This window comes from Colias croceus, chromosome 19 (genome assembly GCF_905220415.1).
Source record: "Colias croceus chromosome 19, ilColCroc2.1".
NCBI lineage: Eukaryota > Metazoa > Arthropoda > Insecta > Lepidoptera > Pieridae > Colias > Colias croceus.
The window spans coordinates 57070-187374 of record NC_059555.1 but is presented as its reverse complement, the minus strand read 5'-3'; the positions used below and the strand labels follow the sequence as shown (position 1 = coordinate 187374).

At 37.3% G+C, this 130305-nt stretch overlaps 6 protein-coding genes across 6 annotated transcripts; 2 read left to right on the top strand and 4 right to left on the bottom strand.

Annotated features, from left to right (window-relative positions):
- Positions 1–3096: 3096 nt before the first annotated feature.
- Positions 3097–7267, bottom strand: LOC123700379. Its single transcript, XM_045647580.1, has 9 exons — positions 7051–7267; positions 6546–6736; positions 5737–5887; positions 5496–5642; positions 5315–5413; positions 4964–5140; positions 4256–4404; positions 3313–3468; positions 3097–3165 (listed from the first exon to the last, which is right to left on the bottom strand). The coding sequence occupies exons 1-9, from the start codon at positions 7208–7210 to the stop codon at positions 3097–3099; spliced, it is 1299 nt and encodes a 432-aa protein (XP_045503536.1). The 5' UTR covers positions 7211–7267.
- A 1426-nt stretch (positions 7268–8693) lies between these two features.
- Positions 8694–19828, bottom strand: LOC123700039 (BRCA1-associated protein). Its single transcript, XM_045647145.1, has 11 exons — positions 19546–19828; positions 19225–19462; positions 18902–19066; positions 18559–18734; positions 18234–18404; positions 17767–17893; positions 17540–17631; positions 17051–17222; positions 10255–10404; positions 9737–9842; positions 8694–9577 (listed from the first exon to the last, which is right to left on the bottom strand). The coding sequence occupies exons 1-11, from the start codon at positions 19622–19624 to the stop codon at positions 9401–9403; spliced, it is 1653 nt and encodes a 550-aa protein (XP_045503101.1). The 5' UTR covers positions 19625–19828; the 3' UTR covers positions 8694–9400.
- A 292-nt stretch (positions 19829–20120) lies between these two features.
- Positions 20121–51514, top strand: LOC123700040 (ubiquitin carboxyl-terminal hydrolase 32). Its single transcript, XM_045647146.1, has 24 exons — positions 20121–20307; positions 20397–20631; positions 20760–21078; positions 22342–22570; positions 34031–34308; positions 36255–36444; positions 37465–37650; positions 37910–38067; positions 38144–38284; positions 39277–39371; positions 39572–39895; positions 41535–41646; positions 42077–42202; positions 42438–42849; positions 42978–43092; positions 43271–43449; positions 43889–43974; positions 45406–45707; positions 45988–46179; positions 46488–46648; positions 47903–48024; positions 48257–48595; positions 48772–49164; positions 49531–51514. Exons 1-24 carry the CDS (start codon positions 20250–20252, stop codon positions 49777–49779), a joined length of 5001 nt encoding a protein of 1666 aa, XP_045503102.1. The 5' UTR covers positions 20121–20249; the 3' UTR covers positions 49780–51514.
- An 11976-nt stretch (positions 51515–63490) lies between these two features.
- Positions 63491–79443, top strand: LOC123700095 (14-3-3 protein epsilon). The gene is made up of 5 exons (XM_045647218.1): positions 63491–63688; positions 64687–64850; positions 69088–69243; positions 77886–78044; positions 78436–79443. The coding sequence occupies exons 1-5, from the start codon at positions 63625–63627 to the stop codon at positions 78676–78678; spliced, it is 786 nt and encodes a 261-aa protein (XP_045503174.1). The 5' UTR covers positions 63491–63624; the 3' UTR covers positions 78679–79443.
- A 12578-nt stretch (positions 79444–92021) lies between these two features.
- LOC123700378 lies at positions 92022–97267 on the bottom strand. Its single transcript, XM_045647579.1, has 9 exons — positions 97120–97267; positions 96839–96999; positions 96484–96598; positions 95746–95880; positions 95530–95652; positions 94796–94981; positions 94450–94562; positions 92848–92991; positions 92022–92042 (listed from the first exon to the last, which is right to left on the bottom strand). Exons 1-9 carry the CDS (start codon positions 97265–97267, stop codon positions 92022–92024), a joined length of 1146 nt encoding a protein of 381 aa, XP_045503535.1.
- Positions 97268–98263: 996 nt separating this feature from the next.
- LOC123700377 lies at positions 98264–99904 on the bottom strand. Its single transcript, XM_045647578.1, has 5 exons — positions 99796–99904; positions 99353–99538; positions 99124–99230; positions 98498–98659; positions 98264–98410 (listed from the first exon to the last, which is right to left on the bottom strand). The coding sequence occupies exons 1-5, from the start codon at positions 99902–99904 to the stop codon at positions 98345–98347; spliced, it is 630 nt and encodes a 209-aa protein (XP_045503534.1). The 3' UTR covers positions 98264–98344.
- Between the last annotated feature and the right edge of the window lie 30401 nt (positions 99905–130305).

The window sequence follows — 130305 nt, the reverse complement described above, 5'->3', positions numbered from 1 at the left end:
ATTTTGATGCGATTTTTTTTAATAACTAGATAGAGTGATTCAAGAGGAAGGTTTATAATATGTATAAAAACATCCGTTAAATAGTGGATAAGTACTGTTATTTTTGAGGTTTCCAATGTGATGTCGTAAATAATTACATTTTTTCTGCTTACATTGTAAACGCAGGCTGACAATACCCGCGGCCCCATCATTAAAGCGGCTCGACGGAACACAGTGGGGTTTTAGTCGGTAGGAATCCGACATAACCCACGGCTCCTTCCCCGGGGGCAGTGGGTATCTTTGGAAGATTTCCCCACTATAAAAAAAAAGGCTGAACCCTACGAGTTTTATCAAAATAATGTACTAAGTATTGTACACATTGAAAAGGTCTACAGAAAAGTCCGGGATGGTATATGTCTATCTCTTATGGATAACCCACAATAACTTTTTTTTTCATTTACTTTTTACGACAAATAATGGCTAATTTCCGAAGCGATTTTAACCAATACAGCATTAATCCTTAACCAATTAAATACCTACCTTGAATACATTGTTCATTTAATATAGATCTATATGGCGTTTTACACCGTATGATTTAAGTGAATATTTTCGAAGATATTACAGATTTAAAAATTGCGTTTGCGGCGGTACCGGCCGGCCACCATCGCACCCGTGCGAAGCCGGGGCGGGTCGCTAGTTAAAATTAATATAAAGAGCGTGTGTGTCGACTGCCGAGCATACTTGACAGAAGTGAAACTTCTTTGGCAAGATTCAAAGATAGGTAGATACCAAAATCGTCATATTACTCCATGACGTGATGGTATTTCCATGACACGGCCTTGAAATTTTACTCTAAACGCTTGAAAAAAAGTTTCACTTCAAAAATTAACTTAACGGTAGGTATGAAGATTTCAAAACTAAGTATGTAGTGTAGTAGTTAGTTACTTTATTTCATAATTATTTCATCAACTCACTCAAAACATGTGTCCTATGCCTAGAGCCAGACCAAATTCATCAAAATCGGTCCAGCTAAGGTCCAGCGGCTTAGGCTTCGCCTTACAAGTTAGGCATTAATAATTAAAAGGCGAAGCCTAGGCCGCTGGACCTTGTTAGAAACAAGAAAAAAGGTGTAAGTAATTATAAAAGATCAAAATATTGAAGAAAATTGTTAATTGAATATTTCGCTCATGAAGATTTTCTTTTATATTTAATCATCGCTTATACCTATTGAAACAAAGAATATTGAAAGGGGTCGTCCATAAATTACGTAAGGTGTTTTTTTATGGATTGCCCCCTAACAACTTCAGAAATAGAATAATTAATGTTCAATAAATATAACCAAAATAATATTATTCAACATGGTGGGATTATGTACTTTATTTTATTAAATTCACGTAGACTAAAATTACGAGTGTTACTTATAATACTATATAATCTATACTATTAATCTATACATATAGATAATAAATCTGTAGAAGGGTCAATTCTGTACATTGAAAATATTGAAAAAATAAATACCAGGGGGTGTTACTGGATCGATACCAAACCCAAATATGTGTTTAAAAAAATTTTTGTCTGTCTGTCTGTCTGTATGTTCAGGCATCACATGAAAACTAACGGTTCGATTTCGATGAAACTTGGTATAATTATACCTTATTATCCTGGGCGTAAAATAGGATACTTTTTATCCTGGAAAAATACGTAGAAAAAAATTAATCTTTATTTTTCAGTTTTATCCATAGACGTTGTTCTGTAGAACCGCGAACACACGCAATACACACATAATACATAATACGCAATTATTATAGGCCTAGCCGTATTTGGGTCCAATATACATATATTTATAAGATATAATTGTCAGTGTTACTCAAAATGAAGAAATAAACCATCCACGCGAAGACCGACATCCGCGCGGACGGAGTCGCGGGCGGAAGCTAGTATTACCTATAAATGTGAAAGTAACTCTGTCTGTCTGTCTATTTACTCAATCACGCCTTAACTACTGAACCAATTGGCATGAAATTTGGTATAGAGATATTTTGATACCCGATAAAGGACATAGGATAAGTTTTATTCTGGAAATCCCACGGGAACGGGAACTATGCGGGTTCTTATTTGAGTGCGCGGGCGATGCCGTGGGTAGCTAGTATATTTATATTTTTCGTTTCATCTCGCATGAGTGTCGTGTTTCTGTCAAAAATTCATTTTTACCAGAAGAGGCATTACGAAAATTTACCAGACAATTTAAGACTCCATGAGATCTTCAATAAAATTAACAAAAGCAAATAAATATTCTTTCAACATTTACTTATGTTTTTGTACAGTTTTTGGCATCCGCCGGGTAATTTACATAACAAAATATTTTTCAGAAATACTTTTCTAGAAAAGATAAGGGTTACGGGCCGCTCTTTTTTCAGTTAGGTACTATCAGTAATTAGTAATTACCTCTTGTATTTAAAGTAAACTCAGCCGCTCTCAGCGCATTCAGCGAGTCGCAATATTTCTGGCAAAATGTCTTGTAAGTTCTTAGTATCCTTCCTGTTTATTGCAACATTGAATTTTATGCTTGTTGCCAGTAGAGGTATGTTTTTATTCATTTATGATATTTTTCGTTATATTTTCATTTACAAACCCTTTATAGTGAATAAAAATTTCAAGGTTTTCGAATCCTAGACATATTTTTTAAACATTCAGAATATGGTAAGAACTCAATTATTAAGTCTGATTATTACAAAATCGTAAAAACAAATACAGTTTCTTGCTATTGAATGTTAAAAATGTGGTCGTTCTGTTTTCAGCTCTGCAACGTTCGTCATCTGCAGCTGCAGATGATTCGGACGTGGACGATTCCGCCGAAAACGCTTTCAATGAAGTATTGGCCAACGGTTCTCAATACCTGAGTAGCTTGTTAAACAATGGGGGCGGTCTGGGCGGTATAAGCACGATGTAAGCTCGATAAAAATCAACTGAGCTCTATCATACAATAGATACAATAGTGATTATTGCTCTCGAAGAGTCGAATTTAGAAATTGTATGAGAGAAGTTTTGTTATCTTATTACGGTTGCATAAAAAAATTAAATAAAACTTAGAATACATGTTATATCCTTTTATTTTGTCTACAAAAGTTCATCGCTAGCTTTAAATTGTAAAATGATAACGAGATAAGTGGTAACCGCTCCCAGCATCTGAAAACATGGAAAAATCTCGTTACTTATACATCTCCACCTTTTCGAATGACGAATATTGTTTAATTAACATTGTATAATTTATAAAGGGAATAAAAAACTATTATAATAAAAAAGCGTTTTATTTGATGTGTGCGTAAACCGTACCGAGACGACGAGTGGGCGGCCGAGCACGCACAAGCCGAGCGGCGCGACGGCGGGCCGGTTGAGCGCCAGCACGCGGTAGAACACGCGCAGCCCGCCCGCCAGCGCCGCGTCCGCGCGCCGCACCAACCGGCTCACTAGCTCGCGCGTTGTGTCCATCTGGAGACCCAAATTCATGTATCCCACCTTCTATGCCCTCACTATTTTCAATAATACCTATACATATCAAATACATTACTCAGAATTTATTTGTTGTATCGCTGAATGTATTGTACTTTAATATTATAAGAAAGCTCTACTAATTTCTACGCATTATCCGAAAAATTATTTCATTGAGTCAAGTTCAATTATTACTACTAGGGATGTAACGATACCGATACCGATACCGATACATCGGCCGATATAATCGGCAAGCCGATATATCGGTATCGCCGATATTAAAACAACCGATACCGATATCAAACAATTCAAAAAACCGCGCCCACTGAACGATGCGGGAGGACGCCCGCGCGTGCGCACTTTGTTTTCTGAAAAAATCTACCAATAGTAAACTTTTATTAGGAACTGATTGTATGCGTATTACTTAAAGTTTTTGACTTTGTAAAATAATAATACTAAAATAAATGGTTTTGTTGTTTTTTAATTTGGCATTTTTATTTAAAAGAATACGATTAACAGTTGAGTCTCTGTTAAATGTTGGTAACTGTTTATGAATAATTCACTATTTATTTTTCTACCAAGCCATGGATATCGGTATCGGTAACGGTATCGCCGATACATTACTACAAATATCGGTATCGGTATCGTATCGGCAAAATCATGTATCGTTACATCCCTAATTACTACATTTATAAAACATGAATTTTAACTTGACTGAAGAAAAAGGTACTTAGGTAGTATGCTATACAACTACTAGGTAGAATAGATATTAAATTATTATATGTACTTCAATATGGCTACAGCCTACAACGCACTGCATCGGTACCTCCACCTGCATGCGATGACAGGGCTCCACGATGAGCACCACGTTGCAGGCGTGCAGACTGAACCACCCCACCTGGATCGCTGCGAACCAGATGCTGCCCGTTTCAGCATCTGGAAAACTTATTCGTATTACGTACATAATATACCTACTGCACTTCTATTTTTATGTTGTTTTTAATGAAAAAGCTCTTCCGATCTAAATTCGGCATTGACAATCACGATTGATGATTGACGATTAAAAAAAGTTGTTAGGATATGGTATTCTTTGTCTAAATAAAATATAATAATTCTCCTAAGTAATTCTGAATTTTATAACACATTAAGTCTCCTTCGTTTGCTTAAAACCCATCACGGATTATACTTTCATATTTTTATTAATCCATACTAAATACTATTATTATAAATGTGAAAGTAACTCTGTCTGTCTGTCTGTTACTCAATCACGCCTTAACTACTGAACCAATTTGCATGATATTTGGTATAGAGATATTTTGATACCCGAGAAAGGACATAGGCTACTTTTTACCCCGGGAAATAGAATAGGTTTTATCCCGGTAATCCCACGGGAACGGGAACTATGCGGGTTTTTCTTTGGCTGCGCGGGCGAAGCTGCGGGTGGAAAGCTAGTTATTTATAATTACAATACTTAAGTTTTTGACAGCAAACTGACATATTGTAATCAAGTTGTAGGGCGTTATGATGGAGTGTAGAAAGAAGGACTGCAGCAGCACGAGCAGCACTGTGCCGTGGCTCTGTTCCAGTTTGCGCAGTAACTCACAAATCGACTCGTAAGCGAAGATCAGGACACGAATCGTTCTGGAAGCTTCTACACGAAAAATATCTGGTTCTGAAAATAAATATAAGTGTTCAAAATTGATAGAGAATTATATCTACTCCGTATACTAGATACATTTACCCCGTGCCCGGTAAGCTGTGGGCGTCAAAATTTTTTGTAATTTTTACATTATTCAAATATAACCTTTGCCTCAAGAATGTTTGTTACAAAACAGTGTATTTTTACCACATTCCACATGTAAAGGAATCATGTAATTAAAAGGTTTTGCTCGAGGGGACATGAAATTGTCGACTATAACACTTCTATCTTTATTATTTTGTTTATCTGAAAATAAAATCATCGCATTATATAAGTACAATTACTTTTTTAGTAGATTTATAAAATTGAATAATTGTTAATACGTTACCCAAAGCTTGCAGTAGATCTTTAAGTTTACAGTTAAGGTCAGCCAAACCTAATCGCACATGAAACATAATCAGTAAAAACTGAAACCCCAATAGGATTTCAATGTAGTACTCAATGTAGAAGAATGAGAATAAATATAATTTGTACACTAAAATGAAAAAAAAAAGAAAAAATAATATCAGGTAGTTAGTCAATATTAATGTTATCAATTTTATTTAATATAAATTAATTAAAGAACCTACGCTCTTTATTAACTTGTAAAGCGCTGTATGTGTAAAATGCGATATCAGTTAAACTTAGTATGCCCAGGCAGATCACAAACAACCAAAAGATAATTAAATAAAACGATCTTTCTGCTGACTTCTCCTCGGCGTATCCGAAATGGTTTCTGATCTGAAAGCAATATAACAGTTTTTAGTTTAATGACAGAAACCATTTTAATAAAATATATTTTTATCATTAAATTAGTTATGACGCAAAAGAAAAGTCGGATAAATTTAACCAGACTCTGTTGCTATGCTATCGTTTATTTGGGAGATACATATCTCCCAAGTAGACTATTTGAACTCAAACTTTTCTAATTCCTTTATAAATATTTTATGTTAAAAAAATTAAGGCTAGGTTTCGTATAAGCATTCACTAGTGTTTATACGAAACCTAGCCTTATTTTTTTTAATCTATAAGTAATATTAATATAAAACTGAAGAGTTTGTTTTTTGTTTGTTTGTTTGAATGCGATAATCTCAACTACTAACTACACTACGGAACTACTGGTTCGATTTGAAAAATTCTTTCAAATTCATTCAAATTATAGTTGTATACTTATATAAAGAATATATTATATCGAAAAATTCTTTCGGTAATAAAATATATTATCTTATACCGAAAGAATTTTGAGGAAGGTTATAGGCGGAGCAATTCGGGTAAAATCGCAGGGCACAGCTAGGTACATAATATTACTCAATAAAATGACAATCATAATGCAGATGGCATCTTCTGTATTACATTAGCAGCCTTAGTTACTTCTAGTAGGAATATTATGAAAGCCAACCTTATGAATCCCACTCAAGACATCAATGAAGCAAGCACACCGCTTGGGCGCGCCGACGCAGCCGACGAGCGCCAGCGCGGTCACCACGCACAGGTTGGACACCCAGCACACTGTCTCTGTCAGAGTGTTGGCGCGCAGCGACTTGTGCGGCTCAGAGATGTCCAGCAAGAACCCCGTCAGGATTATCACGTCTACGGCAGAACAGATGGAGCAATTACAATATTGAACGCTTTCAAAAGATAGATCTTTTAAAATGTCCAAAGTGTAACTTGACCGAAGTTCGAGCTATAATTATACGATCAACAACATTCATTTATTCAAGTAGAATTTTTTTAAGAAGCCTTATGCGATAACATTTTATGCAGTTCCATTCATTATTCTAAAACCTAAGGAGTGATGTTCTTAGTTCATTTTACAATATTATATCTAATAGACATAATATCTCTACGATCGGTCATAATCTGTCCTTATTGTCGAAGAATAGTAAGTAAGAAATTTCACTTACTCATGACGAAGATAAATATCAAGCTATAAATATACATGGGTTTGGAGACGTTCAAGCCGTGGGGACCGAAGCTGATCGGAGCCACGCCGGCTGCGCGAGACATCCTCAACACGAGCAGGAGCGTGCCACCACAAACACTATGCTTATTTTTTTCTCTCATAATTTTATTCAAACAAAATTAGCCAGGCTCTGATTCGTATAGAAATTGAAATCTAGTGTGATTGGTAATCATGCACGTATGTGTATCAAAGCGAGTACCTAAGTGATAATTTTCCAGCATTAGTTAAAGAAAACATTTACATAACGTTTATGTTAGCTTTATAATGGTTGGGGTATTTATGTTTATATAAAGGCGTGCTCAGATATTACCATTTACTCATAGTTTTATAGTACGAATCAAGAAATTAGTGATAACATTATGATATTTTATAGTTTTTTTTTATATTAATACCTACTTTTCATCAATTAGTTTTTCTAGGCCATTTCACACAAATACTTTTTTTCAATTTAAAATCATAATATGTTTCAGTAAATATAATATACATAAATGAATTTAAAGTCTAAGTTACGCATTAAGATAAGTTATTTATAGTTTAAAAGTAACGGAATCGAAACCTTCAAATTAAGGTTTTAAAGTGGTTTTAAAAATTTAAGTTTTACCGCATCGATGAAAAGAGACCACTAAAATCATAATATTATTGCGTGCTATCATTTGTGTTGTTTGTAAATACATGGATTTATTAATCAAAGACTTGCTGACACGTCAACGTGATTTCTATCGGCACCTAAATAAACATCTTCAAAAATAGTGTTTTATTTACTTTGGTAAATATTTGCTGTCCAAAATTTATTGAAATGAAATTTGTACTAAATAAGTCTTATTACAAGTGTGGAACAGTGATGGCGAGGGATGACCTTTGAAGCGCTTTTATTTTCACATAAGTATTATTACATTGAAAATATGTGATACTGCTTATATTGTATGGGAGGTTCTATATAGTCCATAATCGACTTAGAGAATTAATCGATGATGTTTTTGTGAAGTTAGCCACGCCTGTATACATTCTTGCAATAAAAAGTAATTAGTTCGATTACACATTACTTTTCTTTTGTATTTTTTTTACGAAATTTTATGTTCATACATCGAATAAAGTTAAATACTCCATTTTAGTTACATATTAAATTTAATAATGAACAGAAAATTCTTGGCGTGTGCGATAACAGCCACGACAGTTTAACATTTTAAAAGCTTCATTATTTTTTCATTTATTAACACAAATTCCTTTCTCATAGCAAAAATTACCCTTGTTAAGGAATTCTACATTCCAATTTCCATTTCTTAGAACGAATGTTATCAGAAATTTCCGGCAAGTGATAATACGTCACTTAGGTTATACCACAGACTAATAATAATATACTACGTATACAGTGTATACAAGTTATACCCATTATTATAATTTAAAAATTTTGTCCATTTGGTTACTATGCTGTATTATTTATACCAAAAAGCATATAAAAAAAACTTCATAGCTTATTCTTCGATTTTTTTTATTTGGCATTTTAATAAATAGTAAAGACAATCATGTACATTCATAGGGTTCATGATAAATAATTTCCATTTTTTTAAGAAATAAAAGAAAACATTTTCGCTCACAACATTTATTCCTAATAATCGTAGTACAATACAATACAAATATCTTATTTAATTTATCACAGAAAAGTGTTTACTCGTTCCTTATTACTAATATTGAAACTTGTAATATAGTACAGAGTTTAAAAGAACAGTGCGTGATTATTAAGATTAAATAAGTAAAATCATGAAAAATATTTAAAGTCTGTATTTCACAAGTTTGTAATAAAACAATAAATTTACAAAACTACCCACTAAAATCTTATAAATTTCCATTTCTATATTTTTTCTTCAATTTGGTCACAGTATCTTATCCTATTACTACTGTAAACACAACAATTTGTTATGAAAAATGGATGGATGAAATTTAGCACAGAGAGGGATCATAGTGTGACATTTATCCGGGTACAATATAGGATAAGGTAAGTTAATTTATGTTGTCGTTTAGACAAAGCCGCGGGAGGAAAGCTAGTTTATTTACAATCGACTCCGTTTAAAGCAACACAAAAAGGAGAAAGTCAATATGATGCTTTCTGTATGGCTGATTAAGCTGCGCGAGCGGCAAGGGGAGGGGAATCTAGTGGGGGGAGGGGAGTTGCGGGGGAGGTGAGGCGCGGGGGGAGGAGAGTTGCGGGGGGGGAGGTGAGGCGCGGGGGGAGGAGAGGTGCTGGGGAGGACGAGGAGAGGCGTGGGGGGGAGAGGTGCGGGGGGATTGGCGGTCTAGCGTCGCTTTCTACGCGATTTGCCCCGCTGAGTATCGGCTGCGGGTGGTGGGGGGGGCAGCGCGACGGTGGCGGCCTGCAGCTCCAGCGGCGACGCGGCCGAGCTGCTCTGCAGCGTGCTGCGCGCCTCCACGAAGAACATCACGTCGCGCAGCTGCTCCTTCAGCTCCGTCACCTGCACAATAGGGCTCCGTTATATTCGAGATGTCAACGTATTGTGCGTTTTTGAGATGGGGGGTGACAAAAAAATCTTTATTTTAATTACGAAATCGCCACAAATACACTGTTGTGTATAGTGCCGCTAGCTTGGTAATACATAGAAATTCGCGCTCACCTCGCTACGAAAAGATTTCTCCTGCGCCTGCCACTGCGCCTGCCGCTCGGCCAGCGCCGCCGTCAGCGACCGCTCCTCCGACAGATCGTTCTGCAGCTTTGATACTCTGCAATCATTTAAATTTTATCAACACCCACAAATGACAAATACATATTTAATTAATTTTTAAAAATTCTGAAATATTTCACATCAACAAAGTCTAGAAGAAGTGTTTGTTGTGACATATCTTAAGCATGTTTGACAGAACGAGACAAGTGAGTGTGCAATTCAATTTTCAATTTAAAAAAATTATGAAATGTTTTTATTTTTTTATTAAAGACCCTAAAATGAGCTATAATTCTTCTATTTACAATATCACAAAATTCTTCATAGATTTTAGGACATTTGATGCAATGCCAAATATCCCTACACTTTGTAGATGTATGTATTTCGAAAGATTATAGGATGCACAAAAGACAATGAGAAAACTTCGGAGTCCAATAGAAGTACATTAAGTATATCAGCGGTGTTGGTGTCACCTGTTAGTGAGCGCGGCCAGCTTGCCGGCGAGCGCCTTGCCGTCTGCGCGCGCGGCGGCGAGCTGGCGCCGCAGCCCCGCCGCCGCCCCCTCCGCGGCCGCAGCTCGCGCCCGCAGCGCCTCCGCCTCGCCCGCCCGCTCCTGCTCCAGCCTGCGCGATACACACGTTATTCATTTACTATTTAACTTCATATGGCCCGTACTTTTAAGATATTTCATTATTTTATTTTTGTTTACCTTTCATTTCTACAATTTATTTATAGATTTCCCGAGGAGGCTAATTTAAAATAGAAAGGGATAAATGTAACGGGACGAGTTAACTGGATGTCGACAGCATTAAGCAGTCTTACGAAGGCCACCGATACAACAGACCTTCGGCAGTTCCAAGATTTAAAATAATTGCATATTTTCCGTTTGTATTTTGTAAATATATATATTTTATACTATTCTATTACGTTTTTTATTTAATAATAATAATATGGAAAGACGTACTTACGTAAGAAAAGAAAAAAAAACACGAAAAAATTTAAATAAATACACAACAATAATTGCCAAAAATTATTCTTAAAATTATCTTCGTTTAGTCATTTGTGTCGCAAGTTGTAAAAAATGCGTTCTCACTCAACATAAAACCGCGGCACACGACCCCGGCCTTGGTCTTCCGTGGGCCCTCCAGAGTTTGACACGGGCGAGACGAGCCTATCAGTATTAAATCAACAACTACATATTTTCTATTTGTGAATTATCGATAACAAGGCTGATACGGAACATCACTTAGGGCACAGCATCAGATTAATGTCATTAATGTAGAGTGACACAAATTTCAACCTTATTTCTATGTATTGAGGTTCAAAGTTATATCTATCGAAAATTATTAACGCCCTCCGTTGTTGAATAGCCGAATTTTTTACAATTTGGAATTTCTGAGCAAAAAGAAACAAAACAGCTCATATACGGATGTTATACCACACCCCGGACACTCCATACAAAATTTTCGTTTTAACAGTCACACTGTAGAGACTGCAAATGTGTGTGTTAACGCTTTATGGTTGGCACATTTTTGACTAGCGTAAAAAAAAATTCGCGTTTTTCTGATGAAGTACATCCGTAAACAGCACAATATCTAACCATTTTCTACGAAAAACGATAATCACAAATCCAAAATAATAAAATTACTTTAAGTCAATTTGATTAATGTTGTCAATCTTCGATGCGTATCGTTCCTGTAGAAAAATATGGACCATTTTATGTCTGATCGTGCGGGGTGAGGTAAGTGTTTAATTTTGGCGGGAGGCGGAGAGTGTCCGTTCTGTAGCGTTTAGCTACTATTATGTATTCTGTGGTTATACTAAAATAAACCGTTAAATCGTGCGTTAGGGTACATATTGAAATGCTGAATTTATTACCTATACAGTATAGGTACTCGGATTTTTAATTATAGTCCGTTCGCGTTAAGAAAATAGTGAGTCATCAGTGCAACTACAGGATGAGGGTGTATTCACAGTGGAGAAAAAGTACAAACATTTTTTTAAACATTAAATTATTATTAATGGAAAAAAAATGTCTTAAAATTACTTAAATCACTATTCAGTATCGCTAGATTCTTCAGTTACATTTATTATTAAAGAATTTTTTACCGCATGCACTTGCTGTTTTTATGACTATGCTCTCCACAGTTGCATTTAAATCACACAATTTAAAGAGTACTTTATTATGATTTACATAATTTACAATGTTTATAAGTATATAAACATTGTAAATTATGCGTCTCTCTCCGCTATGGATTATTGATCCACTTTTATTCTTTCGAATTGGTGAAGTATTCATTTTCAAAATTTATTGTTGATCGAGTCATGCAAAATACACAGCCGTTTTGCTCGAAGGTCAGATTTCAACTTGTCACTGTGAACTCGACTTTCTAATTTGGGGCGTGGCCAGGCCGGCGGACAACGATGACTCACTATTTTCTTAACGCGAACGGACTATAGACAAAGTAAACTGACAGCAGCTAGTGTCAATTTGTAAAATAATGTTGCCATATTTAAAGTAATAGTGAGGAATTCAGTTCTCATTCAATCAGATGAATGAACAATGAGTGTGAATAGTTCATCATTTCAAACTATAAATTAACATTATTTCTAATTATAATACATATATAAATATTACATATATATAAAGCTACACTACCACTCACTCACTCACTGACTGACTGACATCGCTTTTCTCGGAAACTACGTGGAAAGTGGGGGGGATAATGACGTGATCGTGTAGAGGTGCGCCGAGTGACCAGAGGAAAAATATAGCGATCTCGATCATCTTCGAAAACCAAGTGGACCCCTGGAGGTGCGCAAAAACGGTGCCACCTGGAGGGGGGGTGTCTGAACAAAAAATGCTCAGAACTGGTGGCGATTACCAGGGGAGGTGGAAAAATGGGGATTTTCGCGAAAACAAGATGGCCGCCGTACTTTGCCAAAATCGCCGTTTATGAATCCTTACGTCTCAAATTTGGCTCACGTGCTCTGTTCGAGCCGGTGAATCGATCGGTGCCCCGTTCGAGTGGCTCCGGGCCCCAGTTTCCGACTTTCATACATTGGAAAATCCAACGGCCCGCGGAAACGGTGCGAGTTGGGTGGGGGGTCCCGGAACTAAAAATGATCACCACCCTGGGACGCTACCAGGGAGCCATAGTGGGACGCTCGATTTTGGAATTTTTCCATTTTTGGCGCAAACATAAAAACGTAAATTTAGACGAGGTGGTGCAATGGAGAAATACACCAATGACGCATTCGTACTCGCCCAGCTCCCAGGATATCCAGAAAAATCCGAAATCTTAAACTTTCCCTCATCTCTCGAAGACGGTCAACGGCCCGCGCAAACGGTAGCAGCTACATCTGGGGTGCTCAAACTAAACTTGTAGTAGACCTCGAGCAATTACCACAGATAGTGAAAAAAATTCAAAATGGCGGAAAAAATTGCCACCGCCATACAAATTCTAAAATGGCCATCTCTGGTCCGATCGCGCTGAAACTTGGCACAGGGGCTTTAGTCGAGCCGCACATTGAGATGGCATACTCATAATCGAGTTTCCATCGCTGGTTTCCGAGTTTCATACAACGCAAAATTCGACGGCTCTCTGAAACGGCACTAGATAGCCGGGGGGTGTAGAACTAAAAATTGATCAGGAAGATGGGGCGCTCCCAGGGCAATCGAGAAATTTCAAATTGGACGCCATTTTTTTTCAAAAAATGGCCAATTTTTCAAAGCAAGATGGTGGCGCCGTTTCCGTCACGATCAGTCTGAAAATTGACTTCTGTGCTCTGATTGGTCAGATTTACAAAACTGCATACTCAGAATTTCTCTCCGACCCCCGGTTTCCATTTTCCATACATCAGGAAATTCAACGGCTCTCTGAACTGGTGGCACTTAGGTTGGGGTCACCAAGGTAAAAAATGTTTAAAAACTTGGTCCGCTTCCAGGCACATAAAAATTTTTGCTAAAAAGCGAAATTTTTTTTTTTCGAAAATTTTGTATGGAAATTTCCATAGTAGGATTGGTAATTGAATAGCATCGGCAAAAGACGGCACCGCGGGCTGCTTGCTGCCCGCGCACCGCGCAACTTCGAGGGTTGACAGCCTCCCGGAGAAGAAAATATTTATTAACTTTTGAACTACCGCACGAGCCAAGCGAGCGAAGCGAGCGAGTCACGGCAGCAGCCAGCGTAAATATTCAAATAGGTAGCGAGGAGCGAAGCGACGAGCGTGTTAGGTTAACTTTTGAACTACTTACCGCACGAGCCAAGCGAGCGAAGCGAGCGAGTCGCGTCAACAGCCGGCCTAAATATTCAAATAGGTAGCGAGGAGCGAAGCGACGAGCGTGTTAGGTTAACTCTTGAACAGTTTATTATGAAAAGTCACTGCCCGCTATCGATAAGACGTTTCAAAAATTTTACCAATATTTGAATAAGTAATATATAAGCAGTTTAGGTAGCGAGCAGCGAAGCGACGAGCGTGTAAGGTTAACTTTTGAACTACCACACGAGCCATGCGAGCGAAGCGAGCGAGTCACGACAGCGGCCGGCCTAAATATTCAAATAGGTAGCGAGGAGCGAAGCGACGAGCGTGTTAGGTTAACTTTTGAACTACCTATCGCACGAGCCAAGCGAGCGAAGCGAGCGAGTCGCGGCAGCGGCCGGCCTAAATATTCAAATAGGTAGCGAGGAGCGAAGCGACGAGCGTGTTAGGTTAACTTTTGAACTACCTATCGCACGAGCCAAGCGAGCGAAGCGAGCGAGTCGCGGCAGCGGCCGGCCTAAATATTCAAATAGGTAGCGAGGAGCGAAGCGACGAGCGTGTTAAGTAAACTCTTGAACAGAAGCGTTTTTAGGGCGATTCCCACTCAAACAAAAAAACTACGTAGGTTAAAAACTATTAAAACTACGTTGAAAAAACCGACTTCAAAAACGGAAAAGTAGGTTCTTATTTTTAGTGCCGAAAGCATAATGAATTTGATTTTAAACGAAGCTACTAAAAAGACTGAAGTTTTCAATACGTAATAATATATACATCTTCACACATTTATTGAGTGAATGAGCCAATCGTTTACGCTTTATAAGCGTAGGACTTACACCAAGAGTAGTGTAGTTTTTGTATCGAAAATAGCCAATTTTTTGTTTTGCGAATAATGTAATTGAATTGCAAGTAGGTAGTTCTTGTATCGAAATAATCGTAGTTCTTGTATCAAAAAATAGCGTACTTTAATAAGTGCTTAGTGCTTGGCACCGACTTCAAACCTATATAGTGAATAACATAACTAAATAATATGTAGTAATTAATTATTTTTTACTTTTCCGTTTTTATGAAGTCGGTTTTTTTAAAGTAGTTATTTTTATAGTGTAACGATATCTTATTCGATACACCCTTTGACTGTAGTCCTATGGCTTTCACTTAGATATTTTTAGTGCCGAAAGCATAATGAATTTGATTTTAAACGACGCTACTAAAAAGACTTCAAGTTTTCATTATGTTTTATACATCTTCACACATTTATTGTCTTGAACAGTTTATTATGAAAAGTCACCGCTATTGATTAGACACATAAAATAAATGAAATTCGGGATCACGTTTCAAAAATTTAACCAATATTTAATAAGTAATTTATAAGCAGTTTCGACTGACTGTAGAATCGCTGTTAGCAGATGTAACAAATGGACAGGAAATTCGAATGCATTTTCAAATGACTGAAGATTTCTGCCCTGGGATGAGCCGCGAGCTGCTTGCAGCTCGCGCACCATGCACCCACGAAGGTGAACCGCCCCCCGGAATAGAAAATATTTGAATTTGAAATTTATAAGCACTTCCGATTGACTGTGGAATCGCTGTTGCTGGAATTTTAATGCATTTTCAAATGACTGAAGATTTCTGCCCTGGGATGCTTCGCGGGGTGCTTGCAGCCCGCGCACTACGCTCTCTCGAAGGTGGACAGCCTCCCGGAGTGGAAAATACTTGAATGGGGAATTTATAAGCATTACCGACTGACTGTGGAATCGCTGTTAGCAGAAAATTACAAATGGACTGGGAATTCTAACACATTTTCTAATGACTGCCCTATTGATTCAACCCAGGGGCAAAAGGGGCTCGCGGGCTGCTTGCAGCCCGCGCACAACGCACCAGCTAGTATAATTATATAAAGCTATATAAGATATAAGTTACAAGTAGAATGTAATTATAATCATTTTTTTATTTTTATTTTTACGATGTTTACGTTACTGATTTTGTAATTTTTTCGTTAATTGTAACTAATTACATTGTGTTTGTTGTCATTGTTTTGTATATTTGGTGTTATATTGTTACACACTAAATATTCATTAGAAGATCGATTCAATTTCATTCATTCCCGATTTTCTATCATTCACTTTGTGAAAATGCTATTTTTATTTCATCAAAAACTGACAACACTGTAAACGTCAGTTTATATTGTCTAATTAAAAATCCGAGTATAAGTCTGTATTTTACTCAAGTTAAGCTGTTCAATAAAAGACATAATTTACCTGTAGTGTACTGTTTAGCTATCGGTTTAAATGCGTGGGTTTGGCCGTTGGCGACAGTGGTTTTCATACTAAATATGACATTATAGCGCTTCTATTTGTTTTTACTGTTCTGTGGTCTAACTTCAATAAATATACAGGAGACATTACATGCGTATCTATCTACGGCTGAATGAAAGCATAAATTTACTCTCCTAAAAAGTTCGCTTCTAACACGATACAAGACCGTAATATCCACCCGGCACAAAATTAATATGCTTATGAAACTGCAACAAATGCAGCCGTTCATCTGTTCGAAGGGCTTGGAAGTTGGTATGAAAGTTTGTGTAAATTTGTATTTCGAGACACAGTCCGTAACGATATATTGTGTTGTGTCATGTAGCGTGGTGCGGTGTGATGTGTTGTGTCGTGTCGTGTATATATTGTGTGGTGTCGTGTCGTGTTATGTAGCGTGGTTCTGTGTAATATATTGTGTTGTGTCGTGTCGTGTTATGTACCGTGGTTTGTGTAATATATTGTGTTGTGTCGTGTCGTGTTATGTAGCGTGGTTTGTGTAATATATTGTGTTGTGTCGTGTCGTGTCATGTGACGTGGTTCTGTGTAATATATTGTGTTGTGTCGTGTCGTGTCATGTGACGTGGTTCTGTGTAATATATTGTGTTGTGTCGTGTCGTGTTATGTAGCGTGGTTCTGTGTAATATATTGTGTTGTGTCGTGTCGTGTCATGTGACGTGGTGTAGCGTGTAGCGCTCACTTGGCCAGGCGCTCCTCGTAGTGGCGGCGCTGCGTGTCGAGGTGGTGGGTGAGCAGGTAGGTGAGCTCGAGCTTGTCGCTGCAGGCGGGCTCGGGGTCGGCGGCCGCGCCCTCCGCCGCCACCAGCTTGCCGTCCGCCTTGTTCTGCACCAAGCGGTGCACGAAGTTGTCGCCTGCCAACAACAATACTGTGATGTAGCCTGTAGGCGGACACTAAGAAGATTTTGATAAATTCTATCTTGGGGGTGATACCAATCGAATTGAATTGTGAAATAATAGCTTTAAAATATTCTCTTTTACACTTGAGTACATTGTTAACTTTAGATTAAAGAATGTGCTGGAAGTTGATGTAATAAAAATCACTTTTTCAGAGCAAAATAATTCTATTGTTTTTCTGTTCACCAATACTTAATTATACAAAAAGAACATTATAAATATATAAAGAGCTAAATAAATATAAATAAATTTTAGAAAGAAGCAGGAAAGATACCTGCATAATCCCAAACTCGATTTGAGCCCAACTGCAGCGCGTAAGTGTGATTGGACTGCATAAAATGTTTAGCGGCGTGACCTTTTTCATATCTGAAATAATTTATCAAATACATTATGTAAGAAATAGAAGATTTAGTGATGTTAATATAATAGATAGAGCAAAGAAAGAGATAGTTGATAATAATGTTAACATCTCGAATTGGAATATGGACACATGTGTCTCACCGGCCGCAGCCGACGTGCCCGCAGATGAGGCAGATCCACAGCGTGCCGGCCTCCGCCTCCAGCAGCCCCTCCGCCACGCCGCACGCGCTGTCCCGCGGCGCCTCCGCCTCGCCCGCACCGCTCGTCTCTAAGCACACGTCACTTTCATCAACCAACACAATTATCACCGTGACATCAGCTATTCTATACATATAATTTAACTTGTAGGAAAGTCAAAACTGTACATTGAATATTTTTTTTAAAGAATACTTGGGGCATGATCTACAATAGATAGGTACCGAAGGCAAAAACTTAGTATGAGAATTTTTGTCCGTTTGTCGCTTAGTCTGTATGTATGTCCGGGCTAATCTCAAGAAGTACTGCATGGATTTACTTCAAATTTGGTACAGAGGTAGTTTGAGACCTGAGGATTGAGGAAGGATAGGGAAGGGAACACGAAGGAAGGAAGGGAAGGACCCCCCACTCACCGAGCGGTCGCACGTCGCACTGCAGGCAGCGCGCCGAGTCGCGCGGCTCGGGGGTCTGCGCGCAGCGGCACACGGGGCAGCGCGCGTCCCGCCAGCCCATCAGGCACTCCGCGTGGAACGAGTGCGCGCACTGCACGCTCAGCACGCCCGCCACGCTCTCGTCCATACGCTCTGCCAACACCAAACGAAATTATTTATAGCAGATATCACACATGACAACACAAAATAAAATTCATAAAACTGAACAAACATGACATTTCACACACAACACTACAGACACACGACACTACATTAGAGTCAAGTTAAAAATATTCAATGATCATACCCAAACACACAGGACAGGTGGGCAGCTCAGTGTGCGAGGGAGGCGCGGCACCGTCCCGCGCGTACTCGACGCGCGACACCCACGCCGTATGACACAGCGCCGCTGGCTCCAGGCTGCTGTACGGCACTCCATCAAATGCAGAATGAAATTCACGGGCTGCTGCACTTGTACGGAAACTGAAATATTCATTTCATACAATCAAGGGCACAAGTTTAACAAAAAAATTTGAAATAAAAAACTTATGCTAATAAAAATTATAACAATAATATCTAAGTTAAATTATTACCCCACCTAATTTTTCCAAATGTCTGTGGTTTACATAATTACATACTTATATACTTACGTGAGTAATGCCATGTAGTGATCTGGCGAGCCATCACGCAGGACCCTCACATGTGCTATATCCTGCTGGCACGCAGCTGCAAAGGCCAATAGATCAGGGGCTCCCAGAGCACCAGGTACTGATAACAAACATAGTGTCTTTGCTTCTTCTGCCTCCTTCAGCTCACTGTAAGAATTCACACTCAATTATACCATTATTAATTATGCACTTTTTTATGACACTCAACCATTTAGTATAATAGTATTATGCATATATATAAGCAAATGCATATTCTTATAATAATAATATCCTAATAAGAAGGCTGGCATCAGAATTTATCTTACTTTTCTTTGTACAAATGAAGGACACCTTTGGTGACCTCTATCAAAGGATTGCCACAAAAGAAGCTAATGGTGTCATCGTCATCTGATGTGCTTCCTTCCGGTGGCGAGCGCCGCGAGCTGGTCGGCAATATCCCCGACACTGCGTTGGGACCGTTGAGAACACTCGCATATGTCTCCACTGTTATTGTTTTTGACTCGCGTGCACCTCGATCCTTCTTTTTTTGCTCAGTTGCAGTTTCTGTAATTGTAATTCACGATATTATTTTATATATTCAAACCAATTTACTTACGAGTTTTGTGTTCAATCGATACAATAATTACCTTTTTCAGTAGGATTTCCATCCATTTCAGGAAGATCTTCGTCTATTTCGATCCGCAATACGCACAAAGACACAGACATTTACAAATCTTACTTTATGTTTACATTAATACCATATTAGAATAGAAAATTCACAAATCTTTAACTGTTTTAAAACTTTGTATCCGATGTACCTATCCGATATTTTTCCATACGGAATTTACCTTTATTTATTTTAGGAAATTTATTGGTAGATAAGTAGGTAGTATGAATAGTTTACTAACACAAAAGATGACACGGCAATTGACATATTTGACAGATCAAAGAATGAAAAATCACAGGCATAAAATGTCACTTGCCTTCAACACAGTGCCATTAAATATAACATTTTCAATTTCTATGGGTAAAAATTCAAAATTTTCACTTCAAGAATTAATCAAATGAATCAATTGTATGAAATTTAATAAAAATTATATTTACTCCTTACGTTTCGAATAATTAGAAAATATTATGTGTATTAATAATACACTACTATCCCGCATATACTATTTGTGGTCATCAAGTGAAACACTCTCCAGACGATGTTCCAAAAAAAAAGGAAAAATATTCAATATGGCTACATGTACGACGTGAGCTGTCAGCTGTACTGTGGTGTCTGGTGTAGTTTTTGTTTCCTTGTATTTTTTGTTTTTAAAGGAATAATGTGATTTTAAATACTTACGTGAATATGGGTGCTAAAGACTCTAAACCTAGTTTTATATCTTACGAAGACGCGGTAAAAAGAGGTACCTACAAGAAAGATTACTAATCCGTCATTATTATGTGAATAATATAAATACGTAAATTATTGTGATGTCGTTGTGTTAAATTGCAGTGTCTGATAGTGAATTGAGGCGTTTACGAGAAGCTTTCAAGAGATGTGCTGGTGTGAACGGTACGGTGCTGAGCTTGGACGCATTCGTCCACGAAGTCCTCTGCGACGGAGTTCCGTACGAAGTAGCAGAGTGGCTGTATCAGGCTTGCGGGGGAACCAAACGAGGGATTGCATTCAAGGAATTGCTTTGCGGTATCGTCGTCCTCACTAAAGGAAACTTAGAAGAAAAAATCAAGTAAGAATTGTTATTGAAATTTTTTATACATTAATGGTAACACAATATTACAATATTAATTTGAAGCTTTTCCAGAAGTTATTCAATTTATTGAGTAACATCTATTTGAAATTTACTTCTTTCTCTAGGTTCTTATGGACTCTATATGTGAATAATCAAAGTGACAATGGTACATACATATATAAGAAAGATTTTGCAAGAGCATTGAATTTAGAAAATACATCACTGCCTGTAACTGAAACACCGAGGACTGGGGAAATATTAACAAGTCTATTTGGTGCCGGGGAGAGGGTCACATTTGAACAGTTCCGCTCCTGGCTGCTCATTCACAAAGATGCCACAATTCTATCCAAGTGGTTGCTGTACAATAGAAAGAGCCATGCTCATGACTTGGAGACTCCAACTTTTTACCAAAGTTTAGCTGGTGTCACACATTTAGAGGAAAGAGTGAGTAGTGTTTGTTTAACTATATTTGTACTTGTTTAGTTAAATTATGTTTATATTTTATCTTATCTTTAGGCTCAGAAGTTACTTCACATAAAAGAAATAACATTGCGATTTTCTTTTAAAGTTATCTTATTAAATTAACATTTAAAAATTTTATAAATGCATAGGTACATTATGCCAATGTTAACAGCCATTATAGATAAAGTGCACATACAACAATATATATGCAGAATTGTTATTACATCGTCATGGATATGATTATTGTGTACATTCTCATTTTAATATCAAGAGTATAAATTATCTTGGTGCATTGTTATTTTTATGTGCCTCTATTTATAGATTGATTTGATAATAATTTCATAAAAAAAAAACTTGTGAGTTATGGAAAGATAATTTGTTTTCTATTTTTTGTTGTACTTACACACACGGGCTATGTTTGGAATATAATTGTATTTATTTTATGTTTTGCTAAATACTTTGAAGTATGTACAATGTACATTGTATAGCAATAAGCAATATAAGTGTGGAAATTTGACAATATTTTTAATATTATTCGCTCAAAGGTATATGATTACAAACATTGTAATCATAATGTGCAATAAATTAAATACCTTGTTTTCAAAGTTAATTTTCTGGGAAATCTTTTGCCAAATAATAATCTAATTGGCTCAGTTAGTTTCTAGTTTTATTTTATAAAAACAACAAGCTATTTTCATATCAATGTATTAATAATAATAAATTGGACTATTACATGTTTTCTAATCTTATCTTTTTCCAAGTGAAAAGGTACTTACCAAATATTCATTCTTGTTGTTTTTTTAATATAATGTGAAAATGGCTTAATTCTCACAATCAGTAACAAACAATTTAGTTTGTAGTAATATTATTTATAATCCAATAAGAATGGCTACGAATAACTGCTTGCAATTTATGTGGAACTTAAGAAATGTCTGTCAACAAGATAAAAATATTTAAGTAGTTTGAGTTATCATTTTATTTTTATATTAACTATTCTATCATTCTCTATCATTCACTCCCATTTTTTTTACTGAATTTAAATACAAATTGAATTTTAAAGGTAAATTTATTTAGTTATGGTTATAATTATAACAACATAATATATAAATTACGAGAAATTTGTAAATTTTAATGTGTCAGCAGTGTTTAGCGAACAAACATCCATCCATCCTAACAAAATGATGTTCATAGCATTGGTAAAATTTCGTTGATTCCAGTATGTTAACACGTAATATTCCATTGTAGGATATAATAGAGCTAGAGAAATGTTTCTGGTCGCTGCGCAACGGCACGCCAACGGGCGAGTTGGACGCGTGCAGCGTGCGCTCTCTGCTCGCGCCGCCGCTACCGCGCGCGGCCGTCGCCGGCGTGTTCCTGGCATTCGATGAGAACAGAGACGGACACATTGACTTCAAGGAGCTGTGCTGTGGGCTCAGCGCCGCGTGCAGGGGCCCGCGCACCGAGCGGCTCAAATGTGAGTAACACAAGAATATACAGGGTCGAAATTGCCAGAATTATTTCGAGAAAAGGATGGTATTGCTTTTTTCTCGACTTGGCGGGCGGACTGTCGTATTCCCAGAAATGGAACACACATATTCAATAAACTTATACATGAATATGTGTGTTCCATTTCTGACTTACTTTCTTTCTGAGTATACACAGATTGTGTATAAATTGATTATTAAGAGTATTTAAATTATATACTATTAATTTTATAAAATTAAGCACATTTGAAAATTATCAGTAAATATATACGAGTCTAATAAGTCACTTAGAAGGTTATATTGAACAAAAAATATTCCACGATCATAATGCAAATAATATGTAGTTTTTTTCTTCGCATGACAATAATATTGTTTAATAGTGTAATAAACATGTTTATGAGTACACAGTCATGACCTGCTAACTTAACTTGCAACTTGTTTAAGTTAGTACATCGTAATTATACGTTAATGTTGTGAGTGGTTATAGACATTTGCATTAATATAACCAAGTGCTAAGTATTTTGCTGATATGAATCAATTCATAGGTAATTAAAGTCGCCATAGATAAGCTCATTAAATTCTTAGGACCGACGATAGTTAAGAGCACTGAGCAATAGTCCGCTATGATTATAAGGTCACGTCTTGACGAGTTCTAAATTTTGAGCTACATAAAATATGTAATATAATAAGTAAACCTACTTATAGAAACGTAGGTTAATATATTCATTATCTTAAACAATGCTCGTCTGAAATAAAAAAGTACAACATCACTACAACACATAAAACACTTTTTCTGTCCCTATGTACCTTTGTATGTTTAAATATTAAAAACAACGCAACGGATTTTGATGCGGTTTTTTTAATAGATAGAGCGATTCAAGAGGAAGGTTTTTGTATATAATTTATTAGGTTTTAGACAAAGCGGGCCATGCCGCGGGCGGTAAACTAGTTAATAATATACGCGAGATTCGCATTTTTGTACTTAATTTTATGAAAACACAAGTGGTGGTCCGATTGCTTGACTGTACCTTGTTATCAATAAAAAGAGACCATATATTATTACAAAATTTATTATAGTTATCTGTCGGTGTGTGGGAAAATCGAACTCACCTTGACCATGTGACCGTCCCCAAATGTAACCGAAATCGATTCTCTATTATGTACAATTTACTATACCCGGCGCGGCCTAAGATGATCCCTATGACACTGACAGTTATTCTCAAGAGACAAACTTGTAATGGCGTCACCATTAAATTAGAAACGTATTGGAGGCATCTAAAAATGGCATTTATTAATTTTTACGTAGCTTTATGCTATTACAATGATATTCCGTTGGCATTATAACAATTCTTAACATTTACGAGAAATTATATCAATCTGACTTTACGTTTACGTCCTTCAAAACTTACATCGTTGGCATTTATCGACTAGTGCGGAAAGTATCGATAAACAAATTTCGATAATGGAAACGAGTTCACATTTTTTCCATGCTTAAGCTGTAGTTCATTCACTATTGAATGGAACAGAAGATCGCAGCATAATTAATTAATTAATTTCCGTTCGCGTTAATTTACTTACCTATGATAATATAAGTTTTAGAAAAATTAAATGGGGGATTCCATTTTCATGATAAAATAATATACACTGTGTTAAACGGGTTAAAAATTACGAGAAAATGATAAGGTGCATTTTTATGTTTTGGAAAACTTTCGTTTTACTTACCGTTTCGTTTACATAATAGACGTTAAAAATTCATTTTATAATATTTGTAAAAACATGTTTACCGACGTGGCTGAATGCAAACCACGCCTTTGCCTATAAAATAGTAAAGTATCGACACGATCCATCATACGAGCAATCACTAAGACGAACTGTCATAGGGATCATCTTAGGCCGTGCCGGGTATATGAGTCGATTTGAATAGGCCGATATACGATAACCACTGTTATATTGTAGTACCTACTTATGCTGTGAATTAAAATAAATACTATAAATCCCTACTATATATATTAATATTATAAATGCGAAAGTAACCCTGTCTGTCTGTTACGCTTTTCCGCTTAAACCTCTCAACCGATTTTGATGAAATTTGGCACAGACAATCTTTAGACCCTGAGAATGAACACAATACCTTTTATTGCGAAATATGTACCACGGGCGAAGCCGGGGCGGACCGCTAGTAACAAATAAAAGCAGAAGCAAGGATATAGGATGATTAATAAACATATTATCATTTCTAAAACTATTACGACATTGGGATAATGTCTGTTTTGTGACTGGTTTAATAAAAATTTTCATCTTTGTCCCTTTATCCGTTTATCTATATTTTTTTAATTAGGGATTTTTGTCCTAAAGGACGATGCCAATCCCATCGTACCTTGTACACATATTTAACACTTACCAAACTATATTAACTATATTTTAAATTTAAAGATGAATAGCATTCTAGCTGCATCCGAGTGTGGTGCAGCTAGAATGCTATGATAAGCACCGACATTCATAAGATTTATTTTAAATTTTTTAACCAAGTAAAACTGTATAAAACTCCCAAGTGCTTGAAAATAACTCGAGGTAAATTTCCATTTAGTTATAACGTATATACATTATTGTTCTTTTGCTATTTAATGCACATAACTTGCCATAAACCTGTTTGCTTGTAAACTTTTTACTCTAACTGCTGTAATATTACGCTGTAAATTTAATTTTCTCAATGTCTTGGAATGTCTTTCTAGAGGTTTTTAACCTCTGTTATCTCTGTGGGTGCAGTTGCAATGATTTGCGAATTTCATACGAGCAGGTAATGCGCGTTAGAAATACTGTTTGGTCGGAAATTTCTCGCAGCTTCAGATATACAGGGTGTCCCACTATTGGTATACTAAGCGCGAAGGGACTTGTAGTTTTGCATACCTACACTGATCACGTTTTTGCTTAATTTTTCCTTAAAATCCATGTTTTCTTCTCTAACTTCGCGCAGCTGGCATATACCGCTTCGCTAATGTGAGCATTTTATCAATGAAAACATAATCTTAAAAGATATCTACCTCATGTGCGGATGGCAAAGTTGGGCGGGTTGCTTGTTATGGGTCTAGACATAGTTTTAAGAATTCATCTATTTGAAAAAAAAATGCGGCTGGAATTTTATAAGTATTTTTTACGTACTCAGCGTATGCAAAACTATAACCTCCTTTGAGCTTAGTATCACCAACAGTGGGACACTCTGTATATTCTGAATGAGTACATATATATAGCTGAAGCTTAAGGTAATAATTAATATTTTAAATGTGTAAGTAATTGCTTCAATAAATATGAATTCCACTGTCGGTATTCGTTGCTCGCGTGTGAGCCAGCTATATATGTACAACATTCAACTTTATCGTGACACTATTAACTTAGTAATATTTTATTAATGAATCGCCGTGTTATTAATGCATAATATCCTCCTATAGATTTTATTTTTGAGTAATATTCAAATACCATAAAATCAATCATTCCCCAATGGAAATGATTGATTTTATGGTATACAAACACCGACATATTTATGTAAAAATACACAAAAATAAACGGAAATAATGTATTTCGATAAATATTCAAGTTTCTTATACAGAAGAATGTATGTTAATTCCTATTCCTAGAAACGCTAAGTAAATGCATAACATAATAATTTGTATGTCTTCTTTTAAAAGTTCAGTAAAAACTGACAAAGATCATCCATTGCTTCTGAATTCCACACTATATTCGTCGCAAAAAACTTATTTTCCAGAAAATCATCGTTGATATAATATTTTTATAATCATGGTATATAGTCTTATTGCCTTGTATTATGGGCACTTACAATAGTATATTATATTTTACAAATAATCGAAAGTTTGAATCAAACAGTAATGCACAAAAACCTTTGCGCATCATCGTCGGCCGCTAATTATCCTCGCTAATGCACTCAATGGAAGGAAACCGTCACGAACGTAAACTAATTAGTAATTACTTATTGTGTAATTGTATGTAGACAATCCTTATTTATTACCTACCTAATGAGTGAAGCGATTTTTTAAAGCGACGATTATCTAAGGGCGGCGGTACACGGACCGCTTCAAGCAGTTGAGACCGACCGCTTGAAGCCGCGACCGCGCGGTGAACTATAGGCATTCATTCACCGCCGTACACGTGACGGCTCGAGCCGCGAGCGGTCGACAACCGACGGCTCGAGCAGTTGACGCCGACCGCTCGAGCCGTCCGTGTACGTCGCTCAGCCGTTAACTGCTCGAGCGGTCCGTGTACGGCCGCCCTAATTCGCAAAAAAAACTTATAAGCGAATTTATAGTTTCTTTGTATTTGGATTTTTATGTACGTAGATGATGTAGAGATATGGTCCTCTGCATCAAAGCATCATCTTAGTTTACGTACCGTTGATATACCTTTGATACAAAAACTTTACGATGTGCTTTGCGATCCTTTGTCATAGATCAGAATTCAGAACTAATAGTGGTCTAAGATCCCACCGCAGGATTAGTGCGTTTATAGTTTTTTTGATGAACTCAAAATTTTATGTAAATTATGTAAATATATTATTATAATTGAATATATTATTAAGCTATTGCATAGCTTCTATCGCGGGCCTTGAGCGCAGGGACCGAATTGAGAAATTCCGTAACGAAAAACCCTCACGCTCGCCACTCCGTCGGGCTCGGAGGTGTGGCTTGAAGGCATGCTATTTACCGCGGCAGTCCCCGAATGCCACACGTCTTTTTTTATAATTGAAAGAATGTATATCGACTAGAATTCCAGTCAAAATTTGGCCTATAGGTATATATTCTCCTAATTATAAAATTACATAAAATTTTGGTTTCATCAAAAAAAGTATATGAACGCAATAATATTGCGGTGGGATTTAGTACTATAGGTACATTTCAATACACCCATTGTATCATTGCGGATTTCACTAATGTCAATAGTATGTGATAGATTATTAATATTGTAATAATAACGACAAGGTTAATTGTGGATCCAAATTATCTGCAACGTAGGTAATTGTATTTCGCATAATCCAACACGTGATAAAGGACGGCACATATTGATTGCAATTATTTTTGTAAAGGTCGAAAGAGCGGACAGGATGGAAAAAGGAAGATTGGTTTGTTCGCTGGAAGTTCTGGCGGCAAATATTTGTTCGCTTTTTAATCATGTCCTAAAGCGCAATGTCACGTGCCAATGATCATGTACCTAAATAATGTATAGCTTATCTAATAAATTATCTTAATGCTTTCGTCGTCCTTTACAAAGTTATTTCTAGAATATCTAATTGTTCAATGAACTTGTTATCGTATCGTGTCTTCTGTATAGCCATTGATTTCCTTATCAATTTCATCGAATAAATTTAATGCATGCAATATAAATAAACGTCGTACTGTGACGTCATATGTAACACAGCAAAAGAACCGGGGACATGATTTATTCAATATTATGCGTTTAATATTCTGTATTCGTAACATTGAGATAATATTAATATGGAGCAGACACCACGAACAAAATCTGTGCGCCAAGCGAGGCGGCGCGGGGCGCGCGAATGACGGCTAGACAGTCATAGATTATGCGATGTCTTTGTACTTACTTAATATTTATTTTAGGTATAAACTGACTTTACTACGCGGGGCTAACAATATCTGGCATATAATATAGGATGATGTAAATAGTGACCTCATATGGAATAATTTAATTTTTTTCGTGTTTTAGGTTCAGTCAGGGCTATGGGAAGTTTTATTCCTTACAAATTGAGCCTTTTTTAGAAAAAAAAAATAATTTTTCCCTTTCTTCACGGCCCAGACATGGAAACCTTGAATAGAAAAAATATTAATTACTTATCTCTGAACTAGCGGTCCGCCCCGGCTTCGCCCGTGGCACATATTTCGCAATAAAAAGTAGCCTATGTTCTTTCTCAGGGTCTTAAGATTGTCTGTGCCAAAGGAGAATGCCCATGAAAGTATGGACCACAGTACAGTGTTGCGTCAATGCCAGAGTGGTTTTGGAGGGTTCTTCGATATTCAAAAGATTTTTACCAATTGATTTTTTTGTGATAAAAACAGGGGTTTTCAAGATATTGAGAAAAATGTGAAATAACCTCAAAACTTAATAACCCCGATTTAGTTAGGTTTATGTGTGATTTAGGTAACATTTTATCGTCCAAAGGTTATTTTTCGATTAACATATTTAATCTATGCGTAGAGCTTATGCTTTCAGACAAAGTCTATCTGTTCATCGGCTAGTGTAGGTAGGCACCAGAAATCTTCCGGGACGGATTTCAAGAAAACCTAAATATATACTTAAAAAATGCCAATTGAGTTTTTATTCGGTTTACATGTTGTTGTTGCTGTTGTTGTTTGAATCATTTTTTCACTACATATTCGAAGAAAGAAACAAATAAGAAATAACTGGTTACCTACCAAGCTATGTCATAATAATATTTTTTTTATATATACATATTTATATTATTTTACTTCACTATCTTTGTTAAAACAACCTACAGTGTATAAACAATACCTTAAAGAGTGATTTTATGTTAATTGATTTTTTTTGTAATTCAATGAAAACAATAATCGATATTAATACATTTAGCTATTTACCATAGTAAATGTAATAAGTTACCGCTTGGTTACCGTGGTAACCGGTAATGGACACTAAATCTATAATAACGGATCTAAACAATTACATGTCTTATTAGATTTTACAAAACATTCCCTGTTCAAAATATATTTTCCGATGGTAAGAAGGCCTCTAAATTGCCGAGATTTTTTTTAATAGTATTGCTGTCTTGATGCATGAGAAAAACCAGTACCAAAAATGGGCATTCTCCTTTCATCAAAATCGGTCCAGCAGTTTATGAGCCTATTAATTACAATCAAACAAACAAACAAAGTTTTCCTCTTTATAATATTAGTGCAGATAAATAAATAATAATTCAATTATACGTTCAAGTCAGTAGCTTATACAATATCAATTAAAAACTTGATTAAAATCAATTAACAAAAAAAAATTGGTGATTGAGTAATTGATTTTCATATTTCATGATTTCACCTTTTTTCATTTAACAACCAGTCTATGCTTTTCTAAATATGTAAAATTATTATTTTATACTATAAAAATATACGCCAGCAAATATTACTAACAACACTTATTTCATGCCCAATGTCATATCTTAAATTTTTAATCTATGACAAAATGTCGCCCGCCAAAAATTTTGCTCTAACTAAGTTTTAAAAATTATTATCTAGTTACTTACTGATGAAAAGTTATTCCTTTGCACTTTTCCGTATTCTTTGTATTATTTGTGCAATATCGTAACACACACGTAGGCATATTTGATGCGTTTCACTTTAAAACAAATAAAAAATGAGCGTGACGTTCGCGCCAATGAGCGAGCAAGCGACTGAGTGCAGTTACGCCACATGACGTATGTTGAGTGGAACATAAGTGATGTAGGCGGTATCGTCTCCATATTAATATTATCTCAATGATTCGTAAATGAAATCTCTAAGAGTAAGTTGATAAAGGAGACTAGTAGTTATTAAGGCGCTCTTATTTATGTAATGCAACAGTACCTACTGACTTTGGTAAAACCAACGCGCAGATCTGGATCGACACTACTTCACCTGAAACGAGGAAACTGTTATGAATTAAATCTTAGTGAGTCAGCATGCCAAGGCTGAACACATTTACGACATGAACGTTCGTAAATTTGTGCTACTTGAGCTGGTCTCGTGTTATTTATCATCTATTTCCTATAATTAATTGCACAAGCGTGAAATTACCGTCTGTATATCTTAGCCCACTACGTTACAACACTACTTTATTTTAAACTATGAGATAATTTTTTACATTGTATTTATTTTGTGTTATCTGTATAGTTATGTAAAACAGATAGTATTTAATTCATTCACCTTGTGTTTATTGATAAAAGCAATGTTTGTGTAGAGAAAATAATTATATTTGTTTTGCATTGGGAAAATTTATCCCTTACCTGATGTATTTGTCTATATTCAAGTCAGCACAATCATAGTAAATACAATAAGAGTTTTCTATTTTTAGAAAGGATTCAAGGTCTTTCGCATAACTGTTTAATGTGTAGCGACTTATATATAATATAATTGTTAGTTAATACAACAAGTGATATGGACGAACAGTAAATCTCTACAAATATTGCGGGCAGATCGCACCGCGATAGTACAGAAGCTAGATGCGTATCGTGGTGACGACACGACTCCATTGGCTTGCGATATCGCCTGTGGTGTAGATTTGCGATTTGCGATGTTGAGGTCTTATCTTGTGTTGACGCAGGTCCCGCGATACGCATCTGCTGTAAGATACTTCGGGAAATATGGACAAATGATAACATACAATAATCAAATTCGCGAAAGAAAGTGCCTTCCCAAGCGAATCTAATCGAAAAAGAAACACTAGAGGTTTAAAATATGTAGTTCTTTGAAATTTCAGAATCAAACTTTATGTTTGTCGTCTCCTAGTCTTTATAATATATCCACGTCTGAATTATTATTTCATTACATTCCATTATGTAGAACTCCGCTGTCCGCCGACGAATATGTAATGAAGATGGACAATAATATTAAATCGATACGAAATTTCAGGGACATTGATGGTTTTTGTTTTGTTTATAGAAACCATGACAAACAAACTTGTATACCTAACAAAGTACCAATGGACAAATAATCAATGGACAAGTCATTAAACAATGTCCCTTCACAAAATATGTTAAGGAAAAATGTTAAATGAGTTGAGCATTTGCGGCTTATTATAAGTAGATTGACCTATAATGAAGTAAATTTTCCGCATTATCCGACTAAACTCAATATTCAATGCACGGATTAAAGAACTACCTATGCCTATAAAAGCATGTAAAACGCTTTCCTTAATATTCAAAAATAATGATTCCTGTCCTGTATATCCTTCCTAATTTAGTATTGAATCCTTAGATATTAATATTTTGAGATACCGTTGCGTATAGATAAAAATTATGTTTGATATTGAAGAATAAGAAAATTTCCTATCTGTAACTGGATAAATCAGGACCATTTCTAAACTTTAAGATTCACGAAAATAAGAATGAATAACTATGCATAAATGATTGTCGATTGGGACATTGTTCTGACCTATCTCATTTCCAACTTCCTTACAAAGGTAAATAAACAGTTGCATAAGGCAAATAATAAGGCCAGGAGTATATAGGCCAAGGCGCAGTCTCTCGCAGTGACAATTGTTTTATCTGCACTTATCATGTTAATTACTTGTCATTGCTGCCGATAGCTGATGAATATATCGCTATCTTCTATTGCATAATGCAGAATGGTTGTTGGACGCTTTGCAATTTTTTTGTTAGACTATTAGAAGCCTAAACTGCCGTGAAGCACAAAAATGTTTTAGAACCCTTGAAAATAGAAAAACAAGTTGTGGTTTTAGGCTATCACTTAGCCTTTTTTTTAATTTTTTGATTATAGTGTTAAATGGCTAAAAGCAGATTTAATAATATTGAATATAATATGTTAATATCACCCTTACATATCAATCTTAATCAATTCGATCAAGTGAATGATCAAAACTGTGATAATACTTAAATAAGTTTACAAGTTAAATAATATAAGAGTGTGTGAAATCACTAAACATTAACTTCAGTAAAAAAAAATGCTGTTTATACTAAAACTGATGAATTGTTTACTTGGCATTGACTGACGTTAGATTTCTAACCGGCGTAATTGTATCCTGCGAAACTATCGTAGTATCAAAACCATGCTGATTTCTATCAGGTACATTTTCCTGTATTATTTTGTTTCAAGTTAAAATATAAATGAGGTGAAAATCATTCATATTACAGGAAGTCATGTGCAATGACAGTTGAACTGTTTATTACTACTTGTGTTGTATTAATAATTGATAACCTCACATTCATTTTATGAAAATTTTAATCATTGTCATAGGCAGTTTAATTTATCAGGGTTCTCCCGTCTCCAACACGTATTTTCTAGTTTTTTTTCTTTATAATAATGACTGTGTTGCTTAATCCGATTGTGTATTACTCAGTCCACCATGCGGAAAAGACCAACAAATATTCTAGCAAATATTTATTGTTCTTAAAATGGTTAATGAATGTCCCCTTTTTAATCATATCACAAATAAAATCAGTTACAGTTTTTAAGGCAAAATTTTTTTATATAGTAGCTTTTTACGAAAGAAAAGGTAGAGATACCTACTAAAGAATAGATAATATGTAATCTATCCATTTCTATTTTTTTGTTTTTTCAATTAAGTATACTAGTTTTCAGTATTGTTGATCAGTACTTTCGGTAGCAAGGCGTTTATATTCATGGGACCTCACTTATACTCCATAATGAACAAAAAACTAAATATCTTTCCTATGACCAAGTTCCGCTGTAAAAAATGTGTTACAAATTGGCTATTAAATCTAGACTACTTAGAAACTGAAAATCTCGTTACAATAATATCTTGATTAAAATATAAATTTAAACATTTACTGACTATTAAAATAATCACTCATACAACATCTACACATACACACACACACACACACACACATATACACGCACGCATACACACACGCACACATGCACACTTAATATTTAAATGGCAATTAAACTTGGAAATATTTTTTATGTACCTAATACGGCGAAAGAGATTGAGCCCCACAACACAGGGGATCCTAGTGTGGGGTTCAATGCAGCACATGTAACTATATTATGTAACATTTCTTGTAATTAATAAAGAAATTTTTCATTTTCATTTTCATTTGATGAGATAAACCGTCTTGATAATTATGGCTATTTTGGAATGATTGACCTTTCTTTGTTGTTAAACGGAAAATCGTTTGGCCACTGCATTGTTAATTACAATGATTGTTTGATAAAAATGTCTGCAATTTAATTGTTTACATTAATCTGCTGATACAAGTTTTGGTATCGTGATTTACAATTGTACCCCAAATCCCAATTTCGTAAACTATTCTGATTTCCTATGATTTTTATATTTTATTGTCTTGTCGTCGTATTGAAGTTGAAGTTATTTTAAACTATTTATAAAAATATTTTTTTATTTTATCTAGGTATTGTTAAGAAATCATGAATTAATAATTATTATAATTGTAGCTTTACATCCGCATCTGGACAAATAATTAATTTACATATTGAATGAAATTTAGGCGATATTATTTTTTATTATTAAGTCACGATAAAAATATTTATTAACTAAAATTTATTATATCGGTAACAATTTTTCATATAAGTATTCCAACATATTTGAAAGGGGTTCTTAGCAATATTGATTCAGCAGCTTTTGCTGCCTAAGACAAAGTTGTATTTTTAATAATGTTGATACTGAAACCGCTCAAAACAAAAACAATCCGAACAACATGTTCCATTAAAATATATCTATTTCAGTTTGCTTCAAAGTGTTCGATCTGGACAGAGATGGGATGCTAAACAAGAAGGAGCTGGTGGACATGGTGGGCATCCTGTGCACGGTCGCCAACGAGGCGCTCAAGAACCAGGGCTCGCGGGCCTCCACGCCCTCCGATGAGTACGACCCGGACAAGAGCTTCGACCCTGAGGTCATTCTGCTCAATCTGCGGGACAAGCTGGTCACTATACCCAAGAATGACAAGCCAGTGTTCCAGCTCGGGCCCATGAATGAAGAGAATATCATCTCGTTGGATCAGGTGAGTTTTGCGGCTATCGTGTGGGGAGTTCAGCAAGTTCACTTTTAAATTATGTGAAAATGGCGAGCGTTTGTAGCACCTCATTACGCTAACCAGCTTCTTTTATTAGGAACTAATCGAATACTTGTACAATAAGTTTCTTTTCTTCAGCAAATTAAATTATGTGCATAAAACAGCGTATCTGAGTTGTATTATATTATTGTTATTCTTTAATATTATTTAAATTAATTGAAGTAATTAATAAATGGACCGGTCAGCAGATTAAATAAGAAAAAACGTCAATAATGCCTACAAAATTTACATGATAAATTGGAAACGGGCTATATCGGTCACTAAAATATTTGATGAATTATTGTGATATTTGATAAGATTGCTTAGAAACGTGAATGTAACAGAGATATAATTTATATGCTATTGTTCCATTTCTAATAAACATTGGAAGGCAATCTATAATATTTTAGGACGCTAATTATTTCCTTTGTCAAATTGACCTGAACTTAATAACAATATATGATAATTGAATTTATTTTAAAGTAGGGCACAAATACCAAAATTTATCACCACATTTAAAGGACCTAAAGTTAAGTTCGCTCTGCTAAAGTACTAATGATAATAGTACGAGATCCGGCTGCAGGATTAGTGCGTTCATCGGTTTTTTGCTGAAAACCGAATTTTTATGTATATTTATAATTAGGAGAATATATATCGACTAGGTTGCCAGTCAAAATTTGGCCGCAAGCATGTTTAATTAAAATTTTTCTAATCGATTTTTGGGAAAAAAATTCGTTCACTTGTTTTTTGAATAAAATGTAGACTACATCACGGCAAATGATATAAAGATTCAAAAAAATCACGGTTGCCGCTTTTCACCTGGCCGCAACATCTTGGCAGCCTGGTGCAAACAGGTATGATTTCGATTCATTTTTACGTTCATAACGTACATTTATGAATCATATATCAAATTAAAGCTAATTTTTTTCTATTTATTATCATATATGGTTGCCTAATTAAATCCGGCCGCAAATAAGGGTTTCCGGCTGTTAAAAATTATAAATATTTACGCCTATTAGTACACCGACGCATTCGCGTGCGGCAGCGAAACAACGAGAAAAAGAGAGGATCGGCTGTTAATTATATTAAATCAATATTACTTTTTAAATTTGTCATTTTGAAAAGGACGACATATTTTCTTTCACTCAACCTTAAATATTCAACATCTTTAACAGCCGGCAACCCTTATTTGCGGCCGGATTTAATTAGGCAACCATATATGATAATAAATAGAAAAAAATTAGCTTTAATTTGATATATGATTCATAAATGTACGTTATGAACGTAAAAATGAATCGAAATTATACCTGTTTGCACCAGGCTGCCAAGATGTTGCGGCCAGGGGAAAAGCGGCAACCGTGATTTTTAGAATCTTTATATCATTTGCCGTGATGTAGACTACATTTTATTCAAAAAACAAGTGAACGAATTTTTTTCCCAAAAATCGATTAGAAAAATTTTAATTAAACATGCTTGCGGCCAAATTTTGACTGGCAACCTAGTCGATATATATTCTCCTAATTATAAATATACATAAAAATTCGGTTTTCAGCAAAAAACCGATGAGCGCACTAATCCTGCAGCCGGATCTTAGACTATAATGTCGATCTATCATATTAAAAATAGAATTTACTCCTGTCACGTGTCTAGCCCATATTTGTTCCCATGTTGAATTAGCAACACACGCAGCTTTACACTCCTGTAAAGCATCAATATCCAACACCTTGATCATGTAGTTTGGTAAAGATTACAAACTTTTTGGTTCTCTACTTTTTCGTATCCTCTACATTTCCTTTAAAAATTATTCTAGAATTGATGTGGATAAGCTCCAGACAAATTGAATTTAACTTTGCGCATTCGTACTCGTTAGTGATGTAATGCTGTAATGTGACCAGGAGACGGAAGAAGAGCAGGTGGAATGCGAGAGCATCGGCGCGGACGCGGCGCTGGCGGCGGAGGAGTTCCTGATGTGGAGCGTGGAGAGCGCGGCGGCGCTGGTGACGCCGTTCCTGGAGCTGCTGTTCGACGTGTGCCACGTGGTGCTGGGGCTGCGGCCCGCCTGCAAGCACCACGAGCGGGACATCGGTACGTAGCCACCCAGGGGTACAACTCTCACGTGCATCTTCTTCATACAGGCCCAAGTCAAAAGTGCCTATTTAATTTGAAAAAGCACTAGTGTTACAATTTTTAATGGGCAGTGGTGACCATTTAACATCAGCTTCCGTTTAAACTTTTAATCTCGGATTGGAAATATTTCCCAAATGACCTGACATCTTTGAAAATAGGTTAAAATGAAATATTGTGTTTGTGCAGTAAAGCAAATAATTAATCTGGTAATGGTAAAATATTGTTTATTATTCATTCTAATATGATTATTTAACAATTTAGGATTAAATATTTAGGATTATATTGAGGTAGCTATTATCATATTATATAAGCGTCTATTTTTGCTTGTAAAACACTTGTTAGGACGAAACTAGACGCGGTCTACCAGATATAAGTACTTCACATGAAGTATGAACAATCGAAACATCGTCTAACAATTATATTTTATCAGTGATAATCAAGTGCAGTTGTGTTATAATTCAACAGTTACAGTTATGTGATAATATTTGTCGTCGAAGAGATTATAATAATATACGAATTATCTGTTGAAAAACTTTCTGTTACTGAACATATTATTCATATAAAAGTTGTTTTTGCTATTGTTTTTATTTTACCTAAGTCCGTTTAATATTATTCAGATAAGTTATTTTTCACCGATTTTAGGAAAGGTCCTTCGAGTTGGATCTTGTAAATTTCATTTCAATCCATTTGAATTTATATGTTATTTTGAAGTGAAAACTTCTTTAGCGGCGTTGGGTATAAAATCTTAAACTCGCGTCAGGACACGTGACCTGATCGAAAAAGCGTAAGACGGATTTTTTTTTAGCCCTTATATTCCATGCGTAAGACGGATACCATTCCAAAATATCAAACATGCTGAACGTTAATAATCAAGTTTTCACTTCTGCCGGCACTCCCGGAGTGCAACCCGTCTTTTTCTTTTCTAACGTTTTGATTGTTGACTGTTACTTGTGGTGTAAAGTATAAGTGGTTGCGCAGTGCTGGGGTGGCTGCGGCGCGAGACGTGCCGCGGGCTGGCGGTGGGGCAGTTCTGGTACCTGGTGGCGGCGCAGTGGTGGGGCGCCTGGCTGCAGCACGCCGCCGCGCCGCACGCCTGCTGCCGCGCCGCCCGCCCGCTCGACGACGCCATCGTGTGCGACGACAGCTTCACCACCAACTCCACCGGTCAGTGTACACACCGCTTCGATGCATAGAATAAAATAAAGTTGCAGTTGTTATGTGTATGTGTAGGTGTGCTTTAAACTTTAAAATTACGTAAATTAAGTTTCTTTTAATAAATTGAGTTGTTCTTTAGGAAAGTTTTAGTACAAAATTTAATTAATTTTCTACGAATAGGTCAAACAGGCGCGTGAAAAGTTAGTACGATATAAAAGAGTATTTTTTTTTTAAAGGAATATTCATTTATTAGAATGTTTGGTTGCAGAGTCGATGGGCTCGCTGATGTGGCGCGCGGAGACCGCGTCGGTGTGCAGCGCGGGCAGCAGCAGCGGCGTGAGCAGCGCGCCGCCCCCCGCGCCCCGCGCGCCCCCGCACCCCGGCCCCATCGACAACTCGCGCCTGCGCGCGCCCGACGCGCTGCAGGTGCGGCCCTGTGCAGTCCCCCCCTCCCCCCACACACACGTGCCGCAGACTGTAACCCCCCCGTGTCTGTGCGCAGGTGCGGTCGCTGACGGGCGAGGGCGGGCACCTGCGGCGCGACGTGACGCTGGCGCAGCACCGCGACTTCGAGCTGCTGCCCGACGCGCTGTGGCGGGCCCTCGCGCTGTGGTACGGCGGGCCCGACCCGCTGCCCCGACAGGTACACCGCGCACACTGTACACCGCACACTGTACACCGCACACACTGTACACCGCACACACTGTACACCGCGCACACTGTACACCGCACACTGTACACCGCACACACTGTACACCGCACACACTGTACACCGCACACACTGTACACCGCACACACTGTACACCGCACACACTGTACACCGCACACACTGTACACCGCACACACTGTACACCGCACACACTGTACACCGCACACACTGTACACCGCACGCTGTACACACTGTACACCGCACACGAGACACTACACATTGCGCTTTGTGCTCACAGCGGGCGCCCCACTTCACACGTACATGTACTTTATACGTTGCATTCTGTATACAGGGTGTAATCGTTAAGTGTGCACAGGCGATTATTCCGTAACTATTGCAGATATCAAAGAACTTTAAACTGATATCGAAAGTACTTAACGTAATGAGTAAAATGACCATAATTATTTTTTAAAAATAAAACGAGAAATATCTAAAAAAATTAACTTGAAACCCTCCCATACATTTAGTATGAGATATGACTATCCCATTTACATTTAATATGAAAGATTTTAGCTTTTTCTTTTCGAAACTGTAAATAGAGCTCCTCATTGTACTGCACAATGAGGACGTCACTTCGAAAATCTGCTATGAATACAAAATGTATTGGAAATAAAATGTATGGGGGCGTTTAATGTAACATTTTTGGATATTTCTCGTTTTATTTTTAAAAAATAATTATGGTCATTTTACTCATTACGTTAAGTACTTTCTATATCAGTTTAAAGTTCTTTGATATCTGCAATAGTTACGGAATAATCGAGTGTGCACACTTAACGATTACACCCTGCAAAGTGCACAAAATATATGATTTATTTAAGTCAAATTTTTTCATTAATTTGTACATTTTCGATAATCCGTGAATTTTGAAATCTATTAAATAAAATATATTTTATAGAGATGTTTGAAACTATAGTAACAATTTCCAGGTGATACGACCGCCAAATTCAGAAGTGGAGCTGGAGCTGTACCCGCTGCAGCTGAAAATATATCGACACGTGCCTAACGCGCAGCGTGAGTATCGGTTATATATCGCATGTGACATACTTCTCCGATTAGCGTTAGACAAATTGGAGAGATGTTTGTTTTTTACGCAGGATAACTGTTAAATATTAAAAAAAATAAGGAAAAATAACCAGATGTAGATTTCTGATGATAATAGTCCCGCTAAATAATGTTTATATGTAATGTAGGTGCGAGCATAATGGGCGCGAGCGCGCTGAGCGCGGGCGCAGCGGGCGCGGCGTACAGCGCGGGGGCGGGGGCGGGTGGGGCTCCCGCGCGGCGGCTCGCGCACACGGCCGCCTTCTCGCGCCTGGCCACGGTGCGCCAGGTGCTGGACTTCCTGTGCGGCGCGCTGGGGCTGGCGCGCGACGCGGCGCGGCTGTGGGCGCTGGGCGGGGCTGTGGGCGGGGCGGGGGGCGGGGCGCTGCTGCTGGACGACGAGCGGCCCACGCTGGCCGCGCTGCAGCTGCCCGACGGCGCGCCGCTGCTGCTCGAGACGCGCAACGCCGACCTCACCTGGCCCGAGGAGATCGGCGCGCTCGGGTAACTAGCCACACTAGCCATACACTTTTTTGTGTTCGTGGAACATAGTAAAACGTTGCAAAATCCTGATCCATTTTTTATGATGAATAATTTTACAATTATTTGCGCAGAAATAAATATTTTTTTTCCGTCGTTAACATTTACAGTAATCCAAAAGTAATAATGCGCATAGAAATCTTCGTCACTGTTCGGCAACTGTCATATTCTCGGAGAGTCCGAAGATGATATCTATATAGAGCGGTTAAATGCATTTTCTTCATGCATAATTTAGTCAAATTATATGTTTTGTGCTAAAAGAGATTAATATGTATTTGTAGGTAAGTAACGATTTTGTTTCGATAATTCCTTGTAAGTAAATAGCGAGTATAACCCCACGATTGCGAATATATTATCTTTGTTGGATTGATTTACTTGGAAAATTTATAGTACTTTTAAAGTGTCTTACTGAAGCTGGTGTAATGATGGAAGAAAAGAAGGTTAAAATAATACAAAATTTATATTGTACTAGCTTTCCGCCTGCGGCTTCGCCCGCGTTTTCAAAGAAAAACCCGCATAGTTCCCGTTCCCGTGGGATTTCCGGGATAAAACCTAGCCTATGTTACTCGTGGATAATGTAGCTTTCGAATGGTGAAAGAATTTTTAAAATCAGTCCAGTAGTTTATGAGCCTATTCATCACAATCAAACAAACAAACAAAGTTTTCCTCTTTATAATATTAGTGTAGATAAAGTATGGTTTTCAAACACAGGTTTATATTTAAACCATATATGTAAATCTTATCATTAAAATCTCAGTTCAAAAGTATTTACAGTACTGATCATTCTTCAATATTATGACAATTACAAAAAAAATAAAAACAATCAAAATCAGGGATTATCTTTATTTCTGACATTTTAGATACATCGGAACTCTTCTTCATTTTCACTTTCCCTACTGCCATCACCTGTGTAAATCATTTCATCGATTAATTCAATTCACCTTTAAAAACAAAACCAAGAAGGGTACGTAATAGCAGCTCTATATAATTCCACACAGAGAGAACACGTGCAGTCACCACCAATATTTAAAGACAACTGACGATTTTTTGAGTTTTTTGACTGACAGGCTACCGTCACCTACCGCCCGATTTGTTTTTGATTGTGTATGACCATGAATTGACTTCTATTTCTTTTGAACAAGGTGTAAAATGCAAGTTCGTTGTTTAGGGCTCTTACGATTCAATGATTCGAGTGTCTTCGGAAATACGACAATTAGCGAAGATTTGCATGTGCATTATTAATTTTGGATTACTGTACAGCAGTACAATAAATGTTATAATACGATATTCACGAATTTTAGACAACAAATCTAAATTCGAGTATGTATAACTTTTTTTTCATTATAAATACAAATGTTCATCCACTTTCTTAGTTTGTTTGCAAAAGCGTTTTACATAAAAATTATACTGATTAGAATAATGTTTGACGTGATTAGAAGCTATAATTTGATACAACTCAAAATGCATGTTGTATTTACCTGTAATTGGATCTACATCTTGCTATGCATGCTAATTTATGTCACATATTCAAAATATATTATAAATATAAGATGTAAATCTGTTAGCAAATGAAATAAATAAACAAATGTTGATGTCTACTCAGCTCGTGCCGCGTGTCGGAGCGGCGCGAGACGCTGACGGCGCCGGAGCTGGCGGGCGCCACCGGCCTGCACAACCTCGGCAACACCTGCTTCATGAACGCCGCGCTGCAGGCCGTGAGTCGCACACGCACACGCACACGTACACACACGTACACGTACACGCACGCACACGCACACGTACACGCACGCACACAGATACGCACATGCACGCACACAGATACGCACACGCACGCACACAGATACATACGTAGTTTATACGTTTTCTCGAATTATATTACATTGATATAAATTGAAACGTATTATTGACAATGTTTTTTTTTTTTAATTTATGCAATACTTAAGTGTAATTTTTTAATAATTATGATAGTTTTTTATATTACTACTCACTAAGATAAAGTTTTATTAAATTATTATTTTGTCTATTCTAAACCATGTTTGTCAATGTTGTTTAATAACTCAGCCCCCGGAATCACAGTGGTCAGATCGGGCCGCTCGGGGCTCAATAGGTTAAGATAGAATTATGTACAATGTTGCGTGACGTCAGGTGTGGAACACGAGTGCGCTGCGCGAGTACTTCAACTCGGGGCTGCACCTGCACGAGGTGAACAGCGCCAACCCGCTCGGCACCGGCGGCGCGCTCGCCGTGCGCTACGGGGAGCTCTGCAAGGAGGTCAGTCGACGTACTATAACCATTTATACATACATTTCGCTTAATAATATGTGCATATAAATCAGCAAATATTCAAATATCATTAGCAAATAATGATTTTTTTTCTGTATCTTAACGATTAAAAACCGCTTCTATTCGATGTCTAGTTGAATAAATAAATGTTTGAGTATTAATTAACATTTAAATGCCATTTTATGTGTATCCACTTGTATAACGTGCATGTGTGCGTGTGCAGGTGTGGACGAGCGGCGCGCGGTCGGTGGCGCCGCTGCGCGTGCGCTGGTGCGTGTCGCGCTGGGCGCGCGCGCTGGCGGGCGGCGGCCAGCACGACGCGCAGGAGCTGCTGGCCTGGCTGCTGGACGCGCTGCACGAGGACCTGAACCGCGCCGCGCCCCCCGCGCCCGCCCCCGCGCCCCAGCCGCCCGACGAGGGCTCGGGGGCGCGGCGCCCCGACCCGGCGCTGGCGGCGGAGGCGTGGGCGCAGTACGCGGCGCGCAACGCCTCCATCATGACGGACCTGTTCTGCGGCCAGCTCAAGTCGCGCGTGCGCTGCTCCGTGTGCGGCCACGAGTCGCTGCGCTTCGATACCTTCAACATGCTCAGCCTGCCGCTGCCCATGGAGGCCTACGTGCGCGCTGAGGTCAAAGGTACTATATATTACACATAATAATATGGGAAAGATTTAAATTGTAAAAAATAAGTACTTAATACAAAAAATCACTATTAAATAATGATTGATGAATAATGAAAAATTTACATGATATTTTTTTTACAGTTATTCTCTTGGACGGATCAGTGCCAGTGAAGTACGGAGTACGAGTTAACTCCGAAGGCACGTATTACGACTTGAAGAAATCTCTATCTGAACTATGTGGACTTTCACCTGATGCGTAAGTATTCAATCAAATTAGGCATTTAGATGTTACCCATATTTATATTGTTTATAATTATTATTCTATCAAGGTATTTCAATAAATTCAATTTTGCTGCTCTTTTATAACATAAAAGCTTATATTACTACTTTATTCTTCAATTGTAAAATGGAGCTGATATGAACACAATGTGCAGCATGCTACTGGCGCTGGTGTCGAACAGCCGCGTGTCCGCGCTGCTGGAGGACGGCGCCAAGGTGAGCGGCAGCACCGCGTGCGAGCTGCTCGCCTACCAGGTGCCGCTGACCGCCCGCCGGCACACGCCGCACCTGCCGCACCTGCCGCACATGCAGCACACGCCGCACGCCGCAGACGGTCAGTATGCGTGTAATGTGCGAGTGATTAGCGCCCACTTCAGTTCGGTCGTTTAGTTTGGAGATGTCTGTAATTACATCATCCCATATCACGTCGCTTCACCACACATCACAGAACATCACGTCATGATACATCAAATAACGTTACGACACATCGTGTTACATCACATCACATCGCATCATATCACGAAATGACACATCACATCACGTCACGACACGCCACTACACATCACGACACGTCACGTCACATTCAGAAACAAGACATCACTGATAGAAGGTTATTTTTTTACACCAATAAAACTATATCACATCATTGGATATTCAACATCAAAACTTGTGGAGCCAAACGATAGACAAACGGCATATTTATTCATTTTTTGATATAATATTAATTACTTCATGTGAATTATTGTGAGTAAAAGTTCTATGTTGTTGTGCAGAGCGCGGCGGGCGGTCGGAGAGCGCGGAGGTGAGTGTGGGCGCGCCGCCCTCCAGTCTCTGCATGCCCGCACTCTTCTGCTTTAAGGTTAGCCCCCACCACACCCCACACACCCCACACACCCCCTCGCACCCCCACAACCCATAACCTATAGAGTATTAGTTTAGACCTATAGAGATTTTTAAAATGGAAAGGGACAAAAAAAATAATTCGATTTTATTAAGCTTTGATTTTATTAAGCTTTGACGTTAAAAGAGATTTTTTTTACGACAACAAAGGTATCTGTGAACTGTGAACGTAAATTTATATTTTATGCATTTGGTCCTTCGAAGCGGGCATATGTTTTGTTGTATATGTTAAGATGAGCTTTTGCTCAGTTATATTAAATAAATAACGGTTATTTAAAAATGAGAGCTATATGAATATCTGCAGCAAAAATGAATTAATTCGACGAACGTGATATTTTTCAGAATAATATTTGTATATCACGATTTATAACAAACAACGAGTCAATACATCGGTACTGGTAATACGACATTTTGTAGTTTGCACGCGTTTGAGGCTAGAGGAGAATTTGTACATATTATGTAGTAGATTATTGCAAGAAAAGGAATAATGTAAATTTACGTGTGTATCTGAATAAATATTATATTCCAATAAAGAAAAATAAAAATAAAAATAAATAAAAAGATACACATTATTTTGAATAAAGTGTGTTTTTGGAGACATGTCAGTTTACATTTTTCTGATATTAAATGACTTTTTTTTCGAAAGAAAATTACAGTAGAGCCCGATGTAAATACACAACCCCACAAAATGTAAATATAAACACAAAGTAGAGAGGTAAAGACAAAGACTTGGGCGGCTCCGCTTTTAAATTATATTCGTAGATTAGTAGTATTTGTACAGTTATATAATCTTAGAATTATACATATTTACGCGCTGTGGTTTTGATCTATAACAAATGAATATGTTACTCAATAATAGTGCTTACAAAATAAAGTTTACAAAACTTTTGCACCTAAATTTATTTCTGAATCTATATTCGAAGCCACTACGCGTTGTTTTATAGTGATATTGTTATTTTTTTCGAAACATTTACTTGGCGTTTCTATGTACAAATATCTTTGGTGTATTTGCACTGTTCTTTTATTCGTGTGTTTGTTTGCACTTTGGGTTGATTAACTGCGCCGAGTTTATGTATCGATATTGATTCGGTTAAGCTAATATTTATTCGTAGTGTGAAATATTATAATACCGATGCAATTTGTCTTTGCATTCCCACGTAGACGTGTCTCTATTAATACACCGGTGATAGCTCGCTAAATAACACCATTTTTATTTGTGCCTTTTGTTTCAGTATTACATAGTTTTTAAGTTGAACTTTGTGATGTAAGATTTTTTGTATGTATTTATATTCAATGTCTTATTTATGGACACATTTTCGTGTAATGCACAGGCATGACGTATTCATTCCCAGAGGAAAGTGTCGAAATGAAGCATACGTATGATTTTCAGCGGTCGAGATCGGAAATTCTTATGTCCCAGAGTCCGCCGAGCACTTTGTACGACAGACGACCGAGCGAGCTGCGCAGTCGCACGCTGCCCCGTATGGGCGCGCGGGGCGGGGGGGAGTTCGGTGCGGGGCCGGCGGGGGGAGGGGGGGCCGGCGGTGCGGGGCCGGCGGGGGGAGGGGGGGCCGGCGGTGCGGGGGGAGCGCTCGCGGGGGGCAAGTGCGCCTCCTCGCCCACCGACCTGCACCGCCTGGACGAGCCGGCGCAGGAGGAGGAGTACACGCACTATCTGTTTGCAGTGCATAGGTTAGTGTGCGAGATAAATAATTGTGATTTGCACACTTTACAGACGTTTTTTATGTGTGTTTGATATTTCACATATTAGGGTTAATTTTTTATGAACTACATAATTGAATGGTGTGACATTTTTAGCTTTAAATGTGTTTTATATTTATTTTAAATTTAAACATTTATTTATAACTAAACTTCGTTTAGAAGCTATTTTGTATGATCAAAATATAAAATAACAATAATTTAGCACCATTTTTATATTTATGTTAAATAATCGTGTCGTGTTTATGTGCAGGAAGCAGGTGCGGTCGGACGCGTACTTCCTGCCGTGGCAGCGTCGCGGCGCGGTGCTGTTCGGCGCGCCGGTGCTGGTGCCGCTGGCCCGCGGGGCGCCGGCCCGCCGCCTGTACGCCGCCGTGTGGGCGCAGCTCGCGCGCCTGCTGTCCGCGCGCCCCGCCGCCGACCGACACAACCACGCCACCGACTGGTAACCGCCCACACGTTGCGATAACGACGCACACATGCTGATATCATTCGAAAACTTTATCGTTTACTTTTTTTACACTGCACATTTAGTTCGTAACCGTTCACGTTCCGAGCCACAAGTTTGCCATATGCATATAATATATTATGCGAGGCTCAATTATAATTAAAACGATTACTTTCAATTTGAATCTTTATTTAATTCTGCCTAATGGTTTCAAATTTATTACTTTAATATACGCACTTGACGTTTATAGAGCTATAAAATGAATGTAAAATGATTTTTGAAACAAATGTGATCCCCGTTTGCAGCGACGACAGCCTGGGCTACGAGTTCCCGTTCACGCTGCGCGCGGTGGACGGCGCGGGCGCGTGGTGCGCGCGCTGCGGCTGGCCCGCGCTGTGCCGCGGCTGCGCGCTGCCCAACGACGACCGCCCGCTGCTGCTCGCTGGTGTGCAGCAGCCGCCGCCCGGTATGTGCACACACCACTCGCTGCTCGTACACCACACGCCACACTCGCTGCTTGTACAGCACACGCCGTACGTACAGCACATGCCACACTCGCTGCTTGTACAGCTCATACCACACTCGATGTTTTTACAGCATACGCCGCAAGTGCCGCTCCACACGCCGCACATGCCGTTCATACTACATACACTACACACACGACACGTACCGCGCACATCACACATTCCGTACTGTAAGCTGCATGGCCCGAACATGCCAAAGTCTAAACGGACCACTCATACGCAATAATTTTAAGCGTCGAATTGGATTCTTACAAGATTTAAACACCTATGTGAAGTTGGCAACTAACTGAATAAAAATAAGTGTTTCTCAATTCTATTCGATTGTACTAGGTTTGTACCAGAATGTACCGCTTTTATTTTGTTTGTACCCCGAAGAGGTGGAGGGAAACCTAGGGTCGTAGTTATATAGTTCGATGCCGACCTAGAAATACAGTATTTTTTTAAATGCTAACTCAAAGCATTTCGTTTGTACCGGATTGTACCGTTATCAGAACCAATATATCAAAAAACTAATATTCACGTTTATATAAATATACATGAAGATACTAAAGAAAATTCGACTAACTGAATAAAAATGAGTGTTTCTCAATTCTATTCGATTGTACTAGGTTCGTACCTGAATGTACCGCTTTTTATTTCGTTTGTACCAATTGATCGATTGATTGATCGATTGATCGATTGATTGATCGATTTGATTGATTGATTGATCGATTCAATCGATTGTTTGATCGATTCAATCTATTTATTGATTGATTTGATTGATCGATTGATCGATTCAATAGATTGATTGATTGATTGATCGATTCAATCGATTGATTGATTGATCGATTGATTGATTGGTTGATCGATTCAATCGATTGATTGATTGATTGATCGATTCATTCGATTGATTGATTGATTGATCGATTCATTCGATTGATTGATCGTTTATTGATCTATCGATTGATCAATCAATCGGTACAAATGAAATAAAAAGCGGTACATTCTGGTACGAACCTAGTAAGTACAATCGAATAGAATTGAGAAACACTCATTTTTATTCAGTTAGTTGCCAACTTCACGTGATTTAAACATGATAGTTTTGAATCAACAAAGAAAATCTTGTTCCAGTTAATTTCGCTAATGCAAATTAACAAACGTTCTTTGTACAGTTTTCAGAAAAATGATGTCCATAATTGAATGGAAATAACTTACAGAGCCCGTGGAGAGCAGCCCGCACGCGCGCACGTATTGGAGCACGCGGCTGGACGCGGGTGGGTCGCCCGGCGCGCGCGCCCGTCTGCAGCGCCGCAGCAGTGGGCGGGACAGCTTCGATGAGGTCAACATTCACCTTTCACCATTTTACACAATAATTCATAACAAATTTAGTAATTTTTTAAATGTACGTAAATGAGATCGCAATACTGCGTAGCTGTTATTTATTTAACAAATTTACCATGACCAAATCGAGCTTTGAACAAAACTTTGTCAGTCTTTGAGAAATATGCCGAAAGTAAAGCTAGTAAATGATACACCAATTTTTTACATATTTCATTTAGTTAATTTTACAGACGGAAGTGCGAGGTAGCTCGGAGGCGCCGGGCGAGATCAGCCCGGCGGAGTTCACAGCCCTCGTGCTGGGCGGCGGCGCGCGCGGGCTGCTGCTGGCGGTGGACTGGGAGCCCACGGCGCTGCACCTGCGCTACCAGACGGCGCGCGAGAAGGCGGCGCACGAGCACGCGTCCGTGGCGGCGGGCCGGCGGGCCGCGGCCACGGCGGTCGACCTGGCGACCTGCCTGCGCGCCTTCACCTCGGAGGAACGGCTCGAGCAGCGCTACCGCTGCTCCGCCTGCCGCGCCGCGCAGCCCGCCACCAAGAAGCTGCAGCTGTGGCGCGCGCCGCCCGTGCTCGTCAGTACACACACTATTATATCAATTATACGCCATTGTTTCTAAATTCAAAATATATCAAAAAATAAATTAAATCAAAATATTTCCTATGATTAAATAAGATAATTGATTATTTTGAAATGTCTAAAAAAAAGGGGTCATATCGAAATTAACATTTAAACTATGATCCGTTTCAGATAATACACCTGAAGCGGTTCCAGTACGTGAACAACAAGTGGATAAAATCTCAGAAGGTGGTGAACTTCCCGTTCCACGACTTCGACCCGACGCCGTACCTCGCGTCCGTGCCGCAGGAGACGATCCTGCGGCACCGCGAGCTCAGCGCCCGCCGCAAGTCCTCCCTGCTCGTGGACGTGGAGGAGCCCGGGGCGGGGGGCGGCGCGGGGGGCGAGCCGGGGGGGCGGGGGGAGCCGGGGGAGCGGGGGGAGCGGGGGGCGCGCAGGCGGCTCGAGTCCAGCAGCCTGCTCACCACGCCCGTGCAGGACGACAACCTGGTGGACTACCACAAGCACCACCTCGTGCCCGAGCAGGACCCCTTCGATTTGAAGTACCGGTTGTACGCGGTTGTGGTGAGTTACATTTTATAACGTATTTATTGTATGTTTGAAAACATTTTATTGATTTTGAACGAGTTTGAAAACGTTGTTTTAAGTATAAAATTATAATAGTAATAACATGATTGCAATAATTTTTTTGTATTATATTTCACAATAAAAGTTATATTATTCTTTACATAAATTATCTTTTTGTGTATGTGTACATGAGCGCGTGGGTGTGTGTATGTGTACATGAGCGCGTGGGTGTGTATGTGTACATGAGCGCGTGGGTGTGTGTATGTGTACATGAGCGCGTGGGTGTGTGTGTGTACATGAGCGCGTGGGTGTGTATGTGTACATGAGCGCGTGGGTGTGCACTACTCGTTGCGTGTCCGGCAGTCGCACACGGGGCAGCTGAGCGGCGGGCACTACGTGTGCTACGCGCGGCACCCGAGCGGCGCGTGGCTGTGCTACAACGACTCGTCGTGCCGCGCGCTGAGCTCGCCGGCGGTGGACCCGGCGGCCGCCTACCTGCTGTTCTACGAGCGGCAGGGGCTGCGCGGCGCCGCCTACCTGCCGCGCGCGCCCAGCCAGCCGCCCGCCCCGCCCCCGCCGCCGCCGCCCGACGCCGCCTGCGTGCTCGCCTAGCCCCGCCCCCACACTCGCCCCGCCCCCACACTAACGTGTGCACTCACCCGATTCCTTTCTAAACAATACGTTGTTGATGAACGTGCGTGCGTGCGGCTTTTTGAAATAGCAACGCACTTCACCTTTTCTATGTCAAACTAAACTCAACATTATCGCGGTAGTGTTCAATGGTTTATGATATGGATATTTACTTAATACGATCAAATCATTAGTTGTAACGTTAAATAAATATATATTATAATATAAATACAGATATCTCGGTATAAACGCATAGTCTGTGATAAGAGCGCCAGTCGTGCAGCTAGTTGAAACGAACCAAATGAATTCGATCCACATTGTACAATATGTAATAAATGTCGTTGCGACATATCGTGACGATAAAGTGTACACGATATTTTCTGTGGCCGGAAATAGAACATGAGAACGCTTCGAATAATTTAGATGTTCATTATCAACGTGTATGCTGATTTATTTGATCGCCTCTTTCGTTGAAAACTCATTAACTGTGGTAAAGGGACCATACACGTGCGTCATTCCTTCATAGACGATAATGTCTATGTTATTCCATAACGATTCATGCATGTTGTTCCATTTATTAAATATAGATATGTAACATGTGTAATTACTTCATAAATGTTTATTTGGACCCAAGTGAGTGCTAAAAATTGTACAAATAATGAAGGCTATAAATTATTATAATCAAATGTTGCGTGTTATAGAAGTGAACATTAATTGTCAGTTGTGTTACTCCATTCTATATAGATATTAAGCGCCATTTTAAAATAGTAAACAGCTGTGTTAGATATAATTTTATTGAAGCATATAAGTAATTTTAGTTATCTGTGCTCAAACGAACATACACTTTAGTTCTGTATCCAAATACAACAATATAGTTACACTATTCTCATGATCAAAACACAAAACATACTTTACTATTATTATTAATAATATAAATGATAATATAATGTTAATAAAAGATATTGTATAATTTAAATTTCTTTCATATGTTATTGGATTGTATAATCATTTATAGTCATGCAATTAAAATGGCAAATATTCAGGATATACTGGACCTTATAAAGATAATTTCGATTGTTATATAGCTTTATGTCATCAAACTATTGTTAAAAAATGAAATATTTGTCCGATTTGTAGCATATGTATTGTAAGCACTGTATATTATATTAAATCTTTGGTATAGGCACTTTACAACAAAATTATCTTTTTTGTAAAGTTGTGACAGACAACTTACTTCTCTGTTAGAGAAATAATGAATTCAATACAGAGACATATAATTAGTATATATCTAAATTCCAATATATGATGATATTTTTTGTTACTAGATTTCGTTAAGCAAGTTGAATATTGAACACAAGTAGGTCACTTGTGATTGAGGGAGCCCTACTTTATGTATATGAAGGAAAATGCTAAATTGATTAATCAGTGCCATGTTTCAGTCATGAAATACAAAAGTATTTCTAAAGTTTGCACAATCATAAGTATTATCTCATAAGTTCGGTTTTTCTTATTCCGTACTCGTCATAGTCTCACCAAAAATGTGTATATAATATTATTATGTTAGGTGTAAAGCGAATGTGAAAGTATAAATAGATGTATTGGAACTGTTAATATTAGCTTATAATGTATTATGTTTATGTAATAATTCTTTAATTTCAATAAAAATTTCTATAAATAATTATAATTAATTTGTTATCTGAATTTTAATTTATTATCTTTGTGCAATAAATTTATTATTTTATAGTTTTGTGTTTTATTATGTCATGCTACTTAAAAAACAACTTGAATCCGCTCATGTAATGTACATATACGATTTCTACAAATATCACATCTATAAACATTTTTATATAACAGTAATTTAATCATGCAAATCCCATGCATGCAATCCTTCATCAATAATCAATGTTATATATCAGCTTACCGGCTACCGCCCGCAGCTTCGCCTGCTTTCTTTAGCATCTGTTTATTTAAAAAAAACGCATCAAAATCCGTTTCGTAATTTTCAAGATTTAAGCATACAAAGGGACAGAAAGCGACTATTTTATAGATAGGGAGGCGAATAGGGGAATTTTCTGCAATACTCGAGCGTGGCAGTTTAAGATATGAGAGATACCTTAGACCTAATAGAACAACCTTGTAAACTATTTAGCTCTATATGTAGTGACGCGCGCCTACGATAGACAATCAGATTAGTAAAAAAAAATCGATATATTGAAATACTCGAGCGCGTCAGATTAAGATATTGGGGGTTGATTTTAGTGTTTTAAGACTAAATTTAACTAATCTGACCATAAGTCCTTGACGCCGCCGAGTTATAGGGTCGCGAACTTGTAAAAAAAAAACGTTAATCCGGCATTCTCGAGCGCGATTGTTTTTATTTTTATTTTGAAGAATATAATCTAAAACTTACTAAAACTACAAAATCTGCCGGTTTCCGCATGACCGGAAGTCTGGAGGAGCCATTTCGTCTTCCGAAAAACGCGTTGCAGCATATAAGTCGCGAACTTTACTTTTTCCAAAAAAGAAGTTTAAATAAACAAAAAAGGTAATTTTATTTTCCAAAAAAAGGTCTCTTTTCATTTTTGTCCATAATTAAAACTTTTTTTACTTGAAGCATCATAAAAACTCAAACTCCCGGTATTTTGAGTACATCTCGAAAACTGAGAGTGTTAAGAAAAATTGATATGAAATAACGATGATAAAAAAAACCCACAAACCTTTTTCGGTCAGATTAAGAGAACCCACCAACATTTTTGTCAGATTAAGAAAATATGCTTTCAGGATACCGAGATAAACCTCCCCTATGAAAATCTGACGCGCTCGAGTATTTCAAAAGGACTTTTTTTTCTGCATTTTCAAAAATTCATCGTAACTTATCGTCACGCCGTAATCGTCAGTTTTTTTAAGGGGAGCTTCCTTGGGGCCTAATTAACACCCCTTCCGAAAATCTGACGCGCTCGAGTAAATTTTTTTTTGTGCATTTTTGACGATTATATATGCCTATCCCCACCCCGCAAACCGGCAGATTAGTATACCATTGTTATCAGAGGCACTTGGGGCATACGTAGTATGAATATCTGACGCGCTCGAGAATGCCCAAGTTACTGTTTTTTTTTACATTTTTGAAAATCCGTACACGCCAAACCCACCGCTAAAATGGTTTTTACCATAGAAGCTTTTCTTTTCAAAATTATTTTATCTTTCGATTTTGATAAGTCTCGGCGACGCCGTTGAATTACGCCATTTAGCTACCTCGCCTCCCTATCTATTATGCTATGTAGTGAAGAAGTATTTAGTGTTATTGTTCATACTTCTTAATACTAATAAATGTGGTTGACACTTAAATGATGCACTTATACTACGAATATACAGGGTTACTTCTAAAACACCAGCAACCTCGCAGGACAAGATAGCTAACAACATATTGTATTACCTAATATGTAGTACATTATTTTGTTCTACGACTTGATAATTTGTTAGATTTTATTTTCATACAAAAATAAATATTCATTTAATTTTCCGTTTGAATATTATAAACTCTACGAAAAATTACGTAAACAAGAAGCGAACGAAACAAGAAGAGGCGTGCGAGGGCGTCGCGTCGTCCTTTCGATAATGAATAGAACATAGCTTAAAAAATCATTTAAAAATAATTTATTGCGTTATGCCAATAGTCGTAAATGTTTGTAACTTATGATGTCAGCTATCTTGTTCTGCGAGGTTGCTGGTGTTTTACAAGTAATCCTATAATATACATATTATGTATGAAGCTGGCGTGGACGATTTCCTAGAAAACCGGTAGCTGACGTGGCCAGTGTTATTTTTGGCGCAATTGAAAAAAATCAAAATCTACTTTTTTTTGAAGCCACAAATTAGCAACAAATTCACCTGCATTTATCAAACGATCCATCCCTTTAACAGATTTCTTCACGCTACCTTAATGTTAAGCTAGATCTGTTGCTGATTTTCAGCGATCGGCTTGAGCAACAAAATCGTTAGCAACAAAAAAGTAACAAATTTTGGTGTTTCTTTTTTTTTAATTTCGCAAATTTTTCATCGCCAGCTTTACAGACCTTATGATAAATCAGCGGCGAGTACCAACTACCCTATATATTATTATACTCTTTGGTACCAACCCTAGGCATGACGACAGTATCCATAAATGATCGTATTAGTGTTTTTAAGGGAAAATGTATAATAAATAAATTAAATATAGTGACTTAAAAATCTTAAAAACATTAAGATTAATGAGATTATCAATAAAATAAAACATTGAAATTCTACAGTTGGCCATTTTGACTAAAACACGCGTGACGTCACGATTAAGTAAACAACTCACGTCAGATGTATTTTGTTGTTATGAATATGTTGAGAATACGCATTTTTATTTATTTTCTATTGTTTCACGTATGCTTTATCGACTCAGAACAGAAATATAATTGCGAATTCATGAATACGTGGTTTCGGGTTCTCCGCGCCAACTTTATACAATCATTTCTTATTATTTTCTCGCTTGAAATAATTACTAACACATTTTTGAGCATTATTTTTATGTGGATTCACACTGCAATACTGCACACCACTTATAAACTTTGAAATTCGTTTCTATAACACTTATTAAATAAATATTTTTTTAATTTTCTTAAATTGCATACAAATAATTACGTATTTACGAAAGAGTGACGTCACGTTTACGCCATGACACCTGCGAGCTGTTTTGGCACAGTTAATAAATATTTTTTGAAAAATGGCTTTTATCTTCGTTAAATTTAAGTATATTACCGAAATATAGGGTTTTTCTTGTATAGTAAACGTATACACACATTATGGAAGAGGATTTCAAAATCTTTCGTCATGCCTTGACTTTTGTTAGGGAGTGAACCTTCTGTGCGTAGAGTGATTTTAAAACCTTAATATTTCAAACTTTCTCTATTAAGTACATAATCTATATCTATACTAATATTATAAAGCTGAAGAGTTTGTTTGAACGACAGGGACGCTCCCGCATTCCCCACTTCCTGTACAAAAATACAGATAAATGAATAATTTAACACAACACAACTAGAAAAAAAAAACCCATCACAAACAGACTGATATAATTCCCGCAATTAATATGAGAATCATAAGAACCAGCAGAAATAAAAGCACAAATTATTAATACAGATGCACGTATCTGTACGCACACTCATACCTCCAGCTTATAAGTAGATGTAACTCGTCAGCAAGAAGTCCGAGTGTGATTCGTGCAACCTAAAGTGCCTGGAACATAAATCGTTCCTTGCGTGCCGTCGAACGTGTAAGCAAAATAAAAACGTACCTTGCGGGTCTACGAACATGTTTGCAACATAAAATCGTACCTTGCGTACCGCCTCACGTTTAAGCAACATAAAATCGTACCTTGCGTGCCGCCTAACGTGTAAGCAACATAAAATCGTACCTTGCGTGCTGCCGAACGTGTAAGCAACATAGAATCTTTACTTGCGTACCGCCTCACGTTAAAGCAATTTAAAATCGTACCTTGCGTGCCGCTGAACGTGTAAGCAACATAACATCGTACCCTGCGTACTGCCTCACGTTTTAGCAACATAAAATCGTACCTTGCGTGCCGCCGAACGTGTAAGCAACATAAAATCATACCTTGCGTACCGCCTCATGTTTTTAAAACATAAAATCGTACCTTGCGTACCGCCTCACGATTAAGCAACATAAAATCATACCTTGCGTGCCGCCGAACGTGTACGCAACATAACATCGTACCTTGCGCGCCACCGAACGTGTAAGCAACATAAAATCGTACCTTGCGTACCGCCTCACGATTAAGCAACATAAAATCGTACCTTGCGTACCACCTCACGTTTAAGCAACATAAAATGGTACCCTGCGTGCCACCGAACGCGTAAGCAACATAAAATAGTACCTTGCATGCCGCCGAACGTGTAAGCAACATAAAATCGTCGCTTGCGTACCGCCTCACGTTTTAGCAACATAAAATCGTACCTTGCGTACCGCCTCACGTTTTTGCAACTTAAAATCGTACCTTGCACTAAAAAACACACACACACTTTACACTAAAAAATCGACACTTCATACACGACACTACAAAATCGACACTTCATACACGACACTTCATACACGACACTTCAAATACAACACTTCACACACGACACTTCAAACACGACACTTCATACACGACACTTCATACACGACACTTCAAACACGACACTTCATACACGACACTTCATATACGACACTTAAAACACGACACTTAACACCCGACACCACAAATTCGACACTTCATACACGACACTTCATACACGACACTTCAAACACGACACTTCAAACACGACACTAAACACCCGACTCTACAAAATCGACACTTCATACACGACACTTCAAACACGACACTTAACACCCGACACTACAAAATCGACACTTCATACACGACACTTCATACACGACACTTCAAACACGACACTTAACACCCGACACCAAAAACACAACACTTCACACCCAACACTACAAACTCGACACTTCATATGCGACACTTCAAACACGACACTTAACACCCGACACTACAAAATCGACACTTCATACACGACACTTCATATACAACACTCAACACCCGACACTTCATACACGACACTTTAAACACGACACTTCATACACGACACTTCAAACACGACACTTCATACACGACACTTCATACACGACACTTCATATACGACACTTCAAACACGACACTTAACACCCGACACCACAAATTCGACACTTCATACACGACACTTCATACACGACACTTCAAACACGACACTTCATACACGACACTTCATATACGACACTTAACACCCGACACTTCATACACGACACTTTTAACACGACACTTCATATACGACACTTCATACACGACACTTCAAACACTACACTTAACACCCGACACTACAAAATCGACACTTTATACACGACACTTCAAAGATGACACTTAACAGTTAACACCCGACACCAAAAACACAACACTTCACACCCGACAATACAAACTCGACACTTCATATACGACACTTCAAACACGACACTTAACACCCGACACTAAAAAATCGACACTTCATCATACACGATACTTCGAACACGACACTACATACACGACACTTCATATACGACACTTCAAACACGACACTTAACACCCGACACTACAAAATCGACACTTCATAAACGACACTTCAAACACGACACTTCATACACGACACTTCATACACGACACTACAAACTCGACACTTCATGTACGACACTTCAAACACGACACTTAACACCCGACACTACAAAATCGACACTTCATACACGACACTTCATACACGACACTTCATATACGACACTCAACACCCGACACTTCATACACGACACTTCATACACGACACTTCATACACGACACTTCGAACACGACACTTCATACACGACACTTCAAACACGACACTTCATATACGACACTTCATATACGACACTTCAAACACGACACTTAACACCCGACACCACAAATTCGACACTTCATACACGACACTTCATACACGACACTTCAAACACGACACTTCATACACGACACTTCAAATACTACACTTAACACCCGACACTACAAAATCGACACTTTATACACGACACTTCAAAGATGACACTTAACAGTTAACACCCGACACCAAAAACACAACACTTCACACCCGACACTACAAACTCGACACTTCATACACGATACTTCAAACACGACACTACATACACGACACTTCATATACGACACTTCAAACATGACACTTAACACCCGACACTACAAAATCGACACTTCAAACACGACACTTCATACACGACACTTCATACACGACACTACAAACTCGACACTTCATGTACGACACTTTAAACACGACACTTAACACCCGACACTAAAAAATCGACACTTCATACACGACACTTCATACACGATACTTCAAACACGACACTTCATACACGACACTTCATATACGACACTTCAAACACGACACTTAACACCCGACACCACAAATTCGACACTTCATACACGACACTTCATACACGACCCTTCAAACACGACACTTCATACAAGACACTTCATATACGACACTTAACACCCGACACTTCATACACGACACTTTTAACACGACACTTCATATACGACACTTCATACACGACACTTCAAACACTACACTTAACACCCGACACTACAAAATCGACACTTTATACACGACACTTCAAAGATGACACTTAACAGTTAACACCCGACACCAAAAACACAACACTTCACACCCGACACTACAAACTCGACACTTCATATACGACACTTCAAACACGACACTTAACACCCGACACTAAAAAATCGACATACACGATACTTCGAACACGACACTACATACACGACACTTCATATACGACACTTCAAACACGACACTTAACACCCGACACTACAAAATCGACACTTCATAAACGACACTTCAAACACGACACTTCAAATACGACACTTCATACACGACACTACAAACTCGACACTTCATGTACGACACTTCAAACACGACACTTAACACCCGACACTACAAAATGACACTTCATACACGACACTTCATACACGACACTTCAAACACGACACTTCATATACGACAATTAACACCCGACACTTCATACACGACACTTTTAACACGACACTTCATATACGACACTTCATACACGACACTTCAAACTCGACACTTCATATACGACACTTCAAACACGACACTTAACACCCGACACTAAAAAATCGACACTTCATGTACGACACTTCAAACACGACACTTAACACCCGACACTACAAAATCGGCACTTCATATACGACACTTCATACACGACACTTCATACACGACACTTCAAATACTACACTTAACACCCGACACTACAAAATCGACACTTTATACACGACACTTCAAAGATGACACTTAACAGTTAACACCCGACACCAAAAACACAACACTTCACACCCGACACTACAAACTCGACACTTCATATACGACACTTTAAACACGACACTTAACACCCGACACTAAAAAATCGACACTTCATACATGACACTTCATACACGATACTTCAAACACGACACTACATACACGACACTTTAAACACGACACTTAACACCCGACACTAAAAAATCGACACTTCATACACGACACTTCATACACGATACTTCAAACACGACACTACATACACGACACTTCATATACGACACTTCAAACACGACACTTAACACCCGACACCACAAATTCGACACTTCATACACGACACTTCATACACGACACTTCAAACACGACACTTCATACACGACACTTCAAATACTACACTTAACACCCGACACTACAAAATCGACACTTTATACACGACACTTCATACACGACACTTCAAACACGACACTTCATACACGACACTTCATACACGACACTACAAACTCGACACTTCATGTACGACACTTTAAACACGACACTTAACACCCGACACTAAAAAATCGACACTTCATACACGACACTTCATACACGATACTTCAAACACGACACTACATACACGACACTTCATATACGACACTTCAAACACGACACTTCATGTACGACACTTCAAACACGACACTTAACACCCGACACTACAAACTCGACACTTCATGTACGACACTTCATACACGACACTTCAAACACGACACTAAAAAATCGACACTTCATACACGACACTTCATACACGATACTTCAAACACGACACTACAAACTCGACACTTCATGTACGACACTTCATACACGACACTTCATATACGACACTCAACACCCGACACTTCATACACGACACTTCATACACGACACTTCATACACGACACTTCAAACACGACACTTCATACACGACACTTCAAACACGACACTTCATACACGACACTTCATATACGACACTTCATACACGACACTAAAAAATCGACACTTCATACACGACACTTCATACACGATACTTCAAACACGACACTACAAACTCGACACTTCATGTACGACACTTCAAACACGACACTTAACACCCGACACTACAAAATCGGCACTTCAAACACGACACTTCATACACGACACTTCATATATGACACTTAACACCCGACACTTCATACACGACACTTTTAACACGACACTTCATATACGACACTTCATACACGACACTTCAAACACGACACTTAACACCCGACACTACAAAATCGACACTTCATAAACGACACTTCAAACACGACACTTCAAACACGACACTTAACACCCGACACCAAAAACACAACACTTCACACCCAACACTACAAACTCGACACTTCATGTACGACACTTCAAACACGACACTTAACACCCGACATAACAAAGTCGACACTTCATACACGACACTTCAAACACGACACTTCATACACGACACTTCATACACGACACTTCAAACACGACACTTCATACACGACACTTCATACACGACACTTCATACACGACACTTCAAACACGACACTTCATATACGACACCACAAATTCGACATTTCATACACGACACTTCAAACACGACACTTAACACCCGACACTACAAAATCGACACTTCAAAGATGACACTTAACACCCGACACCAAAAACACGACACTTCATACACGACACTTCAAACACGACACTTCATACACGACACTTCAAACACGACACTTCATACACGACACTTCATACACGACACTTCATATACGACACCACAAATTCGACATTTCATACACGACACTTCATACACGACTCTTCAAACACGACACTTCATACACGACACTTCAAACACGACACTTCATATACGACATTTCATACACGACACTTCAAACACGACACTTAACACCTGACACTACAAAATCGACACTTCATATACGACACTTCAAACACGACACTTAACACCCGACACTAAAAATCGACACTTCATACACGACACTTCATACACGACACTTCAAACACGACACTACATACACGACACTTCATATACGACACTTCAAACACGACACTTAACACCCGACACTACAAAATCGACACTTCATAAACGACACTTCAAACACGACACTTCATACACGACACTTCATACACGACACTTCATACACGACACTTCATACACGACACTTCATACACGACACTTCATACACGACACTTCATACACGACACTTCATACACGACACTTCATACACGACACTTCATACACGACACTTCAAACACGACACTTCACACCCGTGACCCGACACTTCAAACACGACACTTCATATACGACACTTCATACACGACACTTCATATACGACACTTCAAACGCGACACTTTACACGCGACACTACATTTTTTTTTTATGCTGCGATAGGGGAGCTCTTGGCCACGATCTCGCCTGATGGTAAGCTGAGATGTGGCGATGGAGCGTGCTTCCCTAGAATGTACCTGTTCACTCTCCTCTTGATCTATCTAATATATTGTAAAAAAAATGTAAAGGAATGAATGGTTTTTTTTAATCGACTTCAAAAAAAGGAGGAGGTTATCAATTCGGCCGGTATATTTTTTTTTCTAGGTATGTACACCGATTACTCCGAGGTTTCTGAACCGATTTACGTGATTCTTTTTTTGTTCGATGCGGGATGGTGTCGAATTGATCCCATAAAAATTTTATTCGGATAGGCCCAGTAGTTTTTATTTTATGAGAATTTTTGTCTGTAGGTATTTGTAAATTTTGCAAGTGCAAGTTTGAAGTCGGTTGTTTTTAACGCAGTTATCACTTGTTATTTTATGTGTTTGTAGTTATATGTGTATAATGTATATATGTATTATTGTGCGTATTAATGTAAATACAATAAAACCTTTTTGTATGAATAATTTTTTTTTACGAGTTTTGTACAATGAACTAAAAAAAATTGCTCACCCTGATTTCAAGCTATCTTAGAATTATATTATTATATTATTATTATCACTAGAATTACTTATTTATTGCAAAGTAATTTATGACTAAGATATTTTTATATATTAGCTCTTTTCATAACGATTCGAACGATATTAGTTAACACAAAGTAGCTCCCTACAAAATTTTAGAGATATCGTCATTTTAATAACTCGCGCCGTTCTCGCGCGGACCACCCAGAATGGCCTCCACGGATGCGCGAAACCATGCAAAATGGCCACCACAGCAGAAAGGAAATTGTTGATTTGAGTTGGGTTTTTTAAAACATTTTTTATTTTGGCTGCAAAATTTTTCTCCCTTATATAAAATGTTGTAAACTTGTTGTAAACTATCGGATGATAAAATAAAAAAAATCATGCATATTCCCTATTGACACCCTTTTTACGTATAGCGCCCGGCAAACTTCTTGGCCAAAAAGTAGCATGGTGGGGGAAGTTTGCCCATCAAGTTTTAGTACATTTTCTTATTATGCGCAAGCTTTCCCCACCACGCTACTTTTTGGCCAAGAAAAACTTCACCCGGCAAACGCCGGGCGCTATTAATCGGTCCAGTAGTAACTTAATGATAGAGGTTCAGTAGTTATCTAGTTATACATACACCACACAATAGCATGGCCCAACGGCCATCTTTGCTACGTCATTAGCCATAGCTTCCCCTCCATACCCCTTTTTTTTCTAGGAAGTGACTACCGCATTTTTTGTGTTCAGAAAAACATGTCGATATCAGTAGTCCGTATGGCGGAGGTAAGTCCCACGAAAATCGTTATTTAAAGACTTTTTTACAAAATGGGTCTCAAATTTGATGTTCTCCAATGTCTTGACCAGTCTTGACTCTTGATGAATATGTCTGTGGTCAACCCTAATATAAACATTATATATGAGACTTTGAATGCTTTAATCTTTACGTTGCCGATTAATTGTTAAAGAACATCCATTAATCGTTTTTAAATTATATCCAACCGTTTTTGAACATTGCTCAATGTTTTGTTCCATGATTGTTGAAAAAAACCAGCAAGTGTGTGGAAGCCTTAGATCATTACTTACGTACGTGATGTAAGATGGAAGCACGAGAAAACCCTTATAAGTAGAAAACCTTATCATCGATAAAACGTTAAGTAGATAAATGTACATTCGCGGTAAGTTCATGGTGGGCATTACACCGAACATAGTTCAGTTTAACCACAAGTTTAACATATTAAGTTAAACTGAACTATGTTAAATATTATAGTATAAATATTATTTAAACTATATATTTTATTTTGCAAGTAGTTACCTTAACACTACCCTAATGAAATTAAAGACTTTTTAACGGATTTTAAACGCGATTTATTCATTATTATATTATTTTCCCGACGTTTCGAACACTTTACAGCGAGCGTGGTCACGGGGAGACTGAGATGTTATACGTCGCGTTTAAAATCCGTTAAAAAGTACCTATTTAATTTCTAAAGATTTCTAAATGAATACTCGCGTAAAATCAAACACTAGAAAATACTACCCTAATGGTTTGGATTCCGCTCTAAAAGTTATTTTTTTTAATTCTTACTTTAAAAATTTTGTACTGACTGTGAATTCTCATTTTTTTATTGTATTTTAAACACAATTTTAAAATACTATTTTTCTTAATTTTTTATGTATATTTTGAAATATTATTTTTCTTATTTTTTTATCTGTGGACAATTGTCATCCATCAGATATGCAGTTATATGGCAACAATTTGATCAACGGAAGCCGCCATTTATATGACGTCATGGGCGGAGTTTAGTTGAAGATCGAATTCGGATTCGGTTGGCGGGCGCGGCCATCTTGGTGAATAAGTGACCTGGCGATTTGGATTTAGTTAGTGAAAAATCAGTTGTAATCCACAATGTCGGAAAGGGAAGATAATGTGTATAAGGCTAAATTGGCCGAACAGGCCGAGCGTTATGATGGTAAGCATTTATTTTTGTTGAACTCTAAATTATTAGGACATAAAATTCCATCGTATTTTCGCCGACAGTTGAAAGATGATTTACCGATAGTTACGAAAACTTCACCTATAATCGGTTTGTAAACGATGAAATAAGTATTTATCGAACTTAAAATAGCAATCATGCATTCAAATTTTGAGATATATTGTACATACTATGAATCAATGGCATTCGTTAGGCTTGGTCAACGATCGATGCGTCATCCGCCGGTGGGATGCCCTTTATAAAATTCTATTCCAGGGAATAATGTAGGGACCTTAGGAAACTACAACTTTTACTGGATGTAGAAATACACAACTTTATAATTTCAATTGCATGCCATCTCTATCTGCTGGTGGAAATCGTAAGTTGAGAAATCGATGAAACAAAAAGTAATCTTTTTTCCAAAGAGACAAAACTCGATCGATGTCATTGAGTTCAGTGAAGCGTAGCGTACCTTGGACAATTATTAGATAGAGGTGTAGGAATGTTCTAGATTGGAGGGCTAGTGTCGAAAGGTCGGCAACCTGTCTCGGGGTTTCACCCATTGTTAACCATAATGCACTTGTGAATGTCACTACTATCACATACTCATCAGTTGTGATAAAAACCACTATTCTTTAACTTTTATTTCAACTTTCGCTCCATTTCATTTAAGAAACTGTTTCACGTACTACTTTCCATTCATAATATAATATATTTGCATTTTAATTATTATTTTAAATAAATAACTTACATTGGTGGGTGGAAAAAGATCCAAATTTACTTTACTGAGTCATATTGCTGAACTTATTTCATCATCGTTTCGCTAGGTTACTGATACTACTAATATATTATAGATTTACATAAATGATGACTGCCATAACCTTTAGTGATAAGAGGTAATTAGGTATGCATTTCTATTTATTAAAAAAATATTTACATTAAGTTTTTAGATACTGTGTGTAACAAAGACAGTGACGATAAATAAATGTTTGCAGAAATGGTTCAGGCAATGAAGAATGTCGCCTCGTGCAACGTATCAGACAATGAGCTCACAGTAGAGGAGAGGAACCTCCTCTCCGTTGCATATAAGAATGTCATAGGAGCCCGCCGAGCCTCCTGGAGAATCATATCATCCATTGAACAGAAAGAAGAGACAAAAGTATGTTCTAGTTTTTAGACAGCTAAATATATAAAGTTAATTCACAAATGTGAAGGTTTAAGAGTCTGATAAACTCAAGTTTATATAAGTAATATGATTAATGTGTTCATTAAGTCACTAGTGAATATGTGAAATGATCATACTACTACTACTACTACATATCTGACTATTTTTTTTTAATAAAATTAAGCTGCAAAAGTTTGATTTTCTGCTAAGAAAAATATATGGAAACTTTTCTTCAATAGTTGTCCTTGTCCAAAAATAGATTAATATTAATGAACAACCCTTATTGGTGATGGAAAGGTTAAACTTTCGTGACTTCTACAAAATTGCACATGCAAATAGGGTGTGGTCCATGACATGCTGTAGCCTATTTTCAGGCTGATTCTTAGTTAATTATTCCTAATCCCATTAGAGCAGAATACTAAATAGGCCACATGGAACTTGGAGGAACAATGTGTTTGTTCTTGTGGGAATTGTGAACTCCCTCCTCTGTCAAGTTCACACTTACATGCATGTTACTTTATTAACTTATTTGATATTTCCCGCCCACAATTATAATATTTAAGGTTAACATGTTTATAAGCTTGATTATATTATAATGGATTAGAAACTAAATTTAAATTTGATATTCAAAGATTCATGAAATGATGATAATATTTTGTAACACTAATTGTCCTGCTTAGTTGGTAAGAGCAGCTAACTTTTAATTAACTCATTTTACATATTCCATTTCAGTTAGATTATTATTGAAATGAATCATAAGTTAAGCAGATACATGATTGCTTCAGCATTGTGAATTATCATAGAATAAGTTGTCATGAGTGACAATGATGACTAACTCACTGGGGACTTGTGTAAGAGCTGGGCCCAACGTGTAGCCTTGTTGCTATACTAAATACTAATGAACACTGACCATATTGAGAGTTTGGAAAGCTTATGACATATTGGGATTTTATCTGTACTAAATAAAACCTGGCTTATTATTTTTAAAATTAAAACAATTTCAATTCTGCAACATTTGGATGTTTGAAATTAATAAATTAGAAGCAAAAATATCTTCTAATTCTATTTTATTTAAAACAGTTATAAATCTTATTTTCTATGAATATGATATACCTATTACCTAGGTAATTGATATTAAATAACATATTAATGTGTAGTTATGTTAAAGGTCATTACACTCCTCTTGATAAGCTTTATTATTGAAAAATGTTGTTTTAGGTTAATCATTTTCATAACAAAATGGCCTGTGATAAAGGAAAAACGAATTATTGTAATAATTTTTGTACTTGCATATACGATTCATGACGTATAAAAGGAACATCTGTTGAATTAAGTCTGTTGAAATCAAATAGATTAAATATTTTTGATGCAGAGAATTAAAAAGACGAGATACCTAATTGAATTTTAAAATACATTCATTAATTTCACATTCGCCGCGTTCGTCTAACGTAGTGCAGTCGCAAAAGTGTTAAATTAGTATGAATTAACCCATTGAGGCCCGATCGGGCCACGACACAATAGATTTTCTATTGTCTGTGATTCCGGGGGCTGAGTTATTAACTCAATAAATAACAAAAAATGAGCATAAAAAACAGTTCATATCTAGAGTTCAACTTTTTTCTTTTCATTGAGAAAAAAGTTGAACGCTAGATATGTTTGTACTCAAGCATATTTTGCGAAAAGTACTGATCACAAATATAAGTCAAGGCCATAACGAATGCTCGCTCGATTTACATATTGATTAGTTAATTTTCTCCAATTAACCGCTCTTTGCCATATAGGCGAAAACGTATAATTAACACTCAGGTGAAAACACCAACCTCATTTGGTTTGGCTCAATTAGTTGCAATGAGAATCTTGATAACCTCGCGTCTGAGGATTATCTTCGTTAGAACAATATTTGCACGATTGAAGCAACACTAGGCACCGTTTAAAGCAACACCCAATTAGGTACATATTTTGTTCTGCACAATTATACTCAGATTCGAAAGAGTATCGCTAAATATTTCGCGCGCTCATTAATTAACATTGCTTATTATAGAACGATATAGAAGGCGTACCCATATCCATAGTGTAGATTGTATGAAATGCGTCAATTTGATTCATTCACATTTGTACAAGTTTCGTGAGAAAATCAATTCGTAAGAACCTCGACCATAAAACGCTTGTATCGCGTGCCGCACCCTTTCAGTAGTAAAGCCGATAGTACCCAAATCGGCTCATTGTAACGGTGACTGATAGCCAAAATTGTATGAATCCATGAATACATAATGCTGTGAAGTGACCTACTTACCCTAATTAGTAAACCGTGATGTGACGGGCAGACGACACAAGGCGGTTTCTTTTAGATAGGGAGGCGAGGTAGCTAAATGGCGTAATTAAACGGCGCCGTCGAGACTTATCAAAATCGATAGATAAAATAATTTCGAAAAGAAAAGCTTCTATGGTAAAAACCATTTTAGCGGTGGGTTTGGCGTGTACGGATTTTCAAAAATGTAAAAAAAAATAGTTACTTGGGCATTCTCGAGCGCGTCAGATATTCATACTACGTATGCCCCAAGTGCCTCTGATAACAACGGTATACTAATCTGCCGGTTTGCGTGGTGGGGCTAGGCATATTAATTCGTCAAAAATGCACACAAAAAAAAATTTACTCGAGCGCGTCAGATTTTCGGAAGGGGTGTTAAGTAGGCCCCAAGGAAGCTCCCCTTAAAAAAACTGACGATTTCGGCGTGACGATAAGTTACGATGAATTTTTGAAAATGCAGAAAAAAAAAGTCCTTTTGAAATACTCGAGCGCGTCAGATTTTCATAGGGGAGGTTTATCTCGGTCTCCTGAAAGCATATTTTCTTAATCTGACAAAAATGTTGGTGGGTTCTCTTAATCTGACCGAAAAAGGTTTGAGAGTTTCTTTTTTTTAATCATCGTTATTTCATATCAATTTTTCTTAACACCCTCAGTTTTCGAGATATACTCAAAAAACCGGGAGTTTGAGTTTTTATGATGCTTCAAGTCAAAAAGTTTTAACTTTGGACAAAAATGTAAAGAGACCTTTTTTGTGTAAAATAAAATTACCTTTTTTGTTTATTCAAACTTTTTTTTTTTTGTAAAATGTATCGTTCGCGACTTATATACTGCAACGCGTTTTTCGGAAGACGAAATGGCTCCTCCAGACTTCCGGTCACGCGGAAACCGGCAGATTTTGTATTTTTAGTAAGTTTTAGATTATATTCTTCAAAATAAAAATAAAAACAATCGCGCTCGAGAATGCCGGATTAACGTTTTTTTTTTTACAAGTTCGCGACCCTATAACTTGGCGGCGTCAAGGACTTATCGTCAGATTAGTTAAATTTAGTCTTAAAACACTAAAATCAACCCCCAATATCTTAATCTGACGCGCTCGAGTATTTCAGACTATCGATTTTTTTTTACTAATCTGATCGTCTATCCTGGGCGCGCGTCACTACTTAAAGAGCTAAATAGTTAACAAGGTTGTTCTATTAGGTCTAAGGTATCTCTCATATCTTAAACTGCCACGCTCGAGTATTGCAGAAAATTCCCCTCTTCGCCTCCCTATCTATTTGCTGTGAAATTTCGTATAATGTTCATTGATAAAGTTTTATGTTTACTTTCATTTTAGTTTACTCGACGAATATTTTATGAATGATCAACATTTAAAACAAACTGCGTGAATAATATACTGATGAAGGTCCATGATCAATTAGCTGAACAATAAAAAGCTCTTCAAATTATTTTTTTTTTTTGTTATTTTATCATCGGCCCTAAAGCCCATTTCAATTAGGTAATTTTGCCCGGCCCATACCTAACAATTATAACGTCACTGTTCATTATTATAACTGCCGCTTTTTAATTAATATTTTTTAATGAAAGGGTTGATATTTAACCGACTTCAAAAAAAAGGAGGAGGTTATCAATTTGGCCGGTTTTTTTTTTTTTTTTTTTTATGTATGTACACCGATTACTCCGAGGTTTCTGAACCGATTTACGTGATTCTTTGAAGTGCAAGTTTGAAGTCGGTTGTTTTTAACGCAGTTATCACTTGTTACATTAAAAACTAGTCTACGTTATTGCTAAACATCAATTATTATTAGCATACGATCTTTGTTTACAAGTCTTCTTAAAAGCACGCAAAGAGTAGTCGTAAGTGTAGCGCCCTCGTGCGGTGAGCGCGTGAGGTGCAGGTCGGTAACGGTGCGCGGCGTGTTGCAGGGCGCGGAGGACAAGCTGAACATGATCCGCGCGTACCGCAGCCAGGTGGAGAAGGAGCTGCGCGACATCTGCTCCGACATCCTCGGCGTGCTCGACAAGCACCTCATACCCAGCTCGCAGACCGGCGAGTCCAAGGTCTTCTACTACAAAATGAAGGTAAACTATACGCATTACACACACACACACACACACACACACACACACACACACACACACACACACACGAACACACTCCATACGCATGTTTCGGATGATGGGAGTGAGATGATTTTGAGATCAAATTGAGTGGAATGTATCAAAGTCTTGAATAATGCAATTTTATCGCATTATTTTTATTATTATTAGTTGTATTGAGTAGGCTAGCAACGTAGCTGTGGATTTGCGTATAATCCATATCTCCACGCCGCCGATCGTAAAACTAGATTATGACATCAATATGTCTTTTGACAATAATTGTATTCACACTGCATTCCATTAAATCCTAGTGTAACATGCGCTTAATATCTATACTAATATTATAAAGAGGAAAAGTTTGTAATTATGTATGTATGGTTTTCACGCATAAACCTCTCAACCGATTTTGATGAAATTTGGCACAGACAATCTTTATTTATTTATTTATTTATATTTGGGAAACAAACAATACAATATATCTTATACATAAGAGATAACAAACTATACACTAAAAATTTAAGTTCTTTAAAAAAATACACATTCAGTCACAAACAGTCTACTTGAAGATACAAATAAATATAGAAATAACAAGCATGAATACAATTTAAATATCACAGTTACTATTGCATTTATTTCGAACTTTGGTTTTGTACGATTTGAATTTTTCGTAAAATAAATCAAGGTCACTAAAATTATTATTATAATTATGACAAACACGGTATAAATATGTATTTCTAGCAAACTTAGATTTAAATTTAGGTAATGCAAATAGGGCTTTGTCACGAGAGCATAAACGGGGACATCGTAAAAGTAAATTACTCAAAAGAAAGGAAGAATCTACGTCATTATTAATTATCTTGTATAAGTATACCTGATCTCGTTCATGTCGACGGTTTATTAAAGGGATTATCGCGGGAGTGGGACCTCTCTGATTAGCACTTTTATAATTCAAATGTTTGATAAATTTATTTTGGACATGTTCAATATTATTTATATAGATATTGTATTGCGGATTCCAGGCTGCAGATGCATACTCCAAAATAGATCGAACGAACGAATTATACAGAAGAATCAAAGTTGAACATTGGTTAAATTCCCTACCAACTCTTAAAACAAACCCTGAGAAAGAACATAGGCTACCTTTTATTGCGAAATATGTACCACGGGCGAAGCCGGGGCGAGCCGCTAGTATATAGAGCAGTTTAATTCTATTTAAATCAATGTCTAATTTAAACTGAAAAAAATGAATCAATTTCATTTTAAAAACTAGATTCATTCAAGTTTGATAGCTCATTTAGTTGAACTGAATTGAGTATGAACTACATAATAATTATGTCAATGAAATATGATATTGTATTCGGTTTTATGCTATTTATACTTCAGTTCCCTTGCTTTACAACTCTGGTATGTGTATCACGCGTTTATTATTCTTATTTATTGGATCATTCACTGTTTCTAATAAACAATTCCAAGCAGATACACATTTTCATTTTCGATGAGCAATACTTCCGCTGCTTATTGTATGGGCTGTTTAAGGAAGTGCCCCAATGAAGTTTCTTGCCCTCACTACAAAACTTTACATTCTAAAATATCTTTACAATTTTACTTAGTTTGGTAGAGTATTATTGATGATCTACATTATTACGTAGTAGTTTGTCGTGCCTTATACACAAATACGCCACACACAGTAAGTTTACTTGGCCCTTCCGACGTTGAATCTTGATCAGGGTCACAACTCGCTATCAAGTCGCGTACGTTGGCATCGGCGTTATGTAAATATACCGTCAATGTGTAGTATCTTTGGCTTGAATGAGCTAACGTAGCTACAGTGAGGTTAGGAGGCAATCATTGTGGAAAACGTTTTATAAGCCGATACAGAGTCGGTTTCTGTATAATTTACAATATCCACTCGGTTGTTGCGTCAGTACTTATTGAATCCGCGGATCTTCCCACCTCGGTTCCTTCCATTCGCGATAAATGACATGTACGAGGTGGCTGATACAATTTGCCGAGTGGAAAGTGAGCGACCGTGGGCGGCTCTGACGTGCGCGGGAATTATTTCCAGGAGCTGCACATTACACGATCTTTCATGACTCTTAAATTAATTACGCGAATTACACGTTTCCTCATTAAATGCAACGCTATAAATTTATTAGATTAACTTTGTAGGCGACGTATAAAAATTAAAACGCTACTCGTACGTAATAAATTCGTTTCTATCAATACCACAATCAAATTATTTCACTACCATTTAATTTACGTCGTACACTGGATAGAATGTCGTTAATTGACCTTGGTTGACGAAAACTGCGCAGGTTTTTTTTTTGATCCGTTCCTTATGTGGCGACTACAGTTTACATTACATATTGTGTCATTGTGACGTATGCTGTTTTGCTTATTATAAGTGTGACGCCATTAGAGCGAAAGTGCTACATGGTATTAGTTTGACTGAAATATATAATGAGATGCCATTGACTAGAGGAATATATTTATTCAACGGATATTCCACTGTTAAATTGTAAATTCTATGAATTGAATTCAATTCCTTCTTACTAAAAGCAGCCATTGCAATAAATCCCGAACAAGTTTAGCACATTGTGAAAATTTGGACGGATATTAAAAAAGTTTTATGATGTCATTTGGCATTTGGTATGAAAGATTGCAAGATACGCATAATGCATTCTATACGGCTGTGGCTAACACACAATATTTTAGTGTATGTATTTTATCATACGTATTTATTACACACAACAAGTATTTAAATATTTTATTTCATATTTATATTCGTATTTAATTATAACACAAACATTCATTACACAAAATCACAAGAAATACAGACATACATTACACTCATACAAAATAATTATAATATTTATTATTTTATGACATAGTCGCGGTATTTGCGTAGTATGCGTGCCGCGACTAAATTATCACGGATCCAGCGGGTAGATCGTAATATTTTGCATTCAAGTTTCTTAACAATTTAAAACTAACAGTTCGATCTTAGCTATTGAATACGCTCATTGTCAGTTTCTTTTTGTTCTTGTATTTTCATGTCCAAAGTGTTGCTTGTATATGATAATTGTCTCTCTCCTTCTATGTGGAGTAATAAACGTTAAAACTGTGAGTGTGTGGTTATTTGTGCATCACCAAAAGGTACTGTACCTAGTGTTATTAATACCTATCCATTATCACGCACCCCACAAACTGGTGACCCCGACGTGATCTGACCATAAATTGGTGACCCCTCTGAACACTATATATATACGAACTATGTCTAGTGCAAGCGATTACGACAACGCTGATCGAGTAAATACTCAAGCGCGAAGGTGCGTCAAAATGGCGGAACGACCGTCGCACGTGTTGCTCGCCCAGCAACCATCCGTTAATTTAAGAATCCCACCTTTTTGGCCTGAAAAACCCGCAATATGGTTTGCACAAGTTGAAGGACAATTCGCTATAATGAACATAACTGACAATACTACAAAATTTTATCACATATTGGCCACATTGGACCGGCAGTATGCGGCCGAGGTCGAAGACATCCTTACCGGCCCCGCTGATTATAATAAATTGAAATCAGAGTTAATAAAAAGATTGTCCGTGTCCAGAGAAAATAAAGTGAAACAGCTGTTGATGCACGAGCAGCAAGGACTACGTAAGCCGTCCCATTTTCTGCGGCATTTGCAGCACCTGGCGGGTCCCAAAATCCCAGAAGATTTTTTGAAAACAATCTGGACCAGCCGGTTACCTGCTGGATTGCAGCCGATCGTTGCGTCACAACCTACGCTGTCCCTGGACGCCCTGGCTGAGCTGGCTGACCGCGTGTATGAAATCGCGGCTCCCACTACTCATGATGCGGCGACTTCTTCATCATCTTCAGCAACGGACGACTTAGCACGCCAGGTGGTGGAGCTGACGCGCCAGGCGAGCGCGCTATCCGCCCAAGTAAGCAGTTCCCGACCCGGTCCCCGTGTGCGCAGAGATCCCTCTCCCCAACGTCGTCAACGTGTTTCTTCTCGACGGTCCCACTCTAATTACCGGCGTTATCCTATCTGCTGGTATCATAACAAACATGGCACAAAGGCTAACAGATGCATTAAGCCATGCGACTTCAAGGCATCGCACGACACGAAACGCGTACGACAGTCAGTGATGGCGACTAACGCCTGTCCCATTTCCCCTGGTCGTCTTTTCATAACAGACCCCACTCTAAATGTTGAATATCTAATAGATACTGGTAGTGATATTTGTGTTTTCCCTATAACTGCTGTGTCTGAAAAACGATGTAAAACTAATTACCAACTGTGTGCTGCCAATGGTTCCGTCATCGATACTTACGGTTACATTCAATTAAACCTTAACTTAGGCTTACGTCGCGTATTTCCATGGCGTTTTGTTGTAGCTGACGTCACTAAAGCTATTATTGGCGTAGATTTTCTTTCACACTACGGAATTATTGTTGACGTAAGTAAGAAACAATTGATCGATGGCTTAACCAATGTCAGCAGCTCAGCAAATAAATGTAATTCAATTTATTGTAATATTTCTAGTGTTAAGGTTGTAACTGGTGGTGATACTAACTATCATAAAATTTTAGCGCAATACCCAGAACTAACACGCCCCGCTGGTACTCCAGGTATTGTCAAACACAACACTACACACCACATTCGCACAACTCCTGGCCCTCCCGTTTCCTGTTCCCCTAGGCGCCTGGCTCCTGACAAACTCAAAATAGCAAAGCAGGAATTCGAGGCTATGATAGCCAACGGAACAGCCCGTCCATCTGACAGCCCGTGGTCGTCTCCGCTTCACCTCGCATCGAAGAAGGACAATGGATGGCGTCCATGCGGTGACTACAGACTTCTCAACGCAAGAACGATACCAGATAAGTATCCAATCAGGCACATACAGGACTTTTCACACTGTCTGTCTGGTTGTACTATATTTTCTGTCATCGATTTAGTTAAGGCGTACAATCAGATTCCTGTTTCTGAAAGCGATATCCCGAAAACAGCGATCACCACACCCTTCGGTTTGTACGAATTTCCTTTTATGACCTTCGGACTTCGCAACGCAGGTCAAACTTTTCAGAGATTTGTCGATGAATTGACGCGAGGCCTAGATTTCTGTTATCCGTATCTCGACGACTTCCTGATATTCAGCAGATCAGCACAAGAGCACGAAGACCATCTGCGCCAACTCTTTACCCGTATGAGAGATTATGGTGTTCTTATAAACACAGCCAAGTGCGTCTTCGGCGCTCCTAAGGTAACATTTCTAGGCTACGAAATCTCTGAAAAGGGAACCAAACCTTTGGACAGCAAGGTGCAAGCCATCGCCGATTTTCCTGTCCCAAGAACTGTTCGAGAGCTTCGAAGATTCTTGGGCATGGTCAATTTCTACCGACGTTTCTTGCCCAATGCTGCCCAAATTCAAGCACCATTAAACGCCTTGCTTGTAGGTTCTATTAAAGGTTCTCATCCCGTGGTCATAGAAGGAAATTCGCTGCAGTCATTCCAGGACTGTAAGAAAAGCCTTTGCGAAGCAGCCCTGCTTGCTCATCCTGCCAGTGAAGCTAAATTAGGACTCGTCACTGACGCTTCAGATACAGCGATAGGTGGAGTCCTACAACAGCTTAAGGATGATGATTGGCAGCCGCTCGCATTCTTCTCGCGCAAGCTGAGCCCGTCACAGATAAAATACTCACCATACGATCGAGAGCTCCTTGCCATCTACGAGAGCATACGGTACTTCCGACACATGCTGGAGGCTAATCATTTCACGATCTATACTGACCACAAGCCGTTATGTTACGCTTTCCACGAGAGGAAAAGTAACTGCACGCCGCGTCAGTATAGACATCTCGACTACATCTCGCAGTTCACAACCGACATACAGCACATATCAGGTGCAAACAACGTCGTCGCTGATACTCTATCACGCGTATGTGAACTGCAGAGGCCTGTCGATTTAGAAGAGATGGCAAGGTTACAAGCTTCAGATCCCGAGCTCACTGCGCATCTCAAAGGCGAATCATCTCTTCGTCTAAAACGGATGAATGTACCTGGAAGTCGTACTCCACTGTACTGCGACGTCAGTACACCGACTCCCAGACCTTTCGTCCCTACACAACTGCGTCAGCAGGTTTTCAATTGTCTGCACTCATTAAGCCACCCAGGCGCAAATTCTTCAGCCAAGCTCGTTGCACAGAGGTTTGTCTGGCCTTTAATGCGGAAGGACTGCCGCGAATGGTCTAAGGCATGTTTGACCTGTCAGCGCTCGAAGGTAAACAGGCATGTCGCGTCACCTATCGGTACGCTCGCTTTACCTTCAGCACGATTCAAACATGTCCATATAGACCTAATCGGCCCTTTACCACCTTGCGGTGATTATCGGTATTGCCTAACAGCCGTCGATCGCTTCACGCGATGGCCGGAAGCTGTACCACTTACCGACATCACCGCAGAAACTGTCGCGAAAGCTTTTGTGTCCTGCTGGGTAGCCCGTTATGGTTGTCCAACCGACGTCGTTACCGACCGCGGTGCACAATTTCAATCGGCCCTATTCCAGCAGCTCGCTAAGTCTATCGGTTTTGATCACCGTAAGACAACGGCATATCACCCGCAGTGCAACGGCTTGGTGGAGCGCTTCCACAGACAATTGAAAGCTGCAATTACCTGTCACGCTGACGCAAACTGGGTGGAAACACTACCCCTCGTGCTTCTCGGCATAAGAAGTGCTGTGAAAGAGGATCTGCACTCTTCCTCAGCTGAGCTGGTTTTCGGTGAACCACTTCGCCTACCAGGTGAATTTTTTGGTCACGACACCTCGTCTTACACTACTGATATCACCGACTTATCAACTCGGTTGACGAATTTCGCCAGGCATATTCGCCCCGTACCAACACAACATCATGGCAAGAAAAAAATATTTATCTACAAAGATTTAGCCACATGTAGTCACGTATTCCTTAGGGAAGACGCACTGCGTGGCTCCTTACAACCCGCATATTCAGGACCATACGAGGTCATTTCAAGAGATCACAAATTCTTCAAAATTAAATTAAAAGGGAAGTCAACGACGGTAAGCATAGACCGCCTGAAGCCAGCCTATTTACTGTCGTCTTCTCCTGAAATCCTTCCTTCTCCCGCTATTCCACCTCCCAGTCCTCCCCTACCTCTTCCCAGTGCTCCCGTGGCATATACCACTCGCTCTGGGAGGAGAGTTCACTTCCCAGACTTTTATCGCCCTTAACCCGGTCTCTGGAGGGGAGTGATGTGGCTAACACACAATATTTTAGTGTATGTATTTTATCATACGTATTTATTACACACAACAAGTATTTAAATATTTTATTTCATATTTATATTCGTATTTAATTATAACACAAACATTCATTACACAAAATCACAAGAAATACAGACATACATTACACTCATACAAAATAATTATAATATTTATTATTTTATGACATAGTCGCGGTATTTGCGTAGTATGCGTGCCGCGACTAAATTATCACGGATCCAGCGGGTAGATCGTAATATTTTGCATTCAAGTTTCTTAACAATTTAAAACTAACAGTTCGATCTTAGCTATTGAATACGCTCATTGTCAGTTTCTTTTTGTTCTTGTATTTTCATGTCCAAAGTGTTGCTTGTATATGATAATTGTCTCTCTCCTTCTATGTGGAGTAATAAACGTTAAAACTGTGAGTGTGTGGTTATTTGTGCATCACCAAAAGGTACTGTACCTAGTGTTATTAATACCTATCCATTATCACGCACCCCACAACGGCGATCGTAACGGCGTAGCGCCGTACGTAGTATTGGCGTGTGATCGATTGCAGCCGGCTCTGCTGTCGGTGCTGGCAGCCGCCGCACTTACGTAAGCCACCGCCGACCACTGAACCTCCACTACGTTGCTACGGCTAATTCATTTGCCGCCTCTTCGGTATTCTTGTGTCGCGAGTAGTAATCACGAGTTTGTAATTTGTATTATAAACATACAAATTTAACTGATTGCAGAACTTGATATGCTGAATACATTATTTGAATATACATGTAACTTAGGACATGCCACAATCCACTAGGCTAAAAAGGTTAATTAAGTATACATAATTGATTCCTGAATAAAAATACGACAATTTATACTGATTTTTTTAATTACCTATTCTTATATTCTATTATAATAGATGACACAGAATTTAATTAATATTTTAACATTTCATCAGACTTGGTTTTTCCTGAGTCATGTTGAATAATCAATTTGCTATGACTGGATATTTTGATGCATGTAACACAATAAAATCAATGTTACACTATACATATAGTTTCTAATTTATATTGTTAATTATAAATGTGTTATTTTTATGAATTACTTTTGAGGTTTTTAATTATGAAGTAAGAAAAAAGGGGTTATACTTTTAGTTATATCCGGTCTGTATCAAATTCAAAGTTTATGTTGTCACATTGCAAACAAACTCGCCTTTTTCTGTTCGTCTATTTGGCCATTGTAATGAGTCATTGTTGCATAATATTTAATTACATTGGATATACTGTGTAGTATTTACTATATAGTGAAATCGCACGACATAGAGAATGCAATGTGATTGTGTGTTGTAGGGTGACTACCACCGGTACCTGGCGGAGTTCGCGACGGGCAACGACCGCAAGGAGGCGGCGGAGAACTCGCTGGTGGCGTACAAGGCCGCCTCCGACATCGCCATGACCGAGCTCCCGCCCACGCACCCCATCCGCCTCGGCCTCGCGCTCAACTTCTCCGTGAGTACCACTTGCAGTTACAACATAAATTCTCTTTGCAATTTGCATACGCAACATTGACATGCCCTTATAAGGATGTACCATACGCCGGCAAACGGACGTGGGAACGCGGTGTTTGTTGGCCTGAGCCATCAGATGTTTGAGTTGTTAATCAGCGGGCCGCGTCACTGGGTGATGTCACCGCGCCGCCAGAATGCGTAGCGGCGTCTCGCGAGAGATAGCCGGTGATTACCCGCGCGCCTGGCCCCGCGCCAACCGCCGCTTCCTCATACTGACCCGATAATGTATACCTCGACACGTTCTCGTCTCGGCAAATAGATATCGCCGAGATAAACACGATGTGGTATGCAAGTAATGGAATCAAGTTGGTTTATTTTTGTTCCGTGCGCAGGTGTTCTACTACGAGATCCTGAACAGCCCGGACCGCGCGTGCCGGCTGGCCAAGGCCGCGTTCGACGACGCGATCGCGGAGCTGGACACGCTGTCGGAGGAGAGCTACAAGGACTCGACGCTGATCATGCAGCTGCTGCGCGACAACCTGACGCTGTGGACGTCGGACATGCAGGGCGACGGCGAGGCGGAGGGCGAGCCCAAGGAGCCGGCGCCCGACGCCGACGACCAGGACGTGTCGTAAGCGCGCCCCGCCCCGCAGACGCGACGTTACGTGTGCCCATAGATTCACATCGAGACGTTCGTTCCGGTACTTTGGTATTGCATTTTATGTACGTCGGTGAGAATGTATTTTCTTAACGTTAACTCGATCTCTACCGTTGATTAGCTTCCCCGCTCCCGTAGCGTTCGTTAGTCTCCTCTCCGGGGCGGGCTCTCGGCGGCCGCTCTCCGAACTGTAAATTTTCTAAGTATTTTGTACCGCGTCCGCGAGCGTCCGGCCGCGGCTCCGTTAGCACAAAGGCGTCGTGCCCGCATCGCATTACAAACGTTTGGAGTATTCACACTTGGATCGCTTTAATTACTTACGAGTATTGTGATAGAGATTTGTATATTTAATTTATTTTATAATTTCGCATATTTGTCGAGAATATCATCGTGTAGCGCTATACATGTTATCTGTACGATTTTTACAGGACGAAAACGGTAGTTGTAAAGTTGTGCTAGGTTAAGGTTTAGCACTCGGTGAATAATTTATTTGCGACGTAGAGCCCGAAACATTCCATCTCGTATGCGCTATGTGCTATCCGTGGCGAGTGCGTGCCCGAGTAAGATATTAGCGTTATTTTTATTTGAATTTGTAATATTGCATATATTTTTGTTAATTTATCCACAAAAAATACTGATGCAGTTAGCCTTAGTGTTATGCAATATTGATTTATGTCCTACCAACTACTGAAAATTTATTGTAAATGACAGTGTAAATCTAATAATAAAATTCAAAAGTCCACAGTGTAGTTTTATTGCCTTGTCCTCGCGTGCTGTGTACAGTGAGCTCGTACTAACGTTCACTTCAAGTGGTGTGACTGATCGATCTACATAAAATATGATTAAACGATCGCTTGTATGACACTTTGTAATTTGTATTTACTCACCCCAGTCGTAACTATTAAATGTAGTGTACATGAGCCATCCCAAAGAGAATATTATGTACTAAAGGTCAAGCAATTAGTGACTGTTTTAAGTTTTAACATTTACAAAACAATAATAATAAAAACACTTTTCACAAAATCTTTTTATTGTGAAGAAAATAAATACAGAATTTGTTTATTGTAACAACACAATCAAGTAGGTAACGATGACGCCCATAACCTGTAACAATAAATGCTTCTGTATTGTTAACTATAGTCCTTTTCAGCTAGGATGATTCCTGTGACACTTCATTGTGTTCCGAATTACGTATTTTATGTTTAAAAAGCAAAAATAATTTTAATACATAATATTTTTATTTCAAGGCGGCATTAATACCAAAAATATAAAAATTAAACATCTTAAGCTACTAAAACAAAAACAGTATTGTTTAGTTTAATATAACGAAAAATAAAATAAAATAACACAAAAAAATAATACCTACGCAATTCGTGTACATGAAATCGAACGTTGAAAAATTATAGAGTTGGAAAATCATATAATCGACGCCCATCTTGTTATCGTTTGTCAATCGCGTCAATCGTCTGTACGAGTCCGTCAGCTTTGTATTCAAGTTGCATTTTTATATTGATACTTTACGTGATAATCTGTTATTATTACTAATTGTTATTGTTTACTTTTTGTCGCTGTTGTTTGCTAAGATTCCTTAGTTAATTGTTGGCGAAATGCCGAAATAACTGATTTTGGTCCTTTATTCAAATCGATTTCATTTCCATATAAAATATTATCGATTATCGGAAACAATTGATACGATTTCAGTGAAGGCAATCTCTACACGTGTCAACAATCGATGTGTCACAGGAATCATCCTAGTTGAAAAGGACTATAATAGGACAGCAAGTCAGCTGTCATTTCACCTCATCACGTTTGTATTCATGTGTCATTGTAATTTGTAAGTGCTTTCATTTTCATGGTTTGCTATTATCGGTCAATTAGGGAAAGCTGGCATGTTCACAGTACTCACACTTATGCAATTTCACTTACAGTATGTTCAAAAATAAATGCGACTCTAGTTTCATTTTAGACTTGAATTGTAAAATGGGTGCGTTGTAGATAAATATATTATGCAAATATAATTATGAAAGCTCTCATAATTTACCTGTAAAATTATACTTTATAAGTAAATCAATTGATGAAGTTAATTATTTATTCTAATAATAATCAATTGGATAAAAGTATTAATAATCATTCAATTATCAAATAATAATTAAATTTCAGGTCATAAAAACAATACAAATAACACGTGCGCTCACTCCCAACACACGGATGGTTGTTTTGATAATGATTTAAATAACGGACGTCTTCTGCAGTTGCGGAGCAGTCTTGTCCTGACTTTGGTCGAGTAAAAATATCTAAGAAATATTATATTTGTAGTAAGTACGTAATACCTACCAATACGCGCTAACAAATATGTGTTACATGTTTATTGTATAATTTTCACACTATTGGTTTTAAACTCAAACTCAAACATTTATACAATTAGACTTCTTCTAGAAGCACTTTTGAATCGTCTTAACAGTTTTAACATTTACCACCAATTCAGAGAGCAGTATCTAAAGAGAAGAAGAAGAATCTACTTAATCATACCTAATCGTAATCTTCTACTTCACTGAAACTTTCATCGCTCGAAGAACTCGCCGTCGGAATTTCTTAATGTTATTATAAATGAGTCAGTGTAATTATCTACTTTTGGTTCTAATTGAATATATTTTTCCTCATGTTCTCGCGTCTTTCTCCAAACTTTCTAATATTTTTTTTAATAATGTGATAACTCTGATTATTAATTAGTAATTTGATTTTTGAAAAAAAAATGCCGATTTTAGTCAAAATTTATATTTTCCTAACAAGATCCTTATCATCCAAATTTCTACCTTGGTGAGAAAAATTGACATTTCTAATGAAAATGAACAAAAAATTAAATGATTTTATTAAATACTGTAAAATAGTCTATAATTCTTCCATTTACTGTATCACAAAATTCTTCATAGATTTTTAGATATTCGTAGGTACTACACCAATTACATCACCCTGTATTTATAAACAATTGCAAAATATGACACATACATAGGCCGGGAGATACTGACACAAAATTTCGGGTCATTTGTAACAGAATGGCGGTTCTACAGAGGTCTTATTACGCAATGACTAAAAGAAAAATGATGGTCAGAACGCTGGTACCGGCGGACTAGTCGCGTGGGCGTTAGTCGAACTCGTCGTATAAATAGCGAAAGTCAAATGATTTGTAACACAAAAATTTTAGAATTTACCGATAGCCCATAAAAAAGATGTAGTCCGCCGGTACCAGCGTTCTGACCATCATTTTTCTTTTTGTCATTGCGTACTAAGACCCTTCTAGACCGCCATCCTGTTACAAATGACCCGAAATTTTGTGTCAGTATCTCCCGGCCTAACATGTGCAATGTGTAAATGTGTTGACGTTCCAGCTCTTCTTAATATATCAATATATTAAACTAGCTGCGCTCCGCGGTTTCACCCGCGTGGCTCCGTTTCTGTTAGTCTTAGCGTGATGATTATATATAGCCTATAGCCTTCCTCGATGAATGGGCTATCCAACACCGAAAGAATTTTTCAAATCGGACCAGTACTTCTTGAGATTAGCGCGTTCAAACAAACAAACTCTTCAGCTTTATAATATTAGTAAAGATTTATGAAGTAGGTACCTAAATAACAGTTATATCCACTATCACTAAAAAATAGTTATATTATAAGTAAAAAGGTGTAAATAGGTTACCATCACGTTACCATCAAAATTCGATCTTTAAAAAATATGGCAAACAAATGCACACGCCATTAGACGTCAAAGTAAGATGTCATGATATGAGCGAAAAATACAACTGAAATCAATTCTGGATAATTAGCACAGTTGACAGATATATACTATACCCGGCGCGGCCTAAGATGATCCCTATGACAGTTCGTCTTAGTGATTGCTTGTATGATGGATCGTGTCGATACTTTACTATTTTACAGGCAAAGGCGTGGTTTGCATTCAGCCACGTCGGTAAACATGTTTTTACAAATATTATAAAATGAATTTTTAACGTCTATTATGTAAACGAAACGGTACGTAAAACGAAAGTTTTTCAAAACATAAAAATGCACCTTATCATTTTCTCGTAATTTTTAACCCGTTTAACACAGTGTGTATTATTTTATCATGAAAATGGAATCCCCCATTTAATTTTTCTAAAAAACTTATATTATCATAGGTAAGTAAATTAAAGCGAACGGTAATTAATTAATTAATTATGCTGCGATCTTCTGTTCCATTCAATAGTGAATGAACTATAGCTTAAGCATGGAAAAAATGTGAACTTGTTTTCATTATCGAAATTTGTTTATCGATACTTTCCGCACTAGTCGATAAATGCCAACGATGTAAGTTTTGAAGGACGTAAACGTAAAGTCAGATTGATATAATATCTCGTAAATGTTAAGAATTGTTATAATTCCAACGGAATATCATTGTAATGGCATAAAGCTACGTAAAAATTAATAAATGCCATTTTTAGACGCCTCCAATACGTTTCTAATTTAATGGTGACGCCATTACAAGTTTGTCTCTTGAGAATAACTGTCAGTGTCATAGGGATCATCTTAGGCCGCGCCGGGTATACGTACTGTATACAGTAAGGAAACTAAGCCCCTGCGATGAAATTATGACGTATAGCTATAGGGCTGTTACCATTTTGATATTTAACCGACTTCAAAAATGGAGGAGGTTATCAATTCGGCCTGTATATTTCTGTTTGCTTTTTTTCACAGTTGACTTTGTGGTAATTTTGAGATTAAAACCCGTTAAAATTAAAAAATGGTGTAGCCTAAATATGAATTTACAAGAAGAAACAATCTCAATAAAATATATACCTTGTAAAAGTAAATAGGTACGTTTTTTTCAGTGCTATATTTCGAAATCTTGTCTTTTTTGGACGCCGAAGGCTATTTTAATGTAGGTACCTACCTAAATTATTTATAATGTATGATACATATAAGTATTCAATAATTATTTGAAACCAGAATTAACAATACTTGTATGTAGGTATACCTACTAAATTATTTTTAAAACGATAAATTAAATTAAATTAAAAAACACAAAAAAAGATGCAAAAATAAATTAAAATTATTATTATACGAACATAGAACCTCCTTTTATATAACCTTTTTGTTTTAGGATGAAAAAGAAAATAGTTTGACAGGCTTAGTGCTTGACAAAGTGGTAAAGTCACGTATCGATAAAAATACAATAATTATTATAATATCTATCTTTTTCTTCCCTAATATTTACGTAATTATGCACATACATTTAAACAAGATTTTTTAAGGTTTCCATTTTTTAGATTTTCGTGCTCTTCTAGATTGCGTAAAAAATAGATGCGGTCTTTAAACAGACTGGACTCCTAATAGGTACTATTTGTAGCTATCATTTTGGTAGAAAATATGTCAACATAATTTAAAACTCATACTGCCATATCTATAGAAATTAAAAAATAGTCTCTTTTTAACTTGTAGTCAGATACGATACAGATATATATTTATTGAAAGGGCTACAAACTGAAACAATCGATATTTATTTAATGTGAAATGACATCACTTTAAACTTTTTTCCATACTATATTCAAAATCTGTGGATGTGTCACCCGCTACTATCGATCCCCCTCAATACCCTCGAAAACACGCTTTATGGGGGGGGGGAGCCATTTCGAACATTTTGTATGAAGTTTCCTTACTGTATGTATCTGTATATTGTGTAATTAGCCACATTTGAACGTGCCACTCCCGGACCACCTGTCTACTACTACATACAACTTGCTACTTATAATAAATAAAAATTAATAAAAAAATAAAAAAGCCTTTTATTTCCTCGGTATCACAATGTATAATGTATATTACTTAGGTAGGTACACAAAAAAGAGCGTGTGTGCCGAGCATATGTGTCAGAAATGAAACTTCTTTGGCAAGATTCAAAGATTCCAAAATCGTCGTCATGACGCGATCTTCAAATTTTACTATCAACTTGATTAAAGAAGTTTCAAGTTAGTTTATCTACACTAATATTATAAAGAGGAAAACTTTTGTTTGTTTGTTTGATTGTAATGAATAGGCTCATAAACTACTGGACCAAATAAAAAAAAATTTTCACCATTCGAAAGCTACATTATCCACGAGTAATATAGGATAGGTTTTATCCCGGAAATAAATAAATAAATACCTAAATAACTTTATTGACATTAAAAATTCCACGGGAACGGGAACTATGCGAGTTTTTCTTTGAAACCGCGGGCGGAGCCGCCGGCGTAAAGCTAGTAGTTCAGGATACATCGCCCATTTTTGCAAGTGACTACTATCAAGCTGATTTTCCGTTTGTAGCTTTATTTTGATGAGACACCGAATAATAAAATTTCGTTTACGAAACTCGATTGTGGTAGCTAACAGAGATAACAAGGATAAAATTTTTTTATTTGATGGTTCTCAAATATTTATTACGCAATTTGTAATGCCAATTCCAATATGTCTGTTGAATTATATTATAAACATTAACTAAGTGAAAACAAAAAAATCAGCTTGTTAGTAATCATTTATGATGACCTCGTTATCGATACACTTTGGAAAGGGGGACTCTTTGAACCAACCATAGATTTTGTAGGACAAATATTTTTTCGAATAATTTAGGTAACTAGGTAATTATCTTGAGATTGAACAAAAAAAAATTCAGTTAGTAATAAATATTTGAGAACCATCAAATCAAAAATTTTTATCCTTGTTATCTCTGTTAGCTACCACAGTCGAGAATTTCGTACACGAAATTATTGGGCGTCTCATCAAAATAAAGCTACAAACGGAAAATTAGCTTGACGTTTTAGCAAACGTTGACGAAGTAAACTCTGCTCTTTTACGCATATCCAATTGGTTCACTGCTAATATTTATTATTAAATGCAAAAAAAAACAAATTGTGTAGAATTTATCCTTCCAAATGTAAAAAAGGTGAAAAGGGATATTATTTTAAACGGGGAGGTATTATACCCTGTGGATTCTACTGTTTTTCTTGGACTGACACTAGATGAGAAGTTACAATGGGGGGCCCATGTTGCCGCCACCGCTGCTAAGCTTAGTTCAGCTGCATATGCAGTTCGAAGAATAAGGCATCTCACCGATGTAGACACGGCTAGATTGGTTTATTTTAGCTACTTTCATACCATTATGTCCTATGGAATTCTGCTATGGGGCAGGGCTGCAGATATTGAAACTATATTTATATTACAGAAAAGAGCCATACGCTCTATACAGGGTGTAATCGTTAAGTGTGCACAGGCGTAAAAAATTATTATGGCCATTTTACTCATTAGGTTAAGTACTTTCGATTTCAGTTTAAAGTTTTGTGGTATCTGCAATAGTTACGGAAAAATCGCTTGTGCACACTTAACGATTACACCCTGTATATAATTTACGTGCTAGGGACTCACTAAGAGATCTCTTTAAGAATACTGGTATCCTCACTGTACCATCACAGTATATATTTAATAATATTTTATATGTATCTACACAAAAACGCAGACTTACACACAAGAGTAGGAGATAGACACTGCTAAGGCACAAGGAACAGAAATAAAATTGAAATGCCATTTTACCGGTTAGCTAAAGTTAAAAATTCATTTATGGGTCAAGGTATACTTTTTTACAACAAAATTCCTCATAGTAGGTATTAAAGAGTTTAGTAGTGCTAAATTTAAGAATTATGTAAAAAACGTCTTAGTTCAGAGAGCCTATTACAGCATTAAGCAATATATGGAAGATAAAAATCCCACCAAAAACATAAATGTAAAAATTGGAGCCGAGTTCAATCGTTGACTTAATTTGCCAAAAAAGAAATGAGATCTAATTAATGTGTGCCAAGTTCTGCAGACAGTCCAGAAATTTATTTATAAAGATGTATTAAGTTCCTAGGTTGACTGAAAACTCAATTGTTTTATTTTCCCTTAGAGAACAATGTTTATTCAAAAATATAACTTTTTTAATTTGAATAATATAATTATTTTCACAAAGCAAACAACTAATGACCTACTGAACCCCATAATTTGATGAGGCTAGTTTTAAGAACTTCACAAAATATAAACAGTATGTAAAACTAGCCTCATCAAATTATGGGGTTCAATAGGTCATTAGTTGTTTGCTTTGTGAAAATAATTATATTAATCAAATTAAAAAAGTTATATTTTGGAATAAACATTGTTCTCTAAGGGAAAATAAAACAATTGAGTTTTCAGTCAACCTAAGAACTTAATACATCTTTATAAATAAATTTCTGGACTGTCTGCAGAACTTGGCACACATTAATTAGATCTCATTTCTTTTTTGGCAAATTAAGTCAACGATTGAACTCGGCTCCAATTTTTACATTTATGTTTTTGGTGGGATATCATTACTTTTTGTACAGAAAATTACTCTGCAAATTTGATTTAGGTACTTTATTAATATAATACTTTTTATATACGATTTTTTTTATATTTTTTCTTGCGGATTCTTTGTATGGTTTGTTTAGTATTATTTTCTATATTTTCTTGTATGTTATGAATGTCAGCGCACATTGCCCCGTCATTATCTGCAATTTTTTAAACTCGTTTTCTGTTTAAAAGATTACATGATTTTCTAAACATCCAGCGTGAATATGTACACACACTATTACAAAGATGCAAAGATCGTTGTAGAAGAATCGTCGCTTTACTCCATGACGTTACGGTATTGCCATGACGAGATTTTGAAATTTTACTCTAAACGCGCCTAAAGATGTTTCACTTATATTTATATTAATATTACGCAAATTAAATCATTTCGACCTTCGACAAAGCCTTCTTCCATTACACTGAAATTAAAAATAAACTAAACACTCATAAATAAAGAATAAAGAAATGTGAATTTGTAAAATTATATATTATTTTTAACTGTATGAGCAATATTTTTATTACAATTTTCTTTTATTTTACGTTTAATAATAGTTTTGAATAAAGAAATCATGCAATCGAAGTAATCCGCCCTAGCGATACTAGCGCGAGTGAGTGTGATGTCAGAGGCGCATCGAATCTACAGATGTTTCGCGCTAAAATATGTAAACTTCAATAATCTATATCTCAGTCATTTATTGATGGATTTCAAATTTTTTTTCGGCCACTGACTAGTTTTGATCTATTTTTTAAGACTAGTAAGGTGAATATACTATTTTCTATTTTTTTAAACTTTTCCATTTTTCCATACAAACAAAATTAATGTCATTGAAAAAAAAATTAAATACAAGTAAATTCAGTATTTTCTGATTTTTTCCTTTGTACACTCACTATTACCTAGCTGATTACAAAATTTGAACTTTCTAGGTCATCTGGAAGTGGGTTAGGTTTTGTATATGTCTATAAGTCAGTCAGTCTTAAAAATTGCGATTTTTGGATATTAATATCTACGCAACTGTTTAATCTGTACTTATGAAATTTAAGGTTCTTGTTTATCTTGAGGTCCTCTTGATATGTACCAAATTTGGTCTATTTAACTTAAATAGTTTTCGAGTTATAAGGGGGTGAAAAGTGGCTCGAAATGGTTCGTGTAAATATACACACGGCTGCTGCTCGCCAGTTCTCTTCGCTTGAACTCGGCTTGACACGCTGCCGCGTGTCTAGACCCATGGAGGGTTGTCGGGTGAGAACCGCAGGACAGTTCTTTGGCATATTATGATACCTAATATATACGTACGGTTACTTACATATTTTGTAAAATTAAATTGTAATACTGAAATGATTTAAAAGAGCAACTATGGAGTTTCTTGCCGATTCTTCTCCATAGATACTGCTTTCCGAATCGGTGGTAAATGATAAAAATATGTATTGACGTTTCAAAAGTGCTTCTCGAAGAAGTCTAATTGAATAAATAAATGTTTGAGTTTGAGTTTGATAGTAGTCACTTGCAAAAATGGGCGATGTATCCTGAACTATAGTTAATTTATCAATAAACAAAATTGGAAACGTCTCCATTGTGGGCTGTGATAACGTAATTATAATATATAAAGCTACACTACCACTCACTGACATTTCGTTTCTCGGAAACTACGCGGAAAGTTGGGGGGATTTCGACGTGATCGTATAGAGGTGCGGCGAGTGACCACCGGAAAAATATTGACATCTCCAACACCCTGGACAAGAGGGTGGACCCCTGGAGGTGCGCAAAAACGGTGATACCTGGAGGGGGGGTGTCTGAACAAAAAATGCTCGGAACTGGTGGCAATTACCAGGGGAGGTGGAAAAATGGGGATTTTCGCGAAAACAAGATGGCCGCCGTACTTTGCCAAAATCGCCGTTTATGAATCCTTACGTCTCAAATTTGGCACACGTGCTCTGTTCGAGCCGGCGAATCGATCGGTGCCCCGTTCGAGTGGCTCCGGGCCCCCGTTTCCAACTTCCATACAACGTAAAATCCAACGGCCCGCGGAAACGGTGCGAGTTGGGTTGGGGGTCCCGGAACTAAAAATGATCACCACCCTGGGACGCTACCAGGGAGCCATAGTGGGACGCTCGATTTTGGAATTTTTCCATTTTTGGCGCAAACATAAAAACGTAAATTTAGACGAGGTGGTGCAATGGAGAAATACACCAATGACGCATTCGTACTCGCCCAGCTCCCAGGATATCCAGAAAAATCCGAAATCTTAAACTTTCCCTCATCTCTCGAAGACGGTCAACGGCCCGCGCAAACGGTAGCAGATACATCTGGGGTGCTCGAACTAAACTTGTAGTAGACCTCGAGCAATTACCACAGATAGTGAAAAAAATTCAAAATGGCGGAAAAAATGGCCGCCGCCATACAAATTCTAAAACGGCCATCGCTGGTCCGATCGCGCTGAAACTTGGCACAAGGGCTTTAATCGAGCCGCACATTGAGATGGCATACTCATAATCGAGTTTCCACCGCTGGTTTCCGAGTTTCATACAACGCGAAATTCGACGGCTCTCCGAAACGGCACTAGATAGCCGGGGGGTGTAGAACTAAAAATTGATCAGAAAGATGGGGCGCTACCAGGGCAATCGAGAATTTTCAAATTGGACGCAATTTTTTTTTCAAAAATGGCCAATTTTTCAAACCAAGATGGTGGCGCCGGTTACTTTACGATCGGTCTGAAAATTGACTTTTGTGCTTTGATCGGTCAGATTTACAAAACTGCATACTCAGAATTTCTCTCCGACCCCCGGTTTCCATTTTCCATACATCACGAAATTCAACGGCTCTCTGAACTGGTGGCACTTAGGTTGGGGTCACCAAGGTAAAAAATGTTTAAAAACTTGGTCCGCTTCCACGCACATAAAAATTTTTGCTAAAAAGCGAATTTTTTTTTCGAAAATTTTGTATGGAAATTTCCATAGTAGGAAGGGTAATTGAATAGCATCGGCAAAAGACGGCACCGCGGGCTGCTTGCTGCCCGCGCACCGCGCAACTTCGAGGGTTGACAGCCTCCCGGAGTAGAAAATATTTATTAACTTTTGAACTACCGCACGAGCCAAGCGAGCGAAGCGAGCGAGTCACGGCAGCGGCCAGCGTAAATATTCAAATAGGTAGCGAGGAGCGAAGCGACGAGCGTGTTAGGTTAACTTTTGAACTACTTACCGCACGAGCCAAGCGAGCGAAGCGAGCGAGTCGCGTCAACGGCCGGCCTAAATATTCAAATAGGTAGCGAGGAGCGAAGCGACGAGCGTGTTAGGTTAACTTATGAACTACCTACCGCACGAGCCAAGCGAGCGAAGCGAGCGAGTTGCGGCAGCGGCCGGCCTAAATATTCAAATAGGTAGTGAGGAGCGAAGCGACGAGCGTGTTAGGTTAACTCTTGAACAGTTCATTATGAAAAGTCACTGCCCGTTATCGATAAGACGTTTCAAAAATTTTACCAATATTTGAATAAGTAATTTATAAGCAGTTTAGGTAGCGAGGAGCGAAGCGACGAGCGTGTAAGGTTAACTTTTGAACTACCACACGAGCCATGCGAGCGAAGCGAGCGAGTCACGGTAGCGGCCGGCCTAAATATTCAAATAGGTAGCGAGGAGCGAAGCGACGAGCGTGTTAGGTTAACTTTTGAACTACCACACGAGCCATGCGAGCGAAGCGAGCGAGTCACGGTAGCGGCCGGCCTAAATATTCAAATAGGTAGCGAGGAGCGAAGCGACGAGCGTGTTAGGTTAACTCTTAAACAGTTTATTATAAAAAGTCACTGCCCGCTATCGATAAGACGTTTCAAAAATTTAACAATATTTGAATAAGTAATTTATAAGCAGTTTCGACTGACTGTAGAATCGCTGTTAGCAGATGTTACAAATGGAAAGGAAATTCGAATGCATTTTCAAATGACTGAAGATTTCTGCCCCGGGATCAGCCGAATTTGAAATTTATAAGCACTTCCGATTGACTGTGGAATCGCTGTTTGCAGATAATAGCAAATTGACGGGGAATTTTAATGCATTTTCAAATGACTGAAGATTTCTGCCCCGGGATCAGCCGCGAGCTGCTTGCAGCTCGCGCACCACGCACCCTCGAAGGTGGACAGCCCCCCGGAATAGAAAATTTTGAATGGGGAATTTATAAGCATTACCGACTGACTGTAGAATCGCTGTTAGGAGATGTAACAAATGGATAGGAAATTTGAATGCATTTTCAAATGACTGAAGATTTCTGCCCTGGGATGAGCCGCGAGCTGCTTGCAGCTCGCGCACCATGCACCCTCGAAGGTGAACCGCCCCCCGGAATAGAAAATATTTGAATTTGAAATTTATAAGCACTTCCGATTGACTGTGGAATCGCTGTTTGCAGATAATAGCAAATTGACGGGGAATTTTAATGCATTTTCAAATGACTGAAGATTTCTGTCCTGGGATGTTTCGCGGGCTGCTTGCAGCCCGCGCACTACGCTCCCTCGAAGGTGGACAGCCTCCCGGTGTCGAAAATACTTGAATGGGGAATTTATAAGCATTACCGACTGACTGTGGAATCGCTGTTAGCAGAAAATTACAAATGGACTGGGAATTCTAACACATTTTCTAATGACTGCCCTATTGCTTCAACCCAGGGGCAAAAGGGGCTCGCGGGCTGCTTGCAGCCCGCGCACAACGCACCAGCTAGTCTTATATATAAAAATGAATCGCAAAATGTGTTGGTAAGCGCATAACTCGAGAACGGGTGGACCGATTTCGATAATTATTTTTTTATTATATTCCTTGAAGTACGAGGATGGTTCTTATGTAGAGAAAACGTAAATATGTACCACGGGCGAAGCTGGGGCGGACGGCTAGTTTATTATAAATTCCAAGTTTAGGGCTGTAAAATCGGTCCATTTGTTACTATTGGCCGATTAAGAAGAGCTGGAACGTAAACACATTCACACATTGCACATGTGTAGTGTCTATGAAGACGCGCGCGGCGTGACGTCATACTGCATACGCATCATGAAAAGTCTGCCCATCTCTCTCGCGCGCAGATTAGCTTATGAGAGTGAAGGGGACAACAATTGTTTTTATTTTGCAATTGTTTATAAATACAGGGTGATGTAATTTAAACAAAGACGTTAGGTATTCCTAAGTACTACTAACTATATTCGACGAGATAACTAGGTACTTCGCGGCACGCGGATTAGAAATTTTGTTTTCTTTACCTAGGTTAAATGATGTAACAATTTTAATAAGTTTTGTAAACTAAATGTAAACGCAGTAAGTTAAAATTTTCATACATAGCTGAACATTACAGCTTTTATTATAATGTAGCCTTATCTCTTACGTGATAAGGTTTCGGTTATTAGTTATTGGGAGTGAGCGCATGTGTTATTTGTATCTATTGTTTATATCGTTATTTTGAATGTGACATGAAATTTAATTATTATTTGATAATTATTGAATGATTATCAATACTATATTACAATAAAATTGATTAGGTATGAGAATAAATAATTAAGTTCATCGATTGAGTTACCTACTTTTAAATTGTAATTTTACATATAATTTATGAGAGCTTTCATATTATCTACAACGCACCCATTTTATAATTCAAGTCTAGGTATGTACACTAGAATCGCATTTATTTTTGAACACAACTGTATAGTAAAATTGCATAAGTGTGAGTACTGTGAACATGCCAGCTTTCCTTAATCGACCAGTAAATACAATGTCTCACGGTGGAGAGCAGCGGGCGTGCGAGCGTGCACACGGCGGCGGGCTCGTAGCGCGGCGCGCGCGCCCGCAGCAGCGCCGCCAGCCGCGCGCCGCCCCGCCCCGCCACTTGCCCCGCCGCGCTCACCAGCCACTGCGTGCGCTGCAACTGGGGAGTGTGGACCGACACACGTCACCGCGTTAGCGAAACGATTTTAGATATAATTATTTTTGTCAGAAATTAACTACCTAGTATAATACACACGTTTAGTCACAACGTTAAATGTTTCATTCAAGAACGTGACGAGTTGTCCTTTAGTAAATTAGTCACTCAATTAAATGTCGCCATTCTATGAAGGTGCTAGTCATTCATTCAAATAGCAAATTCAACCACATGTTTGCGATTACGATATTATACAGGGTGTCCCAGAAGTCGACATCAAGCCGAAATTTTCTGAAAAGTAATGCCACACCAGTTATCAGAAAAATTGAAAAAAAAATTCAAGTCATGTATTTTTGAAGTTATGGATTTTTTTATTTAATTCCAGAAAATGTACACCATGTGACAGTTTTTTCATTCCTGTTGTTACAAATATTTACTTTTTGCCATTTTTTTTCTCTTACGTCATCCTGAATAGTGCTTTAAGTAACCTGTGATCCTAAACCCTGTGCCGATCACTCCAACTTGTAGGAAAATGTCATTTTATACCGTACCAAGTTTTCAAAATTAATTTTACGCACTACTTCAACTGATCGTCCTAAAAAAAAGTACTACTCCAATTTGGCAAGTAGCTTTAAAAGTTAGTGCATTTAATAAGGATTCTAACGTGGTATAACACTTACTCCATTATATCTTGGATCAGCCATAAAAATTTTTTTTGTTAAACAAAGTCTGTTTAGTCCTTTCCACATACCTATAAGATGATTTCTGTGACACATCGATTTTTGACACGTGTAGAGATGTCCTTTACTGAAATCGTATCAATTGTTTCCGATAATCGATAATATTTTACATGGAAATGAAATCGATTTGAATAAAGTACCAAAATTAGTTTTTTCGGCATTTTGCCAACAATTAACTAAGGAAACTTAGCAAACAACAGCAAAAAAAGTCAACAATAACAATTACTAACAATAACAGGATACCACGTAAAGTATCAATTATAAAAATGAAACTTGTATACAAGGCTGACGCTAGTGTCCGACCGAAACTGGTTTCCAGGCCGAAACCGAAACCGAAACCGAATGTTCGGCCGTGGCTTCAGTTTCGGCCGAAACTGAAACCAAAAACGAAACTCACGTGGTCAAGTGTACCCAAAGCGTTCCTAATGACCACAGCGTGGTTTAAATAAGATGGAGAGAGACATTCCATAAAGTTCGAGCGAGACAGATAGACTACTTATGACATACGGACGCAAATAAGTGTCCATATTTGTAACAACAGGAATGAAAAAACTGTCACATGGTGTACATTTTCTGGAATTAAATAAAAAAATCCATAACTTCAAAAATACATGACTTAAATTTTTTTTTCAATTTTTCTGATAACTGGTGTGGCGTTACTTGTCAGAAAATTTCGGCTTGACGTCGACTTCTGGGACACCCTGTATACATAACATGAATGAACCTCAGTGTCCATTCTATGAGCGGGCTCCACGAGCAGCAGCAGCATGGAGAGGTTGAAGAGAGTCGACACGCTCTGTTCCATTAAGTTCACCAGCCACTTCCAAAGCGATGTCCCTATTGACAATAATTATTAATGTTTCAATCCACGTCAATTTAATATTGCATATAATTTTTGTTGTTCATGACAACGACTACAGCTACTGGTAATCATTTTATACTAGGTATGTTATTTAGGCTGCAAGTACTTCATATGTACTTTTAGGGTCGTCCCTGCGTTTACAACCGTTTTATCATCATGGATTCATATTTTTAAGCTCATATACATGCAGCTAAAAGTTTATTCTTACCAACATTGTATTTGCCGAAGAGGTGTAAAAAGCAGACGGCGAGGTAGTAGGCTAGACTTGTGACGTGCAGGAAGAGGCGGAAGCTCTCCTCGGCGTTGAGTGAGTGCACGAGGCGGCAACACCGCACGTACGAGCGCGCAACGCCGCACCACTCGCTTTCGCTCTTACATTTGCCCGAATTTGCATCTAAATTACAAATTATTTTAAATCGAAACGCGCGTGATGTAGTAAATTCATCGAATTAATTCCATACAAGAGGTAATTTAGAGCCGTAATTTGGATTTTTATATGTGAACTAGGTTACGCGCGCGGCTTCGCCCGCGCACTTAAAGAAAAACCCGCATAGTTCCCATTCCCGTGGGAGTTCCGGTATTGCGTCATTTTCCCGGGATAAAAAGTAGCCTATGTCCTTTCTCAGGTATCAAAATATCTCCGTACCAAATTTTATGCAAATTGATTCAGTAGTTTAGGCGTGATTGAGTAACAGACAGACAGAGTTACTTTCGCATTTATAATATTAAAGTAAGTATGGATGCGTGTGTGCCTAACACACGTGTCAGAAGTGAAAGTTCTTTGACAAGATTCAAAGAAACCAAAATCGTCGCCTTACTCTGTGACGACTGTATTGCGTGATTTTACTCTTGACGCGACATTAGAAGTTTCACTTCAATAAATTGATTACATACTAAACACGGAGTAAAGTAGATCGAACAGTACTGTTATAAATGAGTCACCATTAGAGATCTTGCTGAGCGAGCCGATGGCATCTAAGCTGACGTTGATGTATTGGATGGGCACTACGTAGCGCGGCCTGGCGAGGCTCTTGTATGAGATCGCCGCAGATTCGGTAGCTGAAACTGTTTTTAAAAAACGATAAAGTAGGTAATGATGTCCGCTTAGTTTCTATTGCCAGTGTTTTAATGTTATCTACGAAATGAATGCAACGGTACCGGCTAGCAACTCCAGCCGCTTGTTGACGTCACGAAGCGCGCAGTTGATGAGCAGCGCCAGCAACACGAACTGCATCATCAGCAGGCAGCTGGCCGTGCGGAACAAGAACGCCAGCAGGGAGATAGAAAGCGTCCCTAGTTGGACACACCACTTTTAAACCTTGTACTCGGGTATTGTTTTTTCTGTACTGAACTTATCAACTAAATAAACTAGTAATATAAACATTTACCATACATATTGTGATCGAGTACATCTCGTAGCTAATAGTTAATAATAATCATAAATTAAAACTAAAAGAGAGATTTGGTCGATTTTTTTACTAGAATTTAGAAAGTAAAAAAATCGACCAACTACCTATTTAAATTTATTTATTTTTGTCATCACAAATGAACAATCAACACATTAAGTACCTAGTTACCTACATCCAATTTCAATAAAAAAAAAATCACATCTACATATAAGATAAACCAATGATAAACAATGAACGTGAACTTGAAATGAAAAAGGGTTAATCGTGATGAAAAATTAAAATCGAAAATTTACTAATGGACGTAACTAATATTATAAAGTACATATTTAATTATAGATGAGGTGAAAGGTTAAAATGAATTGATATACTTTGTGTGAAATGTGAGTGTTTGTGTGTGTGATGTGTGATAAATCTAAATATAAGTGATTTGTCTGTATGAGACATTTTGTTATACAATGGCCTGTGGTCTGTGAGCGTGTGGACTCACAGTGCAGGAAATAGAAGTGCGACGTGGCTATCAGCCCGACCAGCAGCACGATGGCCGGCACGATCAGCTGCAGCGTCCGATCCAATAAACAAGTTTCCATTTCTATTTTATTCAACTGCAAATATTTCGAGATTTCCAAATAAATAAAATGTCAGTTGGACATACTTACACGTACACATTTTCGTCAGCTCGATAATTAATCATTATTAATTAAATGTGATTAAATACCTAGGTACCTATATGAAATAAAAATAAATTAAAAATACAAAGAAATTTTACTGTGATATTGTGGTAAATTATTACCCACTACATAAAAGAAGACCTGTTTAACTTCCCGTAGAATATGCACAATGACCCGCGCGCGATCTTGGCCCCGCAGCGCGGCCGCCCCCAGCGCCAGCAGTTCGAGCAGCATGAGCGCCAGCCGCCCGCTCTGCCGGTACATCGCCGGCGACGGCGTGCCAGCTTGCGACAGCGTACACGCCAACGAGTACACCTCGTAGGCGAACGGGACACCTGCACATTGCACCCGTACAAATGTAGATGTGTAGCGGAAACGAATCAATGCATAAATTTAAAAAGTAGAATTACTGTACTGTAGGTTCTCTGTTTACAATCAATGTGTTGGGAACTCACTGACAGCCGCAAAGAAGAGTTTCCCGTAGCAGGCGAAGGCGCGCGAGGGCCGCATGCGGTCCCCGAGGTGCAGCGGCGCGGCGCCCAGCGCGCGCGACAGCCACAGCGCGCGCCGCATAGACCGCTCCAGGACCACGCGGTTGCTCATTGCCGCGATCTACTCTTATTATTATCTACCTTCTAATTATTGCAAATCCTTTTTATCCTTTTATCTACAATGCCGCTTTAAAAACACTAACATTTACTGTTTACCTTTATAGGAAATCTCATAATCGCAATAATAAGATTTTTTTAAAGAATCGAAAATAAACGATTACCTACGAGGCGAAAGGGCAACGAATAGAAGTAGTTCGATTGCCGTGACGGGGGTGGCCGAAAGCCGTTAGCCTACTGCTCGGCGAAAGACGCGGGTTCGAATTCCGCCTCTTGATCGATTTTTTTCTATGCTTAAAAAATTCTAATTCATTAACATATACATATAATATATATGTTACCATAACATATTGTACATACCTACCATGTATCCGTTGGTAGAGGGTATCGATTGAGCCTTCATAAAATACTGTAGAGGGTTATAATTATGTTTATCAGATACAGAAAGCTTTTAAGCTTCAATGCATTTAATATGTTACAGCTGAGTAAAGGTAATGGGTAAATTTGTGATTATCATACAGGAGTAGTAAAAATTCTTTAGAGCATTAAAATTCCAAACTGAGTTTAATTTTTTTATAAATAACAAATGAAGCACCTAACTATATTTTGTTGAAATAATACCTAGGCAGATTTGTGTGTTACACAAAGTTTAATGAAGAACTAGCTAGGCCCTGTATAAACGGTACGTTCATAATGATAATTCACAATAACGACGTGATGTTATCAGCGTCAGCAAACATCGTTAATTTATGTTTAGTGGTCGGTTTTATATATTAATGAGGCTTCACAAAGATGTATAGAATCTTAATATTTATTGACTCGATTTTGAAATAAGCCATAGGCGTGTTTTTAGTTGCTACTTGCTGTATTATTATATACAGCACAACAACAACAACACACAATAACAATATTCTTATATATTATAAACAACAACGATTGATTTTGTTTAAAACCAACTTATGATAAATTATCCTAATTCATGAAATGCTATGACCAAGCATAAAAATGTTTCAGTCCTGAATTCTGTCTGCTGCATTACATATCTAATGGGTAAAATAATTGACGAACTATCTCAAAACTTTTTCTCAAAGCGATTTTGTGTAAAGGCTACAAAGAATGTTGTAACGAATCCCAGAATCTGAAAGAATACGTTCTAATAAGTTTTCTTTATAGTAATGTAAAAAAATATAAAACATTAATAACTAGTTATTCATTTTATAATAACTCTTGTGTTGAGAGATCTGTCCAAGGTGCAAATTCCAAACGGAGAGAAGGTGGGCTCGTTGAGACAGCACAGATAGTTGAAAAGCTTCAGCTCGTTGGCGACTTCCACATCATCGTACCGTTCTCTTCTTGAAACATTTATTAAGACTTTTGTCATCCTTAGCTGTGAATCGCGAATTTTATATTTATTCACTGTACCTAGATTAATTATACATAATTCTAAAGTTAAGTATTAAATAAAACCAGCTTGTTAATTTGTTAATAAAAAAAATGATAGCTCAGTGGCGAGAACTTCGGACTGAAAATCGCTAAGTCGAATCGATAATGTGTGATTTTATAACCTAATTAATAAAACATTATATACAATATAGTTACATGCCTTTATTAATTACTAGCTTTCCACCCGCGGCATCGCCCGCGCAGTCAAAGAAAAACCCGCATAGTTCCCGTTCCCGTGGGATTTCCAGGATAAAACCTATCCTATGTCCTTTCTCGGGTATCAAAATATCTCTATACGTAATTTCATGCAAATTGGTTCAGTAGTTAAGGCGTGATTAAGTAACAGGCAGACAGACAGACAGAGTTACTTTCGCATTTATAATATTAAGTAGTATGGATTTAACTCACCTGATGATGAGTGCGATGGCACGGTTCTATCACTAGGATCGTTTTGATGGTCGTATTTAGTCCCCATATAAATTCAAGACATGATAATATCAATATCCAGCTCATATCTGTAACTTAAACATTTCAGAATATTACGTAAATAGGAACCTACTGAGGGCAAGCAGGAAGGAGAAAATAATAAAATACGAAACGAACGGAAAGTTACTACAGAATAGATAAATTGCGTTACTTTTGCCATTTTCGGGTTCAACCAGCACGTGCGCTGACAGCATGAGCCTCGTAATGGAGCCCACAAGAAGTAAAATGCTGATCACCGCTTCGCTAGCTGATATCTCTCTGATGATGTCGCATATCGACATGTAGGCTAGCGCTTGTTCCCTGACCTTTACGGCGCTTCTCGAGTGATCTATTTGATCTGACAACAAATAATATTGATTTAATCAATACGCATCCGGAAGGGATTATTCTGTAGACTGGATCTCCTCTTTATCTCACCTGTGCTCGGCCCGAGAACTGTAGAGACATTTAAGAAATTGTTTCTCAGTATCTTTGTCCACTTCACATTTGAAGTCTTCATTCCATCTTAAAATTTTAATTAATTTAAATATTTAAATAACGATGAATTTCCGCGGATCCGAACAAACAGCAACTAACTATGTTGTAGTTACTTACCGAACTGAATATTTTTTTTTAAATTTCGGTTGACTGCGCTACTCGCCGAGTGTATACGAGCCACCATAAATATATTTTGGAATGCGATCGAGTACGTGGTCAGCGTCATCGTGACTTGCATCAGTGTCATGTAGATGTTCCCTGAAAACAACCAAAACCTTCAATGCTAGAAGTAAAAAGACGTATTGAATTTATTAGAATACCTACTAGATTTCCGCCCGCGGCTTCGCCCGTGATTGCAAAGAGAAACCGCATAGGTTCCGTAAGTTCCGTTCCTGTAGGATTTCCGGGTTAAAAGTAGGTAGCCTATGTCACAGAATAATAACTAGTAGCTATACCAATGTCAAATTTCATTGAAATCGGTTCAAAAGTATTTGTGAGAAAGAGTAACAACCATCCTAGCATCCTAGCTCACAATCATTTGAAATAACAATAATCCCGACAAAGCCAAAGTTTGGTGGGGAGCGAGCATTAACAAATAAAGTTTTAAAAGTCCCCATCGATCCCATGTACTTACGCAACAAAAGTTATTCTTGGTCAAAGGTCACAATTTGTGGTTATTTTGATTTTTCTTGAAAACCGTAGCTAACTAAATTTTATAAAAGAAGACTTAAGACCAAAGTTCTAGATATTTTAATTCTCTAATCTCTACACAAATGGTCTTCATGATTTCTTTCCCAAGAGCTTACTATTCGTGAGATATCGCGATTTGAAGACACATATTCAAATCTAATAAAGTAATCAATAATTATTGATCCCTTAATATGGCTATTGGCTACACAAACCTGCAGTGCAACCGAATACAAGCGGGTATAATAAACTCATCATTTGTACGACGCCCACATATAAACATATAATAATTATCCATTTCCTCTCCTTCTTCTCCGAAGTCTTACTTCGTGGTGTGATCTGAAATGTTAACAAAAATATATTATCTATTGAGTCTATTGTGTCGCGACGAACTAGGTGCAAACATATTTTAGAAATTGGGGAATGTCAATAATTGCAGTAGATGAATTACTTTGACCAGGAGGTTCAAGCAGTGGACCCAGTGACGCATGCGGCACTGGCCGGACAGCAGCGCCGTATTGGTCAGCAGCACGTAGGAGCCGAAGCAAGTCAACTTTGTCGCGTATTTGTACATGTTGGTCGCCGGAGAGAAATACATTACGCGCATCCCCATCCAGCTTATTAAATCTAAATAGAACAATATACTTAATTGTAACTTTTTTATCGAACCCATAAAATGGGTACCTATGCATTTTTTTCAATTGATACAAATCAATTAGTTATCTTACTGTATAGTGGGAGCATAATGCAAAAGCTATAGAGCGTGAGGGCGCGCGCCGCAAGCGATGCGAGCGGCAGCGGGCACAGGCCGAGCACGCGGCACACGCGGCACGCCGCCCCCAGCGCGCCGTGCATGCCGCTCTGTGGCCCCGTTCGCGTCGCGGCCATTTACCTACTTTATTATATAAATAATAAAAGCACTATAATTAATTATTTGTCAATGAATTGATTGATTAAACAGATTCGGAAGGAACGTGACATTTCGGTCTAATTTACGGTGATGCTCTATTGCGGTTCTACAGCTACAGGCTACAGCGCATTATCACATTATGTTATGGCCGAAGTTTCAAATGAACTCGAAGGAAATTCACTGCAATTTGTAAACTTCAAAAGTCAGATTGTCGTCGCAAATCACTGGGATTTAGATTTGATATTTTAATCGTGAGTGCCCATAGAAGTACCTATATCTAATAAAACTGAAATAAAACGCATTTTAACTACTTGTGACGAGCTAGTAGATACGTGAAGCGTTTACTAGAAAGCCATTATTTTCATGTGCTTCGATTTACCTATTGATGTGAATTATGAATACACAATCATGATTGTATGTAAGTACCTTGTCATTATAGTGATATTTTACCTAAGGTCAGCTCACACTGAGACGAGTTGCGACTCACATAATATATAAAGCAATTTTATTTTATAATGAAATTGTTTCTGAGGGTGAGCACTGAGAAATATACTAGTTTATATAATTATATACAGGGTAGAAATTTTCCATGGACCTTGGGGGTTATAAAAAAATATCTACCTATAAAGTAATCAAGAAGATATAAATTTCTTATGTCTCAAAGTAATATACAAAAATGGTAATGGTAATGGTGGTAAATGTTAAAAATACTTATGTAATGACGATACGAAAGTGCTACATACGTAGTATATTATTATTAGTCTGTGGTGCTACTAAATACTTAGTAGTCTAATTGAATAAAAGAATGTTTGAGTTGAGTTAGGTACAGGGTGTCCCAAGAAGTATGTATATACTGAAGCCAGAAGCTAAAGGACCTAAAGGACGATCCGGATCACCCCCATGTACCTATGTTATACGATTTTTCGTATTTTCGGAGTTATGGCGATATTTTTTTTTATTTTCACCTATCGCTGAGTACGATTTGATTGATTTTTGTGTGTTCTAGGCTGAAAGATAGGCCAATTGACTTCAGTATGGTAAAATTTACTGTTGTTAGTTCGGCCCAAGATATATACAGTCACGACCACCGTCATCCAAATAGACTTCTTTACAATAAAACACCCAGGACCACTTTGTATACCAAAAATTGTCATGCTATGTGTATTCGTATATTCAATAAACTTCCCGAAACTATAAAAATGTTAAATAAAGGAACTAACTATATGAGTGGCTAAATAATAAAATTTTCTATAACCAATGTGTCGGACTATTTAAATTTGTGACATTGAATGATATTATGTTTAATTTTGACTAGGTAATGATTATATAATATAATGTTAGACCACAGAATACATAATAGTAGCTCCTCGCTACAGAACGGACACTCTCCGCCTCCCGCCAATAACTTACCTCACCCCGCACGATCAGCCTAAAAATGGTCCGCATTTTTCTACAAGGACGATACGCAACGAAGATTGACAACATTACCTAATCAAATTGACTTGAAGTAATTTTATTATTTTGGATTTGTGATTATCGCTTTTCGTAGAAAATGGTTAGATATTGTGCTGTTTACGGATGTATTTCAACAGAAAAACGCGATTTTTTTTACGCTAGTCACAAATGTGCAAACCATAAAGCGTTAACACACACATTTACAGTCTCTACAGTGTGACTGTCAAAACGTGGTCAAAACGATAATTTTGTATGGAGTGGCTAACCACACCCCGGACACTCCATACAAAATGTGATCTAAACCACTTGACGTAACTTTTGATTTAATATTTTTGTGGATGTCAGAACATGCTTAGCTGTCGAATACTATAAATTGCCGCTTTCCTTTGACTCGTCACTCGTGGCGCAATCCTACGGATCGTGCCTAGGGGCTCGGACGTTGTTTAAACGACGTTTGACCCAACTACCTTCACTTTGCTAATAGTCGTTGACTTGCTGCGATTTGTTAATCAATTAGGTAGCTATGCAGAATCGCAGTAGGTAAATTCTTATTAATTCTTATTATTTCTTATTATTCTTATTCTCATTATTTTTTGGCTAATGCTTGATTCGACACATTCTTTGTACTTACACATATTATGCAAATAAAGAAATTTATTTATTTTTCTATTTATCTTTGAAAGGAATAAAAATAAAAATAACTACGTTAAAAACAACCGACTTCAAAAACGGAAAAGTAAAAAATAAAAAAGATTTGATATTTGCAAAATTGAAAACCTCCTCCTTTTTTTTGAAATCGGTTAAAAAGAATTGAATGCCAAGAAAGATAAAATTTATTATTTATTTTCTATTCTTTATAAATTTATATATAACATAAAATTACTCAGTAGGTATGTAAGTATGTTCATAACTTCAAGCTACCCTGAAAATTCATTTTATTATTCAATCGAAAAATTTAAATCTAAATGTGGTAAGTGCAAAATTTTAATTTTACATGTTGATTAATTCAAACAAAGTAAAACCAATTACAACGTGTTAAATTACAAGAAAATATTATATTAAAATGGCCCCCTGTTGCTTAATGCAAGTGCGAAATCACCGGAAAAAGTATTGTGTTAAAACGTCTGAATGCCCTTCTATTATTTTTAATGGTTTCTTCTGCTACTCTCAATTTCCGGGTTATTATATCCCGCGACGCATAATATCCCACCAGCCAAATTATTATAAACCACCTTGTTTATTACAATAAGTATGTATGAGGTACCGTATTTAGGATTAAATAAAACAAACAATTATTGTCATAAGTAGTTACACAGTTTTATTTGATTACTCATGAAATAATAATTATTAGTCGAAAAATTACATAGAAGTGATATTGAAGGGCAAGGGATGGATATCCTGATTGCTGGTAGGCTGAAAATTGACTATCTTGAACTGCAACTCCACGAGTGCGTACGTCATCACAATGCTGAAAGTCTGAAATATAAAAATAATTGCAATCTCACGACTGAAAACGGGCCTCACATAGGACTGGCATTACATGTGTAAGTAACGGGCCAAGCGCAGAGTGCCGCGCTCTACTCGGCTTGAGATAGCCAGCAGCTGTTGCGCGCGCAGTATATACTGCGCGCGCAGGTACACAACTCACAGTGAGCAGCAGCGCGCGCGAGTAGTGCAGCATGCCGAACGGCGCGACGGGCGCGGCGTGCGCCAGCAGCTGTTGTGCGCCCAGCTCCAGCTCCTCGCACATCAGCTCACCGCAACCCGTCCACTGGTACATCACTTTGGCCATTATGCATTTTAGTTTCGTTTTCTGCGGGTCATATTTGGAACTATTACACACGGTGATTGATTTACGATATTTTCAAAATTCTTAGTCAAATGATCTGGTAGGTACTTAGTCACCTAAAATATGCCGAGAGTTTAAAAAAACTGGCCAAGTGAGAGTCGAAATATTGAGCAAAAAAATTCGAAAAAAACATGTTCGTCGTATGGAGACCCCCGTTAGTATTTACCTATTTTTTCTAATTTTTATTTTTTTTGTATTTGTATGTATATCGGCAACGGAAATACATTATTTGTGAAAATTTCATCTATCACGTTCTAGCTATCGCCACAGTATTACAAATTACAATATGTTTCCTACAGTACCTACGGCGACGAATGTACTTGTGCAGAGAAACGGAGAGGAACTGGCGGTGAGCCGCGTACTGCAAACACGCTTAGTTTGTGGCACCGAGCATTAAAGGACGACACAGTCGTATTTTTTTTGTAATAAATTTATTATACTTACATATTATATTATAATGTGTTATAATGGCACACACAAACTGTTCTGTGAATGAATGTAAATCTAGATTGAAATCACAGAAGAAAACAATATTTTAGATAGATTGTATTTGTATCTGTCTTATTTTAAAAGCTTTTCCAGAAACCATGTCATAATTCGAAATTGCCAATAACAGTAATGATAATAATATCATCACTGTACTACCAATGTACCTACATTGTACATGTCAATACTGTACTAGGTACCTATGGGCAATTTCGAATTTCTCTTAAATTTAAACTTTAATCATCATCAACATCATCATCATCATCATCATCAAGAAAACAGTGGCTAAGAAATAAGACTACGTAAATGTCGCTAGTGATACCTCATTGTTGATTTGATGAAATGATTCATAGAAGAGTATGGGTCTGAGCACCTGCAGCGTGATCCAGAATGTCTGGCGCGATATAACCCACACGTCAACATTCTTATATCCTGTAAAATAACATTGATACACACCATTCTGTACGCTTTAACGGGATGCAAACGCCATAAAGACCTGTGTCACTGCCTCTAGTGCTGCTCGCTAACAAGTATCTCTACATTATATAATATTTTCCCAGTAACTAGTTAATTGTCAGATTTCTGAGTTTTTTTATGATATAATAAAAATATTATGTTTATTTTTTATATTACCTATCTAACCACCATAAAAACAATGAATGGTTCTACTTACCATTCGCTATAAAATGCATTGCAATATAAGAGCTCATGTCTATCATGCTAAAGATGTTAAAAACGAATACAATGACACAGAAGAGACCCGTGTGGTTGTTCATCTGAGTGCTGACGTCACAAACGGTCAGGAAGCGTCGGTTCAGCTCCCGGAGACAGCGCTTGGCTTCCTCTTTGTTATCGTCCTCTAAAAAGTTATATCGTGATAAACTGATTATCAAATTGTACATACCTACCGTTTCATTAAAAGCAACACTAAAAACGAATTCCGTAGCCCAAACCGACCTGCATATATCAACCGCTGCAAATCTTTAGCTATTGCCTCTAAAGCTTTGTGAATCTCAAAATAAAGCATTACAACTTGAATCATCATCATCGTAAGCATTATGAACTTCATGTACCCAAAGCATTTCAACATTGTCACAACACCAGCTAGAAGTATTCATTTTAGAAAAAAAAATAGTGTTAAGCTTTGTTATTGCTTACATGCATAGTGGATTAACACTGAGAAGTAAGTTTCATTAAAATATAAGTTATAAAAACGAAAGTTTGTATGTTTGTTTGTTTGTTACTCCTGGACGCAAAAACTGCTGAACCGATTTTGATAAAATTTGGCACACATATACCCAATATGTGACTTGTATTACCATATAGGATAGTTTTTATCCCAAAATCCATGGGGCTACGCGGGCGATGGTGCGAGCGAAAGGCTAGTTTATTATCTACTAGGTTTCCGCCCGCGGCTTCGCCCGCGCAGTCAAAGAATAGCCCGCATAGTTCCCGTTCCCGTGGGATTTCCGGGATTGCGTCATTTTTATTGGATAAAAAGTAGCCTACTTATGTCCTTTCTCGGGTATCAAAATATCTCCATACCAAAGGAAAATGCCCATTTTTGGTTTTTCTCATACATCAAGATAACAATATTATGACAAAAAAATCTCGGCAATTTAGAGGCCTTCTTCCATCGGAAAATAATATATTTTGAACAGGGAATGTTTTGTAAAATCTAATAAGACATGTAATTGTTTAAATCCGTTACCATAGATTTAGTATCCATTACCCCTTACATCGGTAACCAAGCGGTAACTTTTATTACATTTACTATGGTAAATAGCTGTAGTGTGTTATATCGATTAGGTACCTATTGTTTTCATTGAATTACCAAAACAGCAATTAACATTAGGTAAATCACACTTTAAGGTGTTGTTTATACACTGTAGGTTGTTTTAAACATAGATAGTGAAGTAAAATACTTGATTCCATGCAAAAAATGTTGACAAAAAGAGTTGACAAAAAGGAAGGCGTTTTAGTTATTTGTATCGATCATCGATACAAATAACTTAAGCGATCATTGTTGAAAAAATGATTCAAACAACAACAACAACAATATGTTAACCGAATAAAACAATCTAGTTACGCATCCACCCCAACCCTCTGTATTAGGTTGAGCAATAGCTTTCCGCTGGCCTCAGCAAGACCACCGGAGAGTTCTTGCAATTTCATATGTCGTGGTCATATCGTAGATTTGATCATTTCATGATATGAGTGGCCATTTCACGAAATGGTCGCATATCGTGAAATGGCCAACATAGTTTGATCAGATCGTTAAATCGTCAACGTTTCACGATTTGGTCATCCACATTTGGCCAGATCGTATAAAATATAAAGAGTCCATATAATATTAAAAAATTTCAGAATAACTATATTCTAAAATTTTGTTTAATGTCATTTAAGTTAGTGCCGCGGCAGCGGCCGGCGAATGCCAGAAGCGAATCGTTTTTGCAATAGAAAACAATTAGGTTAGGTTAGGTTACACTTTGATAAACAACGCACGAGCCGAGCGAGCAAAGCGAGCGTGCCGCGGCAGCGGCCGGCGAGTGCCAGAAGCGGATCGCTTTTTAAAAAACAAACAATTATAATAATATAGTAGTAGTTTCTTAAATTATTTTATTTAAGTCGCATTTTTTCTTAAATACATATAAGATATCCACATTTTCCATAGTACTCGTACTTCTTCGTCGTAAATTCTTTGCTATGACTTTCTTCATAATATTGTTATTAAACGAATTATGAAGTTTTTAACTGCGAATAATTTAATTTTCGCCAGCGGCCGCCATCTTATCACTTAAACACAGAGCTTGCAGCGCCTCTACCAACGATTAATGTAACTATTTTACGATATGATCAAATAATTTTGGTCATTTCATGAAAAAACCGTGCGTTAATTGGCCATATCGTGAAACGATTTCTTATCATTGATCTGCCCAAACCACATCATGATGTGGCCAAACTAAATTGGCCATTTCACGATATGCGACCATTTCGTGAAATGGCCACTCATATCATGAAATGATCAAATCTACGATATGACCACGACACATATAAGCAGTCCAGTTATTGGAAAACATTTGTTTCGCAATATTGTATCGATGGTACCAAGTATGTAATTCTGAGCATTAACATTTGTGACTCCAAATCGTCCACTTGTTATAGTTAAGTAATTAAATAAGTTTAATTTTAATTTAATTTAATTTCTTTTTAAAAAAGTCAAATCGCTCCCGCAAAGTTTAACTGGCGCAGCCGGTAGGATAGCCATATAAGGTCTGCATGTCTAGAGGTCTTCAAAATTAGCCCTAGAACATTGCTATAAAGGCCGTGCTATCCTAAAAGAACCGAAAAATAAATTTGTTAAACGACCACGACGAGGACATGGGATCGACGATCGGTTGGTGAGTAAAACTTTTTGCCATCCTTTCTGATATATTCCTATATCCTTTTCACGAGAGAGAATTTTTGCCATCCTTTCTGATATATTCCTATATCCTTTTCACGAGAGTGTAATTTTGACTTTTAACAATTTTTTTTACTGTTATTTTGGGATTGAACGTCTCTCATTATAACGGATCTGGTTTTAATATGAAATTCTATTAAATCAGTAATTAATTAGTTATAACTTATACAATAAGAAGTATCGTATTTAATTCTAAGAATATTGTCTTGCATAAAACTCTGCACAGACTAATTAGCAATAGAGTGTAACTTAAATAAAAGTTTTACATAAGAAAGGTAAATGAATTTTTGCATAAAGAAATATTAATATTAATTGATTTAAATGATCTCAAAATTGATCATAATTCAATTAATAAATTTTATATTTTATATGTGATTCACTTTACTTCAAGTTTTAATTTTTATAGTACCTAACTAATTGATAACATATAATTTTTATTCTGCTATATTTTAATAATTTTTATTATATTGTTTTTTTAATTGATTTCTGTGTGTGTGTGATTTTAATAGTTCGAAATTATTGTAATTGGTTAAAGACTTCAGAACTTTAATAATTACTCTGTACTTATTTAACTTGGAACTTTTATTTTCTCTAGAGTCTTGTTAAATTGAAACCGTCTAAAGTTACCTTTAATTTTGTAATAGGATACAGAATATTCGATCATTATTAAAATCGAAGGTAAATTTATCGGTAGATACGGAAATTAAACGCGCGAAAATTGCGATTTATAATCATACAGCCCTGAACGTTTTCTTGTATAATTTTCCCGAAAGCATGGTGCGTATTGTAAGACTGAAATCACCTAGTACATTAGAACAGGCTTTAGAAATCGTTTTAGAAGAGGTTAATAATTTTCACGAGCAATACCAATCACGCAATCGTATCCATAATAATACAACGGTGCCGAAACAATCGCCTAACGTTACGGTGCCCCAATTTTTACAAAATAATCCTCAACAAAGATTTAATTTTGGGATACCAAATGTACCTCAAAATGCACAGCAGGCAAAATTTGGTTTTAAATTTACACCTCAACAACCATTTAATAATAACCCACAGTTCGGGTATAGGCCTTCATTCAATCAAAATCCACAATTTGGTTATAGGCCAACATTTAATCAAAACCCACAATTTGGTTATAGGCCTCCTCAAACTTATGGTATGACGCCACAGAATTTCGGTCAAAGACCTCCTCAAAATAACCACTTTGATTCTACTGACGTTTCCATGAGGACGGCACCCCCTCGACCACAAATTATAACTCAGCCAGGTTTTAGAGTGAACGAAACCGACTTACATAATGACAATTATATAATAAAACACCATCAAGGCAAAACGTGTCACCGCGGTATTAAAGAGACTCTAGCAAGTATACGTAGAAATTATTTTTGGCACAATATGCAGGAAACTATTTCAGCCCTTATTAATGCTTGTGTAACGTGTTCTAAAATGAAGTATAATCGTAATCCCTTTAAACCTATTTTACAATTAACTCAAACACAAGACGCGCCGTTCCAAGAAATATTTATTGATATTTTTCAGATAGAAGGAAATTATTACTTAACTATTATCGACGCATTTAGTAAGTTAGGTTCAGCCATTCCAATAGACAATAGATCAACGGCAGAAGTAGTGCGTGCACTCATGAAGTATTTTTCGTTTTTCGGCACCCCTAGAAAGATTAGTTCAGATCCTGGTAGTGAATTATTTTAACAACGAGCTAATGAAAGAATTTTTGAATTTACATAAAATTGAGCTTCATATCGGCTCACCTAATAATCCTAATTCAATGGGATTAATTGAGCGTTTACATTCGACCATTAGTGAAATTTATAGATGTGCGAAATATGAAGAGAAATGCACGGATGCAGCATCAGTAATGATGTATTCAATTATTGCCTATAATAGTTCAATTCATTCAGTTACGGGCTTAACCCCTTTTGAAGTAGTATTTGGTCACACGGATTCAGGTAGCTTATTTAACGCTGATTTCGAGCAGCATTATATACAGCAATTGGTTAAGGACCATGCAAAACGTTTAAAGGTTCTATATAAACATTTAGCAGAGAAAATGATCGAAACTAAGCAAACGGTAAAGGATAGGAGAGGTGGTGAAGATCCAATCAGTCTCCCATCAGGAAAAATTATATTTGCAAAAGACGTTAATAAGCGAAAAAGTAAGGATAAGCCGCGATTCCATAAAGCTAAGGTTCAAGGAACGTTATACCGATAGAGATTGGTAAAAGGAAGACTAAGGTCCCTATTATAAAATAAATGTAAAACGCCCTCCGCAGGTGGTGTTGGCTGATAGTGATGAGGTCCGCGCTGTCCCTTCGACTACAACCTCTTCAACATAACCCGGGAATTTATCCTGTGAAAGAAGGGCAAGCATATCTCCAAACAGACTATTGGACTATATTAAGGTTTTAAATTTCATCTATATATTATATAAAACTCAAAGGTGACTGATATAGTGATCTATCAACGCACAGCCCAAACCACTGGACGTATCGGGCTGAAATTTGGCATGCCGGTAGGTATCCCCTAAGAAAGGATTTGGATCAATTCTACCCCCAAGGGGATTAAATAAGGGATGAAAGTTTGTATGAAACTATGTCAATTTTATACCGATCGGGCTTAGAGTAAGTAAGGATTTTGTAAAATTCCACCTCTAAGGGGATAAAATATGTGATTAAAGTTTTGTAGTTTTGTAGGCCCTAAGTTTTTACATACGCTAAAAAAATGTACCAAAGCCGCAAAAAATATACCTAATTAATATTAATACTTCTTAACGCGAGCGAAGCCGCGGGTAAAAGCTAGTTTAATATATATTTAGGTTTTCTTGAAATCCGTCTCAGGAAGATTTCTGGTGCCTGCCTAGACTAGCCGATGAACAGATAAACTTTGTCTGAAAGCATAAGCTTTACGCATAGATTAAATATCTTAAACGAAAAATAACCTTACGGACGATAAAATACTACCTACCTATATCACACATAAACCTAACTAAATTTGATTTTGAGGTTATTTCACATTTTTGTCAATATCTTGAAAACCCCTGTTATTATCACAAAAAATTAATTGGTAAAAATCTTTTGAATATCGAAGAACCCTCCAAAACCACTCTGGCATTCTCCTTTTATGAAAATTGGCTCAGTAGTTTAGGCGTGATTGAGTAACAGACAGACAGACAGAGTTACTTTCGCATTTATAATATTAGTATGGATTAAGTAATTAAGTAAATTAAGTAATTAAGTATATTTATTAGTATTAAGTATGGATATGTACATAAGTAGGTATTATAAGCGAAAAAAGCTCGAAAACTTTCTAAGTTAATATTAACTAATTAATTTTAGGTATGTTTTTCATAATATTTCAATATACCTTTAAAAATATTATGAAAGTACATAAGCTAAGCAAAGATGACGTTAAGAAATTGTAAAATTAGAGTACTTATACCTATTTAGTCTATACTAATTCTAATTTAACTGAGCTGTAGGCTATAATTACTGCAAAGTAAAATTATATTTACACCTAGAGTCTAGTCTATACATATAATATTATTATAATACTCACGTTGATTGTATGTTAATTCATTGCATATATCCCACACTTGCATACAACAATATCCAGTGACGATAATTATTAACAAAACTGAACGCTTTCTCTCCCTTGCTACATTTTCATTGGTATTTATCTGGTAAATTACAATTATAGACTTAGATAATTTTTGAAACAAAAAAAAATCGCAGTTGGATGAAACCCATTAGAAAAGGAGGGGAATATGATGAAAATAAAAGGAAAAATAAATTACGGTCAATCCAAGTTCGGGAAGTGGGAGGGGGGAGCTTTTAGGAGAAAAAAATGGTTTCTCTCGATTTCCGACAAAACTACAAGTCCTATGGAAAAAAGTTCAATGGCAAAGTGGTAGGTAATAAAAAGATCTACAACTTTTATATTTACAATTTTTTCACATAACCTCAAAATTTAGGTGAAAAATTCAAAAAACCAAGTTTTTGGTTTTTTATTTACTTCAAAAATTTTTTCTTTCTACGAAATTTGGTGGAAACTTACTTTATTATGTCCCAAATACACTGTAATTTATTTGATTGAAAATATTTATTTTTTCGCCTTATTTTGAATTAATACCAAAAAAACAACCTAATTTTCAATCAAAAAGTCACCCGTCAAAATATCAGCTTTTTTCAAAAACTTGGGAAGCTTTTATTCATAAGGTTTAAAGACATTTTATTCCCATTAAGACATTAATTCACTTACATGAGAAACTTGATTTTAAACATAGGTATTTATAAAAAATATCATTCGTTAGTTAAAGATTTAGACTAAGTTACTTACATAAGTTTAGGTTAGGTACTCATTGAATAGCCGCGTCCAGACCGGCTTCCTGCTCGCGAGCCGTGGCACCCGAGCTAATTGTGAAAAGTTCCGAGCCGCGCTCGCGAGCCAAGGTGAGCCGGTTTGAGCATTCAGTTTCTCTCCGTATAACGATTAACGATGGAAAACCACGTATTATTAGCTGCTGCGGCGCTTGTGTTGTTTGGATATATCATAAAAAAATAAAAAAGAAACGAAAACTCTGGATTACAAAATTGTACCAAAACCGAATCTTCTCGCTTGTTATTATTTAAATGATCTGGATCTTTCGAATCCCATAACATTTTGAAGCTTCCGTAAAGTTGTATTAAGCGGGGTCGAGCGGCGCTCGGCCGAGCCAACGTGTGCCCGAGGAAGCCCGAGCGCGCGCCGTCCACACCGGCCGAACTATTGGCTCGCGAGTGGGACTCGCGAGCCGCGCTCAGCCGGTCTGGACGCGGCTATTGCATTCAAAGTTTGAGCGTGTGGTCTTCCAGGATGTGTTTAAACACTTTACACAGGAATACAATTATGAGTTTGAAACGTGCTCCCTCGTATGTTGCCATTCGACTTCCATAATTCGTTCGGATCTACGGGAGGGCAAGATTGCAGAAGGCATTCATTGAAATCTCTACTTTCATATGGTGTAAAAAAAAATAAACATTACCATAGTAAATGTTCTCAGGAAATGCATACAAACAGTGTGAAAATGAGCTTTTACTAAATCAGGCACACTTCTCAAACTACCTGAAATGTTTTTATCGATATCATTTTGCTTTTGAATATGCTGTAAAATATTATACTTAGAACAGATAATTTTTTTTCTTTGGAAATATTACCGATAAGCCGACACAAGAGAAGATATAGAGTTCGAGAGTTCGTTTCTTTTGTCTCCATGATAGTGACTTTCACTATTTATTCATTTTTTTGATTTTGAAGATATTTGTAAAGACAAAGTCTTTTGTTTTGTTCTTTTTACATATTAATTAATGATTTATATGTAGTTTTCCAGTATATAAACAGTCTTTGTTTTATTGGGCTCAGTATGAGTACTGAGGTACTCAATTGGCCAAAATCGGTAGCTTTGGATAAACAACTGTGACCAGACACAAAAAAATTATGACTGATTTTTTTACTGTTGGATGGTCATGAATGCTCGTTAGTTTGAATTGGATCACGGAGAGATTAAAAGATAGTGTTGAGCGTTTAATACTCTGAAATGACTCCTGTGGGGCTCTGCTTACTCTGGCCCACAACGATATGTACTCTCGAGCAGAAATTACCGGATTTAAAAAGTATTATGCATCTCATTCCGAACAATGCTCAAAATTTTTACAAAAAAAAAAAAAAAAATAAAGACCAAAGATATTGTAGAAGATGATATCAATGGCTTTTCCGGGACTCCCGATTTTGAAGTAATAGATGTTTACTTTGAAGTAGATAACTTTTTTTGGAAAATTGTAGTATATATATATCAATTTGAGAATTCTTATTTAGTGCTTTTTATAATATAAGCATGATTAAAGTTAAATAAATAGAACATATAAATAAAATTTATCATAGAACCAAGCCATTTGCTAACTTAAAGGCTTTTATTTTCATTATGCAAACAAGAACCAAAGTCAGTCGGTTCTGGTAACCTTGAAAACTAATGAAGTTTTTTGTGATAAAATAGAACCAACCAACTTTGGTTCCAGCTTGCATAATGAAAGTTGGCGAAATTGGGTTGGTTCCGCAACTGACATGTAAAAATTAAAACACTGTACTTACAGTAGTCAAAACTCTACCAAATTTTTTGAGAAGGTAGAAAACGTTTTTTTAACACTATCTGTGTACTTAACTCAATTTAACAAAAAATGAGGGTTGGTCCCTGTTTGCATAAATAGGTCCAAATGGTCTTATGAAGATGAAGAAGAAATTTTTTAATCTAGTAACTATAGTATAGAATTAGAAATTTAACTGTTGAAACAATTCCACTAGCTGACCTTCTGTAAGGCTGTCAGGTATCCGAACATGCTATGCACGAAGCTGCGCGTGCCGAGCGCGCTGATCACCATGAGCACCAACAACGAGCAGGACAGCGGCAGGTGCGTGAATTCTGTCTTGGTGAACGGCTCGCCGCGCACGTGGGTCGCGTATAGATTCATCAAGTCTAGGCTCACGACGTCCACGACTGGGAGTAACAAACTGGCCGTTATTCAGGAACTGTTGTTGTTTTGTTCGAAGAGTAACTTTTGAAAGTGAAGCATGAAAATATGGAAAACATTGTCAAAAAAAAACAACTTCAAAAATTGAAACAACATTAAAAAAAACTGCACTTAATAATAGACTAGAGGAAGTGTGCTCCTATGGCACGCTCCGCCGAGCCAGCAAGACGGTCGCTTACTGTGCAGCGCGACCAGAACGCGTCCGTAGAGAGCGCTGTGGCTGCAGAAGCGGGCTCGGTAGCCGTCCCCAGCGCGCTCCAGTCGCACCGGCGCCACTCCCGCCGCGCGTCCGCAGCGCAGCACCACCGACAGCGCGCCGCGCACCTGGCACTCCTCCTCCCACATTCTCCCTCCTGCACTGCCACTGCAACCGATCTCTACAGATATACACACCCATACCACAGGATTGCTTCATTTATATGTATACTAAAAATAATAATATATTATATTATTATATCCTGAGATTATATTGTTTCAGTGGTTTCAATGACGATAGTTTTATTCACTACTCAATTCACCATATTTTGATTTCCTACCACATATTTTTTATTTCATTGTTAGCCTGCTTGTCAGGTAACTTAAACCATAGCAATTGAAGTTACAATAAGAATTATTTTTTCAATTATAGTATAGTTAGGTAAACGAGCGAACCTCTAAATACGGATAGTCTACCACAAGTGCACGTGGTAAGTAAAGCGACTCTATAAAATATCTCTCATGAGTAATGCAAATCCCCAATTATTTTAAATGATTAATCGATTCACTAATACCTACATACACGTTGCACACAGGCACAGCTAGTGCTAGGGGCTAGGATGTAACATAGAAAATAATGAGAGACCTTGTATGCATGAATGATGTGCCTAAAACTCAGGAGGTAGGTATAAATAAAATATATGAATAAAAATTAAAATGAAAAGTTATTATATTAACACCTAGAATTACGCCGATATGATCTGATATAGGTAAATAATTATTGTGCTTTCCATAATGCTATGACCACCGCCGTGATTATTTTAACATTAGATGTAAGATTTTATATCGTACTCAAACATCGTTGCTGTAACGATGTTTTATGCTGAAACGATTTTATCAAGTAAGTAATTTATGAATAGTTTCATAATTTGATTTTATTTGATATAAATATAAAACGGATAAATATAAATTTTTCTTTAAAAAATAAAGGTCTTTCGTTGGTTATTTAATAACTGTTATTAAAATCATTGGCCGATCACAAAATTAATCATATTATTCGGTCAAATTAAATTTGGTACCTAATAACCGTATACCTTATTTTTCTTCTGAATGCTGTTGATGCTGAGTTTGACCGTGTAAGTACATAGGTACTGACTTTTCAAAAGCCTTCGATAAAATTAATCAATCCACACTCGTAATGAAGTTATTCAAATTTGGTCTACACCGTACACGGTGACCTTCTCCGCTGGATTCTAGGCTAGAAGCCAGGCTGTCGAACTTAACAGTTACACTTTTCGGGTATTCCATAAGGATCCCATTTGGGTCCATTGTTATAAATGTCCTTGTCCTTGCTATCAAAATTCACACCATCTACTTTACACCGACGGTACGATACGACGATATTTATTTATTATTTATTTATTTATTTATCATTACATCAAATTACCATTACAGGCTTAACCTAATGCGGTATTGACTTACACTAAAAACTTTACACAGAAACTAAACTAATAATAAAACAACTTAAACTAACTTAAACTAAAACAACAAATATTATATTAATATTGAAGATTACCTATATCAAAAAACAATCAGATTTAGAGATTCGAATCATTCTGCAACATAAACACAACATAAATCATTTCTTAATCCTGACAAATGTCAAATAATTTCATACAACAGAAAACGTAACCACTTTATGTTCGATTATGCCACTAGTACAAAACAAAGTCGCTTTCTCCATCCCTATGTATGCTTAAATCTTTAAAAGTAAGCAACGGAATTTGATACTGTTTTTTGCTGTAGTTGTTAATGCCTTAATGGAGAACGTTCTAGCGGTGCGTCGATTAACATTGGTTTTCCACAGGGATTTATTTAAGGCCCCTTCTTGTTCTTGGTTCTATCTATGATTTTCCTTATTATTTACAGGATAGGTGTGAAATATTTTAATATTTTTTATTTCTTTATAAATTTATATTTATAAAGCATTTGAATGCCATAAAAACCAAAAAATATAAATTCAAGAAAAGGTCGTGTTCCATCGTTACAATATTGTATTCACTGAAAAGTGCTTCATATTGGTTGAGATGGTTGTTAAAATATAGAAATTTTACCTGAAAATAAAATTTGTATTATGTTTCCTAAGACGTCCGTAGTCCATTATGAGAGAGTACATCGCCTTTTTCCCCGTGAAGTCGCTAGATGGTGCTAGTTTTAAGCCCGTCACGTGGTACCGCCGCCAGCGCCGCGAGTGGTGGGGACAAAACTCACCACAGTTCCGGCAAGCCACCAGAAATATCCTCATTGTTCGTCTCATAAATGATACGGTAGCACTGGTGCAAAAATAACACCAGGAAGACCTTATCTGGACTACGGACGTCTTAGGAAACATAATACAAATTTTATTTTCAGGTAAAATTTCTATATTATGTGTTCCGTTTGACGTCCGTAGTCCATTATGAGAGAGTTGTTTGTTATCTCCTGGTGGCTTGATAAATAAAACGCAACAATGTGATAGAGTAATGCCCCAAAAAGGTTATAAATATCCTATAAACAAAGTATATACTTAATGTATAAAATCATGACTTTGATAATTATTGAAAATTTGTCTCAATACCTTATACATGGTACATAATACATCCATAAATATACTACAAGTACCTATATCTTGTCAACATTTTAATCAGTATATGCCTTTCAACCTGAGTAGGCTGAAAAATCTCGATTGTGATTACTAATGACTTCTATTTTGATTAGCATTATATACACTACGACAATATAATAATAATTCCACCATGTGGCGGAAACACGGGGGTTCGAATCCCACCTTGTGATCGAATTTATTATATTCTTTAAAAAATTTGTATGTAAATACTAAATAATAATGTTTATAAACATCTCTCTAGTTTACTTTTGCAAGAATGTCATTAACTAGATATTTTTCCAAATAGATTGATGATGCTACTATAACTATGTAACATCACCCAGATTTCGACCTCGACTCGAAAACAGCTCGCTTTACCCTGCCACCTATGATAGCCGCTGTAGCTGGTCTCACCGGATGCTGTGTAGTAATAAACAAATTAGTCAGAGAACCTCTTATGGATTGGAAATGCAAAGAAACGTTCTTATGTGCCTTGAAACTGGATTTATATTTACATAATAATTGCTAGTATGTGGAAGAATATGTTTTGGAGCCCAATGCGGAATGCGAGGTTAAAACGCGTCTTCACTATCGACCCATTGTTTTGAATTGTAATGTAAACAGGAATAAATAGAGAACACGTCCAAAAGCTAATAACAGTAATCACATAGCTGCGCGATAATAAATGCAAACAATTTTTTGTTTATTTTATTAATCACATAGATAAATAATTATTATGCTGATTTATTTTAAAATTATTTCGATAAGAGTTTTTGAATAATCTTCCTTGCCTTCCGGATTTGTAATTTTGAAAGATTTGTTCTAGCTAAGGAAATACCCTGAGGTAATGTTTGCTTAAATGATCAGATGAAATTTTAATATAATTTTATTTTAATACAAACTGACTGATTTTATGTATAAGAATAGTGTACTAAACCGTCAGTTATACATAATTTAGCTAAGCATTTAGCATCCTTTTATAGCCTGGTCAGTAGTTACCAGCAGTCTATGTATGTTTCTATTTTTTTAAGCTGTCCATCAAGGTGTACAACAGATTGACCTATCCAAAATGAGCCAGACTTTCAGCTGTAGGTTCTGTATTTGAGTTGGTGCTGAACCTGTGCGTGTTTGTCAGTGAACGATTGAGAAGACTTATCCTGATAGTAGCACGGCTCTTGAGGTCTGGGTGCAAAGACCGGTTCTTCCACTTGGGTAGTATTATAATGAACTCGAGGCAATAGAGCCGGTTGTTTAAGTTTAAGTCTGTCTTACTTGAGATGACGTAAGCTGTTTGAGCTGTGATTAAAATTTATTTGTAGAATTCCCCTCTGAATGGAAATGTTTGTGTCGACTGTTCGAGCACGTTGCATTAGGAGCCGGCGCGATTGCGCGAGGATTCGGCTTCCTAGCTGTACAGCTTGTGAAGTGTTCAAGCGTTCAAACTAATAACTCTTGTCAAAGAGATCTCGTTCTGCCTTTGAATGAAATTTTTTCTTACTACCTCGACTGTCAAGGTTAGGAAAGCTATTACTGCAAACATTTCAATTTCCATGCCAACTTTTTTGACACTGGGTCCAAGGTCCTTTCATTCAATGCTTTGACTTTCCTGTGAATTGGATACGGCTGGTAGATATACTTGTTTTTACACTTACTTGCTTTTAAAAGATGTTTTTGAACTAGATCTTTAACAAGTGCGGCAGTTCATTCTTCCCCGGAGGGAGACAAAGGTTTCAAAGTTGATTAGCCCTAAGAGGCGTTCCTGTAGCGCTGTGGCGTGTGTCAGTACATCCTTCCCCGGAGGATGATAAAATTTGCAACGATGACAAACCTTGATAGGCGTTCCTGTGGCGCTACAGCGTGCGTAAGTGCATCCTACCCCGGAGGGTGATGAAGGTTTCAAAATGAAAAGCCTGAGAGGCGGTCCTGTACCGATGCAGCGTGCGCCACTGCATCGATCCCCGGAGGGTGATGGAGGTTGCAAAAATAATAAGCCCGTGGGCGTTCGTGTAGCGCTGCGGCGTGCTCCAGTGCATCCTTACCCGGAGGGTGATAGAGGTTGCAAAAGTGCTAAGCCTGTGAGGCGTTTCTGTAGCGCTGCAGCGTGCGCCAGTGCATCCTTCCCCGGAGGGTGATGAAGGTTGCAAAGGTAATAAGCCCCGAGAGGCGTTCCCTTGGCGCTATAGCATGCGGCAGTGCATCCTTCCCCGGAGGGTGATGAAGGTTGCAAAGTTGAGAAACCCTAAGAGGTGGTGTGCCTGCTTGAGGGACCAACTGCCTGCTATTAAGCCTGTTTTTAGGCACTGACACTTTCAATTTACCATTTCCATCGCCTATTTCCAACTTGCTTCCGTGCTCCAAACCATTCGTAGAAAATCTTAAACGCTCGGGTGTCAGAATAGATTCTATCGGATTGATATTCCAAAGTAGGTTAGAGACGAACTTTATTTCGAATTGAGTTGAATTGCAATTCCAAAGTCTCTGCAAGCCAATCAATTGGCGATTTGTGCTGAACAATGAAACAATATAACATAAAATGTAAATTTTTTACATTTCTTGCAAAATAAATAATTTCATTTCATTTCAATGTGGTATACATGCTGTTCTGGTGAATGCAAATCATTGCCCACGTAGATCACCAAGTAAAGGCCACAGTCCCTTGGTTCTTGAGCAGTCCAGTTTGTGACTGTCGCAAACATTCTATGAGCTGACGCTAGCCCGAAGGGCTGATACGTTATCTTAAGTAATCGACCTTCGTTTATGATGTATTTATAATATCGATATGGTATTCAATAGTGATACAAGGATATATATAGGAGGCGTCGATACGTACGGGTAGTCGATAGCCTCGCAAATACAAAAATTATAATTTTAAGTAGAGTATGTCATGTCACAGTTAACAGTGGGTGTGAAATTGAAAATTACTCTGTATTTGCAGAACTTGCTTTTCTTAATTATAAAAAGGGGTGATTAACAATAGAGTCATGGTGTTCGATTGACGAACCCCTGATGTTCAATAGTGGCTTGAATCTCCAAAGAAATAAAATATGATGTCCGAGTTAAAGAATAAATAAATATTATTACCTCTAAGTGAAAACTATGGCTGGTTTTCGAATTACATGGTATTCGAGGGTGATGAGATTAATTTGAGCTTTGTTTGTTGAAAATCTCTCCCCCCCCCCCTTTTATTCTTTTGGTGTTTCCCCTGATTCTAACTTTTGTATTGATGAAATGATTTGAAACGACTTAAAAAGTCGATCTTAGCGGTTATTGAATGTACTGGTAAAAACTGATTGTGACGAGTTTTAAACCAACTTATCAAATCCGCCTATCTGCGTATGCAGATAGGCGGATGGCGTATGCCATGATTAGTAAGTTAAAAAATACATTCCACAGCGGGAGGAATTATATGAATTTAAACTTATCAATAATCTCCTTCAAAGCATCTCTATTAATTCTTAAGTTTATTTGTATAGAGAATAGAAATCGCATTTAAATTTAGCAGTAATTAGGCACAGAGTCGCGGACTAATTTAATACGTCAGGCAAAAATTATTATTAATATATTTGTAAGAAATTGATAATAATAATTTACCTATTTCTATTGTGCTTACATGATATAGGCAACTACATTCTACTTGATTCGACTCGTATCGGATGGATTTTCTAATCTAACGATATTAAGAAATCGTTTTTTTTTTTTATATTTACCCTCAATTTGGAAAAGGAAGGCACAATTCACATACATTTATAATGTCCGCGTAGCGAATACGATTCAAGGAGGAATAAAATCAAAAGATCGAAACACGTTTCCGATCTGCTTTCGGCAACTAATACTAAGTATCTTAAAACCGATATTTGTGAAAATGGATTATCTAACGTGTAACATCCAGTAATAACCATTCACGTTGAAAGATTTGTATTGAAATCATCGTAAATCACGTATAATGTATTAATAACATGACTCACCGTGTTGAGACAATATCTCAAACCTGCACACGAGCGGCTGAGCGCGCGCTGGCGGCGCCATACACGCTGCGGCGGTTCCTCGTCGTCGCTGGACCCTGAACAAGTAGAACTCAGCTCGGAAACACGTAGAAAGCGCACTGTTAAGACGCTCAACACGATTCGGTAGGCCCTTGGCCTGCACTATAGACCTATGGTCGCGATGCCACGCTCGTGGTTGCAGATTTATACTTCATATAAATCCGAATTTCGTTCTTCGTTTGAAATAACGATAACGCAGGTAACACTTGAATATTCATTTCACTATGAAACGTAACGGACTTTTTATAAAACTATTTAAAAATAAAAAACTGAACTTTCTACTTCAATCTCGAAAGTTCGTTTAAAATTGTTACTTAAATTTAATTAAATTATGAATATATGTATTTTAAAATACAGTATTTTAAAATAACATATAATCTAACGACTTGCGTACGGTTTGAAAAACGACGCAACAATGCGGATATTTCTGGTGGCTTGCCGGAACTGTGGTGAGTTTTGTCCCCACCACTCGCGGCGCTGGCGGCGGTACCACGTGACGGGCTTAAAACTAGCACCATCTAGCGACTTCACGGGGAAAAAGGCGATGTACTCTCTCATAATGGACTACGGACGTCAAACGGAACACATAATAATCATCTCAATAGATGGCGCGCGGTGTGTCCCTTAAGAAACATAAAACTGAAAGGATAGAATAAATTCGATTGCTCAGGCGGGTCACGAGTGGCTGAGTTGGTTAGGCATCCGCCCCGGAATGGCGCGAAGGATGCGGGTTCGAGTCCCGCCTCGTGATCGAATTTTTTCTATTCTTTATAAATTTATAATTTCTATTATTTCTTGGGTTAATATTCGACGAGAAACTACAGCGGGAGCCCATGTCATCATCGCTGCAGGTAAGCCCAGTTCAGCAGCATGAGTTCAGCAGCATGCAGTTCGAAAAATATCATCTCATCGATGAAGATACAGCTAGATTGGTTCATTTCAGCTACTTTCATAGTATTATCAATTATGTCCTATGGAATTCTACTGTGGGGCAGGGCAGTAAATATAGAAACTATATTTATCTTACAGAAAAGAGCCATTCGCTCTATATATAATTTACGTGCTCGGAACTCACTAAGAGATATCTTTAAGAATACTGGTATCCTTACTGTACCATCACAGTATAGGTAATATAATTTACTTATTTATTTTTTTGCATGTACACAAAAACGCTGACTTACACACAAGAGTTTCAGATAGACAATGTTATGGCACAAGGAACAGAAATAAAATTGAAATGCCATTTTTCCGGTTAACAGCCAACAGCTAAAATTAAAAATTCATTTATGGGTCAAGGTATACTCATTTACAATAGACTTCCTCATTGGATTTTAATCCAATTTAGTAGTGCTAAATTTAAAACTTATGTAAAAAAAATTATGAGTTCATTGGTGCAGAGAGCCTATTCTTGGGAGATGAAAATCCATGGAGGGTTGTTGCGTAAGAACCACAGGACAGTTCTTTGGCATATTATGATATATTATGAACACAGTTGACAGATATACAGGGTGTAATCGTTAAGTGTGCACAGGCGATTATTCCGTAACTATTACAGATATCAAAAAACTTTAAACTGATATCGAAAGAATTTAACCTAATGAATAAAATGGCCATAATAAATTTTTAAAAATAAAACGAGAAATATCTAAAAAATTAACTTGAAACCCTCCCATACATTTTGTATGAGATACGAATATCCCATGTACATGGGTTGATCCAAAAGTAATGATAATCAATATTAAACAAGGTCATTACAGTTATAATAATTATGTAGTTCTCTAGATAGTCTTTTAACTAGAAAATATACTTCAATATTTTTTTTCCTAAACTTAAAAAAAAAAACTTTGACTTCATCCACAAAAACTCCTTCAAGCGGCCATCACTTCGCTGTCGTCTTAAAATAATTTATTGCTAAGAAAGTGTTTCTTGTGCCGAGGAAAGAGATAAAAGTAAATAGGAGCTAGATCTAAAAAATAGGGTAGGTGTTCAAGCATTTGGAATGCCGATTTTTTAATGGCAGCCATCGCAACTGACGCTTTGTGATCTGATGCGTTGTCTTGGTGAAACAGCGTTCAGGTCCGCAGTTTGCCATGTCTCTTTTCCTTACTAACCTACCGCAATCTTTTAATTTGGTCTGTTTAGTAAGAGCCCAATAAAGTGGCTACCTTTTTAAAATATTCTTTGCTAAAATTGCTTTAATCTAACCTATCTACTGATTTTCACTTTGAATTTCTTCATCGTCACTTTGGAAGCTCGCATCCAGGACATTGATTGTTTTTTGGTTTCAGCATAAACATGGTGAACTCGGGTAACGTCCATGACCACAAAACGTGACAAAAAATTATCCTGATATCATTAAAAATTTAGAAATTTACCCTCTACATGTCGAATCGTTGTTTCTTCTTTTCGTCGGGAAACATTCTGGCACCCACGGTTCACATTCAAATTAATGTAAATAATTGGAAACGTGGCCTGTTCATATGATTTTTTTGTGATTACTAAGTGAATACATGAGCAAGCAAAAAACATTTATTTTATATTTTTATGTGCACAGGAAATACCCAATTATCATTACTTTTGGATCAACCTAGTACATTTAATATGAAAGATTTTAGCTTTTTCTTTCTTTTTTTGGTTTTCTGCTTTAATTACTTCGCAAATTTGAAGGGAAGTTCATTTAGAAACTGTAAATAGAGCTCCTCATTGTATTGCACAATGAGGACATCACTTCGAAAATCTGCTATGAATACAAAATGTATGGGAAATAAAATGTATGGGAGCGTTTAATGTAACATTTTTGGATATTTCTCGTTTTATTTTTAAAAATTTATTATGGCCATTTTACTCATTTGGTTAAGTACTTTCGATATCAGTTTAAAGTTTTTTGGTATCTGCAATAGTTACGGAATAATCGCTTGTGCACACTTAACGATTACACCCTGTATACTACGTACATAGAAGTTAGCTGATATAAGTTACATATTATCAAGACATATTATGTAAAATTAAATTGTAATATTGACATGATTTTAAAAGAGCAACCATGGAGTTTCTTGCCGGTTCTTTTCCATAGATACTGCTTTCCGAATTGGTGGTAAATGTAAAAAATGTTAAGACGATTCAAAAGACGTGCTTTTATAAGAAGTCTAATTGAATAAATAAATGTTTGAGTTTGAGTTTAATAACTAGTAGCCTATGTCTTATCTTCAGAAAACTCAACTCTTGCTGGAGAGAGAGGAACATGAGGTGGAAATCCAGCAAATAATAAAAAAGAATACTAGTCTGAAGGCTAGGATAAAATGTTATGAAGGATTTCTAAGGATTTCCCCTCTAAAAAGAATACAATAATATTATGTAAACGAATGATAAGCACAGTTGACAGATTGATAAGTTTGATTGAATTTTGACATTCGCAAGGGACTCTTCCAAACACAGCTTCCAAATCTTCAAATTTGGTACGAGTGATTCATGTTCTTACTGTTCTGTGGAGTGATTACAACATGGTTACAACCTTCTTGGTTACAAAAAAATGTCACCTAGTGTGAAAGTCTAAGTGCCTAACAGGATCCTATTTCACCTTTTTGGGTATGGAACCCTGAAAAGCAACAATATAGATAGGCTGACCTTCAATCGAGTTTGTTCTATTATAATTATCATTCATAAAATGAAATAAACAATAGTCAAACATGATTTTTTTATTACTCATAAAGCCAAGATTAGTTATGAAATTATATTAAGGTGGTGTTGAACGGTAAGGGCTGGATATCCGCCTGGTTGGAGGGCTGCACGCTGACGATCTTGAACTGCAACTCCACGAGTGCGTACGTCATCACAATGCTGAACGTCTGAAATATAAAAATAATTGCAATCTCACGACTGAAAACGGGCCTCACATAGGACTGGCATTACATGTGTAAGTAACGGGCCAAGCGCCGAGTGCCGCGCTCTGCTCGGCTTGAGATAGCCAGCAGCTGCTGCGTGCGCAGTATATACCGCGCGCACAGGTAGGTACACAACTCACAGTGAGCAGCAGCGCGCGCGAGTAGTGCAGCATGCCGAACGGCGCGACGGGCGCGGCGTGCGCCAGCAGCTGCTGCGCGCCCAGCTCCAGCTCCTCGCACAGCAGCTCACCGCAACCCGTCCACTGGTACATCACTTTGGCCATTATATACTTTATTTTTGTTTTCTGTGGATCATATGTGAAACAATTATTAATAGCGAATTGAATGATGTTAGCTTCAGAATTGTCTAGTCAGTTGCTATATAGCTGTATCAAGGCTGTATCAAGTAAGTTTTCCAGAAGATTTGAGAATGGGCGATTTTATAAATTTTATAACCATATACCAACCACACTTTGCGATGGTCGTTCGCGGCAACTATAGCTTATACCACAGAACATATAAATATAATATTATGTTCTGTGGCTCAGGGCCGGATTTAGGGGAGGGCAACCGGGGCGAAAGCCCCGGGGCCTCCACAAGCAGGGGGCCCCCACAATAGAGACTTCGGAAAAAAATCTTTCAAATTCCAACTAGTAAAACTAGTAAACATCTTTTCCTTTGATTTTTTTTTCACTTTTACCTTTACCTACAGCCAGTACATGATTATTTGATTATATTAATATTAAATATTAACAGAAATCATTGATCTATATTTGTTCACTGGAGAGCGCTCATTTTCAAAAATGAAAATTATAAAAAATAGGCTTCGAACTGCGATGGGACAAAACCGTCTATCAAAGCTTTCTCTCCTGAGCATTGAAAGCGATTTACTCCGAGAACTGGATTTCAGCGAAATCATCAACGATTTTTCGGCAAAAAAAGCTCGAAAGGTTCCGTTCGTTATCACTAAAATTTAGTTCAGATAATTCTTGTTTCCGATTATATTTATATGCGTTTGTTAAATACTAAGAGAATCTACTTGGTTTGACAATAAATTATTTATTGAAAAACTAGACTGAGAAAAATTGTTCATTTTATTTGGAAAATAGTTAGCCCCGAGGCCTCTGGACCTCTAAATCCGGCCCTGCTGTGGCTTATACAAAGATGATTTGAGAAAGAATGTAACGGAATAGTGTGAGAAATTATTTATTTATTATTTTGAAAACTGTCTACGCCATTTTTTGAAGTGAAAGGAGAATGCCCATTTTTGGTACTGGTTTTTCTCATGCATCAAGACAACAATACTATTAAAAAAATATCTATTATTGCTTATCAAAAAATGTGTGCGTGTACTAGAGTACACACGTAAGAAGTGAAACTTAGGGATAAGAAAAAGTTGGCGCGTAACGCAAAAATGTCACGCCTACAGCGTAACGCAAAAATGTTACACTAAATTTTTGTCCAACCCCGATAAAGAAGTTTCACTTCAAAAATCTCGGCAATTTAGGGGCTTTCTTACCGTCGGAAAATATATTTTGATTTTGTTTAGATCCGTTATTATAGATTTAGTGTCCATTACCGTTTACATTTTTGGTACAGGTTTTTCTCATGCATCAAGATAACAATACTATTAAAAAAAATCTCGGCAATTTAGAGGCCTTCTTACTATCGGAAAATATATTTTGATCAGAGAATATTTTGTAAAATCTAATAAGACATGTAATTGTTTAGATCCGTTACCATAGATTTAGTATCCATTACCGGTTACCATGGTTACCAAGCGGTAACTGTTATTACATTCTATGGTAAATAGCTAAATGTATTAATATCGATTATTGTTTTCATTGAATTATAAAAAAATCAATTAACATAAAATCACACTTTAAGGTATTGTTTATACACTGTAGGTTGTTTTAACATAGATAGTGAAGTAAAATAATATACTTAAATATATTATACTATAAAAAAATATTATTATGACATAGCTTGGTAGGTATCCAGTTATTTCTTATTTATTTCTTTCTTCGAATATGTAGTGAAAAAATGATTCAAACAACAACAACAACATGTAAACCGAATAAAAACTCTATTGGCATTTTTTAAATATATAATATTTAGGTACTGGGACCGCTATTATTTAATATATACATAAACGACTTCCCTAAAGCCACTAGAAATAGCATAGTTATGTTTGCTGATGATAGTACTGCAATTTTCACTTCGGAAGACATAATAAACCTTAAAGAAGATGTGACAGACTCCCTTGACAAAATGATTACATGGCTTAAAATGAATAACCTGACATTAAACTTAGAAAAAACAAAACTAATGACATTTACTTGACATAAATTAAGTAACTCCCTGAACATAATGTACAAAAATAAATTATTAACGCAAATAGATGATACAAAATTTTTAGGTATATACATAGATGAAAATTTGAATTGGAAGGCTCACATTGAACATATTTGCTCGAAACTAAGCAAATTATCTTATGCCCTTTATATGCTGAGAAAAGTAGCAAACGAGGCAACTCTAATAACTGCGTATCATGCCTATGTGAATTCCATATTACGCTATGGTATAATATTCTGGGGTAATAGTACAGATATAGAAACGGCATTTAAATCACAAAAACGGTGTATAAGAGCTATATCTGGTATAAAGCGAACCGACAGCTGTGCTCCATATTTTAAAAAATTTGTACTTTTGACTCTACCATGTTTATATATATATGAAGTTATAATGTTTGTAAAATCTAATCTAAGTATGTATGACCACTACCAAAGTAAGCGTAATAATCATAAAATATGTATGTTAACTAGTAAAACAAGGCACTTTTCTAAAAGTATTTTTGAAATGGGTCCAATATTGTATAATAAATTGCCTAAGGCAATGGCATAAATAGGAAATACAGCTCTATTTAAATCTAAATTAAAAGAACTTTTAGTACAGAAATGTTATTATTGTGTAAGGGACTACATTAATGATAAATCACTTGACATTTAATATGTATAATAACTATTGACTTATTGATGTGTATTTTTTTTATTATTAATGAATTTGATAATTTAATAATAATATTGAAATTTAGGATAAAATTATTAATTGTAATTCCATATGCCTTGACGGGTAGAATATGGCTGGATCTCATATTTGTATAACACCTTGTATTGTACCCATGTTCATGGAATAAAATATTTGAATTTGAATTTGAATTTGAATTAGGTTTTCTTGAAATCCGTCTCGGAAGATTTCTGGTGCCTACCTACACTAGCCGATGAACAGATAGACTTTGTCTGAAAGCATAAGCTCTACGCATAGATTAAAATATATGTTAAACGAAAAATAACCTTCGGACGGTAAAATACTACCTAAATCACACATAAACCTAACTAAATCGGGGTTATTTAAGTTTTGAGTTTATTTCACATTTTTCTCAATATCTTGAAAATCCCTGTTTTTATCACAAAAAAAATCAATTGGTAAAAATCTTTTGAATATCGAAGAACCCTCCAAAACCACTCTGGCATTTATGCAACACTATACTGTGGTCCATACTTTCATGGGCATTCTCCTTTAGGCGCGTTGAGTAAAATTTCAAGGTCGCTTCATTACAATACCGTCATGAAGTAAGGCAACGATTTTGGTATCTTTGAAACTTGCCAAAGAAGTTTCAGTTCTGACACGTGTGCGTGGCCAACACGCTCTCTTTTATACATAAATATATTTAAAAACCTTTTAAAAACAAACACAATGTATGTAGGTAGTTGAAACGTCTTTAGAATTCGCAAATGTAGCTAGAGATACCTCATTGTTGATTTGATGAAATGCTTCATAGAAGAGTATGGGCCTGAACACCTCTTGCGTGAACCAGACTAAGTGGCGCGATATGTACCACCAGTCAGCAATCTTGTATCCTGTAAAATATATTATATATTATAATTTATAAGTGTCGCTACTCTGTCCTTTGTAGAAAGAGCTGCAACGCCCAGTGCATTGTCACGCCGCGGCTTTTATATAAATACAGGGTGACTGGTAAGACGTCAAACGCATTCTGACAGGAGCTTCTTCTCATGAAACTGAACAACTTTTTGTTCTACAACTTTGCTGAATTCGTAGAAAAAAAATTGGACTTTGTAGGTATGGAAATCGGTTAGCTGATTTCAAACTCAAACTCAAACTCAAACATTCATTTATTCAATTAGACTACTATTTAGTAGCACTTTCGAATCGTCATTACATAGGTTAGTATTTTTAACATTTACCACCGATTCGGAAAGCAGTATCTATGGAGAAGAATCGGCAAGAAACTCCATAGTTGCTCTTTTAACATCATGTCAATATTACAATATATGAAACTTATATCTAACTACATTAGCGACTAACGCCCACGCGACTAAGCCGCCGGTACCAGCGTTCACACCATCGTT

Bases quoted from the DNA above. Each gene is read 5' to 3' on its own strand.
- LOC123700379 (XM_045647580.1), bottom strand. From the start codon at position 7,210: ATGAGAGAAAAAAATAAGCATAGTGTTTGTGGTGGCACGCTCCTGCTC. The intron at 5,141-5,314 runs GTAAAAATACAC...ATTTATTTTCAG, and splicing joins TCCTTTACATGTGGAATGTG to AACCAGATATTTTTCGTGTA. The intron at 3,469-4,255 runs GTACATATAATA...TTGGGTCTCCAG, and splicing joins TAGGCTGTAGCCATATTGAA to ATGGACACAACGCGCGAGCT.
- LOC123700039 (XM_045647145.1), bottom strand. From the start codon at position 19,624: ATGTCTGTGTCTTTGTGCGTATTGCGGATCGAAATAGACGAAGATCTT. The intron at 19,463-19,545 runs GTAATTATTGTA...TTACAATTACAG, and splicing joins TGGAAATCCTACTGAAAAAG to AAACTGCAACTGAGCAAAAA. The intron at 17,632-17,766 runs GTGAGACACATG...AAATTATTTCAG, and splicing joins GGGCACGTCGGCTGCGGCCG to ATATGAAAAAGGTCACGCCG.
- LOC123700040 (XM_045647146.1), top strand. From the start codon at position 20,250: ATGGGTGCTAAAGACTCTAAACCTAGTTTTATATCTTACGAAGACGCG. The intron at 39,372-39,571 runs GTTATATATCGC...GAGCGCGCTGAG, and splicing joins AACGCGCAGCGTGAGTATCG to CGCGGGCGCAGCGGGCGCGG. The intron at 48,025-48,256 runs GTCAACATTCAC...TTAATTTTACAG, and splicing joins GGCGGGACAGCTTCGATGAG to ACGGAAGTGCGAGGTAGCTC.
- LOC123700095 (XM_045647218.1), top strand. From the start codon at position 63,625: ATGTCGGAAAGGGAAGATAATGTGTATAAGGCTAAATTGGCCGAACAG. The intron at 63,689-64,686 runs GTAAGCATTTAT...AAATGTTTGCAG, and splicing joins ACAGGCCGAGCGTTATGATG to AAATGGTTCAGGCAATGAAG. The intron at 69,244-77,885 runs GTAAACTATACG...TGTGTGTTGTAG, and splicing joins TCTTCTACTACAAAATGAAG to GGTGACTACCACCGGTACCT.
- LOC123700378 (XM_045647579.1), bottom strand. From the start codon at position 97,267: ATGAGCAACCGCGTGGTCCTGGAGCGGTCTATGCGGCGCGCGCTGTGG. The intron at 97,000-97,119 runs GTGAGTTCCCAA...TGCAATGTGCAG, and splicing joins ACTCTTCTTTGCGGCTGTCA to GTGTCCCGTTCGCCTACGAG. The intron at 92,992-94,449 runs GTTCATTCATGT...CACACTCCCCAG, and splicing joins CTCATAGAATGGACACTGAG to TTGCAGCGCACGCAGTGGCT.
- LOC123700377 (XM_045647578.1), bottom strand. From the start codon at position 99,904: ATGACGCTGACCACGTACTCGATCGCATTCCAAAATATATTTATGGTG. The intron at 99,231-99,352 runs GTAACGCAATTT...TTTAAGTTACAG, and splicing joins TGAACCCGAAAATGGCAAAA to ATATGAGCTGGATATTGATA. The intron at 98,411-98,497 runs GTTATTATAAAA...GTATTCTTTCAG, and splicing joins ACAGATCTCTCAACACAAGA to ATTCTGGGATTCGTTACAAC.